The sequence below is a fragment of the Sminthopsis crassicaudata genome, chromosome 6, assembly GCF_048593235.1.
Source record: "Sminthopsis crassicaudata isolate SCR6 chromosome 6, ASM4859323v1, whole genome shotgun sequence".
Taxonomy (NCBI): domain Eukaryota; kingdom Metazoa; phylum Chordata; class Mammalia; order Dasyuromorphia; family Dasyuridae; genus Sminthopsis; species Sminthopsis crassicaudata.
Window position 1 is genome coordinate 47,947,278 of NC_133622.1, and position 144,179 is coordinate 48,091,456.

The window sequence follows — 144,179 nt, forward strand, 5'->3', positions numbered from 1 at the left end:
TTTATATTCTTTTTATATATGCCCAATTGAGTTTTTAAATGAATTATTTTGCTCTGTTGAATTTTTTTTCCATTTCACTAATTTTTTTAGTGAATTATTTTCTTTTTCCAATTCAGAAATCCTACTTTCCTGTGATTTTTTAACCTTTTCTAATTCACAAATTTTGTTTCCCTGCACCTCCTGTTAATTCTTTATTTTTTCCAACTCAAATTTCAGCACGTTGCTATTCTCTATCATAGCTTATCTTTCCTTTCCCCATTTTTCTTCAAACTCTCTTAATTTTTTAATCGTCTCTTCTAGGAGAGAGTTATGTGATGGGGGGCAGATATCATTCTTTTTTAGGGTGTTATCTGGAGACTGTCTGTTGTTAGCTTCCTTGGGGTTGGATACTTGCTCTTTCTCTGTGTAGAAGGTGTAAATTGTTCTCTTCAGCTTCTTACTCATTGTTAAAAATCTATTGGGGTTTGTCCTTGGGGTAAGAAGTTTATTTATTTATTTACCAGCTTCCTCCCAGACTGGGGGGGTTAGAATTCAACAACCCTGTGTCTGAGGTAAGAGAGAGCTCTGGGAGAGAGTTTCCATCCCCCGTCCCCAGAAATGCCTCAGAGGTGGTTAGCACGGCTATGCTGTGAGGAGTGCCCAGTGAAGGACCCCGCTGTGTGGCGTATTGACTGCACTGAGGTTTAAGGCTGAACAGTGAAAGTGTCACAAACCCCAGCCAATGCCGTGGATATCAGCAGCTGATGTGAAAAGCTCCTGGGCTCAAACAGGAAGTGTCTGCCCAGAAACCGCAGTCCCTATTTCAAAGTTTCTGTTTCTCTGGGAATTCTGCAGTTGCTAGAGTTCCACAGCCTCAGGCTGAGTCTCACACTATGTGGATTAGATGTTGCCTCAGGCTGTGTCCCTGCTGTTCAGGCTCTTAATTACCCCAAGGAGAAGCCCTGGACATCAGAAGGCGCCTGCACAACAGTGCTGAGATCTATTAGGTCACTTCCGGATTTGGATGGTTCTAGTATCTGGCTTTATATTTTAAAGTGGCTTGATTTCTCTTCTGATCTGCTGTTTTATAAGCAGAGAAGAGCTAACAGCCTGTGTCAGATTCCTCTATCTCAGTGGCTTCTCTGATCCCAGAGTTCTCCCCAGCCTGATCAGTGCAGTGTGCTAGCGCCTAACCTTGTCTGTGCTGGTCTATTTTTTTTTTTTTTCCTCCTCCCCTTGGGAACCGACCTTTTCTGTCGAAATTCCAGATTCTCTTCAGCTGGTAAGTTGTGCTTCTAATCCTTGTGGTTTTTTATCAGTCCAGCATTATTTTTGAGGTTGATTTAACTAATTGGTAATGAGGGAAGAAGGGAGCTTACAAATCCGCATGTATCTTCTCCACCATCTTGGCTCTGCCCCCGCTGTCTATTCTTTAAGAGCTGGGATTTATATGAGGTTGTTTGCTGGGTATACAAGGAGTGATATCTGGAACTTCATAAGCAAAACATACCATTTTGTGTTTTATTATTAGCAATGTTCTATCTTTAATAGTTTATTATTTTTCTAAATTGAAGTATTATTTTATACTGTGATAACTTCTTTACTCTTTCTTAGGTAGTGAAATAAATTGCTTCAGATGCTTAAAACAGATACATGAAACTTTGTACTTTGAGAAAATAGTTTTCATTTGAGGAATAATATTTTAATATTTCATGCACTCCATACAATTTCTATTTCCTTCCCTATTCAATGTCACAAAAGCGTCTCAAATTTTGTAATGAGAAATCAACAGAATGTACAAATTGAGTTGAAATAAAATAAAATGTGTTTTTTTTTCAATATAAGAATGTTGTATCACTATGTTAATAAATATATGACAGACTTCCTTTACTTATTTACCATGAGAAAAAAATATTTTGACAAGGGCCATACTACTTATTAAATGTATTCTGAGTTCTATTTTATTTAATCAAATCCATCATGTTGATTTGGCTTGTGATAATATCTTTTCTGCTCTATGTTGATTTCATGAAGGAGACTCACTATTGTTCTGTGTTTTGACATTTTTTTGTTCCATTTCTTGCAATGTAAAATATATTATAAGTAAATATGATTTCTGTATCTATAGCATTCAACTTATTGTGTATATATATTGAAATCTGACAAAAATCTCATTTGTAAAAATTAAAAATATATATATTTGTAAAAATTAAAAATATACAAATGAATTAGAATGTCTTTGTAATTCTAAATGTTGTGTCAAGTATTCAGCATAGGTATTCTTTATCTTATATGAGTAGGCTCAAATCATATAATATTTATGAATAAAACTAACATTAATTGTTTAAGTTATGTATAATCTATGCAACAAAGTAACTAAAAGATGGAATTCATTTTTTAAGAAATTGGGATGGAACAAAAATATATATTAGTACCAGTATTCTAAAGACACCATTATTACAGTGCTTCCTAAATGAAATTCAGAAAAATGCTAACCTTCTCTTGCTTCTTCCAAACTACACTAATATCTAGTCTGTGTAATCATTCAGTGTTTCTTCTTCCTTTTCTTGGATGTTCTCTTTGGCCTATTTCTATATATTGAGATTGTATCCTTCTTTTAAGACTCAATTCAGTTTCCCCATCTTCGATGAAGTCTTTATAATGTCTCCATTTTGAAAAATTTTTGAAAATTAAATTTTTGTTTCTATTTGTTTTCTCCTATTTCACACAATTTTTCAAATATCATTGACATTTATTGGCTCAGTAGTAAGATCTACCAGTTTTTTTGTCCATGTTTCCACTCTCATCAGTATCTCCCAGAATCTGAAAGCTCAGTTCATCTTGGTCTCCTTACTTCTCCTAATCAAGGAATGCTAAATGCTTCTTAACTAATTTCTTATTTAACCAGAAGGTGAACTCCCAACCAACCAATTTATTAAAGTTGTTGTTATTGCTCCTTTCTGAAGGATTTTCTCCCCAGCAGAGAAAAGATGACCAAAATAAGAGTTGAAAGGATATTAAATGCTTTTACTATCCATTATTACTTTGTCATTAATTTATTATGGTCTCACCATACACTCTGAACAGTAATCCTATTTTTAAAATATTTCTTAAAATGTTAAATTGTTAGAAATGTTGAAATATTAAATTTGTTGGCATGCTTCTTTAGAAAAAAATTTTTGATGCCTTATATATTTTTTTAATTTTCTACAAAATAATGTCTTTAAGAAATCTAAATTGGTTGATAGATGCTCTTCCTTCCTTATTTGTCCCATTAAAAAATCCTGCAGTTTTTTCATATTTGCTTCTCTATATGATTTCATAATTGTTTTCCTTAGAGTTTCATATCTTTCTTGGGTCACTTCCTTTGAAGATTTTTAGAATACACATTATCCTAACTACATTTCATCTGAACTCTGACATCTGTTTTCTGAGAATATAAGATTTATGTCAGGCTGTCTCTGGCTTTCATCTCTTCTCTTCCTCCCTTTAACTCTCCCTTTCTTTTTTCCTCTTTTTTTTTTCTCTCCTTCTTCCTGGTTGCTTTAACAAAGATTCTCTTTATTTCTTCATTTGTGACTGTCTTTCTTAAAGTGAATAATGTCAAGGATAGGAGTTCTCCTCACTGACTCCTTTACTATCTTATTAATGAAATGAACATTAAGGCAAATTGAAAAGTTAGTTTCTTCTCTGCCTTTGACATAGAGAGTTACACAAAAAAGAATGAATATAAATCATTCATTATTACTATATGACACTTCTTTGCCAACTTTGTGTTCATATGTTGCCTTACCCCTCTCTAAGTTTCCTCTTTCTGTCTTTGAAGACAAAAATTTACTCTGATGACAATATTTCTTGTTTTTTTTTTTTTCTTCTCTTGATCTTTATGAACATAGTTTCTTTTGTGTTTTCATCTTGTATTCCTGGAATTCCTCACATATAATATTAATATACCTTTTAAAATATATGAATAAATGTGTGACTGATTTATAATCTTCAATGTATGCATATTTTAAAATTGAAAAAGAAAAACCAAATTACATATAAAGCTATATTTTATGTCCAAAAATTATTTGAATATGTGGTGAATGTTATAACCTGCATCAAAAATAAGCTAAATTACATATATACATGTATGCATGTATATATATATATATATATATATATATATAGTGTATTAATGTGCTCAAATGTTTCATATTTATTGTGGTGTTATATATTGTTCTGCTTCTGCTTACTTCACTGTGGATCTGTTCATTTTTCATTTTTAAGTCATCCATTTCTTCATTTTTCAAAATGCTATATTATTACATACTATTAAAATAGTATAACATTCTTTAATCCATTAACATCCTCTTTGTAACGTTGGGGCTAGCTTTCTGGAGGTCCTTTAGACAGGGCTTGGTCTCAGCAGGATAGACACCAGAGGAATGGTCAGGAATAGAGTCTAGATTCTTTATGCTGGCCCAGTCTTGATCTTAGTGCAGGAGGGATGAGAGCCATCATGAGGCTGGTCAAAGATAGAAATGTCTATCTTCCGGTCCTTCTTAGCCCTTATATACTTTTTTGTAATTACATCATGCCCATACTGATTATGTGTGAAGTAGAGAGCCATTATATCACCATAAGAAGTTCCAAGTATAGATGTGAACTAGAGAACAATCATTTCATCAATTCCACTGAGTTAATGCCTTGTTTCAAGTATAATTCTCCAAGTTCTGGCCTTCTACACTTCTTAGCTTCTGTATCTTTCTTAAATTCAGTGGTGTAGAATACTCATAAAATACAAAAATATGAGAAAAGCAATTCATATTTTCCTTTTTTTTTGGATAGGGTTAAAATAGTCCCAAAATGTTAAATTTCTTTGCACACAAAAATTTTTAACAGTTTTATTTAATTTATCTAACTAAAAATATTTCAGATTTTAATCTTCGAAAATAGTGAAATGAGTAGGAATCTGTTTATTAATGAAGATTATATCTTTGAAATATTGGCTCAAAAAGAGTTTCAAAATTTCTAATATGATGAAAAATGTTTTTTTTTCCATAGTGTTAGATAGGAAAGATCTGTTATAAAATAATGAAAAAAATGATATACTATAACATTTTTCATTTAATATTCATAGAATACTCCTACTTGTATGTGATAGCCAGAAATGTGATCACTTTCATAATATCTCCAGGTAAAATAAAGTTCTTTTTAAAAGCCATTCAAAATTGGCAAGTTTCCCTATTGTTCTCATTCTGAGTTTTGTGCCTGTTGCTAAGAATGATGTGTTTTTCAAGAAGTTCCCCAATCCTTTCCTAATATTCATTAAGCACAGAAGGGCAATGGGGAGAAAATAATTTATTTTGCAACTACCACAGAAAGAAAAAAAAATGGAAAAGACAAATCTTCTTCTTGGTTTCAATTAATTATTTAAAAATAGTTTTATTAATTTTATTTCCATTTACACTGCCTACATTTCAATTGAAAATAATTCCCATATAACAATGCATATTTTAAATGACTTTTTTCAAAAGTAATTAGCTTTAAAATATTTTTTAAAATTGGCAACATTTCATAGTCATTGCTCTCTAACCTCCATAAAAAAAAGTGGTGGAAGATACATTTGTATGTATCTTTTTAGAATCATAATTACTTTTGTAAATTTGCAATATTCATTTAACAATGTAGTTGTTATTTTTTTTTCCATTTACAATAGTAATTTTGTATATTGTATTATTGGCTGTGATTATTTCATTCTGCATTTGTTCATGAAGACCTTTCTGTGGTCCTATCTTCTTTTATAGTTTTTATTTACAAGATCTATGCATGGGTAATTTTACAGCATTGACAATTGTCAACCTTTTGTTCCAATTTTTCCCTTCCTCCCCCCCCCCCCCAATGGCAGGTTGACCGATACATGCTAAATATGTTAAAGTATAAATTGAATACTATATGTATATATACACTATATATATACAACTGTTTGGACATGTATATATATATATATATATATATACATATATATATATATATATATATATAATATATATATATATATATATATATATATATGTATATATATATATATATATATACATGTCCAAACAGTTGTTTTGCTGTATAAAAAGAATGGGACTTTGAAATAGTGTACAATTAGCCTGTGAAGGAAATCCAGAATGCAGGCGGACAAAAATAGAGGGATTGGGAATTCTATATAGTGGTTCATAGTCATCTTCCAGAGTTCTTTCGCTGGGCGTATCAGGTTCAGTTCATTACTGCTCTATTGGAATTGATTTGATTCATCTCATGGTTGAATTAATCAGAATTAATCATCATATAGTATTGTTGTTGAAGTGTATAATGATCTGTTGGTCCTGCTCATTTCCCTCAGCATCAGTCCATGTCAGTCTCTCCAGCCTTTTCTGAAATCATCCTGTTGGTCATTTCTTACAGAACAATAATATTCCATAATATTCATATATGTGGTTCTATCTCTTAAACTCATTTATTTGCCATCCCTTAAAAGATAGCAATGCTAAATTATACTTATGAAACAGTTTTTGCTTAGCTAGATAGCCATCTAGTTTGTTTACAATTATTAGTTTTCACACACAAACAAAATGTTATTATATGTTTGTTTATTAGGAACTTCTTAGTTATGACCTTTTTGAAAATATATGCTTAATAGCAGAATTTTTTTGGCCAACTAATTATTCATTTGGTCACTTCTTTTGGATAATTTTAAACTGCTTTCCACAATGATTACAATAAATTATTGTTCCACCAAAAATACACCAATGTACCAATTTTTCTATAAACTTCAATAATATTAATTATTTCCATATTTTGCCATTTTTACCATTTTATCACTTTTCCTTTATTATTTATGATTCTGAGTAGTTTTTAAAAATGATTATTAATAGTTTGTAATTCTTTTAAGAAGCATTTGTATCTTTGGATAACTATTCAGTAATAGCTTTTGATCATATATATGTACTAAATATGTATATATATATATAAATGTGTTAAATATGTAATCTGCATGGATATATACACATGTGGGTATAAATATCTAAGCAGCTCTTTATTTCAACACAACATATATATATATATGTATATATATATATAAATATACATATATATATATGAGTATATATACACATATGTGTTTATGTATATACACATGAGTTTTAGGTGCATGTATGTATAAATATAAATATACAAGATATTGTTGGATAGAAAACAACCATCTCATAAATTTGATACAAATATTTTTCCTATTCTATCACTTTCCTATATCACCTAGCTGCATCGTATAGATAGATAGACAGACAGATAGATAGATATGTAATATCATGTCATAGCATAATTCATTTTTTTTCTTTTGTAATTTTCTCTATTCTTTGGTTATAAATATATTTCCATCACCAACTGAAAAAGATATAGATCTATTGTTTGCCAAATGGTTTTCTACAGTTATGATTTTCATATTGAAATCACATATCTATTTGAAATTTCTTATGGAATATTGTATAAGATACTGCTCTATGCCTAATTTTTACCAGACATCTTTCTGATTTTCCTAGCAGGTCTTCTCAAGTGCACCAATTTTTCCCTAGGTAATTTATGTTTTTAGGTTTATCAAACATTGAGTTGTTGGCTTTTATTATTTCTTAATCACTTTTTTCTAATATGCTCCATAGGTACCCTAGTTATTTAACAAGTGTCAGAAATTTTTTATTCCTTCAAATGAATTGTTGGTATCATTTCATTGAATTCTGTAGAATATTCCTTTGATGGTTTTGTTACTATGGTGTTAAAACTTCAAATTAACATTCATAGTATATCTATGCCTTAATATCTTTTTCAGAAAGATTCATAGATCATTTAAAAATAGAAAAAAATAGACTAACATGCTTGTAGGCAACTTAACACATTTCTAATTATTGGTTTATTTAGGTTTTGAGTCTATCCTGTTTTCAAAGAGTATCCTAAAAATCTAAATATCTCTTGATAATTCCATTTCTACTTAAAACTTCTACCTAGCCTTTATTATTTAAAGAGACTGAGTCATCACCTTAACTATAGATGGAAATAATGTGCTCACTAAGTTGGACAGAATCTCTTGCTCAGTATTATTGAGACTTGAAACAAAGTTTGAGCATCTTTCTACTTCATTTTTAGGCCTTATCATCTCTTTTGACACCTCAATATTCAAGCAAAATTCTAAAAGTTACTTAGACTAAAAACATCTCAAAAAAGGTACAAAGGAAAAAAATAGACAGGGACAAATTTGATATTTATTTTCAGCGAACCTGTGATCTGAGCCTCATGTTGTAAGCATACTAGAAAATTTATATTTATTGAATTTTATTTTTAAAGGTATTTAAATATATTGAAACCAATTTTAGATAGCTTGTGATTAAAATAGATTCCTAATATAATAGTAATATTCTAAATGACAAAGTATTTTGATTTAATACAATTTTTGATATCTAAAATTAATTAAGAAATAGAAAAGTTTTTTTCTTTTATTATATATATAAAAACTCTAGAACATATAAATCTGTACACAGAAAGTTAATAGAACATTGTATATATATATATATATATATATATATATATATATATATATATATATATATATATATATATACATGTAAGTGCACCACATACATATATACACATACAACCCTAGACTGAAAAAGGGCTATGTATCAAGCTATCTTGACGGAAATAGCTTATCTCTGTTGTAATTCAGTGCTCTAGAGTTTCCCATAAAAGCCAGCAGGGACTCTGGGGTAGCTAGAGTCAGGAGACTCATCCACAAGCACAGAAACTTTGACATCCTAAGCAACCTGGAGAATTGGAGGTTTGAGTCCCAGCAGACTGGGGCAACCTCAGCTTATTAGGAATGCGAGGCCCAGCTGTGCTGCAGAGACACAGCCCTGGACAAGAAAGGACCAAAGCATCTGGAGTGCAGAGGCAGTGAGGAAAGGAAGCTGCTGAATGTTGGCACTTGAAAGAGGGGAAGTTGTGGATTTGGGGTTCCAGATCAGACGGGAGAGCAGAAGTGAAGCTAGGGGCATCATCCCCCCAACACCACCAATTTAGGTGCTTACACTAATAGTTCTCATTAAAAAAAAAATGAACAGAGAAAGAAGAATGAACCCAACCACAGATATTTACCATAGGAATAGAGAAAACTTGGATTTATCTTTAGAGGACAACAGTGAAGTTTAAAAAAAAAAAAGCTTCTCCTACTCAAAAAGAGTCATTTTAAATGGCTCCTTCACAGAAATAATTTATTTTTTTTATTAAAGTTCTTTATTTTCAAAGCATATGCATGGATAATATTTTAACATTGAGCTTTGCAAAACCTTGTGCTCCAAATATTCCTCTCCACCCCCACCTACTCCCCTAGATGTCAAGTAATCCAATATATGTTAAACATGTTAAAATATATATGTTAAATTCAATATATGCATACATATTTATACAATTATCTTGCTGCACAAGAAAAATCAGATCAAAAAGAAAAAATCAAGAAAACAAAATGCAAGCAAACAACAACAAAAGGAGTGAAAATGCTATCTCAGCTCTCTCAGTCTTCCCTTTGGGTGTAGATCGCTTTCTTCACCACAAGATAATTGGAACTGATCTGAATCATCTCATTGTTGAAAAGAACTATGTCCATTAGAATTGATCATCTCATCGTATAATCTTGTTCTTGCTGTGTACAATGATCTCCTAGTTCTGGTCATTTCACTTAGCCTCAGTTCATTCAAGGCTCTCCATGCCTTTCTGAAATTATCCTGCTAATTATTTCTTACAGAACAATAATATTCCATTACATTCATAAACCACAATTTATTCAGCCAATCTCCAACTGATGGGCATCCACTCAGTTTCCAGTTTCTTGCCACCATAAAAAGGGCTGCCACAAACACTTTTGTACATGTTGATCCTTTTCCCTCATTCATGATCTCTTTCAGATATAAACCCAATAGAAGCACTGCTGTGTCAAAGGGTATGCATAGTTTGATAGCCCTTTGGGCATAGTTCCAGAATGGCTGGATCTGTTCACAATTCCACCAACAATGAATTGGTGTCCCAGTTTTCCCACATCCTCTCCAACACTTGTCATTATCTTTTCCAGGAAAAAATTAAAAAGAGTTTAAAAATTGAATGAGAGATATTGAGGAAAACTATAAATACATAAGTAAACAAATAAAAATAATTAATGAAATAAACAAACAAGTAAATTAATTAATAAATATGTATAATAAGAATCATCCCAGAAAAACAAGAAGATTATGGGGAAAAATTATCCAACTAGAGTCTTAAGAAGAAAATGATTCTTTAAAAAAATTAGAACTGGGCTAGGGAAAGTCAATAAAGGTATAAGAGACCAAGAAATAAAAATAAAATACAAAAGAATGTGTAATAAGAAAAGCAACAAATTTGCATAACTGTTCAAGAAGAAAAAACATATGATTAATTAGGCTACTAGAAACCTGTGTCCAAAAAAAGAACCGTAACACAATAATGCAAGAAATAATCAAAGAAACTTGTCCTGAAATGATAGAACAAAATGTTATTTTGGAAATAGAAAAAAAAAGTCCAGTGATCACCGCCTCAAAGAGATCCTTCGTGGAAAGCACATTACTGACAAAGAGAACTTTTTTTACAGGAAAGAAAATGACAAAAACTAATACAAATATGCTAGATCTACAATTAGAATCATATACAATTTTATCAGTGACTACAATAAAAAAACTGCTAGTCTTAGAATCACATATATATCATATATATTTATATATATATATCTATATTTACATTTGTATGTAAATATATATGTATATATCATCTATCAAAAGAACTACGTCTACAGAAAAAAATGACAATATCTAGCAAAACTCAACATAATATTGAATGAAAAAAATGGACAGTCAATGAACTTTCAGATTTTCCATACTTTGTCCCAACCAAACACAGATTTAATGGAAAATTTAACATATAAAACTCAATACCAAAGATTAATTTCAAGGGACTTCAGAAAGACAAATGTTTTCTTTCTTTCTTTTTTTTTTTTTTAACATTAACATCAATAATTAAATAGCCAAAAAGAAATATTGGGGCAAAGTTGAGTGTGATCTTACTCTTAAAACCAAGACTCTCTAGGAAAAAGTAAAAATAGTATTGTGTTATATGAATGAGGTACAGAGAAAGAAATGATACAAAGGGATTACAGGGGGCAGGAGGGTTGGTGGTTCTGAAAACCTACTCACATCTGAAATGGATTAAAATGAGAAATATGCATATATAAGTGCATTCATATATATAAATATACACATATATGCATAAAATGTATGTATATATACATATAAATTCATATAAACATACAGGTAGGGACATGAATGATATAACACTTAAAAATCTTTAAAAATAAGGGAAGAAGGAATAGGATAAGGTTTGGTTCCTGAAGGATATATAGATTTGTGCCAATGGGACAAGGTGTGTAGATTAAAAGAAAGGGATTAAGAGAAGAAAAACTGGGGAGAAAGAAAAAGGATTGTTGCTTGTCCTTAGTTTGTCCTTAAAACTATAACATCAGGGGGGATGCCATAACATACAAGTTAACTGAACTTCAGTGAGAAAGGGCTAGGAAAGATTACCTGCCTCACCTTCCTCTCCAGAGCCATGTGGGTCCAGTGGCTAGACATAGACTAAGACAAGTGGAAATGAACCCTGGACTTAATGGGAGACTTTGGCCTTTTTAAGCTAATGTCTTCAACAAGTCCCAGTTTGGGAGGGGAGGGATCCATGAGTAGAGGGAGGTCAAGTAATAGTAAAGCAAGTTAAGGAGTAGAATTAAAGTAGAAGAGTTATCAGGGATAGGAAATAAGAGATATGTAGAAATACTATAATTAGGAGTAGAATTCATTAGGGGAAAAATAAGACTAGTAAACATTGATCTAGAAATCAAATTTAAAAATTGAATCAAGAGAGAAATCTACATTATATGTCAGTTTATTAATATTGTTTTGATTAATGTCTACATATGTGTAAATGCATAGGTATATGTGTATACATGTAAGTGTATGTGTGTGTGTGTGTGTGTGTGTGTGTGTGTGTGTGTATGCCTGTACTTAAGTATAGCCTGCTTGTGGAAGGGGCAGGGTAGGGATGAATAGGAGAATAAAAACAATAAAGTGAAACTACACAGCAGAAAACCAAAGAATAACCTATAGGGAATCCATTTGGCACATGACAATGTTTTTTGTTTTTTTAATTTTCCTTTTCTATTTTTCTGTTTCTATTTTGTATTTAGTTTAAAATAAAATAAAATTAAAAAAAAAACAACAAAAAAAACAAGATCATATTCTTCTTATATGCCAGACCTCTGTAAATCCCTAACTAGTAATTTCCTATCCTTCTTTTCAAACTTTTTAATGCAATATATGCCTATATGGCTCCTTGGTACTTGCATTTTTTCTTTCTTGCTGTCTTTTTCCCACTTTGACCTGAAAGTTCTGGATTTTGATCATACAATATTTGCTAATTTCCTTTTTTTTTCTTTCCAGGAGTTAAGCAATATATGTTTTTATATATCCATTTTGCTTTCTGGTTTTAAAAGATCTGAGAACTTGTATTTATTATCATTGCAATGTTATGCCTATACTCTTTGTTTTATTTTGTTAGGGGTCCTAGCAGAAGCAATAGGATATTGGATATTATTACATATGATGATTACAGATTTGTTGCAATTATTCACTTACACTTATCTTGTAACCTTTAAGATACCTCAAAAATGTACAAATGTAAAAAAAAAACCTTCTCTTGGTATGTTGTGTAATGGAACATGATTATCAAATATACAAAGGGTATAGCTGACATTCTTGGAGCCACACTTTTGAATTATTGAAGTAAAATTTATGAGCGAATGGATTATATTTACTTCCTAAATTATATTCTGGTTAAGAAAAATGTCATTCAATAAGAACAAACAGGATTAATCATGTCAGACTAATTTCATTTACTTATTTGACAGTGCTCTCTCTCTCTCTCTCTCTCTCTCTCTCTCTCTCTCTCTCTCTCTCTCTCTCTCTCTCTCTCTCCATATACATATATACTGATATTCTTCATTCATTCTTTCCCTCCTTCAATTATCCTTTTAACTTCCTGACATTCAGAGAAGTAAAACAAAATATCTTTCTTTACCAAATATAATAATGTGCAGAAAGGATAAATGCAAGATTAAAAAATTATCAAAACCATTTATCTAAAATAAGCATTGCCTTCATAATGTTAAGGGAATTATTAAATTATTTAAGGGAATCTTATATTTAAACTGAATTATGCAATTTATAGAGTTAAGTTCAATTAGCAACCTTCTAGTTGAACATCCTTGCTTCTGGGAAGAAACTCAAGCAGAATTAAAAACCGGTCTAGTTATGATAATATAGCAAAGTGATCTTACTTTGTACTTCTGATGGAACAAATGAATTTGTCAAACAGTAATAAAAGGCAAGTACTGTACCAGTGATGGGATGTAATTTTCCTTTTGTTGTTGTTTGTTTGTTTTTTGTTTTGTTTTTTTTTTTTTTTTGCTTTGAGAGGAGCAATGAAACACTTGCTTCTATAAAATAAATGCTTGGTGTCTTTCCCATTGTTGATGTCATGGTTGGAAATGATGTGCTTAGAGCAATAACGGTTTCAATGAGCTAGGCAAGTCAGTGTCTGGCAGATGTCAGTACTGTATTTCTTTGATGCAAGACAGATTGTTATAGCTTCCAATTTCTGCTGCGTTTCCTCTGTGTGCAGTATATACTTGAAAATGTAGAGTGAAAATGTAGTTTTTTTGTTTTTTTCCAAACATAAGGTTTTAGAACTACCAAAAGACATAGTAAAATCTAAGTTCTAGCCATTACAGAAAAGATAATGCCTATAGTTAGCATACTCATGTTCATACATTATATTTATGTAACCTTTGTGTCAGAGGCAGTTGTTATAAAAAGGCAATGGGTTAATTCTTAATGTTGTTGTTCTCTCAATCCAAATACCTAAACAAAATTTTCTTAATTGGAATGGCTCAGTTTACTGGTATAATTTCACACTTGCAAGCGCATATTGCCATAATTTAAAAAAAAAGTTTTGCTAATATGGATAGAAAAATCAGAGAACCTTGTGTACTTTAAAATATTTTGTTGAGCATTTCATTGTATCATGGTCATTTGTACCATTTAAGGCTTATAGCAAAGTAAAAAAGAAGTCATTTAGTAAAAATGACAGGACAAACATGTCTGGCATCATATTTTGTCTGAAAGGTATCCCACTTCTCATTTGAAAGGAATGTTTTTTTTAATTCATATATGTTATATTTATTTTTTAAAAAATAACTTTATTTTGTACTTAATAAAGACCTAAAAAGAAAAACTATTTCCCTATAAAAGAAAAAGAGAAAAAAGAGGTTTATATGTAAAAGTGAATTTTACATATATTTGCTTATATATTTTGTTTTATAATTGCTTCATTTGAAATCATATAATAAATGTAACATATAACAAAAGAGAATCTATATTACTTGCAAAGATATCTTGTTTGTTTGTTTCCCTCTGAACATTTTTCCACTGTCTTCTATGAATTTTTAGATACTTCAATGACCCTTGTTTTTTCTCCTTTTTTATTTGTCTGTTTATTGAGAGGTTCTTTTTCTTTGCCCACAAATCCAGTATTTTTTTTTTCAAATAAAAAGGGAAAGATACAAGTCATAAATAAAAAGTTAGTTCTACTCAGTATCTGAAATACTTTTTTAAATATCTATTTTATAGGGTTCAAATTAGTTATTTCCCTTCACCTGACATTTTGAATTTTCTAAGTTTTAATGACTATTTATATTTTGATGATGATGATGCATTCAGTTTTCTAAAGCAGTTTAATTTGTTCCTATGAACTTTTCATATCATTCCCTTTCTGAAAAAAAATTATTACAATTATATATCCCAATTAATTTGAACCCACTTTGTTTCCAGATTTCTTTTTGTTTGTGTTCATTACTTTAAAAAGTACCAATTTCCTATGACTTTCTTGGGGCATATTCTAACAAATGATATTACTATGTAGAGAGGCGCGAAAAGCTAAAGCACTATGCAGACAAATTAGTTTTGACACCAACAATTTCCCCCAAATTTGAAAATGAGCATTTTAAAAATTCACTTATACTCTCAGGATAACATTCATATAGCAGCTTTCTTGACAGGTATTATCTTTATTTTTGTTTGTTTAGTTGATGTTTTTGTTTTTTATAAGAAACCCATTACTCTCTCTAGCTACTAAAAGAGAGTGTTCAGCCCAGGTAAGACACTCTGGAAAAGCTGGTGAGAGGGTCTTATTCACAGTAGATTTAAGACCCTCCATCCTTGATCAGCAGGGGAACACAACAGGGGGCAGCCTTTAGTCTCAGGTCAGGAGGGAAACTGGGGGAGACCAGGGTGTGTCCTGGACAGAGAAGACAAAGCTCCCCCTTATAACACAAGGAGGCACTATACTTAAAGCTGACGCTCCAGAGCTGGGCAGGAAGCTTGGCACAGCATCCCCTATACTCCAAGAGCAGAACTAAACCAAAAAAAAGAGAAAATCCCAAAAGAAAAGAAAATTAGCATGAAACAGAAAAGAACCTTGACCATAGAAAGCTACTGTGAAGACAGGGCAGAAAAAACACAAACTTGAAGGAAAACAGAATGTATACAGACAAAATCTCAAAAGGGTGAGATACACCGGTGTCAAGCCAAAAGAGGATTCTTGAAAATGGTTATAAAATATTTCAAAAGGCAAATAAGAGAGGTAGAAGAAAAAAATGAGAAAAGAAAGGAGAGGTATGTATGAAAGAGTCAAAATTTGTAAAAAGAAGGGGAAAAATTGTCTGAAGAAAACAACTACTTAAATAATAAAATAAATCAATTGGAAAAAAGATATAAAAGATAACTGAAGAAAATCACACATTAAAATTAGAACAGGGCAAATGAAAGCTAATAATTTTGTGAGGCAGAATGAATCAAACAAGCTAAAAAGAATGAAGAAATGGAAGAAAATGTGAACTACCTCACTGGCAAAAGAGCTGACATGGAAAATACATCTAGAAGATATCATTTAAAATTATTGGCCTATCTGAAGGCCATCACCAAAAAAAGAGCCAGAAAAATCATTCTTAAAGAGATCATAAAAGTGCTCCAATATTATAGAAATAGAGAGGGAAATACTCATTGAAAGAATCCAGCATTTACCTTAGAAAAGAGATCCCAGAAGAAAAACTCCAAGGAGCATTGTTGCAAAATTCTAGAACTACAATAAATAATGTAAGCTGCCAGACAAAAACAATTCATATCAAGGAGCAACAGTGGGCATTACCCAGGATTTGCAGCTTCTATAATAAAGGATCAGGGGCATGGAATACAACATTTCTCAAGGCAAAGTAACTGGGGTTACAACCAAGAAGTAACTACTCAGTGAGATCAGCATCATCTTTCAGAGAGGAGATGGAGCTTCTGTGAAGTAAGACATTTTCAATCATTTCTACTGAAAAAACAGAACTAAACAGAAAATTTAATCTACAAACACAGGACTCAGGAGAAACATAGAAAGGTAAACAAAGAAACAACATATTTAAAGGTTAAACTGCTTATCTCCCTAGATGGGAAAACAATATTTATAACTCTTGAGAACTGTATCTATCACTGGGACAAATTGGAGCATCACATAAAGTGAGGATGTGGCTATGAATGGACTCTGGTGTGATGACATCAAAGAAAAGAAAAACATTAAGGGGTAGGAAACAGGACTATACTGGAAAAAGAGAAAAGTAAAGGTATAATGGGACAATTATTTCACATGAAGTACAAAAGAATTAACAAAATGGAGGGAAAGTAGAGAGGTGGTTGAGTATCGTATGAAGCTTGATCTCATCAGTTTTGGCACTAAGAGGGAATAATCTAAGCATTATTTATCTAAAAACCGTACAAAAACCAGTATTTATAATGAGAGAAACTGGATGTATTCCTATTATGATAAGGAGTAAAACAAGGATGCCCATTATTAATTCAACATTGTATTAGAAATGTTGGCTTTAGCAATAAGAAAAAAAAAAAGAAAATAATTAGAATAGACAATGAGGAAATAAAACTATTACTATTTGCAGATGATATGTTGATATACTTAGAGAATTCTAGAAAAGCATCCAAAAACCTATTGGAAACAATTCACAGCTTTAGCAAAGTTGCCAGATATAAAATAAATTCACACTTGTCATCAGCATTTTAATATATTATTGACAAAGCCCATCAGCAAAAGATAGAAAGAGAAAATCCATTTAAAATTAGCATTTAAAAATACAATACTTGGGGGTTTAACTGACAAGAGAAACTCAAGAACTTTATGAATATAATTACAAAATATTTCTCACACAAGTAAAATTAGATCTAAAAATTGGGAAAATGTCAATTGATCATGGCTAGGCTAATCTAATAAAATAAAAATGACAATTCTGCCTAAATTGTTCTACTTGTTCAGTGCCATACCCATCAAAATGCCAAAAATTATTTTATTGAACTAGAAGAAAATAATAAGAAAATTCATCTGGAAGAACAAAAAGTCAAGGATATCAAAGAAATTAATGACAAATAATAGAAAAGATGTTGGTTTAGCAGTACCAAATCTAAAAGTACATTATTAGGCAACAGTAATCAAAATCATTGGGTAATGGCTAAGAAATTGAGTGATAGATTATTGAATAAATTAGATACATAGAACAATAAAGACCTGTAGCAATCTAGTATTTGATACATTGCCAAACTCCATCTTCTGGTATAAGAACTCACTATTTGACAAAAATTGCTGGGAAAACTGGAAAATAATGTCAGAAAATCATCATAGTCCTATATCTCACAGCCCATACCAAAAGAAGATCAACTTTGAGACATGATTTGGCCATAAAGAATGATACCATAAACAAATTAGGAGAACAAGAGATATGTCACCAATCAGATCATTGGAAAAGAGTGGAATTTATGAACAAAATATTAAACTAAAAAGGTTTTGCAAAACAAAAGCAATATAAACAAGATTAAAAGGAAAGTACAAAGTTGGGGGAAAAATCTTTACAGCCAGTATTTGTGATAAAGGTTTCATTTCTAAAATACATAAAGAAATGTGTCATATTTATAGGAATACAAGTCATTCCCCAACTGATAAGTGCTCAAAGGATATGAACAGACAATTTTCATATGATTAAATTAAAACCATTTACAGTTACATGACAAAAATACTGAGGTACCAGCTCATACCTCTCAGGTTGGCTAAGGAAAAGATAATGGTATATGTTGTAGGAGTTGTGGAGACACAAACATTATTGGTAGAGTTTGAAATGATCCAACCATTCTGGAGACCAATCTGAAGCTATGCCCAAAGGGCTACAAAACTTTGCAGCCTTTTTGACCCAGCAAGGCAATTACAGTGTCTCTACCCCATGGATATCATAAAGGAAAGAAAAGGACCCACATATGCAAAAATGATTGTAGCAGCTCTTGTTGTGGTAACAAAGAATTTAAAAAATGAGTGGATACCTATTAATGAGTGGAATGGCTGAACAACTTGTGGTACATGAAGGTAATAGAATATTTTTGCTCTATAAAAAATGATAAACAAAATGATTATAGAAAGACTTGAAAAGCTTTACCTGAACTAATGTTGAATGAAACAATCAGAATCAGGAATACATTGTACACAATAATAGCAAGAATGTGCAAAAGTCAACTATGAAAGACTTAGTTCTTCTCAGCCATTCAGTGATCTAAAATAATCCAAATAGACTTGGGACAGAAAATGCCACCTGAAAGCAGAAAAATTTCTAAAGACATTGAATGCAAATCAATCCATGCTATGTTCAACTTCTTTTTTCTCTTATGTTTTTCTCTTTTGCTCTGATTTTTCTCTCCCAACATGATTCATAAAGCAATGTGTATTAAAAATAAATAAACTTACTACAATAAAAAAGTAAAAAAAAAGTACAATTGGTAAAAATACCAATTAATAAAAATAGAACATAAAAATGAAAACACAGTATCCATGTCCAGTGCCTAAAAGTTGAAATATTACTCAAATCCATATACCAGGGCACATGATAATATATATCATATATAATAATAACATATGTGTGTTTTTGTGTTACATGCTAAAATATGTATTTGGATGATTTGAGTAAGATACCTTTAACATCAATTGAAGCATAAAACAGTAAGACATGAGGTCAACATAATTGCTTGCTAGTGACATAAATCAATATTAGTAGAGAATTGAAGTTGAAGATCATTTTCCTATTTACGCATCTTTATTCAATTTGGTCTCAAAGGGAAGAATCAAAAGCAATATATAAAGAAGTTGAAAATAGAAAAATCAACTTTGGTATCAGGAAAAAAAAAAACATTCATATAATTAGAGCTTTCCAAAAGAGAATGGATTATCTCTTGAAGCAGAGGTAGTTCCTTCTTTTTGAATATTTTTAAGCAGTGGTCATCTACTTGTAATATTATAAGATCTAATTGCAATATTATAAGATAAATTACTTTTATCTGTGGACTAAATATTGAGGAACCTCCTAAATCTCACATTCTTTGATTCTGTTATTCATGTACTCAGAAATTTGCTAATATACAGAAAGTGGTATAATATAGTCAAAGAAATTCTAGCTCCAGATATATAAAAATATAGGCATTAATTCAACCAGTATTTTGGTATTTGCAATACTAAGTAAATCTCTAAATTTCTTTGAGCCAATTCATTTATTTTAGTGTAAAGGTACATGCTACTTTCCTCACAAAGCAACTGAATGGATACATATGAAAGTTCTCTTTAAAAGTTGTTAAATGCTACATATATATATATATATATATATATATATATATGATATTATTACTAATTACTAATTATCATAATGAATAATCATTATCAATCTCAGAGAATGTGCATTTTTAGAAATATAATATCTTAGTCTAAAGCATTGGTTTTTTAATTATGAAACCTAAAATAAATATCAAGAAAATAAATGTTTCTCTTCAATCTAAAACCACACTACAAATTAGCCACCTCGTCATTGTAACTATTCACATTTTAAAATTTTAAGTACAGAAACATAGCAAAGATTAATGATTTCATCTATGTAGAGGACTCCATTTCTACAAAACCTTTTCACAAGATCTGTGGAATTTATCTCAGGCACAGGGATGTTAAGGGACTTAAAAGACTCCAAATAAAAAGAAAGAATTAAAATCCAAATCTTCCTGATTTCTATCTACTTTTAAAATCTGCCTCTGAACTTGAAAACATTCAAAAATATTTTAATCAAAACAAATCACTGATCAGACCATAAGTTACCTCAAAGGTATAATAGCTTAGAGCAGAACATTCAAGGAATGCCATTTACTTTTAACAATATGTTGTGTTTTGTTTTGTTTTCAGCAATTTCCTTTCTACTAGGAAAGGGGAAGAAAAAATGAATTCTTCATCATGAAGCAAAAACACTAAACATTGCAAGACTGTTTTCCAAAGCAAAGACAACAGCAATGAATAATTTAGGAAAAGAAAACAAAATATTTATATATTAGTAGATACATATAAAGATATATCACATAATAACAGATTTTACATCTTTTAAAAATGATTTTTATTTAAAATAGAAGTGCAAATGATGAATTATTTCCACATTTAATTTAAAACTTATGTAAGGTCAATGTGGTTCAGAAATAAATTTGAATTTAAAGAGTTTGGGATTTAGTTAATATTAATTTTGCCTTATATAAACATTAGAGGCAGGTAAGTGGTACTTTGAATAGAGAGCCAATCCTAGAATCAGCAAAATATCAGTTTAAATTAGGCCTCAAACATTAAATAGCTTTGTAAATTTGGACAAGTCACTTGACCGTGTTTGCCTCAGTTTCCTTATCTGTAAAATAAGCTGGACAAGGAAATTGCAAACCAGTTCACTAACTCTGCTCAGAAAACCCTCAAAGTGGTCACAAAAAATCAGACATGACTGAGATCAACTAAACTCTAAATTTCTAAACTTTTCTAATATGGCTAGATTCATAGCTACACTAAGTTCCATATTAATTCTTCCTTTTTGCATTTAGGGTCATTAATTTTTAGCATTGTAAAATATTCCTTTATCTTCCATCTCACAATTTGTTAGCAGGTCATTCAATTTGTGGGTAATCAATACATTTTAATGTATTAATTATGGGAAATTAATTAATATAGTAAAGATCTATTTCACCAAAAAAGAACATGAGGCAAAATGAAGCTTATTTTTTTCCTATTTTTTAGGTTTACTTGAAAAATAGAGTCAGAAAAAAAAGAAAAACAGAAAAAGAATACAAAACAAAAGAGAACATTGTCATGTGCCCAGCAGAACATCAGGGATAATTCAAAATATATAGCACCAAATTACCAGATCAAGAAAGTGTGTGTGTGTGTGGTGTATGTGTACATATATATGTATATGTGTGTATATATATATGTACATATATATATGCATGTATATATATATATGTGTATGTGTATATGTATAGACATACACACACACACACACACACACACATATATATATATATATATATATATATATATATATATATTAGTAGAAGCTTTATTTATGAATGTCCATTTTTCCTTTACTACTTTGTAAATTGTTCTTTCATTCTCTGCTGTGCACCTTATTTACTTATTTCTTTTTTCCCCTTTTCATCCCCTCCACCATGCTCCAAGCAAACTACAGTTAAATATATATATACATATATAGCAAAGTTTAGTTTTACTCCTTCATTAGTACTTGTATTTTGGTACAATACCATAACACCATGTTACAATCAGATATCTGGTATGCTCAATAATGTTGTTTTGCACTATGGCATTTTAGTAATTTAATGTAATTCAATGATTATTTATTAAATTCTTCTAGATTCACCGTCCTCCATGAGACCAGAGATAGAAAAATAAAGAAAAAACTGAGTGACCTTAAGGAGCTTATATTATTTTTGGATCCTAAAATATATTATTGCACACAAACTCACTTTTGAGAGGGTAGTAGGAGAGTGCCCTAAGTGAGAGAACAGGGAAAGTCCTCACATAGGAAGTGGTATCTGAGACATGCTATGAAAGCAACTAAGGATACATTTGAATATCTATAATGCATGAAAAGAAGTAAAACAAACATAGTCATAAAGCATTTTTGTTGGACAACTAGGTGATGCAGGAATGAAGTCTGGACCTGGAACAAAAAATACCTTAGCACAAAATTCAGAGACTTTTTAGGTGTGATAACTTACTTAATCTTTTTACCTCATGTTCCCTATTAGAAAAATGGAGATAAGAGTAGCATCTATTAGGGTTGTTGTAAGGATTAAATGAGATAATATTTGTAAAACACTAAGCAAAGCATTGGAATATAATAGATGCTACATAAATGGTAGGCATAATTTTGTTGTTGATTATTAATTAAGACCTTCCCAATCATTGTTTTGAGTACTGAGGAATAGAAAAAAAAAACTGAAATAGCTCTTTCCTCAAGGTATTTATTGTATATTAGGAGAATATACAGTATACATCAATATGTATATTGATATATCTAGATATCAATCTTGTTGCTTAATCATTTCAGTCTCATTTGATTATTTATGATCCTTTTTGGTGTTTTCTTAGCAAAGATACTGGTAGTGTTTTGCCATTTTCTGATCCAGTTCATTTTATAGAGGAGGGAACTGAGGCAAACAGGGTGAAGTCACTTGGCTAGAGTCACATAGCCACTAAGTGTCTGAAGCCAGATTTGAACTCATGAAGATGAGTATCCCTAACTCTAAGCCCAGTGATCTATCCAATGTGCCATTTAGCTGTCCCATATATATTTAGATATATAAAATATGCACAATATAAATAAAAAACATGATTAACATGATTTAATTGGGGAAGGAGACATGAGAAATTGAGTTGATCAGAAAATATCTTTAAAAATGTACTGCATTTAGGTTTTGAAAGAAGCTAGGATTTCTGAAGTTATACATTACAGATAAGAAAAATGGGGGGGGGAAACAGAGATTGAAGGTGAAAGGTTGTGTATATGAGAGAGCAATTAGGGAAGTCTGTCTTGTGTATAGAAACTAAAGTAAAAGGGATGAGGAATTAAATAAAATAAATTTAGAACTTCTGACTGAAATCAGACTGGGAATGGGTTCCAGTGAAAAATAGAGAAGTTTAAATTAAATTCTAAAAGAAATAGGGAGCCACTGAAGCTTCCTTGGACAAAGTTAGACCCATACTTTAAGAACATTACTTTAAGAGAGGCCAGGGTGACCTATAATGCATGTCACTTGGTTAGCGATTCAGATTTTTCCTAGAACTAACACCTGAATTGGTCCATGAAAGCCAACTTGATTTCCTCTCAGTGAAATGACAAGAAAGTTAAACACACTGAGCAGTTAATGAAATTTATAATTTCGCTAGTTTTGCAAACTCCGTAACAGATAAATACTGAGTAATTTCCTAAAATACACAAGCTAAGTAATTGTCAGAGGGAAGAATTGTCTTCCTGATTGCAAGTAAGGCATTCTTTTCTTATAGTAGATTACCCTCTAATACTACAAATTGTGCATTTGTTTCTCACATATAGGGAAAATTTAGAAATCCGAATAACAAGAGAACCATAGATTAATTTCACCCAGGAAAACCGCCTTCCTGATCATGCACACTTTTCTGACAGGTCAGTATTACATATTTGCTAAATTACAATCTCATCAAAGAATCTTCTTTTCATATTGAGAAATAAGGGATACTTTTTAAGCAGTTATAACTAACCATTGAAATATGTTCACAGATAAGAATATGTGTACTTGTTTCTATAAAAATTTAACCATTGTTTGTCATTTTGAAAAAAGGAAGAGGGCACTTATACTTACCCTAGTGGAAAGAGAGCATTAGTGACATTTTCATTATAAGATAATGTGAACATTTTATCTGTGCTATTGAATGGGTCTTGCCTATCTTCCATTAGGATGTACAGATGGTAAATTAACTACAGAGAAATTTTTACAAGGGTTCATTCATTTAAATAGAAATACATTGAAACTTTTAAGAAACCAAATAAAAACAAAAGTGAGATAAAGGGTGTTATATTTCTACTCTTTTCCTGGAGCTTTCTTTGTGGTAGAAAACTCATGATATAATGCAAACCTAAAATAACTTGTTAATTTCTATCTCTGATTATGAAGAAAACTCTAAACCACTGTTGAACCATTAGAAAAACATTAGATTGAAGGTTATGTCATCTATTACTAAAAATGTAATTTTGTATACAGCCTCTATAAGGTCTCAGATTTGACCTGTATGGTTTGATTTCAAATGACTGTCCATCAACCCCTTCTGTACTATTAAGTAATTAAGGGCAGATAATAAATCACAAAAATACAATAGGCTGTTTCCTTGGTTTTACATTAGAGCTATGTGATTAAAAGTTAGCTGAAACCAAAACCAAAACCAAAAACAAAAACAAAAAAACAAAAAACAAAACAAAAAAAAAAACAATCAGGTTATGTTTTCTACTAGGAAACATCATTAGGGTAATACTCAATTTCTCTGATTTCCTATAAATAATAGGACAGGTTTTTTCACATCCATTATCAAAAATGATGATGACTACTACTAGCCCTTCAGTAATAACTGTCATTATGATCACCACTATGAATGCGTTTTTATAAACAGATTGTTTTTACCTATAAACTGCTCATGATATTTCCACAAATTGAATTTCTCACATTAGGGTTGTTAACAAGAAATCAAAATTTCAAGAAAGTAGCAATTGATATTTAGACAACAAAATGATCATCCAGTGGAGATGAGAAGGAAAAGGAAGTGGAAATCATGTGTGGGGAAAAAGTTTATAGGAAGTGCTGGCAAGTGAGTGAATAAACCCCTACAAGATGGTCCGGTTTTTCTTTGCTCTTGTGTGAGTGATGGCTTTTGTGAGTGGAATAGGAAAATCTTTCCATTTTTGGACAATTAACAGTATTAGGAATTTTTTTTCTGTCATCAAATATACATTTCCAATCTTTGTACCTGAACTGACCATTTTGGGGATGGGCGTAACAAATCTATTCCTTTCTCTGTATGGTGAAACTTTACATCCCTATCATATTCTTATTAGTCATTTTTTTTAATTTATAGGCAAACATTCCAGTTCTTTGAAATGATTCCTAATATCTTTTCTCTCACTCACTTTCCCATAGCTTTGGAGTCATGAGTAGAACAAGTAAGACACAGAAATGAGATCAATGATACTTGAACGTTTCAAAGGTCAATATACTATCCAAGACGGATGACCCTGAGTTGAATATCACAACAGAAAATATTGGACAACAGGGAAAAGAGAAAACATGAGGATACTAAATATGTGGGTTGAGGGAGACACAGATATAGAAAAGCATAGAAAACAAATGAGGGTAAAAAACAAGCTAATTTTATATGCTAAAGCACATGATTCAATTCAACTTAACAAATATTTTAAAGCATTGTACTATGTATAGAGTGGGGAGAAGCCTTGGGGAGTAATTAGAGAGCTGGCTTTGGAGTTTACCTTTGATATTTATTAACTGTGTGACCTTAGGCAGGTCACATTAGCACTCTGCACTCTAGGGATCACTATAAGACTGCAAATTTTAGAACATTAACTCAAATACTGTGGTTAAAAAAAAAAGTATTTCCCTATAGGTTTGAACAAAATTGATACTTAAATGAAGACATTTAGGAGCAAGTAGGTGGTGCAGTGGATAGAGTGCCAGATCTGAAGTCAATCAAATTATCTTTTGCAGTTCAAATCCGGCTTCAGACTCATTTGTAAAATTAGCTGTAAAAGAAAAGAATAAATCATCTAGTATCTTTGCAAAGAAAACTCCAAATGGGGTTATGAAGAGTTAGACACAACCCAAATGACTGAAAAACAACATAAAAGAACAACCAGAAACATGTGTAAGACTGCTAGGCTGCAGAGATGGAAGATTAAAAACAACATAGTTCTTGATCTCTAGGAACTTACAAATGTAGAGTTTATAATTAGAGATAGTTTAGCATCAGTCATATGTAATTTCTTACACATTGAATGCTTTTTTTAAACATATTATGGAATTTATGGGTCTCTTCACTGATGGCAAATATTTGAAGATCTTGGCAGCTTCTTGTATATTGTTAAGGGCTTTTCATCAAATTCTTTCAACGTGATGTTTAACATGCTTTTTAGATTTCCTTATTGTTCTGTCTTTTTATATTTTCCTCTTGGAATGAGATTGAGAAAAGAAAATGAGAAATAATAAATGGAGACTAACAACAATAGAAGAACTGAAGCCAAGTTGGGTTGCCTTTCATCTATCATCTGTACATATAGACACACACACACACAGAGGTAGATATATATTTTTCTATTTGTTTCAATCAAAACATGACATGTTTTTTTGATGTTGATTTAACTCCCTTTCCCAACCATGCAGTGTATCATCCCAAAAAGAACAAGCAATATGTTCAGTGATAATTAAGCCTCTGAAACTAAAAGTGTAATGGAATCATATTCAAGTTACAAAGAAATATATCATTCATACATATAGTTTGTATGCTAAAGTTGCCTAAGCAGTATTCATAATACATAATGATGTATTGATTGGTTTGACTGATAAACATATAAATTAGCTCAGTACTTCTGTTAAAAAGTGGAAAAATCACTTAGAAGCCATGAATGAATACATCACTAAAAGATCCCCAAATTTACTATACTTAAAGATAACTCATTTGTATAGCTTTGCTTTTGTGCACTCCTTGACATCATACCAGAGGGAATGATTTGGTAGAGAGAATTAAGACCATCTTCAAAACCCTGAAATGCTGATCATACAAATTGAACCATTATCAGTGCAGGAGACTGAATTTCTGTTGTGGTTTACTCCTGCATGTATTTATTGATTGCCTGATTCTATTTCCTGCTTTGTCCTCTATGTCCCACATTTCTTTAGCCTCCCTCCCTTTCTTCTGGACAGAAACCTTGTGTATAATATATTTGCTTTACTTCATGCACCAAGTGCTCCTGGAACTACTCTGAGATAGAACATTTAGGCCTGCTTTTTTAACTTCCTTTAGTTATTCTATAAGGCCATATACTCTTCAGTAAGCTATAATGAAAAATAAACTGCTTAGTATTTCTTCTCCTTGGAAAATGAAAATAGTTCACTTTACTTTCTTTATGTGTCTAATTATTACACATATAACTTTCCATGTTGGGAAGTATGCATTAAAAAGTAGTTACAAAGCTAATTTATGTCTAGTGGGAAAGGTTATTTAACAAGATTTTGATAAAGTCTTTCAGAGTTTGGTTCATCTTCTCATCAGTCAGTAAATCACCACCTTAATCTTCTAGCACTGTGATGGCATTAGTTGAACTGGCTTCTGTAAGCCTACATGGTAATAATTTTTTCTTACTTTCTCCCTTGACTCAAAGTAATTTTCCTTGAATCAAGGCAGCACCAACTTAGCTTTACTATTATATATCTTATTAAGCTCAAATTTCATTTGAATCAGAGCCTGTTCAATTTATAATGATTTATCCCTTGAGAAAACACTTTCTACTGTAATATCCTTTTCAAAGAATGATTATTTTCTGGCTTGAACTTGTTGCCTATGTGAAGCAAAGTCAATTATCCTTGCCCTCATACAAACCTTGAAAAGCTTCCACACAATAGTCTTGAAGTAGGCTGATTTAAGATTAGGCCATAGAACATTTGAAAGTTTTTCATCATGAAATAAATTGTTATGATGGTACACAGAAATGAAATCTTATGACTTGGATCTCTAAAAGGTAGAAGTGCCTAAATAGAGAAATGTGAGATGTATTCTTTATTTGATATTGTTAATTAGTTGCCAGTTTATCTTCTAGGAAATTATTTATTTGACTTACATAAAGATGATGTCTCCTGTTAATCTGATTATTCTTTGATTTCCTTCTGCCAGATTTTTTCTCCTCTTCAATATTTGTGTTCCACATTTGTTAGTCTTTCTCTTCTTCTGAGAAATTCTCACCTATGGGTTCACTTTTTTCAAATTTGTGAATTCAAAAAGACTGCATAGAAAATTGTATATTCTGACAAAATATTTAGTCTTTATTTCTTTTTATTTATTTCTTTTTTTTTTATTCCTTGAAGAATTTCCTTTTGTCCTTGGCCTCTTAGAATTCCCTTAAAACACTATTTTGTCAGGTTTTATTTAGTTCATTTAATTTGTCTTTTGAGATTCAGAAGATAATTTTGTATTCTTTTTGAGGAATTAGTAAACTTCATTGTTACTAATATAATGGTCCTCTCTGTTGATATATTTATTTATTATCTGAATTTTTCATGAGTTTTTTTTTTCTTCTTGAGGGATTTAGTTTCTTATTTCTTTTATTTATATATTCTCCTCACTCTTTGATTAGCCTTCATTTGCTGGTAGGTATAGATCTGGGCCTCAAAGCTGCTTTAGCTTCCTCCCACATTGAGGAATTTTAATGTTCATTTACCTGGGTCTTTTCCCTAATGAACTTCTGGGGAGACACATGTCATCTGCAAGATTTTTATCCTCTTTCTTTCTGGCCTGATGAAAATGTTTATGCTGGTTTCTGCCTCAATTCCTACTTTGACTCTTCTTATGTTACTGAGACAAATTAGCATTTGACACTTTTTTTTTTTTAATTTGGGAGAGATTAGGGAGGATTTTCCATACAAAATCTCTGAAGCCTTGGGAAACTAAGGCATAAGAACTAACTCAAGCAGAGATATCACAGTACTTCTCCCACAACTGTTTTCTTCTCAAATGATTAAGAAGAGTCAGTGTCTGCTTACTCAAGTCTCTAAATTAGGAGGTGATGTTAATAACACCTCCAAGTACAGACTCATGAGTCAATTGTTGTCTATTTTCTGGGAACTAGAGTCTTCTGGGAGAGTTGCTATGGGAAGTTAGAATTTTCCAGTGTTAATGTGTGAAGATGTTACCTTGTCAAGGTTTTCTTTTTTCTATGCTATGGACTCATATTACCATTATTTGAAGAGGGTGTGTTAAGAATCAATAGAGCCTGTGAAAATGTCTGGTTTTAATCTTGTTGGTCTTATGACTCAGACACATTTTAAATAATACCTAGCTATGTTACTCCTTAACTATCTCTAGTTTGAATGATAAAAAAAAAATACAGATATTCCTCTACAAATATTACATCCTTATTTATTTGGTTTATGTAATACAAATTCTCATGACTTTTAGTAATTTAAACAAAGAAGGGCCACTAGTTTTGATCGTTATATCCTAATGTTTATTTGGATTGTGAACAACTACCATGGCCAAAATCTTAATGAAATTTGTTTCAACACTAGTTCTTTATGAGTTGTACAGATCCAAACTGAGTAAATAAGATACTTCCATTTTAATATGTGACTTTATAAATACCCCCAAAGGTAAGTTACTTTTGAGAGGGTAATTTAGATCTACTCAGATAAATACATTAAATTACCAGTTATCACCTTAAAGTTCATTGGTAGTTATTTACCAGCAGGATGACACAATAGGTTTTTAAAGAGTACCTGGATTTTCCACATATGTCTACTTTGCTAAAGGACAAGGCTTATACCAGGATTTGGCATGCGAAATACAAAACACAGATAAGTAAGTGAATTTCATCATTCTGGACAGAGTAGTCAAATATTAAAAGCTATATAAGTTCCTTTCCATGATTTCATTAAGCTTTATATTCAATTGAAATTTAATGCAATGAGTAGCAATACTTGAGCTCAAGAACAATTTCAGAATGTTTTTCTATGAACTAGTCACATCATATTACAAGTTGAACATCATCAGAAAACAGACCTTATTAGATGATCTCACCCGAAGGGCAAACAAGCATAGTTTCCAGATGCCTGGGGAACTGGTTTCTTTCCTTCTTTTTCATTTATTTGATTGATTTGTAAAATAGACATAATTTCATGGTTTTAAAATTCCAGTACAGATATTTGAAGGAAAATGTGACCAATTGCTGTATTTGGGAAAACACCAAATTCCCTGAATCATGAGAAGTTTGGTGTGGACATAAAAAGAGCAGACAGGAAGAGAAGGATTTGTCATAGGGAGAACATCTGCCATTAGAAATTAAGAAATAAAAATCTTCAACAAATTTTAAGTGGTATGAGATGAGGAAACAAAATTTGAGTCTTAAATTCTTTGGGACCAGATTATTTCATATTTTACAAAGGAAAGTGATCATTCCATGATGTCCAGAAATTTCTAAGTTTTATGAAAAAAAATATTTCAGAGTTACATCAAATCTATCATAAACCTCCTAGATATACATGATTATCATTATCCTTAACTAATTTAGCTGAATCCAATGGGAGATAGCCTGTGTAAATTCATTCTTTATCCATCCAAACATCCATTGTTTATTCTTTTATTCATTTATTTATTTTATTCAAAAGCATTTTGTCAAATAAACAAAGATGTGGGGAAAAAAGACAAAGAGTGATTATTTTAGATCTTTGATAGATGTTTCTTCAACATTTTTTGGTCACACATGATGCTTTTTTTTTTTTTTTTACAAGTATAGTTCTTTTAAAATTTGAAATTCCTTTCATGGCTGTTTTATCATAAATGAAAATGAGGCTCCAGAGAATTAATCAATCTGTTATTTAATCAATAAACATTTATTCTGCACCTACTGTGTACTAGAACATTTTCAAAGTGCTGGGGATACAAAGAAAGGTATAAAACATGCAAAATCATGTACATCAAGCACCATACATTTGAAATAATAAAGATAAGAATAATTTTGAAATATGAAGATAACTAAAGAACCAGTATTTAGGAAGAGGCTTCTGGTAGATCTTATCTTTTAGCTAGGACCTAAAGTAATCAAGAGAAGTTAGAAAGTGAGGTTGAGGAGAGAAAGCATTTTATACTTTGGTGAGAGCCAGTAAATACTCATAATCAAGAGATTGACTTGTTTGAGGAACAGCAAGAAAAACAGCAATATGTTTTGTGTGTGTGTGTGTGTGTGTGTGTGTATGAGAGAAAGAGACAGGGTGACTCAATAGATAAGATATGAGAAATCTAGAAAATTTGGGCATTGTTATTGTCTTTGATGTCAAGTAGGGATTTTATATTTGATCCTGAAGGTGATAGGGAGCCACAGAGTTAGTGTATGTGTGGGTAGCATGGGCAGACTACTGATTTTAGGTCTCCATAATTGTGAATGGATGATAAATTGAAGATGATAGACTTTTGGAATGGGGAATAACCCTTGCTATTGCTGTAGTCTAGAAATAAGATGCCTATCTATGATACCTAGGGTCATGGAAGTATCAGAGAAAAGAAAGTAAAGTATGCAGATTCTGTTAAAAAGGCAAAACCAACCTGTCTTGGAAACAAATTCAATATGAAGGGGCTATAGGAAGAAAAAACCACAATAATTCCTCTGTCACAAGTTTAGGTGAGGAATTTAAATAGAATTTCATGGATTATAATTTCTTCATATTATTATTCTGTCTGAAAAAGAGTGATGTGAAAGTGAAAACATTGTTTTAATTAGTTATCATGGGATTTTATACTTAGACAGGGATGGAGTCTTTTTTGGAGACTAGTCAATCTTTCATTTTACAGATGAAAAAACTAAAACTTGAAGAATGATTTGAACAAAGTCAGACAGGTAGCAAGGGTAATTCATGATTTGAATCCAAGTTCTCTGAGTCTAAGTATAACTTTTTTGTTGAACCATAGATGACTTCCCAAAGCAACAATAATTCAAGCATTTGTTAAGACTTTCTTACATTCTAAGTATTGTGCTAAATGTTGTAGATACAAAGAAAATCAAAAGACCTCTTTTTTCTTAGAAACCTTATATTCTAATGGTGGAGACATTATGAAAACAAATAGGTACATTTAAGATATACCAGAAAGTATGGAAGTTATGATGACAAAGAATAGAACTATCTTTTATCAGAAATGAAGATTATTTTTCTGTGGCATAAAATTTGAGAAATTTAAATTGTTTTAAGTGAGAAGTTAAGAAGAGCTAATATGTATTTCAAAAACATGTTATTCTATTGTTTTAACAGATAGAAAATAATAAAATAATCTATGGATATTTCTTGGAAGGTATGAGAGCAGATTTAGAATTATGGAAATTTGAGGAGGATGGGTTATTTAGAATAAAATAGTTAAATTATAGGTGATTAATAATAAATTTGTTTCGTTGGTCAAGAATGAATATTAGAGGTGGAAACAAGATGGTTTAGTAAAGTCAGGAAGCTTGTTGAGCTCTCAAAATTTTCCTCTGAAACCACAGGAGACCAAGTCTCTGAATAGCATCTGAGAATGAAACCCCTCTCCAGATCATGATGAACTGAAAAACTCCAAGAAAATCAGTCTCACTAACTGGTGAGAAAGGATGTTCAGCCCTTTTCACATAGATTCTGGGAAATCCAGTGAGAGGATCTTAATCACAACAGATCAGTCACTAAGACCCTCGGTCCTGTGGCAGCACAGCAGGATGCAGTCTCCAGTCCCAGCTAAGGAGGAAAACTCTGGGAAACAGAGCAGGCAGAGCTTCCCCTGCAAACATAAGGGGGCACTTCACTCAAAGCTGGGGCTCAGAGCCCTACAAAAAACTTGGGACAGTGTCCCCTATAGTCCAGAAGCAAAGTTCTACCCTAAAAATAAAAAAAGGAAAAACAAAAGAAAGTGAGCAAGAAACTACAAAGAACCTTGATGATAGAAAGCTACTATGGTGACAATGCAAACCAAAACAAAAACTCAGATTATGATAGATTGTCCATAGAGAAAATCTCAAAGACTGAGATAACTGGCCTCAAGCCCAAAGAGACTTCTGGGAAACGTTCGTAAAAGCAGCCAAATTCCTAGAAAGGATTTTAAGGCAGTTACAGAAAGAAATAGACAGTAAAACTATACTCAGTCTTCTCCTCTAATAATCAGATAAATCTAAACACAAAATAAACAAGAAAGAAACTAATGAGGTTTATCGCATACTAGAAAATCTAAATATGATAAATCTCTGGAAATAACTGAATAGGGACAGAAAAGAATAAATCTTTTTCTTGATAGTACATGGCACTTACACAAAAAACTGACCATGTATTAGGGCATAAACAACCCACAATCAAATGCAGAAAGGCAGAAATAGTAAATGCTTACTTTCTGGCCACAATGGAATAAAAATTATATTTAAGAAAGAGTCAGGGAAAGGGAGATTAAAAACCAATGGGAAATTAAATAATCTATTTCCAAAAAACAAGTGAGTCAAAAATCAAATCTCAGAAACAATTCATAATTTCCTCCAAGAGTATGATAATGATAAGATCATACCAAAACCTATGGGATGCAGCCAAAAGAGTTCTTAGAGAAAATTTTATATCTCCAAATAGCTATATAAATAAAATAGAGAAAGAGGAGGTCAATGAATGGTCATGCAACTAAAAAAATCTAGAAAAAGAACAAATTAAAAACCCCCAATTTAATACCCAACAGAAATTCTGAAACTCAAAAGAGAGATTAATAAAACCATAACTAAAAAAACCTACTGAATTAATAAAACTGAGTTATTTTTATGAACAAACCAACAAAACAGATACATCTTTGGCTATTTGATTAGAAAAAGGAAAGAAAAACAAATTACCAGCAACAAAAATTAAAAGGGTTAATTTATCATCAATGAGAAAGAAATTAAAGCAATAATTAATTAGGAACTATTTTGCCTGATTATATGGCAGCAAGTCTGAATACCTAACCAAAAGGGATGAATATTTAAAAATATAAATTGCCCAAATTAACAAAAGAGGAAATAAATTACTTAAATAGTTCTGTTTTAGAAAAATAAGTTGAACAAGCTATTAATGAACACCCTAAGGAAACAATCTCCAAGCCAGATGGATTAACAAGTGAATTCTACCAAACATTTAAAGAATAATTTGTTTCAAGTTAACTCCCTTAAACAATGTATGCTGTTATTAGAAGTCTGGCCAATTTTAACACAGAAAACTTTCAAAATTTAAATAATCACCTTTCATTTCAATTCAACCAATGTAATTCCTGACACATTGTAGATATTCAGTATGTGCTTATTGAAAGAATGAATGTATGAACATAAGGCAGAGAAAGATACAAAAGAAATAATTAATACTGTCCTTATAAAGTTTGCATTCACAGGGAGAATGTAGCATGCATGTAAATAACATTTTATATTTAGTTATTTTTCAGTCATGTTAGACTTTTCATGAATCCCTTTTGGGATTTACTTGGCAAAGAGACTGTTGTGGTTTTTCATTTCTTTCTCCAGCTCATTTTTGAGACAAAGGAGCTCAGGCAAATTGGATTAAATAAATAGCCCAGAGCTAGTAAATGTCTGAGGAATAATTTGAATTCAACTCTTCCTAATTCTAGATTTTCCTACTTCTAGGCACTCTATACCTGTGGCATCTAGCTAACTTAGGGACAAGCTATTTTAAGGACTAATATAGCTCTATGAAGGGCAGGAGGATAGGGACTTGGGGGTAAAGAGTCAAGAAAGCCTTTTTTTTTTTTTTTTTTTTTTTTTTTTTTTTTAAGGTAGCGCATGAGTTGAGCCTTGAAGAATGATACAGTATGTAAGAATTTGAGTGGAAATGATATATTATAAGCCTAGAGTAGTTTATGTGAAAAAATACAGAAAAATGACAATGTCAGTTTTGGTTGTTCAATTTCACTGACATATAAAATATGTGAAAGGAAATAATATAAAATATTCTTGGAGAGAAAAACTTAAGTAGATTTGTGAAATCTTAAATTTTAGGATGAACAATTTAAATCTTTTGAGAGACACTGGAATAGAGTGTGAGGTATGGAGTCAGGACGATTCATCTTCCTAAGTTCAAATCTGGTCTCAGACACTTACTAGCTGGGTAACCCTGGCCAAGTAATTTAATCCTGTTTACCTCAATTTTCTCACCTATAAAATGAGCTAGACAAGGAAATAGAATACACTTCAGAATCTTGCTAAGAAAACCCAAAATGAGGTGACATAAATTGAGATGTGACTGAAAAATGACTGAAGAAACCAAACTAATAAATTGATTACATCCTGACCATTTTCTTTCAGTTTAAGCAAACAAATAAAAAGTATTTTAGAAATCCACAATATAAATATGATTAATGATTCATATGCAATAACTTCTTCAGGTATCATGAACAAGGGTAGAGAGACAGAGGGAAAAGGTCAGACAAGTTCCGAACATACTGAATAACTTTGAGTAAAATTAATTTAAAGTTGATATTAGAAAGGAAAAAGATTTCTACAAAATTGAAAATGGAACAAAATTATGGTGGCCATTGATTGTCTTGCTACAGGGGAAAGCTAGTTGAAGTAACATGAATTACCCAAGCCATCAAGGTCATTTGGCTGACTCTAATTCAGTAAGTAAGTTGGGAGTAAGTAGGAAAAAATAAATGTTTACAGTAATATAAGTCCCAATACAATGAAGAATTGAAGAACAAGACAATGAATTCATTTATTATAAGATCAAGGATGGGTAGGGAGGGAAGTGAAGTCAGAGAATGGTGATAGATTGAAAAAAATATAGAGTAGAGAAATTATTGAAGTAAAGCAATGGGAACAGAAGTGATAGGATGCCTCACTGATATGTTAGGAACAAACAAGTGATTTGATGGGGGAAATGGGGAGAACAGAATCAAAATGTTCTTCCTTCCCAAAACAAACAAACAAGCAAACAAAATTCTATAGTCAATTAAAAAATCAAACATGGATGTTCACACTACCTTGTAGAGAAATGACTTCAGCCAGATTAGTGTATTGTAATATCTTGTAAAAGAACAGGTAATCTGTAATTATCTTAATATTTATTTTGATAATAAATTTGGCAAAAATGTATCTTTTTTAAAGAAATATTAAGGAACCTTTAATTATCAGAGGAAATGAACAAATGCCACACAAGATGAGCATGTATTGATGAGTTATAACCTGCATCTTTGGAGGCGATAGGCACATCAATGAGATCACAGACAAATTTAAATATTTGAGTATCCTTAAATAGCTTAGAATTTGCTGGATGACTTGAAGGTCATTTATGTGAAAAAATATTCTATGATTTCATAATCATTTTGAATTAAGACAAAATAATTTAGTCATTTGTGTGAAGGAGACATAGTTACTATGAACTTCCCCCCCCCCCAAACAGTCATCCAAACCTACTATTCTACTGAACACTTGATATTCAAAAATTCCCTAAACACACCCCATGTCTCTTTAAACTAATGTGTTTCCTAACAATGTCATTATAATTAGCATCTGCTATGAGACTGCACCTCCACTAAAGTCCTACTCTGATGATTCATCATTACACAAAGGTGACCTTGCTTTCTTAAGGGCTAGCTAGGGCAGTGGAATATAAATTCTGGAAGGTCTTATCAAATAACAATCATCAATGTGACTTTAGCTCAAGGACCAGACCTCTTAAATTTGATTCCATAATCAAAAGAAAAGTAATCACAAAGTGATAAATTCTTTTTTTAAAAAAACAGAAAATTATGGTTTACTAACATAAATATGAAAGTCACATATAAACCTATATCTATAGATCATTAATATAACTGCATAAAAGTCAAGAAGCATTCATTAATCACCTATTCTATGCCAAACATTATGCTGAGCATTGTGATGAAAAACACAAAACAAAACAAAAACCTGCTCTCAAGTAGCTTACAGCCTAATCTAATAGGGGGAGGAAATATACACCCAACTATATACAAACAATATATGTACAGGAAAAATGGGGAAAAGTTCAAAAGAAAAGCACTAAGGTGTTAAAGAACTAAGAAAGATGTCTTATAAAAGGTGAGAGACTTTTGCTGAAACATGAAGGAAGCCACAGGGTGATGTGGAGTGAGGAATAGAATATGTAAGGAACTAAGGAATATCCTCTAATAAATAAATGGTATATGACAGGTAATTCTCAAAAATTAATTGTACAGATTAATAATCATATCAAAGAATGGTCCAAATTAAAAATGCTAGGAGAAATGAAAATAACTCAGAGGTTTTACCTCATATAAGCTCTTCAGCAAACATTAGTCAAAATCAGATGGAGTTGCTGGAGGAGAGGTTTCACTAACCCACTATTGATGAGTTATGAATTTATCCAATACTCATAATGCCTTTCTCCCACTAATTATCATTAATACAAATATATGATGTATAGATACACACATATATAGACATATACAAACCACATATACAAACACACAGATATAAAACATGTAGACATATCTCTTTTGTAAATAGTTGTTTATATATTGTTTGTTCCATTATATTAATATATAATATAATATATTATATTAGGCCCTTTGAGAACAGAGAATTTCTTTCTCTTGCCATTTTTTTATTTTCTTTTTTTTTAAATGCAGTTGCTGGCACATACCTAGGACAATAATTTCCCTCTGTTTGAGTTTTTATGTTGATAATTTTTTTGTCTTTAATTCAGGTCATGGAGTAGTATTAGAAAGTTGATTTTGATTGATTAAAACAAAAACTAAAAGAAACAACTAAATAAACATATTTCAGTTTTTGTTTTATATATGCATATATATGAAATACATAATGTAAAATTTATAGAAAGATCTATAAAAGATAAAAACATTGTTCAGATGATGTAATCATTGCTATCTATAGCTATATGAAAAATGCTCTGATTCTGTACTCATTGGAGAAATACAAATTTAAAAAATTCTGAAATACTATTCCATGCATATTGGATTGGTTAATAGGCCAAAAAAGGAAAATCATAAATAATGAATGGGATATGCGAAAAATGAGACATTAGTGCATTGTTGTTGGAGTTGTGAATTTATTCATCCATTCTGAGAAATTTGGAATTGCACCCCAAAGACTATACAATCACAAATACCCTTTGATCTAGTAATGTCACTACTAAACATGTATCCCCAAAGAGTTAAAAAAAGGGGGAAAGACTGTATGTGCAAAAATACTTATAATAGATTTTTCTGGGTCAAATAATTGGAGATTGAGGGGATAGTTATCAGTTGTGAAGTTACGGAATAAATTGTGCTATGTGATTATGAAGTAATGCTATTATACTTATGCTGCTATAAGAAATGATGAGCAGGATACTCTCAGAAGAATCTGGAAAGACTTTCATGAGTTGATCCAAATTGAAATGCACCATATGCGAGGAATAGCAATATTGTAAGATGATCAGTTGTGAAAAGATACTGCTATTCTCAGCAATGCAATGATTCAAGACTTCTGTGAGAGACTCATGATGAGGAACTCAATACTATCAATTTCCAGAGAAAGAACTTAGACTGTTTGAATATTGATTGAGACATAATTTTTAAAATTTTATTTTTCTTGAGAGTTTTTTTTTGGGGGGAGGTGGGGAATTCTAGTTTTCTTTGACAACATGACTATTATGTAAAAATTCCTCCCCCAAAAAAGAAAAAAAAAATAAAAGAAATTATGTGGTCACATCTTTGGCACAGTTTCAGCTTTTTAATATGCACTATTAACACAGAAACAATTTTAAAATTAAATCACCTATTTTTGTTTGTTCTTAGTCTGGACCTGTGATTTTTTTTGGTGATATGGAACACCTCTTGTGAAAATTATCTTCCCTGACAATTGATTGACATATAAACTTAGAAGACAATGAAATCCTGAAAGATTAATTAACTTGCCATTGTAAAATGCCAATATATATTAGAAGTTGGACTTCAACCTAGGTCTTCATGATTCAAGAGTAGGCCTCCCTCCATTACCTTGCTCTTTTGTTCTTGGCTATTCTGTTCTTCATATCTACTATGATAAACTATTTGTTTTTCTTCCTGCTTTAAATAAGCACATAATCAACTTCATTACTGGAGAAATGATCTTGAAATTTTAATGAGAATTTCCCAATTTCATTTGTAGCAATAATTTTTTTCAAGACAACATGAAACTACTTTAAGCTAAGATTTAATAAGTGAGTGCATACACCCATTACATAAGAGATTTGTATATACACACATATAAATAATCATCACATATATATGTGTGTGTATATATATATATATATATGTACACACACACACACACATACACATATATATATATATATATATATATATATATATAAACATATGTCCATATGAAATTTTTTTAAATGGGAAATAAGCTTATTGATTATCTTATTTTCATTTTGTGTCAAAATGTTTATGTGCCCTCTGTGATTTAAGGACAATATATCCATTGTGCATTTTTGCTGTCAGGCAAAAAGATATCTACTACACTATTTAAAATTAAAGGTATTATTTGCTGGAGATTAATCTTATTAAATCTTTATGAGTCAAGTCTTTATTTGATTTTAGCTATGGATAATATCTTGGTCAATATCTTTGCATTTCAATGTGCTAATGAAATCAACCTGTCAGAGATGAATTTAATAGAGATCCCCCCCTCCCGTTTTTAATAATGCCTTTATAATAAATGTCTAGCACAGCTGCATTAATTAGCTATATTTTGAAAACTGGATCTCATATATTAAGAAGAACTCAAAATTATTTTTCAGATAGTTTGTAAAGTAACTATTATAATCTATTATTTCCCAGTGGTTTTATCTTTTAAGGTTATTAATAATTTCATTGTACTGAATCATAGACATTTATCCCAGATTGATCTGGTCAAATTATGGGTTATTTTAAAGTAAAAGTCTTATCTCTTCTTTTGCCATATCTCATTATTTTAAATATCTTGTTATTATTATTTCATATTTCTTTGTCTAGTTATAATTCTTATTTATTATTACTTAAAATTTCTCCTTTTAAACATATTAAGTGATTTTATTGCATCAATTATCATATTGGACCTGATGATAAGCTTTTATTTTTTTGCAAAAGTTAAAGATCTAGATCTTGTTTTAATATGCTCCATTTATAAAGTAAATGTGTATTGAATTTTCATATCCTCTTCATATCTCATTCTGCTACTCAGCTTGATTTTGTTTATATTGCTTATCCAGATAATAATGTATGCAGCATTTCTTTATTAGTACATCTCATGGTATAGTCAACTTTCAATTACATATAAAGAGAGGATCTTAGGTCCATTTTTGTATTATAATTTGGTTTCAAATAGTATCATCATATAAATGGGTAGTGCTAAGCAAAAGAAATAGCTTCTAATCATAGGATGCTTGAAATAGAGCTGGAGAACAAATCAGAAATGATGTAGTCCATTCACTTCATTTTAAAAATAAGGAGACTTAAGATGCACAAAGCTGGAATAGACTATTAGTTCAGTTGCCCATGCAGTGCATTATAACACTAGTTTTCATGCATGAAGTACTCAATACCTACAGAATATCAATCCAATGGCCCAGAATTAGGAGGATTTGCTAAGTGTGTTTTATGTAGCACAGTGCATACCTGGCTTTATTCTCACAATATTAACTGACTCATTTTGTGAGATGATTTTCAAAATACTATATCTCAGGCATTTGTTTTTCTTTCACCAAAAATGATGTCTGTAAAACCTGTTCCCGTGCTGTAACAATCAATATATTATAAAGATCCAGTTTTCTTTCTTTTTTTTTCTTTTTTTTTAAATTTTATTTTTATTATAACTTTTTATATACAAAACATATGCATGGCACTTTTTCAACATTGACCTTGCAAAAACTTCTGTTCCAACTTTTCCACTCCATCACCCCACCCCTTCCCCTAGATGGCAGGTAGTCCCATACATGTTAAATATGTTAAAGTATATGTTAAATATAATATATGTATACATATTTATACAGTTATCTTGTTGCACAGGAAAGACTGGATTTAGAAAGAAGGTAAAATTATCCTGAGAAGAAAAAAACAAAAATGCAAGCAAACAGTAACAGAAAGAGTGGAAATGTTTAATGTGGTCCATATTCATTTCCCAGTGTTCTTTCTCTGGGTGTAAAAGATCCAGTTTTCTAAAGAATGGATTATTTGTTAAGTAAAAGAAATCATGGGTGCATCTTTGTCATTTTCAATTATAGGCATAACTATTTTTATGTCTAGAATTAAAATATTTCTCTTGTCTAATAATGAAGAATAAAGAGGAACATTTGCTTCTAAACTATTAAAATTAATATGTTATTTAAGAAAATTTCAACTTTCTTCATCCTTTTGAAATATGCTAATTTTCCCAAATATTCCCCCAAATTATTCCCATCATCCCATTTTTTTCACACAGTTCATATTTCTTTATTTGCCTCATTAATCTCCCCACCCAAGCAGATTATCAACTCCTTGAAGGTAGAAACTTTTACTTCATTAAATTTCTAATACAAGCACCTAGCACAGTGCCAGATTCATGACATGTATTTAATAAATGGTATTTGATTAACAATATATTGATTGGCCTTCAATTACTACTATGAGCTATAATATAAAAATCATGGAGCTGTGCATTGTGTTACATCAGGAAATGTTTGTAATTTTAACTGTACTTTGCCCCATCTTTGGAAGAATCCCTATTTTCATAAATGCAAAGAAAAGAGAAAAATCTAAGTGATTACCAACATCAAATGATATTTATTCATTATCTGTGGCATTGGATTATAGCTCCCAGCATCACATCCATTTTCATGGGGGCAGTTAACACATAGATCCTGACTTCTTACATTCATATTGATGATGCCTTTTTTTTTTTTAGAGCTCCAGTTCACTGCACCCTTACCTACTGGTGTTGGTTTTCCCCTTTCCAATTTGGAGAATATAAGATTGTTTAGCATTTTCTTCAGGGAGTCTTTCTTAGAGAACTGCCATGGGCTGCAACACTGCTCTGGAGACTAGTGAAAACTGAATACATTTGAAGAAAATAAGAATCAGACTCCCTGCTTTTTTATTGCTCCTTGATCAGTGTTACTTAAGGGACTTGCTCACTTATCCTTTTCTTTTATTTTTAGTGTCTTAACCTAGCAGCTTTTCCTGAAACTGAAGAGAAATAGATATACTGAAATTATGTTTACAAGGGAAATGTACACTCTACCTATACTCTACCTGGAGTCTTTTCTTTGTTACTAATCTTTCCTTTATTTGCACATGAAATGTATTTTAAATCCTGCCTAGGTTTCAGGAGCACACATGCTCCATATGAACAGCAGCAGTATACTAGTATGTAGCTAGGTATTTCCATATTTATATGGCATGTTTTATTGCTTCTCCCCTCTCTCCTACCTCTATTTCTGTCTCCTCTCCTTTCCTTCCTCCCTTTCATTCTTCCTCTCTCCCTACCTTCCTTTTTTCCTCCCTCTCTCTCCCTTCAATCTGTTTTCCCTTCCTTCCCTCCTTCTCTTTCTTCTTCCTCTATCTTTCCCTCCTTCCTTCCCTCCTTCCTTTTCCCTGACTCTTTCCCTCCCTCCTTCCTTCCTTCTTTCCTTCCTTCCTTCCTTCCTTCCTTCCTTCCTTCCTTCCTTCCTTCCTTCCTTCCTTCCTTCCTTCCTTCCTTCCTTCCTTCCTTCCTTCCTTCCTTCCTTCCTTCCTTCCTTCCTTCCTTCCTTCCTTCCTTCCTTCCTTCCTTCCTTCCTTCCTTCCACCAAAGTTGTCATCCAGATTTGATTTGATTTTATTCTTCTTGCAAACTTCTATAAAAGGGAATTACACCATCTCCAAATCTCCAAAGGGCATTCATTACACCTACTTGGAGTTATGTTTTCTCTGTCTTATTTAGATATTTTATTTAATTTAGATATTTCTTATCTTATATAATTCAAAATTACATCTTCTCAGATAACAGAAGTTTTCTCATTGTTTATCTAAGATTTTAAAATGGTTGCCTTAATAATGCTTGCAGGTTATAACCAACTATGACTATTCAACTCTTCTTCTGACCACTACTTGAAGATGATTTCCTAGTGGCAGCACTGCATCTATACCATTATTTCTTTTTCTATAAGAAATTTCTTCTTCCTAAGATGGCAAAGCTCTATCATAACTATTCCATATTTATATAACTCCAAATGCTCAATGATGATTCTCAAATTTATACTTATCACATCTCTCAATGCTCTGTGATGTGAGTAATTATAGTTTTTGTTGTTCCTTTAGATTATTAAAAAAAACAAAAAGCAAAAAACAAACAAACAAAAAAAAACAATGCCCTAATATTTTGAAGAGTAGAATTGTTTGTTTTTTTTTTCTTTAGGACTTTATTTTCCTCTAATATTAAAATCTATTAGAAATTCAAATTTTTTTTGGGGGGAGAATCAGGATTAAATTATTTTTCCAGGGCCACATGACTATAAGTGTCTAAGGCTGAACTCAGTTCCTCTTTACTCCAGGGCCAGTGCTCCATCTACTATGCAACCTAGTTGCCTCTACCATACTTACTTCAGGTACACGTAATGATTTTCCTTGGCTTCTACAAAGCAAGATTTTCCTTAATTTTCCTTTTATTATTCTTTTATTAGTTATATTCCTGTGGTAAATAGCTTGGTGTTTTTCAGGAACTGAGAAACAGTTTCTTAATCAAAAATTTAATCACTTAGTGAAGGCTTTGCATGTTTTCTTATGAGATGATACCAGATGACTTCTTAAACTTTCTCAATTAGCATGTTCTTTTATCAAACCCTTAACCCAAATAATCTCTTTTTCAAGGGGATCTCTAGCAGAAAACAATAATTGTTCTTTTTATACTTATTGTTTCCTTTTCTATTTTCTCTATGATTTCTTCCTTTTTCTTTTTCTTTGCATCTGGTCCCTAGGAAATCTTTAAAAGTTAGTCATTAAATTCAATAAATATGCTGTTTTTTCTTTTCTTTATCAATATGTGTTTGCATCTCTAACACTAAGTCCAGTACCTCACACCTTGTTAAATTAGTTATTTTTTTGCATTTCCTTCAGTGTTCAGCACAATATTTGACATATATTGCATATTCAATATGATTATTGATTGCTATTGGATAGTTTTAAGATTTAATGAAAGAGAGTAATATAACAGCCAAAAAAACCAAGGATTCAGAATGCTTTAAAGTCCTATGATCTTTCATTGCAATTGCTTATATGTCAGGTCATAATATATCTTATTCTTCAAACATTGCAAATCTTTCTCAGAAGCTCATAGAAACAAAAACAGAATTTCCCAAATACCTAATATAAAGCCAGAGACTGTTGTTATTAAATTGTTTAATGTAAAAGTGAAGTTCCACTTCTTAGTCAATCACAAAGGCTAAGATTCAGCAGTTAACAATGAAAAGCAAACTAGATGAAAATGAACTTAGTTTGAAAAGATCATCAGAATATAGGAATCATTGGGGGAAAGCTGATGATGTCATATGGGAAATATTTTGTGATGCTTGAAGACAATCAATTAAATTATATTATATTACATTAGCAGAGCATGACAAGTTCAAGGGATAAAGATTTCAGTTCTGGAGTCTGAACCAAATATTTGAGAATCATTCTAGATACAAGAAAAGAGTTCCTCCCAGTCTCTACCTCCTCTTCATTGATCAAATCATCTGAACCAGTAACAACAACACATTATGGAGAAAAGACACCCTGACAGATACTGGGAATGGATATCTTTTTAATATATATTTTAATAGTTTTTATTTACCAGATATATACATGGGTAATTTTACAACATTGACAATTGCCAAACCTTTTGTTCTAACTTTTCCCCTCTCCCCCAAGATGGCAGGTTGACCAATACTAACAATAAATATGTTAGAGTATAAATTAAATACAATATATATGTATACATGTCCAAACAGTGGTTTTGCTGTACAAAAAGAATCGGACTTTGAAATAGTGTACAATTAGCCCGTGAAAGAAATCCAAAATGCAGGTGGACAAAATTAGAAGGATTGGGAATTCTATGTAGTGGTTCATAATCATCTCCTAGAGTTCTTTTACTGGGTGTAGAACTGATTTGGTTCATCGAATTGTTGAAAATAGCCTCATCCATCAGAATTTGGGAACGGGTATCTTTGCAAAAAATAAATACCCAAAGAAGGAGGCAGCTGCAAGAAATCACCAGAATTAGTGTATGCTTTTGGTAGAGTGTGCATCAGGTTTTTCGATGGAAGTGTTTTATGACAACTTCAGTACTTCACAACTACCACTTTCGCAGATATATTTGATAAAAGACAATTGAACTTATTGACTTAGTAAATGTGGGTTGTGTTTCAATCAAACAACATGATTAGAACCTGAAGTCTTCAGAGTTGTTGTTGTTATTGTTTTTACTAGGTGATTGATATTAATAAGCAGTACTAATAATTAATAAATATATCCCTTCTAAGACATTAAAATTATAGAATGAGTTTGAGATGGAAGACATTGCCTCAGAATGAGATGTTATACTATATATAAGGAATTATAAGCAGAGAAATAATAGCTAAATTTTTTCTAATCCATCTCAAAAAATCTAGTATTCACGCTTCTGAAATCATAATAATGATTACGAAGTTTACACTAAGTTAAAACATTACCATAATTTCCTTTTTGTTGGTTGATAATCCTTGCTTTTCTATGCACATATTTTAGGAGATTAAGTTGATGGAATAAAGAAGCTTGAAAGGAAAAAAATCATAATTCTTAAATCATACCTTTCACAGACTTGGCATTAAAATGATATGTTTTAGAGTGCTATTGAAAAGAGTATTGCTAATGAAAACAAAATGTGACATTCCTTTGAAACACGAGTTGTTTCCCATGGTGCATCATTTTGTCAGACTCAATCAACTACTCTACTTAAGAAATTCTCATGGTACCATCACCACATCTCTTTCCATTGTGACAACCACACAATTGTAAGGGTGAAAGTTATATAAAACCATATGGTTTTCACATCATGGAGAAAAGTCAAAAGTCAATGTTAACTGGAATCATTATCCCTCCATTTATTTTTTTTATTTCTCTTTTACTTATAGTTCATGTGGCCTTTCATAATAGCAGCTATGACTTTACCATGACTGATAGTTAGTCAAGCAGTAGTCCATCTGGCTCCAGAAATGCATGAAATTTTAAGTGTTTCATTTAATAAAGTAGATAAACAACATCCAATTTACTGTGCCTCTAACTGATGCTTCTCCAGTTTGCTAATGCAGCTTCCCTAGCAATTTGACACAACATATACTTGATTTTCTCACCTTTTGTTTTTATCTCGAGAGCTGAATGCATCTGTTCTATTTTCTCGGTGAAAGATAATATATAAATTGGGAGGGTAGATTATAGTGTTGGTTATTTCAGGTAATTAGGGGCTGTTTTTTGTTTGTTTGTTTTTCCCCTCCACCCATTCTAAAGGTCAGATAACATAATACAATATTTTTTTTCTGAAATCAGATATAGAAAATTCAAATATTTGTCAGTGATACATTTTTAGAAATAATTCCATTTATAACAAAGTTAAGAATAAAACACAACTGTATTATGATTAGCATTTCTAGAGTATGGGTTAGTAAATCCAGTTAAAAACTCTGCTGCTATGAAACTGGGGTACAATACTAATAAACTTGTCTAGGCAACCAATTTTCACCATGATTTTTCACAAGTTCTCATGATTAACAGTATTAAAATCTTTCTTCAGACAGACCAACATTATGTACCTCTGATGTGCTCTGGGAATTTCTCCTGGAGTTGTCAAAAATATTATGCTGACTGCTTCTCAGTTCTTTATAAAGTTACATGGACTTTCACTTAGATGACCATCTTCGAGGAGAAGGCTCAAATAATTAAGGAGGATTTTGCCAGGAATCTGACAGTCCCCAGTATTTGTTACAGACCAATCTATTATAATTATAATTATGTATCATATAATTATATATTCTTACCAAACATATTATATTTGGCAATTATCTATGCATTGTGATGAAAAGTACCTAATAGGCTTCTCTACTCACAACCTATAAACACGTTTTACATATGCAAGTACATGCATGTGTATGAATGTGTACTCTTGTTATAGACCTGTGATTTCATCAAAGTAGGCAACTTCTAGTTTGAAAAAAAAATCTTTGCATTGATTCAAATCAGCAACTTGTCTATAATTTGTAATCTTAGAATTTTTTAGAGTATTTATCATAATCAGGACACTCAGGTGTCCTGAACTCTAATGTCTTCCCTCATTTCCTCCAATATATCATATCATCTTTTATTTTGATTTCCAATTTGTATGATTTTTCAAATACATCTTTTAAATAGTAGACAAATATATTTTCAAACATAGTACCTTATACTGTAGGCTAGGAATAATTATTTCAGTTTTATAAGATATTCCTGATTGAGAAAAGTCCCTCTGCTAATGATAATTAGGATCTTCTCTACAACTAATAGATCTAGAGATCTTGTTAAAGCACTAAGAGTTTAAGTCACTTATTGAGGGTCATATATCTGATTTTTATGTAAATAAGTATTTGAATCAAGACCTTTTTCCCTCTGATGCCAATACTGTACTTTCTATGTCAGGACATTAAAAAATAAAGATAGACATTTAAAAAATTCTTATTGATTGAATGAATCTGTCTTGTTAAAATAGAAGCTTATCAAATTAGTCCATACTCAACTCATTCATTGTATGTTACCAAAAGCATAACCTAGAAGAATAAAGTCTTAAACATTTAGATTTTGATTGATGATAGATGACTGAAAGATCTATAGTTTAAGTTATATAATACCCCTCCCCCACTATATGCCCTCCAAAGACACATTTGCTTAGACAGGAATGGCATGAATTAGTAAGAAATAAAAGGAGTACTCAAAGTGATGAGAACCATGGGGAAGCAAAAAGAGGTATATCAAGAACCAGAAATTGTAGCATAATTTTGCTAAGAAATCTATGACACTAGATGGGAGTGTAAAAAAGATAAGAAAAAAAGGAAAACTGCAAAAACATCAAAAATGTATGTTATGCTTTCTAGAGACACCAAGAAAGATATCATTAATTGTTTCTGTTTCTAATACTAAAAGATTCTGACAAAGCTTTCTCTATTCTGTGGTCTCCTTTTTTTCTTACTCTTATTTGTGAAACATTCTTAGAAGATCTATAATTTATTTTGTGAGACATACTATAGTTTATGTATTATTACCAATGATGTTATGGAGGCAGAATAATGAATTAGGAAAAAGGAAGCTCAGTTCCCAGCTCCAGGTTCTGGCAGTAATCAGCAAATGACCTTGAGCAACTCATTTAAGTTTCTTAATATTTAATTTTGTCAACTAGTAACTAAAATTTGACTAGGTAATCTTAAGTTCCTCTTTACTTTTAAAGTTCTTAATTGTAAAATGTGGTGTCACAGCAGGTTTTGAAGTAAATGATTAAAATAAAGCAGATTTTCAAGGACTCTAAGATAGATTGACAACAGAGTAGAGTAACATTCAATGCTTATATGTGACATTGATTCTGAACCTTTCCATGGTTATTACAATTAAATGTGTTAACTTGCTAATGGCTCAAACTATGACTTTATTACCCTTCAGTTTGATGAATTTAGGATGGAAATGTGGTCATAGACTATGCCTTTTGTGTTTTGTAAAACACCTAGCACATGGTGAGCACTTAATAAGCATGAAATAATGAGCAAGAAAAATGGGTAAAGGGCATAGGTGCAACAGAAGATGTCAGAACATTAGTCATTTGTACTTTTGGAATATTTAGAACAAATGAGAGGCAAATAAAGGATGTAGGAAGGATAGAGATATAATATTGGTTAGAAAATACCGATTTTTTTTGCTTACTTTTTTTCTTTGCTCTTGTCCTTAAGCATATAACACTGATCTGCATTAACTTTCTTGGCCCTTACTGCCCTCCTCCCCTCCCCACCCCCCTTTCCCAGAATCTATTGCACCAAAAAGCACATTTAAAAAGCATCTCCAAGAATAGATTTTGCAGAATCGTTACCTTTTTTCTTTTTTTGGTTACCCAATGATGATAGCTTACCTCAATGCATTTTTTGTTCCATGTACATAACAAAGCTTTCCACTCAAGCTCTTTTAGTTATTTCTTTTTTCTGTTGTCTCAAACCTTTGTGACTTTTCTGGTCATTCTCTGACCTTCTTTCTCTTCTAACAACAAATCCAATCTCTCTCTATTATAAAGCACAAAGCAATGGGAGCTGCTTGCTCCCCTCCCCATCACATCATTTTCCCTCTCAATCTGAAAAAAAAAAATACACCCTATTATTAGCAAAAGCAGAGCACAACTCTGCCATGATTTTCTGGCACAAAAATACAATAAAATAATAATAATAATAATAATAATAATAATAATAATAATACTAGTTGAATCAAAAACTTTCTTTCAATGGAATTGATCCTCACATGAGAGATATTGTCTGTAAACTACCTTTGTTATGTGCTTTGTTCACAGAAGCTAATTATTTATTACACAGTCTTTCAGAGTTATGATTAAAAGAAAATCATCACCCTCCAATCATGCTGCATAAAAGCTGTTCCTCACATAAAATGATAATAATTTTTTTAGACTCATACTCTAATCTTTCTAATATGTTTTGGACTTCACTGACATAGCCTTCAAGACTCTAGATCATTTCTCCAACAGTATAAACTATTACAATTAAGCAGTGATGGATAATTATTTACCTGAGAATCAAATTAAAAAATGTTATTCAAACAGTAAGAAAAGATAATGAGTATCAATAATTATTTAAATTATAAGCACTTAAATGCATTTTGTTGTTATTTGTTGTTTAGACATATTCTATCCACGTAGCCATATAGTAGAGCTGTAAAGTTCTTGAATTGTGAGGATCCCGTCGTCTACTCAATAATAATCCTTCTCTGGGAGGAGATCTGTAAAATCTTTTCCTCTGTGTGCAGGTTTCTTGGGAGCTCTGAATCTCCTCTAGCTCTAGCTCTTGTCTTTTCAACCCAGAGTCAATTCTCTCAGATCCAATGCTGCTCTTCTTTTATCCTCCCAGAGAATAGGCATGTGAGAACTCAATGGGGCGTGGGGAAATACTTCCACCAATGAACTTGCTCCTCTTAGAATTCCTTAGGTGTAAACTCCCTTTAAAGGCCTGAACCAAAGGTCTGAGACAGAGAACTGTCAAGTCAACTTGAGTTCTCACCTTGTCACTGTGCAGACAACCTGAGTTCTAACCTTATAATCCTAACATAGAGCCAAATCAGTAATCCAGACATTGCATATAGTCTAGATTATACAAAGAAAAAAATGGAAGTCTCTGCTCTCAAGTTACTTAAATTATTTGGAGGAACTATGTACAAATATAACTTTAAGGAGAAGAAATGCAATATCAATGTTACTTTAGGGAGAGATGAAATTAATAGTTTAAAATAATCAGAAAAAATTTTTTTCTTTTAAGTAGGAACCTGTAGTCAGCATTTAATGGGGTGCTTGACACATATTAAGCCCTTATTTACTGTTTATTGAATTGAATTAAGATTTTGACTCATTCCTCTCTTCAATATTTCAATTGTCTTAGACACTGCTTTGAATGCTTCCTTAGTTAGATTCAATTCTATCATATATAACATATTCCAAGTCGGTCATTTTAATTGTGCATTGTTCTTTTGTTAAGGAAATTGAATATTTTCCTTTTGCAAGATGACTTTATCAGAGAAAAAAATCATTAAATAAACTTTTTCTTCTATACCTGAAAAAAAAATTTATATCTATGAAAGTGTCAGAGTCATTGCCTTCCAGTAGAGGCTCCAAACAAGGAGATTATAACAATGATAACACTTAGGAAAGCCATGATTTCTGCAAATGACAAAAGAAACAACCGTCTTCATTTCATGATATGAAAAATATATAAATATCTAACTGTACCATTTATGACAACTGTTTGTCTGACTTCCAAGACAAACTATATTTAAGTGTATGCAGTTTATTTTGTTCATGATAGGAATTTCAGACCTTTGATGAGTTGGAAATAGTATAGAAAATATCAATAAATACATAGAATTTATGGTGAGCAACTAGTGGCAATTCCACTAGTTTAGAATACATCATCCTAAAAGTTAAATTACCAAAGATAGTACAATATAATAAAAATATTAATAACTTTGTAATAAAAGAACTATGGACAAATTTTGATTCTTCCTCTTACTTCTATGTGAAATTTGGAAAGACTTTCTAATTTCTCCATAAATAACGTAAATATGATTTATACAAATGAAAGTAAAATATGGAATCATCAAATTTAAAAGCTTTAAAGGACTTTTGATATCATTTAATCCAATTCTCTCATTTCATAGGTGAGAAAACTTAAATAATCAGATGATTTGCCAACAATCAATGTTGTGACTTTCCCTTAAGACACACTCTCTAATGTAATTCCATATTTAATATTATAAAGAAGATATAACTGATAGTAATCAAAACATTTCCATAGTAGTTGTAGTTTTTCAAGTATTTTTCCAGACCATTTTATCATTAGAATTTCACCATAAGTTTATGAAATAGAAAAAGCAAATGTTATTTTTGACTTTCACAGATGAGGACAGCTTTATGGCTAATAAGCAGCAGAGGCAGCACGAGAAGCCAGACCTTTTGACTTAGATTTAGTTTCCCATTCAGTGAATCACTGAGTGATTTAAATGAAAAGAAATTTTTTCCAGGAGGGTTAAGATGTTCAACAGAATACATTGTTTATTCAGAGGCAGAAAAGTTGCCTTTTATGGTGAGTCATGTTCCCTATCATAAATAGAACAAATAACAAAATAATATTTAAAGAAATCAACCATATATTTATAAGGCATTTATTATATATTAGACATTGCTCTCTGATTTTAGGATACAAAAAAGAATATAATGTAGATAAAAGTCAAAAATATTTATAAAGCTCTTACTATGTACTTAGTATTATGCTAAGTGCTGGGAACACAAATACAAGCCAATAGTGTCTACCCTCAATGAACTGAAAGTCATTCCTCCCCTTTAAGTAATATTTTAATTTTATTCCCAGTAATGTCAAAATAATTTTTTGCATTCATTTTTATAAGACTTCAACATTTATTGTAAAAGACACATTTCTTTGGACCTGAACATTCTCAAAAATTATATCAGTTTGATGAAAATGATAGGGAAATTCAGAAGCTTGTAAATGGAAAGAATTTTTCAGACTTCATCAGCAGGAAAATTCATCCTAATCTAAGAAGGAATTGTTTAATTTTATCTAAAGTAAAATGTAAGTGAAGCTTATAGAGAAGCAGGATTCTTGGCTTAGTAAGAAAGCAGATTAAAAACCAGTTTTATTCTGATATTAACAATCCAAGCCATATGTACAGTGTCCTGAAGGTTATTTATGGATCAAAGAAAAATGTCGAGCACTTATGGAGTCACACTGATCAGTGACAAAGACGTGACCCAGGAGATGGGCTGAACACTTCCCTAGTATTTTCGAGAAATCATCGTCCACCAATTCTGAAGCCATTGATGATATTCCTCAGATTGAAATCATTATAAACTTCCAACTGAAGATGTCATTAGGCTCCTGTCATGTAATAAAGTGCATAATACTGATACCATTCTAGCAAAGATTTACAAGATAGGGAGTCTACTGCTCATCTAAAAATGGACTTAAATCTTTTGTGTTATATGGCAAGAGGAAGTTATCCCCCAGGAGATCAAGGATGTTTCCATTACTCATCTGATGCACTGATGGTAAATTATTTAACTTGAAAAGGCTACAGACCAATATTTAAAAGGAGAAAGAACAACGAAGCCTCTGAGACTGAGTTACAACCAATTACGGATCAGTTCCTTCATGCTAATTTTGCCCAAAGAAGCAAAACAAAAACATCAAGAAATCAGAGGTTCTTCATCAGTCAGTACTGCATCATCCATATATGAAACCATCAGTTACAACAAATGGAGAAACTTTGAATGTTGTGAAAAATTCACTTGCCTTGTCATTACACTTTCCAGGGATGTAAACACCAATGGTGAGATTGATGAATGTATTGCCCAAGCTAATACATTATTTAGGAGGCTCTGAAAGAAAATGTGGGAAATAAGTATTAAGTGCCTACCAATCTGAAAGTCTACAGAGCTGTTGTGCTATTTTTATTGTTGAAACTTTATGAAACCTGGACAATCTATTAGTGACATGTCAGAAAATTGAACTACTTCCATTTGATTGTCTTGGAAGATTATGAGGCTCCCAGCAAGATCCTGAGGCTCCTAGCAAGATCAGGTACTCAGGTACTTTCTTGAGCTGAAGGGACAAAAATCAAACTTTATGGCAGACAGAAATTTTAATGAACTGGCCACAGTGTTCAAAGGTCAAATGCATATTTGCCTAAGAAATTATTTTATGGCAAACTCATACAAAATAAGTGCTCACATGGAGAGCAGAAGAAGTGATACTAAGACACTTTCAAAATCTTTCTGAATAATTTTTCAATAGATGGTAAGACATGGGAAAAAGAGTTGCAGAAATGTTCAGTATGGACATTTTATGCTTTATGTGTATAGAAGCAGTAGCCCCAAAGAAATGTAAGATGTCTGAAATTGCCTTATGTTTTATATAACTTGTATGTACATAGTTATTTATGTGTTGCATCTTCCAATTTAATGTGGGCTATATGGAAACCATGGTTTTATGCTTCTTATATCTCTAGCACTTAGCATTATGAATTATTAAGTATTGTATGTTATTTTTCTTTAGTGACCACTGTCTTTGATATCATATTTATTGATATAATAACATATACCATGTTAGTATTTTCTGCTCATTTTGCTATTTGTATTCTTATATCAGAACCTGTCTCCATCTTAATTGACACAAGTTTTTGCTTCATTCAAATTCAGATAGCTTACATTCAGCAAATATTTGTTATACATCTATCATGCAAAAGACAAGAAGATATATAGTCCCGATTGAACAAAACATTATCACTAACCAATGTGAAAGATTAATAATAGCTTGCATTTAGACATCAATAAAAAATCTGCAACAAGTCTTATTATGTTACCTCATTTCATCTTCATAACTATTCTATGAGGTAGGTGTTATCATCTCCATCCTACATATGAGTAAAATGAGGCTCAAAAATTAAGCTTCTTAATGTAAGTTACAAAGCTAAACATCTGAAATGGTATTTGAACTCCATCCTTCCCAACTCTATGTACATAGTGCTTACAGATTACAGCATTTACTTATCTACAATTATCCTAAATAATTTTCATTTATTTCTTGGCCTATAGGATTTATGGTTGAGTGTTAAACTTGAAGTCAATAATAACTGAATATGATGTCTAAGTCTCTTGCTTACTATGTATATTACCCTGGGCAATCATCTTAACTTCCTTAGCCTTAGTTTTAATATGTACAAAATGGACATAATAGTATATACTTTACTGGGGTGTTGTGAAAATCAAATAAGAAGATGTATATACAATTTTTTGAAAATCTTTAAGCTATATTTATATGACAATAAACAATGCTAGCAGTTTATATAGTTTTTTAGGATTCATAGAGCATTTTAAATATATCTCATTTTCATTCTCAGAACAACCCTGAGAGTTATTTGTTATTATTATTCCCATTTTCAGATGATAACATTGAGGCAAACAAATGTTTTCCCCCAGGCATAAAGCTGGCAGATACCCAAGGCTGGGTTTGAATTTAAGAAATTACTAACTTCAAGTTCAGGACTCTAATATTCCACCTAATTGTCTCACATCTGCAATTATTATTTTCATTGTCAGCTTTTTTAGCCTTAAAGTTAGTATATGCCATCTCTATGAAACATAATAAGAATCATTAAAACATTATTAGATAATAATTTAATTAATTTCATATTCATTATTAAGAAAAACATAGAAAATAAGCAGATTAGAGAATATAGTCAAATGGAAAATAATAGGGGAAATGATATTTACAGAGTATAAACATAAAATTGAGAATATTGCTTCAGAAGAATTAATCTTCACAAATGTATACAAGTGACTTTCTCAAATACTGTTTTGTTTTTATTTTCTCTAGAAATAATAGTAATTGAATTAAAAATTGTTAAGAGAAAAGTATATTCTGCAATAGTAAATGAGAGAAAAAACAAACACATTAATATTATACTTTTTATAATTTGCATACCAGGAAGTTGTTCTAGAATTTTGTCACCACTATTGGTAATCTCTGAAAAACATTTCAAATACATATTTTCTTGATTATTCAAGAGAAGAAATGAGTATATTTGAAAGCCCTCACATTCTCCAGGAAAACTCTGGTGCTGATTATTAAACATATGGCACATAAGCACTTAATAATGAATATGGTGATTAAGAAGAGTCATCATGAATTCCCTAAGAATGAATTATGACAAAATAACTTCATTTCATCTTTCAATAAAGTTGCTCGAGACTTGAAATTCAGGGGATTGCTATCTATAATATCAAATTATAAAATAAAAGAATAACAGAGATGCAAATAAACTTGGAGATTATCTACTAGGAACCTCTTATTTTATAGATAAAAAAGCTAAGATTTGAGCATTTTGATTTTTTTCAAGGTCATAAAACTTGATAGATAAAGAGAGACCAAGTATTCCTGTCTTGAACTAAATAAATCACAATATACAGTTAACTTCCAGCTATGTGAAGATACTATCTTCTGACATAAAATGTATTATATTTTTAAAATTTCAAGGTAACACAAAGCTGGGAGGGATAGGAATAGGATCATATCTAAACATACATATGCATTTGACTTAATATATGTATATTTATACACTACCACAGTACAAATCTAGTTTGGTTAAGTTCAGGAAATAGTTGATAAGGTATGGAATTAATATTAAGAAGACTTCCATTCAAATTCTGCTTTTGATACATACCAAGCTAGGATAACACAGGAAAGTCATTTAATCTCTCAATATCCTAAGCAGTGATTTAAATATTGTACAAATGAATTGTGTACTTATGTTGAAATAATAGAGGGAATTTCTATGTTGACAGTTCCCTATGTTAATGGAAGCACAGATCTTTATATATATATATATATATATTAATAAAATTGTCCACATTTCTACCAATATTATATTCAGAAATAGTATTATTAAAGTTTACTTTATATCAAATTAATTTATCCAAAGGCTAAGTGATGGCAAAATAAACTTTAGTATTTCTTGACTTTCTAACTATGTTATGTTTGTTATGGTATATTATGTTATGTTGATGAGATTTAACCACCAAATACTGGGGTATGGGATGATAACCCAAAAGTATGTTGGGATAAAAGATCAGTGTCTCAGGTTGTCTCAAAAGTATTTATATGTTTAAATCTTCCCCAAATCAAGAAGAAAAAATCTTATTATTCTGCTAAGAGTGGGCTAAGTCCATGCAGGTTTTTAGTTTTTAATAAAGAAAAGGGAGTTTAGTAATTAATAAGTATAACAACAAGTTCCCTAGCAAAATTAACAATTAATAGCAAGGAAAAACCTGCTATTAAGTGGGTGGCAAATGGGGAATTACTCCACTGACTGGAAGGCTAACCCTAAAGAAGAATGGAGGATCCTAATAGGCATTATCTGTTGTGGCACTTATGAACTAAAAAAAAGTTATTTATAACAAGGAGAAAGCTGTGGGAGAATTATACCATTGACTATCAGGCTAACCCTAAAAAAGGAGTTAGTGAGTTACAGATAGGTTATTTTATAAGAGAAATACATCCTCAAATGTTTAGCATCCTAATTTGGTTTTTTGATTGGATACAGTAACTGTGTGGTTATGATGGTTTTGTCAAGGCAAAGAATTCAACCAAGGATTCTATTAGAGACCTCCTCTTTCACTAGGGCTGTGATAAAGGTCCACTTGAACAAAAGACCTAATCAAAATCAAAAGGTCCACTTACAATCCTATTAGTGTTCTTGACTTGCTTGCCTCTAGGAATAAGTACTAAACTTCTACATTGTTTATAGTAATTTAGTCCCATGTGTTAGTTGCCATGTAATTATGCCTGGACTCAGTTATTATGTTATATTATATTTATTATATTATATTGTATTATATTGAATTAGATTGTATCATATCATAACCTATTTTATCACATTATGTGGTAATATTTCATATCACATCCTGCTGTTTCATATTACAATATATTTTTCACACAACTATATGCTCTACCTTTTCCAAATAATAATATATATTTTAAAGACTAATTACAGGAGTGGCTAGGTGGTGCAGGGGATAGAGCACCAGCCCTGAAGTGAGGATGACCTGACTTCAAATATAGTCTCAGGCAAGGAAAATTTCCTAGCTGTGTGATCCTGGGCAAGTTGCTTAACCCTAATTGCCTGAGCTAAAAATAAATAAATAAATGAATGAACGAATAGATAGATAGATAGATATATGTATATAGGTATATATACACCTATATATATATATATATATATATATATATATATATATATATATACATATATATATATATATATATACATATATATATATATATGTATATATATATATATATATATATATATATATATACATATATATATATATAAAGAACGAATAATAGATAAATGAATGAATGAATGGATGAAAAGACTAATTACAGATGTTAGTTCTGGCTACCAAAATAGGACATGACATTATCAAGACCCTTTCTCCATCTCATAGCCATAGGTAATATAACCATAAAAGTTGGAGGTCAGTATTCAATATGCAACCCAATTGGGCATTTTGACCTTTATCCTGAACTGTGGTGAGATTATGCTTGAAAGAAACTAAAGAAATTTATAGTAAATCTTTTGATGGGTTTGAGTTTCATGATTAGCTATCTAAAAAAACATCTTAATAGCTTTGGATAGGTGAAATATATATGTCACATTCTTGAAGCATGCATTTCTATCTGTAACTTATAATACAATAATATAGTAATAAGTTATAACTTTGGGATTTGGAGAAATCTTATTTTTGAATCTAGCTGCAACTATTTTATTTCTACATTTAAAAATCTACTGAATAGATTTTTTTAGCATTCTTATAATTTCGGTCTTTAATAGTTTAGGCCAAGTTGAATCCATGAATCAATTCTGTGTGATGAATTTTGCTAGAGTTATTTAAGCAGGATTAGTTGGAACCCAAGGGCTAGAAATCAACAATTACTGATCACAAAGTAAAATGATCACAAAAACAAAACTTAAAATGAAAGCTGAATTTTTAGGAGGTAAAATCTATCTGATGGGACATTGGTTTTGAAAATATCATTGATATTCTCTTTTGTAATGTGTTTCTATGCTATTTTCATTGTTATTTAGAAATTAAAGGTAATGTATTTTAACTTCTCATCTAGGGGAAAGGGTGGGGGAAGGAGGGGAAAATCTAAAACACAAGTTATGCAAGGGTCAATGTTGAAAAATTATCTGTACATATGTTTTGAACAACAAAGTTTTAAAAATTAAAAAAAAACAAATTAAAAGTCAATAATGGTAACAGCAATCTTCACAGAGAAATTACTCTGGGGCATACTGATTTTCTAATTCACGATTTTAACACAAGACTTCAAAGGCAGTTTGACTTGACACAATGGTTTACAATATCTAAGCATTGCATTGAGTTTTCAGAACCTTATGGTTTTAGAATTGAAGAAACTTATTACTCATATCTAGTTCATGAAAGCACAGATTGGTTAGTCATATTGAGTTTTTTTAAATGCTAAGATTTATGGTTTCCTTTGTTTCAAAAGGTATAGAGTATGGAAGAACAAAAGATTAAGACTTTCAAGGGAACTAATCAAAAAGAAAATCAATTAAAGGTGTCCTAGCTGTACCAGATCTAAAACTATATTATAAATCAGTGGTCACCAAAACTTTTAATAGTGGTTAAGAAACAGACTAGTTGATCAGTGGAATAGGTTAGGGTTCAAAGGACAAAATAGTCAAAAACTTTAATAATCTAGTGTTTGACAAAATCAAAGACCCCAGCTTTTGGGATGAGAATTCACTGTTTGACAAAAATTGCTAGGAAAATTGGAAATTAGTATGGCAGAAACTAGGCATTGACCCACACAACACCATGCACCAAGATAAAATCAAAATGGGTTCATGATCTCATCTATAATGAGATTATAAATAAATTAGAAGAACATAGGATAATTTACATCTCAGATCTGTGGAGAAGGAAGGAATTTGTGATCAAAGAAGAACTAGAGATCATTATTGATCACAAAATAGAAAATTTTGATTATATCAAATTGAAAAGCTTTTGTACAAACAAAACTAATGCAAACAAGATTAGAAGGAAAACAATAAAATGGGGAAATTTTTTTTTGCAGTCAAAGATTCTGATAAAGGTCTCATTTCTAATATATATAGAGAATTGACTGTAATTTAAAAGAAATGAAGCCATTCTCCAATTGATAAATGGTTAAAGGATATGAACAGACAATTTTCAGATGAAGAAATTGAAACTATTTATAGCCATGTGAAAAGATGCTCCAAGTCGTTATTAATCAGAGAAATGCAAATTAAGACAACTCTGAGATACCACTGCACACCTCTCATATTAGCTAGGATGACAGGAAAAGATAATGTGTAATGTTGGAGGGGATGTGGGAAAACTGTGACACTGATACATTGTTGGTGGAATTGTGAACACATCCAGCCATTCTGGAGAGCGATTTGGAACTGTGCTCAAAAAGTTATCCAACTGTAAATGCCCTTTTATTCAGTACTGGGTTTATATCCCAAAGAGATCTTAAAGAAGGGAAAGGACCTATATGTGCAAAAATGTTTGTGGCAGCCTTCTTTGTAGTGGCTAGAAACTGGAAAATGAACAGATGCCCATCAATTAGAGAATGGTTGGGTAAATTGTGGTATATGAATGTTATGGAATATTATTGTTCTGTAAGAAATGACCACCAGGATGTATACAGGGAGTCTTAGAGAGACTTATATGAACTGATGCTGAGTGAAATGAGCAGGACCAGGAGATCTTTATATACTTCAATAACAATACTATATGATGATCAATTTTGATAGATGTGTCTCTCTTCAACATTAAGCAATAATTAGCAATAAAAATCATAAAAATAATTTTGAAGTAAGTTTCTCTAATAAGGCCTCATTTCACAAATATAAAAGGAACTGAGTGAAATTCATAAAAAAATAAGAGCAATGCTCTAATTGATAAATGATGATTCAATTAATAAATGATGAAAAGATATGACCTGTGCCCAAAGGGCTATTAATTCCAGCATGTCCTTTGACCTTACAACACAACTACTTGGAATGCATGCCAAAAGAGATTGGGGGGGGGGGAAGGAAAATTATCTTTTTGTACAAAATATTCACAGCAGCTCTTTTCTCAAAGAAAAAAAATAATTGGAAATTTAGGAATACCCATAAATTGTGGAATGGCTCAATAAACTGTGGTGTGTGTTTGTGATAGAATATTAATATTCCATGTGAAATGATGAGCAGGATACTCTTAGGAATAAAAATAAAAACCTGGAAAGTTCTCCATGAACAAAGTCAAATATGTTGTATAGAAAGTAATAGCAATATTTTGGGATGACCAGCTGTGAATAACTGCAATTCTTAATAATACAATCAACCACAAGTATTCTGAAGGAATTATGATTAAAAAATCCTATCCATACCCAGAGAAAGAACTGACTATATCTGAATACAGACTTAAGCATATTCTCTCTCTCTCTCTTTCTCTCCCTCACATTCTTTATCGCTGTCTTTAATTTTTCTTGAGGGTTATTATTTTCATTAAGGTAGGAGATTTACGCTTTTTTTTTTTTACAACTTGACTTTTATAGAAATGTTTTGCATAACTTCACATGTAATTTCTTATTGTGAGTGGGGATAATGGTATGAACCTAGAAGTCAAAAATGTTAGAAAAAAAATGTAATTTTTTTCTTTTGAATGTAACTTGTATAAATTACTAAATAAGTAAATCAAAAGGTGAAAGCTTTTATATATCTAAACAAAGCTTGAAAAGCAATTAAAATTTAAAGGAATGAGAAAAATTAATTAGCTACCAGTATAGTTACTTAAATATAAAGGTGCAGGCACCATGCTAGTAAGTTGGAAGCCAGCATTTCTCTCAGAGAGAAAATATATAAATATATATAAACAACAAAATGCTTGTGTCAGACATGATACTTGAACCCATGTCTTAAAAAAGACTGCCCCTTAATCTATTACTATAAAATCTATCAAATATCATTTAAATCTTCAATATTATAATATCAATTTTATGATCTTAATCTTGAATTGGTTATTTCTCTTTAAAATTAAAAATTAATTTGAATATTTTAGAGGAATTTTTGTTTTTTGTGAGTTAAAATTGACTTGGACCATAATGACATTTTTTGGGTCAGACCTGTCCAAACTCTATCTTAAGAGTGATATCGTGAATGAAAAATGCCTTAGTTAATTTTCATCATTTTTAAAAAATAGATAGCAATTTCTAGCATGTCAGAGTTTTACAAAGAAACTGTTATTAAGCTCAAATCATTATGTGAAACAGTAAAAGGGAAAAAAAATAACAATTACAAAGTAATTATAGAATAAACCAAGCTCAGCATGTGCCTAATTCAAAGGTATTTTGAATGAAACTGTAAAGGGCAGTGTCAGAGTTTAGGTATAATTGAAATACATTATCATTCTTTGATGAGTTAGCCTTTCAGTGAGTAATTTGGCAATTCTCCATGAAATTGAGTTCTGTAAGCACATCCCCATAGGGGTAATAAACAATGCTGTAGCAGGCATTGGATCACAGAACTTACTCCAGTAGACTCCTATCTCCTCCCTATCCCCTAAAATGACATTAATAATAAATTTGCCAATGGATTGATTTATCTGTACAACACATCAATAATTATGTAAATACAAAGGATATTCCTTTGTCATATAATATCACATAGGGATTTTGGACAGGAAAACCTCATATATTTGTCCTACAAAAGTAGGTATAAAATGAGGAGGAAGAGGAAAGATAAATCAATATTTGGGTAGTGATACAGGATAGCTTTCTTTTTGGGAAGGAGAGAAAAATGAAGATTATATACTTAGATCATAAACTTAAAAAATTGCATAAATTTTTATTCAGAGAATGTCATGGTTTTACCTCACCTACTACATCAATATACATGATAATGCCTTTTTTAAATTAACTGAACAAAAACAAAATCCCTTTTAGCATATAAATCCTTTAAGACCTGAGAGCACTAAAGGATTTGGGGTGGGTATCATATTTCTGGCTATATTCTGATCCAACATAATTTTCCTTCAGACTTGTTATGCAACCTTGACTTCTATACATTGGCTGCTGCAATGTCACAATATAATTTTCCAGCAACATAATTAGCATTTCTACTTTATTCTTCTCCTGGGTTTTTCCTGCTTTTTGGCAAATCTATATTAAATTAATTAGCTTTTTATATAAAGCAAGTTGTTAACAAGATCTGCCGTGAAGTAATACAACTTTTTAAAATAAAAATCATGTCTATTGTGCAGGAAAAGGAGATTATAATTTGAATTTTCATTTCCTGGGTGCTATTTATTTTATGTTTGTTTTGGAAAGTTGATATTATGTAAGAGTATGGATTTATGAAAATATCTTACAGGATTTTGCTAGGTAAAAGAATTTTTCTACCTTCAGTTTCTGATTGACTTCATCATAGTTTTTTCAATGATGATTTCATTAATTTTTATCTTGTTTTAGTGCATTTAATCAGATATGTTAAATAATATAATTTTTGATTTTATCAACACAAAAGGGATTCATGCTACAAATGAGGATGGGCACAGATGAAATATCAGGAAAAGACACTAGTTTTTAAATATTAGTCAAAGTAAGGCAATTTAATAGTTTCCATTAGTACATTTGTATAATATAAAAATGTTATTACATTTCTCCGTTGTTTTTTTTTTTTTGTTTGTTTGTTTGTTTTGTGTGTCTGTGTGTGCATGAGAAATATGACTTGCAAATTTTGCACTCAAGGCAAGTAATAAGAAGGGACTATAGTTTACCCTGGGTGTGGCTTCTGGAAGCTGAGACTGAGTTATCCTGATTAATAAATGAATACAAACTTATGTAATTCTCTATATCACATAATTGGCCCCAGACCACATCTCATATCCCATCCAGTCAGTCATCCTTGATGTCTTCTTACTTGCCCATTCATTTCACTCCCACTCCACTTCTTTATTTGGGAATTCTGTAAAGAGCATTTCAATCTGTTCCCTTATATTCCACTCACCATCTCTACCACTCAAAGAAGAAAGCATCTTTCCTTGACTGTTTATCATACCATACATTTTCTCCTTGTATTAGGGTATGTCCTTTTAAAGAAGCAACTATTTCAATTTGTGTCATTATGTCCAGAATTTAGGACAGTGCTTGGTACGTGTGTAGGGCTTAACATTTGAATCCATTCATTTGTTAGCTATCAAAATGGGACAAAAATACTGTGGCAAAAACCAATACTGAGGTCAAGTAGGGTACTACTTTATTACTACATTCTGGTGACAATTCTGTCATACATATGCAATTATACAATATATTTTAATAAATGTGAAGTTCCATACAAGTTAGTACCTTAAAAAAAAGACAATTGGGATTAAGTGACTTGCTGAGGACTCCGCTGAGCCAGTCTGGTCTTCCTGACTCCAAAGCCTATGCTTTACCTGCTATGTTCCCTCACTTCCTTTATTGCCAATAATATGTAGGTATATATACATATATATACATATATATATGTATATATATATACCTATACATATATATATACACACACATATATATATATACACACACATATATATATATATACATATATATATACACACATGTGTGTATGTATGAATGTATATGTAAATTTAATTTAAGAGATGAAGCCAACTCTCATGGATCCATTCATGTAGAGTTATCTTTCCTTTGTACATATCATAACTTTTATGTCTTCTTATTCTGAGCAATTTCTATCTTTAACTTTCTAAAAATTCTCTAAGGAGTCTATTCAAAATGCTGAAATTTTAATTTTTTCTATTAATATTAAAGACATGTAACCTTAGAGTTTTTCCTCTGTGGTGTGTCATTCACTATCCCTAGCAATGGACACATCAGCCATGATAGATGCATAGAAGGAAGCAATAAGGCTAAGCTCACTTCTCCTATTCCCCCTCCCCCAACTAGGGATATCATCAAAGTAAGACCTGATTAGAAAATACAATGAAAAATCAAAATAATAATTTTTTTCTGGACCAGAGAGGCATTGAAAAACAAACAGAAGTTTATCCAGATCCAGTAAGGATGGATCTGACACAGTTCATTTAACAGGAAAAACAGGCAAAAGGCAGCTTTGTTGCTTATTCCCCAGAGTTGAAACATAAATTCAGAACACACTGAGGAAAGGACCGGCTTCTTAGGGTGGAAGATTGTGGAAAGGAATTGTCCTGAGTATGAGAATATGTACTAGTTAAGGAGGAGAAACAAAGCAAACAGCAGTTATATAGTTCTTATCCTGTATCAAGATCTCAGATTCAACTTCTGTCCAGTTACTGAGACCTGTCTCTGAGTAATCAGGGTAAGGATCTCAGATCCTTGGGTGGGAGAGCTGTAAGGTTGAGGACTATATATTTGTTTTGCTCTGAACCTACAGAGTGAAAGAGCAAGCTAATAATGAGCAGGGCTTTTGTTGTGTCATCCAAACCTAGCTGTGGTCAGGAGCTTTCAAAACAGATTAATTTGGTAGCGATAAGTTCATGATAACTGAATTCTTTCCAGACCAATATTTCCTTGCTAATGTCATTTTACCCTTTTTATATAGAAGTCATTATCCATAATATATAACAGCCTACTTGTGTTAATTACATATCTTTCCTTTGAGTTATATATAATTTTGATTCTTCTGACATTATAACATTCCACTATTCACAATCATATAATAAAATGTTGGTAGTCAAGGGAGATATGTTTTGGTCACAAGAAAAATTTAGGCTCATTGAAAGCACTGAACAAATTCCCACAGGTATTGTAGCCTCATTTATTCCTACTTAATTCCGAGTCTAATTCATTGTCCCTTTGTCCTTTCTTAGTCTGACAAATATGTAGTTAAATCTACTCATCCTCTCTCTCCAGTATTTATTACTAGAACACTTATTAAAAGATTTCACCAAGTAAACTCTATCAAGTTTCAAAGGTTTAGCTCAATTTGTATAAAATATCATATTAAATATCCTTGCTATCAGTTGTTGTTTTAAAATGAATAAATTACAATTGGGGATAGTATAAAGAGCTTTCGTTTGTATAGCAAATTAATTTTGCTATCACTTAAGTTTGAAGGTCATTTAATCCACCCTTAAAATAAGCAAGGTTGTTAAATTAGCATTAAAAAGAAAGAAAATTTGAAATGAACAGATGAACTAGGAATGCATTTTACCTTTTAGGGTGTAAAGTAGACCATGAAATTAATATTCAGACACAGTAGAGTAGTCACTGTCATTACTTAAATTGGCCTAATTGGTGGTAGAGCAATTTTAAATAGCACACTAGAAGCACTCATAAATTAGATACACTTTGCTATGAATAATATAGCCATTATCCAATTCTTTCCCACTAATTTTGCTTCCTTTTTAAAAGAAGTTAAAGCTCCTGCCATCTACTTAATAATGAAGATAATTTGTTATTAGTAATGAATGAATGTGGAAGTAAATGATGCTGGGTCATGAAATTGCAGGGCAAAGGAATCAATAGAATGGAAGGAATAGAACACTGACATTTTGCAATTCAGTGGTCTTCAGTTTGGTCTCCAAATTTTACCTTTATGGTGACAAACTGATGTGGCAGAAGACTCTGGTAATTACATTTACTGCTGATAAAAAGAATCATAATAAATATAATAATCTACTCTTTATTTTCTTACTCACTGATTTTATTATTAACACTTCATTCTCTACTGGCAATGAATAGAAATTGAATGAACACTTATTTCAAATTATAATATAAAAAGGTCTACAGTGTTTTTTTAAATATAATAACACTTCATATATTAACTAACTCATTATTAATAACATATATCTTTGGACATCATTTAAATAATAAAATGTAATGTGTTTTGTTATTTTCCAATCTTTCTATGCCTTTTCAACCTGTTAATCTCTAGAAGAATATTTGCTTTAGAAAAAGAATACAAAAACATATAGCAATAGAATCAATAACTTGGATTTCTAATAATTATAACCAACTCATTTGGCAACATAGTGAAATTTTATATTCAGAAGTGAAACTATTATCTGTTACAATTTAGGAATTTAAATAGCCCTGTAATATGAAAAGTATAGGGATATAAACATAGAGTCTTCAAGGGTCTTATGAGTCTAAATATGGACACATTGATAAATGTATTTGAAAAGAAGAGCCCAAACAAGTAGCTAAGCAGAAGCAGAAAATAAAAGGAAGAAACAAACATTTTAAATCATTGTTGACATAGAATCTAGATATTTCCTCCAGCTCAAGGAGTCCATTGATATGGGACATATAATGTAAGATTTTTTTATTTATTTATCAGTTTCACAGAGTTTTCTCTTTTCTCTTTTTCTAAAAAAACAATGAAATGAAACACAAGGCAAATAAACAAAACGCAGCAACGACAAAAATACCTGGGTTGCAACACAATGAGCAATATTTTATGTGTGATCTTTAAGATGTCACCCATGGATATAGCAAGATCATAGAAGTTTCTTTGAGAGATATAAGTATAGAAAAAACTTTCTTCAAAAATTCTCTAAATAACGAATTAAGCAAACTACAAATCTGGAAAACAAAATGGATTTTGCTCAGCTTAAGGAATATAATTGTCTGACCCCAGAATGGGGTATGGTAAGGAAAGAAAGGATAAAACTAAGACCCTGGCACAGTGGAATAGCTCTTGTTCCCCAGCACAAGGGTGGATGAGATGCTATTTAGGCCCTAACACAGAGGACAGTGTTAAGACTCTAGCACAGTGAAGAAATAGTTAAACTTAGAATATATGAGTAGCATTCTATATCTGGCACAGAAGAGTAGAATGTCTATTTCAACTCAGTTTGTCAATCTGCCTGTACCTCACAACAAACTATTAAGCATTGGAAAAGATTGATCAAATTGTTCACTTGTATAATTTGCCTTAAAAAAGTTGACCCGAGTATTATTATCTTTAAATTTTATGGTTATTTGAACTTTGCTTAAGTTCTGTTTTAATGAAGGAACATTTTAATTTGAAACATTACTATTTAGATTAAAGTTTGTAATTTATGACTTGTAGCACCAGCCTTTTCAATCATTGATTGCCTCTGCAGTTTGATGTACTGAGGAGAATTCCAGCCACAAACTATCACTCCATGCTTGACTTTTCAAAGAACCTGATATGCTCTGTTCAAATGGGAATTTGTCTTATCTTTGTATTTTTCATGGATTCTGTCTGATTTCTTTCAACAAGCTAAGCACTTAGTAAATATTTGTTGAAAGAATGAAAGGCTTTTTGATATTCTATACTGGTAGATTTAAAAAAATGTTCTTGAAATAGGTGATAGTTTAAGGCATTTATCCCAAACACCTTGGAGAGATATGTTGGCAGATAGCTGAGAATAAAACCTTGGGAGAATGGGGATAGAATTAGGCACCTGGGAAGTGAATGTTTGAGTGGGTTGGTGCCAGAAGATACAATTAGTTTAAAAGGGTAAGATAGGAATAAAAGAAATGCACATTTTACTTTGCATTTTTCTCTAGGGCTAGTACTTGAATCCAACAATATAGAGATCCCATGAGCTTTAGAAATGTTCAAAACTCTAAATTTGCTGATGGAATCTAAGACAAGTTCATATCCTCTGAGAAGCTAAAAACTGGAAAGAATATAATCTGACTTTGCCACTACTTGAACAAGATATATATATTTTAACAGGCTTCTAACAAAAGTTACTTACTGCCATTTATGATAGTTCTGTCTCTTTTTTGGAAAGTGACACAATGTCACTAGTATTGCCTTTCATAATCAAGCACAGAAAATGTAATCATTTTTAAATAAAATAGTTTTTTCAACTTGCAGATAGCTAAAATATATCTCTTTAGTCTTTCCCTCTATAGGGTAAATATTTTTTATTTTCTTCAGCAAATCATATAATGAAATGATCTACAGTACTTTCCATCTCAGTTCCCTTCTTTTGAACAGGTATTAGATTAGAATGTTCATACTAAAATGTGGTACCAATAACTAAACACAGTCTTCTAGATAAGGTCTTATGAATGGTTTGGTCTAATGGTTCAGCCTCAGGATGATAGCATATGGAAAACTGGTGGAGCATGTAACATTAAATAAATAAAGAGGAAGACCTGACAGGTTATAAATAGATATACAAAGTAAGGAAGGGATAAATATGTAAACAGCTTAATTAACAAATATATAAGCAAATACATTCCCTTAATAGTAAAGGCATTCAACAAGGATACAACTCTGGTTCAGGTAAATCTGGTCCCTCTCATTTCCATACAGAGAACAGCTGGTTTAAAACATCCATAAAATCTGAGGAGAATTGATTCTGTCTGAACTATGCTTTCAAACAATGTCTTAGACTGAGAGATAATTCCATAGAACAATGTAATTATAAGGGACAGCTTCCCATTTCTTTTAGAGAAAACAAAAAAACAAAAACAACCCTGCCATAAGTGCAAGAATTCTAATAAATATTGTTCCTACTATTATTGCAAGATCTCATTTAATTTATTATTTTTTAAATTATATAACACCATTTGATTTAACAGAAAAAAAAAAAAAACAAAAACAGAACCTTAATGGTTCCTCCAATAAGTTTTATTCCAATGTTACCAGCAAAGTTCATTGAATGAAATAATAACAAAGATCAACTTATTTGAAAACCTTCCAAGCATCATGCCAAGCAAAACATAAAATAGGGAGATTTATGTTTACCAAAACTCTCCATTGTCATTGAGGAGATTTAGCATAGAATATAAGTTGAATAAGGATTCCCAAGAGATGGTGAACTTCTCCAGATACTCTTATCTGCAAATGTGATTTTATTAATTTCATCACACTCTGAAAAATGACAAAGCCTCTGGGATAAGACTTATAGTATTGATAAATTAATGCATGATATGTAAAAAGTAAGTTATGATTTTCAAATGAGCCAATCAAGAATAATTCTAGCCAATTGTGAATATATCTTTTAGATGTAAGTCAGGTAAAAAAGCAATCTAAAGATGGCATAATTCACTTGATGCACATATGGATTAATTATTTGATATTTATGCCTACATATGCTCCCTATAACAACTAGGAAAATGAATGTAAGAACCAAGGAGAGAGATAGGTCTATAAGAAAGCTAATCAGGCCCAAGGAAGGAGACAATAGTTGGAAAGAGAAAATAAAGGATTTGGACTTTTAATTCCTGGCTGCATTTGAGGTGATTATTACTCTGAGCTGAAATTAAGATTGCTCCCAGAAGCCCTCCAAAAAACCTGCTCCCAGAGAACATTACATCTTAGAGAAGAATATTACAGTATGTTACATTGTTTGATCAATTTCTTAGTCATAGCATAACTTTAGTATAATTGAAATAAAGATAGCTCATCAAGAAAAGTAATAAAGTTAAAGTTATTCAAAAAATATGATATAACCTTTCACAAAAGATTGTCCACACAATTATTGGTTTCTCTCTTTTTCTCCTAGTAATCAAGAAAGACAACACAGCTGTTTACAATTTACTGACAACATGGATTGTCATTACTAAACAGACACTGCTGAATGATGCCAAGTTTATATTTTGAATTTCCATCTTCTTTTCACATTGTGTAATCCTGCCAGGTAATACAGACTTGATGGAAAGAACATTTGGAACAAGTAATCCACAAATCTTTAATTGTTGTTTCTGGATTGAATTTACACCTTCCTTTCCATTTCTGGCAGAATGAAGCAATGACTAGTTTCAAGTATATACATATTAACACTTTTTGCAAAACCAAAGAGCTCTTGATCTTTATCCCTTACTAATAAAGCTAAAAGACACATGTGTTTGTTTCAATGTGGTTAATTTCCCTGGAATCAATCTATGATCTCAAAAGAAATAGACTGCATATACCAGAATTACCACATTTAAACAATTTCTGGACATCATCATGGAGCTTGACAGAAGTATAAAATCATTGGGGATTCTCCACATCTGGAATACTGTAAATGATTCTGACCACATTCAGCAAGGCATAAAAGAGTTAAGAAGTGATAATTAAAACAGATTAACTTTCCAGACAGGCTTCCATATGAATACAAATGAAAGGAACTATAGCTTCTTTAGTATAAAAATAAAATTTGAGATGAATTATAGTTAGTAATATTCTATAAAGCTACCCAGGTGAATGGAAAGAAGAAAGTGAAGCCAAAAAGTTACAAAATAAAAAATATAAAATAATGTTCCTAATAAAATGAGATGTCACATTAAGACTTTGGTTTTATACTCTAAGGTAATGGACACACAGTAGTTAACCATTATTTTTCTATAAAAATTAACGAACTAATTAGCAAGCATGTATTAAGTCTCTCTCTCTTTAAAACAAAAACAAAAACAAAAACAAACAAACAAACAAACAAAAAAAGTATGTCCAAAAGTTTGTTTTAGGCATTGGAGATACTAAGATAAAAAAAAAAAGGAAAAAGAAAAAAAAAAGAAAAAAGAAAATTTTCTGTTCATAGGATTTGCATTCTATTGGAGAAGATAGCATTTACATATCTAAGTTAATGTAGAAGCAAATAAATATAAAAAATTCAAGAGGGAGAGCACTTGTAATTGGGAGTCTACTGAACATGATAAGGCAGGAAGTGGTGATGTTTTAGATAATGGGTTGGATACATCAGATTGGAAGACGACACACTATATTTTGCACCTAATTAGAAAATGCAGACTAAGGGAGAGTGATATCTCAAGCATACCTATGAGGTGATGAATCTGTGTGTCTGGTGATACTCTTGTCCTAAATAAGCAAGTTCAGTAGAGTGAAAAGTTTGATGGGAGAAAGGGAAAACATTTGCTTTGAACATAAGGAATTTGAAATATTTGGGGGATACTTTTAGCTTGAAATAATCACTAGGTAGTTGGTTATTTGGTTATTTGGGACTGATGGTTAAGAGAGAGAACCAGATGGACTTAGATAATTTTGATTTATCAGTATACCAAAAATAATAATTAAGTTTATGGGCTGGTTAGGGCCAGGGGCTTAGGAGAATTAGGTGTTTAATAAAAATGTTTCATTAGAAAATTTAAAGATATTACTGTTTACAATATATAAGTAAATATTATAATTTAATTACAATTTGATAATTTTCTTAGTGAAATTATAGCATAATCAAAAAAAATTTGGAGCATAATTTTATGATATTGAATCTCATTGAAACTTTCAGATCTTTAAGTTTATCTGTCAAATGATACAATAGGATTAGTTTCTGAGGTCCCCTTCTGTGAAATAATTTAATTATTTTTCTAATGGTTTCTATTGGGATTCATGGTGTGTTAATTTTCTTACTCTATTAGCCTGAATATGACCAATACTTATTATATCCAGCACAGGAGACAATGCTAATACATATATGCAAATTTTCATAACTGCAAAATACTATCTAAAGAATTTCATCCCAATCTCTAATCATATAAATGATGAAAATGAAACTCATTGTTTAAGTTCTTTATCTTACTTCACACAATTAAAAAGAGTAGAATATTAAAAATTAATTAATTAAAAAATAAAGTTAAAAATATTTAGGTCATCTGGCTTTCAAATGTTTATGAACTGGGAGGACAAATTTTATGTGTAAATAGAATTAGCTGTCTATGAATCAAAAATAAAGCACACTGGCCCAAACAACATAGGCTAATGAAATCTCTAGAGTCTATTTACAATCTTGGGAAATCATAGATAACTCTTCAATACAAGTCTTGAAGCTTGGTAGAATTTCTACCTGCTAAACTCCAGAGAATAAATTGGGCTCTCTAACACAGTCTGAGCCACGGCTGCTGACTTCAAATTGAACATTAGCCAACAATCCCCTTTCCTCAGAATTACAAGTACTCTTTGGAGGATTTCTTGGGGTATGTTCAGACACTCTAATAGTACCTAAACTTCTTTTTTGATAGTGGAGGTGGTTAGGAGATGGAAATAGTTTTATGCTAATGTAGAGGCTGAACACTGTTTTTGTGAGCTGTCAAAGGTATCAAAACAAACCATAGCACTCTGCAAGAAGACTCTGAATCATATTACAATGAAGAAAATAAATTTAAAAAAATCTCATAGACTGATATGAAGCCCAAAGAAGCTTCTTGGAAATATTCATAAAAGACTTTAAAAATCAAATAAAAGGGGTGGAGCCAATATGGTGGAGAGGACACACGCATCACCCTAAGCTCCCCCTCTACCCTCACAAATGATTACCAAATTCAACCTCTGAAATAGTGCTTCATTGGCAGAATCCACAAATATTGGAGTACAACAAATTACCAGCAGAAGATAATTTCCAAGAATGCTACAAAGGACTGTGTTGATTGAGTGGGAGGAGGTCAGTGCAGACAGAGAGGCAGAATATGGAGGCTAGCCCACTCTGAGCAGACCAAGGGCAGGCAGCATCTCCACAGGTGGAGAATTTGCAAGGAGGACTCTACCACAGGTTGGCTGCTCTGCTTTGGTTGCAAAGCAGTGGATCAACAGAGAAGTTATACAAACATCAAAGGTAGAGTGTACTCCAAAACTCCAGAGTTTAATAGGACCTGGCCACACCTACCCAGCACCAGAAATGACTCAGCATGGGCCATAGCACAGCTGCTCAGACACAGTCCACAGTGGGAGGCTTTGCCCAGGGCAGTGACACTTCCTCTGAGTGGGGGGCTTCCCAGAGCAGTAGCATTTGGGCTGTAAAGCTCTGCCCAGGGCAGTTGCACTTCCCCTGCAAGGCTCTTCCCAGGACAGTGGCACTTCCACAGCCTGGATGCTCTTTACAATCCATTTGCAGGACAGATACCATCCATCTATACCTGTTGTGTAGAGGAAGCTGGTAACCTCCTTTCCCTGAAGGCAGAACTTAAGGGCTTTTTAAAAAATGAGTAAAAAAGCCAAGCAAGCTCTAATTATAGATAGCTTCTTTACAGAAAGAAGCAGGTTTCTAACCCCAGGAGACACATAGAAGACAGTTTCCAGACAAAATTCCAAAGGAGGAGATAGCCTGGTTCTCTTCACACAAGGCTCACCTAGAAGACATTATAAAAGATTCTTAAAAGAGAACTAGAAGAAAAATGGGGAAAGGAAAGAAAAGCTCTGTAAGAGAATATGGAAAAGGCACATAACTCATTAAAAGAAAGATTTGATAAAGTGGAAAAAGAAAACAACTCCCTGAAATGTGAAATGGAAAAGGTAAAGAACTCCCAGGGAAACAGAATTTATGAATTGGAAAAGATAAAGAACTCCCAGGAAAATAGGATTTGTGAATTGGAAAAAGAAAATAACTCAGTAAAAAAAATAGTGAAATGGAAAAAAAAAATTCCACTTTTAAAAACTCAATTGGACATATAAAAAAAGAAGTAAAAAAAAAACTAATGAAGAAAATAACTCATTAAAAATTGGAACTGAACAAATAGAAATTAATGATTCATTGAGACATCAAAAATCAATCAAGCAAAAGCAAAAAAAAAAAAATGAAAAATAGAAAAAATGTTAAATATCTACTTGGAAAAAACACCAGACCTGGAAAATAGATCTAGGAGAGATAATTTGAGGATTATTGGATTTCCTAAAAATTATGATGAAAAAAAGAGCCTAGACAATATTTTACAGGAAATCATCAAAGAGAACTGCCAGGAGGTAAAATAAGCATTGAAAGAATACCTCGAACACCTTCTGAAAGAGACACCAAAATAAAAACTCCAAGCAATATTGTGGCTAAATTTCAGACCTATCAGACTAAGGAAAAAATATTACAAGCATCCAGAAAAAATTAAAATACTGAGGAATCACAATAAGGATCACTCAGGATCTAGTTGCCTCCACATTAAAGGATCAAGGGGCCTGGGAACTTAGAATGCATCCAAGAATAAAATACCCAGGTAGGCTGAGCATTTTCTTCAAGGGAAGAAGATGGATATTCAATGAAACAGGTGAATTCCATTTATCCCTAATGAAAAAACCAGAGCTAAACAAAAAATTTGACCTCCAAATATAGGACTCGAAAAACATAAAACATAAAAATAACTCTTGAAAACTTTATTTCTGTTATGGACATACATAAAGAGCACATGTATAATTTGATTTTACTGTTATGATACAAAAAATGGGGAATTAGAAGTGGAAAGGGGATTGTATCAGAAAAAGGGGAAAGGGGAGATAAAAAAGGGAAATTACATCCCACAAAGAGGCAAAAGAAACCTATCATATCTGAGGGAATTTAGGAAGGGGGGGGAGGAACAGTGTGTGAATCTTGCATTTTTGATTTCCTTCTCAGGTTAGTTTTACCTTATCTCTATGTCTGACTTTTCTTGTGCAGCAAAATAACTGTATGTATGTATATATATATATATATATATATATATATATATATATATATATAGATATAGATATAGATATAGATATAGATATAGATATAGATATATAGATATAGATATATAGATATATAGATGTATAGATATATAGATATATAGATATATAGATATATAGATATATAGATATAGATAGATAGATAGATAGATAGATATAGATAGATAGATATAGATATAGATATAGATGTAGATATAGATATAGATATAGGTATAGATATAGGTATATAGATATGAATATATATGTGTGTGTGCATATATATATACATATATATATATACACACACATATATTGTATTTAACATATACTTTAACATATTTAACATATATTGGTCCACCTGCCATCTTGGGCAGGGAGTGTAGGGAAGGAGGGGAACAGTTGGAACAGAAGGTTTTGCAAGGGTCAATGCTGAAAAATTACCCATGCATATATCTTGTAAATAAAAAGCTATAATAAAACAAAAGCAAATAAGAGAGGTACAAGAAAAGGAGAAAAAAAATGAGAAGTAAGCAAAAAGAGTCAACAACTTGAAAAAGGAAGGGAAAAAATTGACTGAAAAAACAACTCCTTAAAAAAAAAGAGGACAAATGAAAAAAAAAAAATCCACTGAAGAAACACCTTGAAAAGTAGAATTAACTAAATGGTAAAAATATACAAAATTTAACTGAAGAAAAATCACATATTAAAAACTAGAATAGAGCAAATGGAAACTAATGACTCTGTGAGATAGCAAGATTCAAATTAAAAAAAAACAACTGAAAAGAAAAATAAAAATGGAAGAAAATGAGAAATACCTCATTGGAAAAACAGCTAACCTGAAAAATAGATTCATACGAGCTAATTTTAAAATTATTGTCCTAACTGAAGGCTATGACCAACAAAAATCCTAGCCTTATAGCATTCTTCCAGAGACCAATAAGGAGACAGTTCTAATATTCTAGAAACAGAGAGAAAAATAGTCATTAAAAGAATCAATCTGTCACTTTCTGAAAGAGATCCCACAAAGGAAACTTCAAGGTAACTGTTACAAAACTCCAGAATTACAATTTCAAGAAAAAAATACTTCAATCTGTCAGGCAAAAACAATTCGAATATCAAGCAGCAACACTCAGGATTACCCAGGATATGAGAACTTCTAAAATAAAGGAGCTGGCATACCATATTTCAGAAAGCTAAGGAACTAGGGGTACAAACAAGAATTAAGGACTCAGTGAGACTCAAAATTATTTTTCAGGGAAGACTATGGGTTTATCAATGAAGTAAGAAATATTCATTCATTTCTATTGAAAAAAAAACAGAAATAAACAAAAAAACATATTCTACAAACAAAGGACACAAGAAAACAATAGAAAGGTAAATAAGGGAAAATACATTTTATAGGAAAACTGCATTCTTACATGGAAAAATGACATCTATCAGTCTTGAGAACACTGTAAATAATGGAGTCAGACATAGAAGGGCCTGACATTGACAAAGGGAGTGGTTATGAATGGAATCTCATGTCACAGAAAAAAACACTAAAGGACAGAAAAAGGTCTATTCTGTAAAAAGAGTAAAAAAAAGGGGAAATATACTAGGGTAAATTAGATCACATGAAGAATTGCAAGACCTATTTCAATTGAGGGAAAAAAAAAAGAGGGGAATGAGCATTGTCTAAGGCTTGGTCTCATCAGTTTTGGCTCAAAGAAGAATGGCTTAATCATTCAGTTCTATACCAGTTGAATATGGAAATTTGTCTAACCCTATAAAGAAGTAAGAAGATAAAGAGGAAAGTAAATCCCAGAAGAAGGACAGAAAGGAAGGCAGAAATACTAGCAAAAAAGGTAAGAGAAGGGTGGAAGAGAAGAGAAGGAAGTGATAGAAGATAAGATAATGGGTGGGGTGGGAAAAAAACACTTCTAAAGACAGGATAGAAAGAAAATAAAAGCATATGCAGGGAAGAAATGGGATGGAAGGAAATAGAAAGCTAGTAATGATAACTTAATGTGAATGGGATGAACTTTCATAAAATGGAAGTGAATAGCAGAGTAGGTTAAAGAACAGAATCCTACAATATGCAGTTTACAAGAAATACAGTTGACACAGGGAGACATAAGGATTAAAACTATTGAATTTATTATACTCCAGCTGAAGTAACAAAGAAGAGGTAACACTTCTAATCTCAGGTATAGTAAAACTAAAAATGGATCTTATTAAAAGAGGTAAGGACACTTCCAGCCAAGATGGCGTTGTGGAGGCAGACAGCTGCTTGAGCTCCGCGTTTTCTCTCAGGACTTACTTCATGACAAGCCTCAGAGTTAATGCTTGACCGGAAAAGAAACCCACAAATAATCATCAATAGAAGACATCCTTGAAATTCGCCAGAGAAAGTCTGTGTTTGCTCCAGGGAGAGTCGAACAGACTGGGTGCAGACTGAGGGCAGGCAAGCCAGAGCAAGACAGGCAACTCACACAGCTCAGACCAGAAGGGGGAGGGGTATGATCTCTGCCATTTCTGCAAAAAGACTTTTACCCCAGTGTGGATATTCCATCTTGGCAGCAAGCCAGGAGCAGCAGAGAGGGTGTAAACACTGGAGGTGAAGATTAAAACCCCGGAAAGCTAGTGTCTCTTGGGAATCCAGCCACCCCCAACCCCCACCTGGAGTGACTCCAAGTTCTCAGAACCTCAGAGCACAGACTCAGTGCAGCCATCGCTGTCCTGTTATTGGCTCTCTGCTGCCCTATCCACAGTATGTAGAGGAATCCCATTAACACCATCCAGCCCCATCACCCCCAAAACAGACCAATTGTTTCTCTTGTCAATTTGTTTTCTTCGATTCCAGTCGTGACAAAATGAACAAAAAATTCAAAAGGGCTCTAAACATTGACAGCTTCTGTATGGAGAGAGAGCAGAATTCAAATACTGAGGAGACTAAAAACAGACAGTCCCCAGAATCCCCTAAGTAGAAATGAATGACTCAAGGAGAGACCAAGAAATAGTCAAGAAAAACCAGAGAAATGAAACAATTGAAAAGAATGTCAAGTACCTGATTAGAAAGACAACAGACCTGGAAAACAGATCCAGGAGAGACAATTTGAGAATAATCGGACTCCCTGAAAAATGTGAGGAAAAAAAGAGCTTGGACACCATTTTCGAGGAAATTATCAAAGAGAACTGCCCAGACGTTCTGGAAACAGAGGGTAAAATAGACATTGCAAAAATTCATCGATCACCTACTGAAAGGGACCCTAAAATCAAAACGCCAAGACATATAGTAGCCAAGTTCAAGAACCATCAGACAAAGGAAAAAATATTGGAAGCTGCTAGAAAAAAGCAATTCAGATATGGAGGATCCACAATAAGGATAACCCAGGATCTAGCAGCGTCCACATTAAAAGAACGCAGGGCCTGGAATATGATATTCCAAAAGGCTAAGGAACTTGGTATGCAGCCAAGAATAACGTACCCAGCAAAAATGAGTATTGTTTTCCAGGGAAGAAGATGGACATTTAACGAAATAAATGAATTCTATCTATTCTAGATGAAAAATACAGACCTACATAAAAGGTTTGATCTTCAAATACAGAACTCAAGAGATTTTTAAAAAGGTAAAAAGAAATCTTGAGAACTATACTTCTGTCAAAAAATATGTAAAAAACATATGTATGATTTGTCTTAGAAACTAGAGGTGGAAAGGAAATTATATCATAAAAAAGTGTAAAGTGGTGGTACTACATCTCATGAAGAGGCAAAGGTAACCTATTATATCTGAGAGAAAGAAAGGAGGGAGATGAACATAGTGTGTATCACTAGACATATTTAATTTATGGTGAAACTTCTTCCACTTCATTGAAAAGTGAAAGGGAAGGAGTAAGCTAAGGGGAAGGGAATACAGAAATTGTGAGGAAAAGGGGTAAAATAAGGGGAGGAACTTTAAGGTGGGGGAGGGATACTAAAAAGGGAGGGCTGTGAAAAGTAAGTGGTGTTCACAAGTTTAATACTGGGTAGGGGGGGTAAGAGGGAAGGAAAGGAGAAAAGCATAAGCAGGGGTTAACAGGATGGCAAGCAATATAGAATTAGTCATTCTAACCATAAATGTGAATGGGGTAAACTCCCTCATAAAGAGGAAGCAGTTAGCAGACTGGATTAAAAGTCAGAATCCTACTATATGTTGTTTACAGTAAACACATCTGAAACAGGGTGATACATTTAAACTAAAAGTAAAAGGGTGGAGCAGAATCTACTATGCTTCAGGCAAAGCCAAAAAAGCAGGGGTAGCTATCCTCATCTCAGATCAAGCAAAAACAAAAATTGATCTAATTAAAAGAGATAAGGAAGAGCATTATATCCTGCTAAAGGGTAGCATCAATAATGAAATAGTATCAATATTAAACATATATGCACCAAGTGGTGCAACATCTAAATTCTTAAAAGAGAACTTGAGAGAGCTGCAAGAAGAAATAGACAGCAAAACTATAATAGTGGGAGATCTCAAACTTGCACTCTCAGAATTAGATAAATCAAACCACAAAATAAATAAGAAAAGTCAAAGAGGTAAATAGAATACTAGAAAAGTATGATATGATAGATCTTTGGCGAAAGCTAAATGGAGACAGAAAGAAGTATACTTTCTTCTCAGGTTCATGAAACCTATACAAAAATTGATCATATACTAGGGCATAAAAACCTCAAAATCAAATGCAGTAAGGCATAAATAGCAAATGCATCCTTTTCAGACCACAATGCAATCAAAATTACATTTAATAAAAAGCCAGGGGAAAATAGACCAACAAATAATTGGAAACTAAATAATCTTATACTAAAGAATGATTGGGTAAAACAGCAAATCTTAGACATATTTAATAACTTTACCCAAGAAAATGACAATAATGAGACATCATACCAAAATGTGTGGGATACAGCCAAAGCAGTAATAAGGGGAAGTTTTATATCTCTATAGGCCTACTTGCATAAAATAGAGAAAGAGAGGAACAATGAATTGGGCTTACAACTAAAATTGCTATAAAAGGAACAAATTAAAAACCCCCAGACAAACACAAAACTTGAAATTCAAAAAATAAAAGGTGAGATTAATAAAATTGAAAGTAAAAAAAAAAAAAAAACTATTGAATTAATTAATAAAACTAAGAGTTGGTTCTATGAAAAAAAACAAAATAGACAAACCCTTAGTAAACCTGATTAAAAAAGGAAAGACAAAAAGCAAATTGTTAGTCTTGAAAATGAAAAGGGAGAATGCACCACTAATGAAGAGGAAATTAGAACAATAGTTAGGAGATACTTTGCTCAAGTTTATGCCAATCAATTTGATAACTTAAATGAAATGGAAGTATACCTTCAAAAATATAACTTGCCCAGATTTTTAAAAATTTATTTATTTAATTTTTATTTTATTTTATAATTATAACTTTTTTTTTGACAGTACATATGCATGGGTAATTTTTTACAACATTATCCCTTGCACTTACTTCTATTCAGATTTTTTCTCTTCCTCCCCCGACCCCCTCCCCCAGATGGCAGGCAGTCTTATACATGTTAAATATATTACAGTATATTCTAGATACAATATATGTGTGTAGAACCGAATTTTTTGGTTGCACAGGAAGAATTGGATTCAGAAGGTAAAAATAACAGCTTACACTCATTTTCCAGTGTTCCTTTTCTGGATGTAGCTGATTCTGTTCATCATTAATCAATTGGAATTGGATTAGCTCTTCTCTATGTTGAAGATATCCACTTCCATCAGCATATATCCTCATACAGTATCATTGTTGAAGTGTATAATGATCTTCTGGTTCTGCTCATTTCACTTAGAATCAGTTGATGTAAATCTCTCCAAGCCTCTCTGACTACCTTTGACTACTCTCTGACTACTCTTGACTACCAAGAGGTAGTCAAGCAAAACCAGAGAAATGAAACAATTGAAAAGAATGTCAAGTACCTTATCAGAAAGACAACAGACCTGGAAAACAGATACAGGAGAGACAATTTGAGGATAATTGGACTCCCTGAAAAATGTGAGGAAAAAAAGAGCTTGGACACCATTTTCGAGGAAATTACCAAAGAGAACTGCCCAGACGTTCTGGAAACAGAGGGTAAAATAGACATTGCAAAAATTCATCGATCACCTAAAGGGACCCTAAAATCAAAACGCCAAGAAATATAGTGGCCAAGTTCAAGAACCATCAGGCAAAAGAAAAAATACTGGAAGCTGCTAGAAAAAATCAATTCAGATATGGAGGAGCCACAATAAGGATAACCCAGGATCTAGCAGCGTCCACATTAAGAGAACGCAGGGCCTGGAACATGATATTCCGAAAGGCTAAGGAAATTGGTATGCAGCCAAGAATAAAGTACCCAGCAAGAATGAGCATCATTTTCCAGGGAAGAAGATGGACATTTAACGAAATAAATGAATTCTATCTATTCTTGATGAAAAATACAGACCTACATAAAAGGTTTGATCTTCAAATACAGAACTCAAGAGATTTCTAAAAAGGTAAAAAGAAATCTTGAGAACTATACTTTTGTCAAAAAAATATGTAAAGAAAATATGTATGATTTATCTTAGAAACTAGAGGTGGAAAGGAAATTATATCATGAAAAAGTGTAAAGTGGTGGTTCTACATCTCATGAAGAGGCAAAGGTAATCTATTATATCTGAGAGAAAGAAAGGAGGGAGATGAACATAGTGTGTATCAATAGACATATTCGATTTATGGTGAAACTTCTTCCACTTCATTGAAAAGTGAAAGGGAAGGAGTAAGCTAAGGGGAAGGAAATACAGAAATTTCGAGGAAAACGGGTAAAATAAGGGGAGGATCTTTAAGGTGGGGGAGGGATCCTAAAAAGGGAGGGCTGTGAAAAGCAAGTGGTATTCACCAGTTTAATACTGGGTAGGGGGCTAAAAGGGAAGGAAAGGGGAAAAGCATAAGCAGGGGTTAATAGGATGGCAAGCTTGCCCAAATTAACAGAGGAAGAAGTAAGTAGTCTAAATAGTCCCATGTCAGAAAAAGAAATAGAACAAGCTATTAACCAACTTCGTAACAAAAAACCACAGGACCAGATGGATTTACATGTGAATTCTACCAAACATTTAAAGAACAACTAACTCCAATGCTATGTAAACTATTTGAAAAAATAGGGATTGTAAGAGTCCTAGCAAATTCCTTTTCTGACACAGAGAAGGTACTGATATCTAAACCAGGTAGATCGAAAACTGAGAAAGAAAACTATAAACCAATTTCCTTAATGAATATTGATGCTAAAATCTTAAATAAGATATTAGCAAATAGACTTCAGAAAATCATCCCCAGGATAATACACTATGACCAAATGGGATTTATACCAGGAATTCAGGCTGGTTTAATATTAGGAAAACTATTAGTATAATTGACCATATTAATAATCAAATTAATAAAAACCATATGATCATCTTAATAGATGCAGAAAAAGCATTTGATAAAATCCAACATCCATTCCTACTAAAAACGCCTGAGAGTATAGGAATAAATGGACTACTCCTTTAAATAATAACAAGCATATATTTAAAACCTTCAGTAAACATCATATGTAATGGCGATAAACTAGAACCTTTCCCTGTAAGATCAGGAGTGAAACAAGGATGCCCACTATCACCATTACTATTCAATATAGTACTAGAAACGCTAACCTTGGCAATAAGAGCCCAGAAAGAGATTCAAGGAATTAGAGTAGGAAATGAGGAAATCAAACTATCACACTTTGCAGATGACATGATGGTATACTTAGAGAACCCCAAAGACTCTGCTAAAAAGCTATTAGAAATAATTCAGAATTTTAGCAATGTTGCAGAATACAAAATAAATCCACATAAATCCTCAGCATTTTTATACATTACCAACACAATCCAACAGCAAGAGATACAAAGAGAAATTCCATTCAAAATAATGGTTGATAGTATAAAATACTTGGGAATATATCTGCCAAAGGAGAGTCAGGAATTATATGAGCAAAATTACAAAACACTTGCCACAAAAATAAAGTCAGATTTAAATAATTGGAAAGATATTCAGTGCTCTTGGATAGGCTGAGCGAATATAATTAAGATGACAATGCTCTCTAAACAAATCTATTTATTTAGTGCTATACCAATCAGACTCCCAAGAAACTATTTTAATGACCTAGAAAAAATAACAACAGAATTCATATGGAACAAAAAAAGGTTCGAGAATTTCAAGGGAAGTAATGAAAAAAAATTAAATGAAGGTGGTCTAGCTGTACCTGATCTAGAACTATATTATAAAGCAACAGTCATCAAAACCATTTGGTATTGGCTAAGAAATAGACTAGTTGATCAGTGGCATAGGTTAGGTTCACAGGGCAAGATAGTGAATAAAAATATCAATCTAGTATTTGACAAACCCAAAGATCCCAAATTTCGGGATAAGAATTCATTATTTGACAAAAAACTGCTGGGAAAACTGGAAATTAGTATGGCAGAAACTAGGCATGATCCCACATTTAACACCACATTATAAGATTAGATCAAAATGGGTCCAAGATTTAGGCATGTAGAACGAATTCATAAATAAATTGGAGGAACATGGGATGGTTTACCTCTCAGACTTGTGGAGGAGGAAGGAGTTTGTGTCCAAGGGAGAACTAAAGACCATTATGGATCACAAAATAGAAATTTTTGATTACACCAAATTAAAAAGTTTCTGCACAAACAAAACTAATGCAAAAAAGATTAGAAGGGAAGTAACAAATTGGGAAAACATTTTTACAGTTAAAGGTTCTGATAAAGGCCTCATCTCCAAAATGTACAGAGAATTGACTTTGATTTATAAGAAATCAAGCCATTCTCCAATTGATAAATGGTCAAAGGATATGAACAGACAATTTTCAGATGATGAAATTAAAACTATTTCCAGTCATATGAAAGAGTGTTCCAAATCACTATTGATCAGAGAAATGCAAATTAAGACAACTCTGAGATATCATTACACACCTGTCAGATTGGCTAAGATGACAGGAACAAATACTGATGAATGTTGGAGGGGCTGTGGGAAAACTGGGACACTGATGCATTATTGGTGGAGCTGTGAAAGAATCCAACCATTCTGGAGAGCAATCTGGAATTATGCCCAAAAAGTTGTCAAAATGTGCATACCCTTTGACCCAGCCATACTACTACTGGGCTTATATCCCAAGGAAATACTAAAGAAGGGAAAGGGTCTGTATGTGCCAAAATGTTTGTGGCAGCCCTTTTCATAGTGGCTAGAACCTGGAAAATGAATGGATGTCCATCAATTGGAGAATGGTTGGATAAATTATGGTATATGAATGTTATGGAATATTATTGTTCTGTAAGAAATGACCAACAGGAGGAATACAGAGAGGCTTGGAGAGACTTACATCAAGTGATGCTGAGTGAAATGAGCATAACCAGGAAATCATTATACACTTCAACAATATTGTATGAGGATGTATTCTGATGGAAGTGGATATCTTCAACATAGAGAAGAGCTAATCCAGTTCCAATTGATCAATGATGGACAGGATCAGCTACATCCAGAAAAGGAACACTGGGAAATTAGTGTAAACTGTGAGCATTGTTTTTTTGTTGTTGTTTGTTTGTTTTTTGTTTGTTTTTGTTTTTTGTTTTGTTTTGTTTTGTTTTGTTTTGTTTCTCTTCCCAGATTATTTTTACCTTGTGAATACAATTCTTCCTTTGCAACAACAACAAAATTCAGTTCTGCACATATATATTGTACCTAGGATATACTATAAGATATTTAATATGTATGGGAATGCCCGCCATCCAGGGAAGGGGTTGGAAGGAAGGAGGGGAAAAATTCGGAACAGAAGGGAGTACAAGGGATAATGTTGTAAAAAAAAAAATTACTTATGCATATGTACTGCCAAAGAAAATGTTACAATTATAAAAATTAATTAAAAAAAGAGGTAAGGAAAGAAAATACATCTTGATAAAGAGTACTATAAACAATAAAAAAAATATATATGTGCACCAAGTGGTAGAGCAACCAATTTCCTGGATTACATTTTAAGCCAGTTATATGAATAAAACTATTCTAGTGAGAGACTTCAATCTTCCCCTCTCAGAATCAGACAAATCTAAACACAAAATAAGCAATAAATGAACTAGGAATATTAATAGAATACTAGAAAATCTAATAGAAAATTGAATAGGAACAGAAAGAAATATACCTTTTTCTCCATGGTACATGGCACCTACTCAAAAATGATTATATATCAGAGCATAAGAAAATTACAATCAAATGCAGAAAGGCATATATAGTAAATGTTTCCTTTTCATATCACAATGCAATAAAAATTATATTCAGTGAAGAGACAGGGAAAGGTAAACTAAAAACTAATAGGAAATTTAAAAATGTAATTCTAAAAAATTATTGGTTCAAACAACAAATCAAAGAAACAATCCATAATTTCATGCAAGTGAATGATAGTAATGAGACAACATACCAAATCCTATGGGATGCTTCCAAAGCAGTTTTTAGGAGAAATTTTATATTTTGAAATAGCCATATGAATATACTAGAGATTGAGGAAATCAGTGAATTGGGAATGAAATTGAAAATAACCTAGAAAAAAGAATAAATTAACCCCCCCAATTGAATAACAAATTAGAAATTCTGAAACTCAAAGTAAATATTACCAAAATTGAAAATAAGAAAACTATTGAACTAATAAATAAAATCAAAAGTTGGTTTTATGAAAACAACAACAACAACAACAACAAAATAGATAGACCTCTGGTTAATTTGATTAGAAAAAAAAAAAGTAAAAATAATCACCAGAATCAGAAATAAAAAGAGTGAACTTACCTGTTAGGATTACTAAGTGAGAACTCAGGTTGTCTGGACAGTGACAAGGTGAGAATTCAGGTTTTCTGGACAATTACAAGGTGAGAACTCAGGTTGACTTGATAGAGGGGGCAAGCTCATTGGCTGGGGTGGTTCTTCCCAGAAGCCCTTGCATTATCCCACGCCCATTCTCTGGGAGGATAAAAGAGATAGCACTGGGCCCAGAGAGCAGATCGCCCTGGAGAAGGATAAGAGCTGGAGGAGATTCAGAGCCAGGATTTAAGAAGAAAGACTCTGCATTGCATCAGGCTTGACGGGACTCTCTGCAGGAAGGGAAGTCACTTCTAAGGACAAGAGTTAACAGCAACTGCCTGGAGACAAAGGTTCGTTACAGGAAGAAGAATCTGTCTGAGAGATTTGAGTAGACACAGCAGATCTCTTCCCAGAGAGTGATCCAGCAGCTTCTGGAGACGACAGCTCGTTACACTTACCAGCAATGAAAAGGAAACTAAAAGCACTAATAAGAGCCATTTTGTCTAATTGTAGGTGAGAAATCTGATAATATAATTGAAATGGATGAATATTTACAAAAATTTAAATTGCCCAAAATAACAAGAGGAAATAAACAGTTCCATTTTAGAAAAAAATAAAAATAAAGAAACTGAAGAAGCCATTATAGAACACCCTTAGAAAAATATCTCCAGAACCAGATAGATTCACAAATGAATTCTACCAAACATTTAAAGAACAATTAATTCACATACTATGTAAACTATTTGGAAAAATCGGTAAACATCATGTCTAGGCTAGCTCTCTGCAGCGTGTCAGGATCAAAGTCCTTGGTCTTTAGGAGGAGTTGTGAAGGAGGCAGGCAATGTACCACTTGACTCATCAAAGATGAATCCAGGACTCTGGACTCTGGAGCTTGAAGTCTTCTCTCCTGAATGTGCTTTGGCAGAGAGAATCTGAACCTCTCCCTCTGCCCTCCAATCCTTACCTAACCACAACACATTCAATAAGCACCAATCATGAGGAAAACCATCACATTAGCCTTAAGTGCTCTGCTGTCTTAGATTCAAGTACACATTTTCAGAGTTCCAGTCCTCTTCAGATAAAGAAGGAGTCCTGAAAAATTTCTTCTATGACACAAATATGGTACTGATCTCTAAAGCAGGAAGTGCTAAAACAGAAAAAGAAAATTACTAATGTTCCTTAAGAATATTGATGAAAACATTTTAGTAAAATATTAGCAAGAAATTATAGCAATTTATCAGCAGGATAATATACTATGACCAAACAGTATTTATACCAGGAATGCATGGCTAATTCAAATATCAGTTCAATATCAGGAAGACAATAATAATATATCAATAGAAAAACCTAGAGAAATCATATGATGATCTCAATAGATGCAGAAAAAGCTTTTGACAAAATACAGTATTCATTTGTATTAAAAACACTAGGTAGCATAAGGATAAAGGCAGCTTTCCTTATATCTTAAGTAACATTTATCGAAAACCACATGCAAGCATTATCTGTAATGGAGAGAAGCTGGACACATTCCCCATGCGATCAGTGATTAGACAAAGATGTCCATTATCATCATTGTTATGCAACATTGTATTAGAAATGTTGGCTTTAGCAAAAAGAAAAGAAAAATAAAAGGAAGCTGAATAGGGCATAAGAAAATTAAATTATCACATTTTGTAGATGATATAATGATATACTTAGAAAATCCTAGATAATCATCCAAAAATCTATTGGAAATAATGCACATCTTCACAAAGTTGCAGGCTATAAAATACATCTGTACAAATCATTAATATTGCAATATATTATTGACAAACCCCATCTATCTCTATCAAGAGATAGAGAGAAATTCCTTTTAAAATAACTGAAGACAAAATAAAATACTTGGGCATAAAGGATGATACTATAAAAAAATTAGGAGAGCAAGGTATAATTTACCTATCGGATCTTTAGAGAAGGAAGCAATTTTTGACAAAAGATGTATTAGGGAACATTATGAAAGGCAAAATGAACTACTTTGATTACAGTAAAAAAAAAGTTTTTACAAAGTTTTTGCACAAACAAAAACAGGATTAAAAGTAAAGTACAAAGATGGGAAAAAATATTTACAGCCAGTATTTCTGATAAAGGTCTCATTTCTAAAATATATAAAATTTTTACTATTTTAAATTTATAAAAATACAAACCATTCCCCAATTGGTAAATGGTCCAATCATATGAACTGATAATTTCCAGAAGAAGAAGTTAAGCCATTTATAGTCATATGGAAAAATACTGTAAATCTCTATTTATTTAAAAAAATGTAAATTAAAACAACCCTGAGTTGCCACCTCATACCTCTCAGACTGTCTAAGATTATAGGAAAGAATAATAATAAATGTGGAGGAGATGTGGAAAACTGGGGCATTAATACATTGTTGGTGGAGTTGTGAACTGATACAACCATTTTTAGAGCAATCTGGAACTATACCCAACCTTTAAACCTTTAAATTATTCATAACCTTTAACCCAGCAGGGCAACTACATTTTTTGTATCCCAAGGAAATCATAAAGGAGGGAAAAAGACCCAAAATTGTAATAAATGTTTGTAGTAGCTCTTTTGTGGTACTAAATAATTGAAATGAGTATATGTCATACAATTGGGGAATGGCTGAATAAATTGTGAGATATGGATATTATTGTTCTGTAAAAAATGATGAACAAGCTGATTATAGAAAGGCCTGAAAAGATTTCCATGAACCAATCCTGAGAGAAACAATAAGAACACAAATATCGATGATCAAATATGAAAGGATTGGTTCATCTTGCTTAATCAATAAACCTATCATGCTTAGAGTATTATCTCTCCATTTACCTTAATTTTCAAGCTAACAGATATTTAATCATTTATTTAAAAAAAAGATTTCAATTTTAAGTGTTTTGAGTAAGATTTCCTTACAAAATCAAAGCCTTAAAATTCAAAATGGCAGATTAGAAATAAATGTTTATGAAAATCATATTCATTACCTGGGAAGTCAATAACAATAAACATCATTTTGCACAATGTTAGCTCAAATCAGAAATGCTTTTCAAAGCAGCCATAAGAGGTCTTCACTCAGCTTCTGTATGATGATTTTTGATTTAAAAAGTTCTTAACTTTAAAGACAGTATCTTTTTTGATTACCTTATATTTAGTCACAGTCTGTATCTATAGCTTCTCCCTTTGTTCCTACATTCGCATCTTTTTTCATTTTGTGTTTTTTTAAACATCTGAAAACAACTACTCTTTATTTTTGAATCTTCTACATCTCCTACTTGAACATCCCATGTTCATTGAACAGTTTTTTTCCAGATGAGAAACCACTTAATATTTGTATTGTCTACATACATAAATAGCAAGTGCTAAACGTCATTTCTTCAACATGACACCCAGAATTCATGTGGTCTGCCTGGTTCATAGAATTGTATACTTGGACAATTATCTCCTTTAATCTGAATATTTCACATCTCTGAGTACAATGTAAGACTCTATGAACTTTGTTGATAGCCACCACATGCTGCTTTGTAACCTTAACAGCCCATTAAACCCAGCTTGAGATTCTATCTTCCTGCACCAGTGTGTTTTTATTTTCATTAAACTCACATGCAGTACTTTAATCTGGTCCTAGTTAAAGTTCATCTTCTTTACATTGGCCCCAAAGTTCAGTTTGTCATGATTGCTTAAAAAATCTCTATTCAGAAATGGGTAACATATCGTCTATTCCCCCAGCTTTTTGGTGCCTGAAAATCTGATATGTATTCCTTATTTTTTTATTAAAACAAAAAAATCCCTTTTCATACTCTGATTATTGCAAAAACAATTAATGCTGCTTTAAGACTTTTGGGATACCATATTTATGTATGGAAAAGAATGTGAAGTAGGCACATTGCAATTTTATGTAAATTAATTTATTACACAGAATCTGAAGTGCTTGAGGTTTTGTCATGAGGGAACTTCTCATGTAAGAATTCTTTCCACCAAATGCATATCATAACTTATTTATGAATAATTATGCACACTTTAAAAAATAATTACTTGTATTGATAATATTGCTTTGTGATCCTGGACAAACCGTTTAACATCTCAGTGCCCCAGGCAATTCTTTTTTTTATTTTATTATAACTTTTTTATTGATAGAACATATGCATGGGTAATTTTTTACAACATTATCTCTTGCAATCACTTCTGTTCCAACTTTTCCCTTCCCTTCCTTCACCCCCTCCCTAAATGGCAAACAATTTTATATACGTTAACGATGTCACAATATATCCTAGATAAAATATACTGTGTAGAACCGAACAGTTCTCTTGTTGCACGATAAGATTTGGATTCTGAAGATAAAAATAACCTGGGTAGAAAAACAAAAATGCAAACTTTTTACACTCATTTCCCAGTGTTCCTTTTCTGGGTTTAGCTGATTCTGTCCATCATCAATCAATTAGAACTGAATTAGATCTTTTCTTTGTTGAAGATATCCATTTCCATAAGAATACATCCTCATACAATATTGTTGAAATGTATAATGATTTCCTGGTTCTGCTCATTTCACTCAGCATCAGTTGATGTAAGTCTCTCCAAGCCTCTCTGTATTCCTCCTGTTGGTCATTTCTTACAGAACAATAACATTCCATAACATTCATATACCATAATTTATCCAACCATTCTCCAATTCCCTTTCCCTTCTTTAGTATTGATTTGGGATATAAGCCCAGTAGCAGCACTGCTGGATCAAAGGATATGCACAGTTTGATCACTTTTTGGGCATAATTCCAGATTGCTCTCCAGAATGGTTGGATTCTTTCACAACTCCACCAACAATGCATCAGTGTCCCAGTTTTCCTATATCCCCTCCAACATTCATCAGTATTTTTTCCTGTCATCTTGGCCAATCTGACAGGTGTGTTGTAGTATTTCAGAGTTAGCTTAATTTGCATTTCTCTGATCAGTAGTGATTTGGAACACTCTTTCATATGACTGGAAATAGTTTTAATTTCATCATCTGAAAATTGTCTGTTCATATCCTTTGACCATTTATCAATTGGATAATGGTTTGATTTCTTATAAATTAGAGTCAATTCTCTATATATTTTGGAAATGAGGCCATTATCAGAATCTTTAACTGTAAAAATATTTTCCCAGTTTGTTACTTCCCTTCTAATTTTGTTTGCATTAATTTTGTTTGTACCAAGGCTTTTTAATTTGATGTAATCCACATTTTCTATTTTGTGATCAATATCTATCTCTAGTTCTTCTTTGGTCACAAATTCCTTCCTCCTCCTATGTTCCTCTAGTTTGTTTATGATCTTGTTCTTTATGCCTAAATCATGGACCCATTCTAATCTTATCTTGGTAAATGCTGTTAATTGTGGGTCCATGCCTCATTACTGCCATATTAATTTCCAGTTTTCCCAGAAGTTTTTGTCAAATAGTGAATTCTTATTCCAAAAGTTAGGATCTCTGGGTTTGTCAAACACTAGTTTGCTATAGTTATTGACTATTTTGTCTTGGGAACCTAACCTATTCCATGGATCAACTAATCTGTTTCTTAGCCAATTCCAAATGGTTTTGGTAACTGCTACTTTATAATATAGTTTTAGACCAGGTACAGGTAGGCCACCTTAATTTGATTTTTTTTTCATTAATTCCCTTGAAATTCATGACTTTTTGTTCTTCCATATGAATTTTGTTGTTATTTTTTCTAGGTCATTAAAATAGTTTCTTGGGAGTCTGATTGATATGGCACTAAATAAATAGATTAGTTTAGGGAGTATTGTCATGTTTATTATATTTGCTCATCCTATCCAGAGTTTAATATTTTTCTAATTATTTAAATCTGACTTTATTTGTGTGGAAAGAGTTTTGTAGTTTTGCTCATATAATTCTTGACTTTCCTTTGGTAGATAGATTTCCAAATATTTTATGCTATCAACAGTTATTTTGAATGGACTTTCTCTTTGTATCTCTTGCTGTTGCATTCTGTTGGTGATGTATAAAAATGCTGAGGATTTATGTGGATTTATTTTGTACCCAGGCAATTCTTTAAGATTATAAATTGCAGCAAAGAGTAGACAGGTATTTATCTGAGCTCTTCTTGGTGAACCTCAGGATCAATACCAGATCAAGCCTATGTCATTTCAAATTTTGAAGTGACAGAAAACACAAATATTGGAAGTGTAACAAATTTCCAGCAGAAGATATGTTGTAAGACCTTTAGAAAATAGTATGTTTCAATCAGGCATAAAAAGGTGAGGTGGGAGATGGGAGTTGGCAGGCTAAACATAGGGACAGGGCAGTGTGGTATCCATGTACCAATAATATATGGAGAGGTTCTTAGGTAAAATACTGCAGAGTTGCCTACATCAACTGTGAGACATCCAATGCAACTACAAAAGGCAAATAGTGAGGCCCTGAACCCCAGAATAACTTGGGACTCGGCCATGCCCATTCAGCATGAGAAAGAAGCCAGCAGCACTGGCCCTGCTGTGGCCTGTAGATAAATTTCGAGATCATCTCCTCTTTGCCCTAAGAACAGACCTCAACATTTAAAAATGAGCAAAAAAGCAAAAAGGGCTCTAGCATACATAGCTTTTATGGAGGTAGAGAACAATCTCAAAACTTGAGGACATTAAAGGCAAACTATCTCTAGATGAAGCTCCAAAGAAAGATATGAATTGGTTGTCATATCACAAGACTCTCTTGGAAGAATTAAAAGAGAGGTAGAAGAAATAATGGAAAGGAATGAACCACAGAATAAATAAGAAAGAAGTAAAGGAGGTAAACAGATTGTTAGAACAATTAGGCATGATAGATCTTTGAAGAATATTGAATGAAGACAAAAAGGAAGGTAGTTTTTTTCTCCATATCATGATGCAATGAAAATTGCTCGCAAAACAAGGCCAGGACAAAATAGACCAAAATTTAATTGGAAATTAAATAATTTAATCCTAAAGAATGAGTGGGTGAAACAACAGATCACAGATAGAATCAATAATTCCATCCAAGAGAATGATAATAATGAGACAATATATCAAAATTTGTGGGATGCAGCCAAAGCAGTTTTAAGAGGAAATTTTATATCTCTTGACATTTACTTGCATAAAACAGAGAAAGAGAAGATGAATTAATTGGATTTACAATTTAAAAAGCTACAAAAATAACAACTTAAAATCCTCAATTAAATACGCAATTTGAAATTCTGAAAATAAAATGGGAGGTTAATAAAATTGAAAATAAGAAAACTATTGAATTAATAAATAAATCTAAGAGTTGATTTTATTAAAGAAAAAAAAATAGATAAACCTTTAGTTAATTTGATTAGAAAAAGGAAAGTAGAAAATAAAATTGTTAGTCTCAAAAATAAAAAGGGAGAACTTTCCATTAATGAAAAGCAAATTAGAACAATAATTAGGAATAATTTTGCCCAACTATATGCCAATGAACTTGACAAGATAAATGAAATGGAGGAATATCTACAAAAATATAGATTGCCCAGATTAACAGAGGAGAAAAATAGATTACTTAAATAGTGCAGTTTAGAAAAAGAAATTGATCAAAACATTAATAAATTTCCTAAAAATTATCTCCTGGGCCAGATGGATTTACATATAAATTCTAATAAACATTTAAAGAACAATTAATTCCAATGTTATGCAAATTATGTAGAAAAATAGTGGGGAAAAAAGAGTCTTACCAAATTCCTTTAATGACACAGATATAATGCTGATAGCTATACCATGTAGAGTCAAAGCAGAGAAAGAAAAGTATAGACCAATATCCATATTGAATATTGATGCAAAAATCTTAAATAAAATATCAGCATAGAGATTACAGCAAGTTATCACCAGGATAATATACCATGACCAAGTGGGATTTATGCCAGGAATGCAGCAATGGTTCAATATTAGGATAACTATTAGCATAATTGCCTATATCAATAACCAAACTAATATCATAGGATTATCCCAATAGATACAGAAAAATCATTTGACAAAATCCAGCAATCCATTCCTATTAAAAATACTAAAGAATACAAGAAAACATGGAGTTTTCCTAAAATGATAAGTGGCATCTTTTTAAAAGCATCAACAAGCATCATATATAATGGAGACAAACTAGATACATTACCAATAAAATGAGAGGGGAAACACATTATTACTATTCAATATTGTATTAGAAATGTTAGCTTTGGCAATAAGAGAAGAAAATGGAATTAAAGGAAATATAGTAGGTAACAAGGAAGCCAAATTATCACTCTTTGCAGATATGATGATATAATGAGAGAATGAAACTAAACATTACAAACTATTCACAACTTTAGCAAAGTTGCAGGATACAAAATAAATTCACTTAAATTATCAAATTTTTTATGTTACCAATAAATTCCAGAAGTAAGAGGTAAAAAAAGAAGTTTAATTTAAAATAACCGCAGATAATGTAAACTATTCTTGAGTCTATCTGTCAAGGCAAAGTCAGAAACTATATAAACACAATTACAAAACACTTTCCATACAAATAAAATCAGTTGTAATCAACTGGAAAAATATGCTTATATAATAAAAATGACAATCAAGGACAATAAAACCCTGAAGAAATTATATGCTAGAAAAAAATAATTAAGTTCATCAAGAACAACAAAAGGTTAAGAATTTCAAGGGAATTAATTGAAAAATTCAAATAAGGGTGGCCTAGCTATACCAGATCTAAAACTATTAAAAGCAGCAGTTATCAAAACCATTTGGTACTGACTATGAAATAGAGTAGTTGATCAGTAGAATAGATTAGGTTCATTACAAATACAATAGTCAATGACTACTGTAATATTGTGTTTGATAAATGCAAAGACCCCCAGTTTATAGGGAAAATTTTTTTCTATACATCAAAAATTCCTGGGAAAATTGGAAATTAGTATGGCAGGAACTACACATTGACCGACACCTAACACCCTATAACATGATAAATTCAAAATGAATTCATGATTTAGATAAAAAGAATGTTACTATAAGCAAATTAGAAAAATAAAGGATATCTACTTCTCAGGTGTGTGAATAAGGAAATTGTGGCCAAAAAGAGCTAGACTACATTATGGAATGTGAAATGAATTATTTTGATTATAATAAGTTGAAAAAGTTTTCTATAAGCAAAACCAATACAGACAACTTTAGAAGAAAAAGAAGTAAATTGGGACTGTTTTTCTTTACATTCAAGGTCTCATTTCTAAAATAAAAGGAAAATTGGTCTCAAATTTTTAGTAATTATAGCCATTCTCCAATTGAGAGTCAAAGGATATTATCAATTTTCAGTTGAAGAAATTAAAACAGCTTATATTCATATAAAATGTTCTAAATCACTATTGATTATAGAAAAACAAATTAAGACAGTTCTTAGGTATACCTCTATCAGGTTGGCTAAAATGATAGGAAAAATAGTGTTGAATATTGGAGGGGATGTGGGAAAACTGGGACACTAATGCATTGTTGGTAGAGTTATGAACTGATTCAATATTTCTGAAGAGCAATTTGGAACTATTCCCAAAGGGAATATGCTTTGATCCAGTAGTGTTTATATCCCAAAGGGTCTGTATCCCAAAGAGATCATGAAAAAGAAAAAGGACCCAGATGGGCAAAAATGTTTATGACAGCCCTTTTTGTAGTTGTAAGGAACTGGAAACTAAGAGGATCCCCATCAGTTGGAGAATGACTACATAAGTTATGGTATATGAATGTTATGGAATATTATTGTTCTATAAGGAATGATCAGCTGGATGATTTTAGAGAGACCTGTAGAGACTTACATGAACTAATACTAAGTGAAATGAGCAGAATCAGGAGATCATTGTACATTGCAACAAGATTATACAAAGATCAAATTTGATGGACTTGGTTCTTTTCCACAACAAACTGGTGATTCAGGTCAGTTCCAATTGGCTTTTAATGAAGAGAGCCTTCTCCATCCAGATAGAGGAGTGTAGGAACTGAATATGTATTAGAACATAGTATTTTTTTTTCTTTTGTGTTGCTTGTTTCCTGTAATGTGCCCTCCTGGCAGTTACAATTATTAGTCTGCCCTAAGCACAATAGAGTACCTTTGACCACTGACCTTTGCAGTGTCAACTCTACCGGGCTCGCCTCCTCTGAGGCCTTCAAAGGTCTCTGGCCACGATTTCTTGAATCTATAGTTTAATAATCGGTAGCGCACTCAAGAACAGCCACTTGTAATCTTAAAAGCCTTTATTATACCTACTCACATAATGCCCTGACTTGTTGGTTCCCAAGTGAACACCTGGTCAGAAGACCCACATGTTCACTACCAAAACCCTTACCTCTTTTGGCTACCCATCTCGGCTTGGCCACCCAGGCTAGAGAGCCAGGGTAAAGAGTGCCAGGTTAAAGAGAGCGACTGCTGCCTGCAGTGGGCTTATAAAGGGCCTGTGAGGTCACACACACAGCCAACCAGAGAGAGAGTCATCCATTACAAAGCTATCTCAATGTGGCCAAGATCCCACCTACAAGGCAGTCCTAAGATCCACAGAAATTACTTCCTGGGGGACTCAAATCTCCAGAAGCAATGTGGCACCGCCCATTTAAAGGGCTCTTACAATTCCCTTCTCTTGTTTTGCAAGAACCGCACATCTCATCAAGTTAAACTTTTAGCACCAGCTATAGTTCACTTGATCCATGAGATGACGGTGTTATGCCCAAGGAGGTACAAAGCAGCAGATCAGTAAACAGAAGTATGACAATGAGAATTAGGCTCAACAGTGGCCCAAGTGTTCAACCCATTCATTAAAGTCATACTCAAGGAGATAATAAGCCAAAGAGGTTGGATGCCAACAAGGTAATACATCACAATTCTAGTTAACAATTAAATATCAGTGAGGTAGGTTGTCACAATTCTAGTTACATTTATCACAATTCTTGATTAATTGTAGTTTCTCACAATTCTCTATTGCACTTTTCACAATTCTAGAGCAATTCTAGCTTATCACAATTCTCTATTGCACTTTTCACAATCCTAGAACAATTCTAGTTTCACAGGTGCACATAAGCAAAGTCATGTCCAGAAACATTGTCTCAATAACAACGGCAGGTGGGTGCATTGGTTTTTCACCCACGAATTTAAAAGCATAGTCCTTCAGTAGAAAGCATAGGGCAAAGCCTCTCCCCAGGCTACCATATGGCAAGTAGCCACGGGAGGAGCAAGCAGGCCCATTGTCCATTTACAGTCTTTATATTTCATATCACCCGAAACAGTCCATTTCAGCTGCAACACTGGAACTGTGTCTGATGTCTCTGGTGTCACGGTCAGGAGGGACATTGCTGCCATCAGCGTCAAGGGTTGCTGACATCTGGCTGGTCCCTCTGGGCTGTTGTCTGGTCCTTCTCTTGGATCTCCAGGTTACAAATGTCTCTGGTGGGGATGAATTCTGCTGCTGGATCTGCACCTAGGAAGGAATGTACCCAGGGCCCAACTTGGGCCTTTCCAAATGCCATCCAGGCCTTTCCACATTTTGTTTTCTTTTTCATTTGGTTCCTTTTTGATCTATTTTTTTCTTGTGTGGCATGATAATAGTGGAAAAATGTATAGAAGAATACCACATGTTTAATATATATTGAATTATGTGCCATCTAAGAGAGAGGGTCATGGAAGGGAGGGAGAAAAAAATTTGGAGCACAAGGTTTTGCAAGAATGAAAATTGGAAATTATCCATATGTTTTATAAATAAGAATCTTTCATAAAATGATTATAAATTGCAGATTAATTAATAGTCTGCCATAGGACATGAGAAAAGCAATTTTCTGTGATGTAATTGAAAGAAAATTAGAATAGATATATATTTAGCTTATAAATGTCTCTCAGAATGCCCTACCCAATGAGCTTTGTAAAATTGGAATGAATATAAATAATTCTGGTATTGTTATGTAGCACATAGAGTATTGGACATGGAGTCTGAAAAACCTGAATTTGAATTTTGCTCAGGCAGTCACTAATATATGACTTGATAAGAGTTAAAAAATCCTTCTATTGAATATTTTTCTCATTAAATAATAAATCCAGAATATCATAAATTTAGAGAATAAGAATCCTTAGATGCTGACACCCTTCCTTTTACAAATAAGGGAATTGAGGCATTAAAAGATTCAATGTGTACATTACAAATTACTGAAATTCACAGCAACTTCAAGAATAAAAATAAAAAATATATGTACTAAGGTGGGCTTGGAATATTCTCTGAGATTTCCTTAAGAAATAAATTTATTTAAGATAAATTAGTTGTCACTACCACTCCAGAGATGCAGTCATCAGAAGTTCTTTTTTTTCCTGGCAAGTTACAAAATTGACCAATGATAATAGAACCTGGTCAAACATCATTTGGGATTATAATTTTACAAATCTTTCCTATGTTTAATAACTTATATGAGGTTTTGTGTTAATTCTGTGTCAGACTTTGAAACTTTTGGGCCCACAGGAAGTTGGTATACTAATTCCATGGTCTTTTTAAAGATTTGGTTTAGATTCAAACCTGGGCATACAGAGGTTTCATAAAAGGAGGTTTAAAAATAAACAAAAGGAGTCTTGGTTTCCTATTTTGACATTATTTGGCTTTGTAAAATACATAATGGTATATGTATGTGATGGGGGTCTAGGATAGTCAGAGAGCTGAGGAAATCCCCTTTTGGTCGGAGGCACAGGTCCTTTGTGAAGGAATTCACAAACCCGAAGAGTTTTAGGTGGCAAAAATGGAAGTATATTGTTGGATGAGAAGTCAGTTTTGCTAGAAAAAATGACTTCTTCCATGGCAAAGTCCTATTAAGGAAATGGAGGCTGGCACTGAGAAGAGAATGTTTTCTTAGAAGGCAAGGTCCTGGAAGCTATACTAAGGGACAAGGCATAGTCTTGCCTTGGATATTATGCAAATAAATGAGTAAACAGAAACCTATATGAGTAGATCTTGGCAGGGGCCTAGAGCAGCCTGAGCTGATCAGATCTCCCAAATGAAATTGCTTTGAAGGCTTTTTCAGCCTGAATTTGAATGGAGATCTGGCTATTATTAGAGGTGATTTGCCTAAAAAATAGCCTAGTCTGATGAAGCTACTTAACTTGTCTGGAGAGATATGCTTCCCAGGAGGGCCTGAGACTCAAATCTCCCTTCTTTACATATCAAAAGGGTATACAATTTTAGAGTGTTATTTCAAAAGGGAACAAAGTTTCACACCCCCCATCATATGTGTGTGTATATGTATATATGTATATGTATATGTATACATACATATATATATATATATATATATATACATTCATACATACATACTCAATACATATTTAAACTGTTATCAATACATATTTAAAATGTTACTCTGGAGACAGATTAGCCCATAGCTTAGATGACTATTCACATCTAGAGCTTTCTTCCAAAAGGAGAGCAAGAAGGATCATTTATATGCAATGTAAATCAGGCATGCAAGACCTGGGCACAAAAGAAATTCTAAATATTCCTAGAGTAAGGAAGATGAGTCCAAATCCACATTCTGACATTTATTAAACATGTTACCCTGGACAAGTCACTTACCTGAGGCATTGCTTTTTATAATACCTAAACATAAAAAAGCCTTAGAAGCCCATATTAGACAAAAACACACTTGAAACAGGATTTATAGCTACTGTTTCAATAAATAGGGACCCTGATACTTAAACTTCATCATGATATAAATAGTTTGTAGAACTACGAATTAAATAATTCACATTTCACTTCAGCTTGCATAGCCAAATGATTTTTGGTGCAACCCTTCTAGTAAAACCATCAAATGTGGGCATATTATCTTAGCATTCTCTTATGATCCAGAAAGTATCATGTAGTTAACCATGACTAAGAATGAGTCCTCTATACATACTCCATGGGATAGAGTCCATAAACCATTTCAAATTCAATCTACATGTACTTACATTTAAATGTAAACAGAGGTCTTCCACATAACCTATTTTATAATGAACTCTTAGTCTTAATTTCATTTCTCTGATATAGCTTCATTATCAGAAGTATGAGTTTTTAGCTTGTCCAGTCAGGCACAGCAGTGAAAACACTTTTCATAATTCTCTATCAAAGATAGATTTGGAGAAACCATGAGGCATGCTAATTGAGAAAATGGCTCTATTTTATGGATACTACCTAAAACAAAATGAGGACAACAGATAATGGGGGTTTTCAAGGGCACACAATTTTCTTAGTTCTTAACAGTTTATTCACTTAAAATAAGTCCTCACTTATTCCAAACCTTTACTTCAAATTTTTAGGAAGATTTTTTTTTAATTTAGCTTAAATTCTATAAAGCCATTATTAAAACCTAACAATTCAGGAATTTTTATTTTATTTTAAAAATATTTTAGTTATGAAGAAAGTTTTGGAGTAACTAAATGTATAATTCTCTATAGTCTCTCCACACTTGTTTTTATTCTTTGGGCTGGAATCTATAGTTTAGGGTCTTCTAATGAGGTCTAATCCTTAACCCCTGGCTTCTGCTGATTGCTAATGAACAGTCAAAAGCTAATTACTTGTGCACTAACATGATGATTTTCCAGATCTAAATATAGAAAGTCTTCATGATCCCTAAATTGAGTTGACAGTTCAGTTAATTGTCTCCTCTCCTAATCACCTTTAATATTCTATGAAGTTAGTCTTAACAACTAAAACATCTTGTTCTCCATGTATATAAATCAAGGTTATTACTTAATAGTTTCTTTGATGTGTGAGATTGCATAACAGTTCAGCTTCTTCAATAGTTTTAAATCAGTACTTAATAAAAGATCCAAAACCTTAGTGAACATACTCTACTCAGTTTCCCTTTTTCCCTCTGTTAATGCTAAATTGTATTTCTTTGACTTGATAAAGAACCTCAACTAGTGGATAGAGGACATGCATTATTATTATTATTATTATTATTATCATTATTATTATTATTAACTATTTTGTAGGAATACCTACCTCTCATGTATACTAGTAGACAGATACCTAGTATAATAATAATAATAATAATAATAATTATTATTATTATTATTTTGCAGGAGTACCACCTCTCATGTATACCATTCATGTGATTCTAAAAAACTCACAACCTCTAAATGTTCCCAAATAACTCTCACTTAAAATAATGTTTCAAGTTGCTGATCTACATTTATACAAGGAGTTTTCCTACTACTTTGAAATCACCAAATCAAATAAATTCAACAAAGATTGATTAAGTACCCACCTTCCATTTGCTAGGCTGGGAGAGAGGGAAAGCAATAGTCACTGCTTTCAACAAATTCCCATTCTAGAAATGGCATGAGAAGTAAAAGTGTCCAAAGTGGAGTGGGGTGAAGTTTTATGTCCTAGAAGTATGAGTGTATAAAACAAATCAAACCAGGGACTCATACACTAAAAGATTCCACAAATTGAAAGCTTAGCCATAATGGAGAAGTTGAATGATATTCATCATGAACTGTCCTTGACAACATAGAACATTTAATCTCTTCCACACAATTTTGTTTTTTGTAACTGTGATGATTAGCATAGTGTATGGATTACAGAAGGTGCTTAATAAGTGCTTCTTGACTCTGTTGATCTATTCTTCAATAGATCATTTTAGATGTTTTATGCCACTGTTTTTCCCCTGTAAAATGTTACTTCCTAAGTGTTAAATTCTCAAGGAAAACAATATATTTTCCCACTCAGTGGAAGAAAAACAATAAAAAGAAACAAAACAAAACACATACATCCATACATACACACACACACAAAGCAGTTTCTTTCCATGGCATTCTGTTTGCTTCCATGTATACTTGAAAATAGGATCACATAAAACTATTTTATTTCTTCTGATCCATTTCCTATCTGCCACATGGGTAAGGCATGGAATAGCTGAGTAGTGTTTTCAGAACAGCCTCATCATTATTCCTAAATGATCTTTTTTTCAATTACACTTGCCCTGCTCTTTCTGTACTGTCTTCCACTGCTGCTCCTTAGCTACCCAATTTCCTCCCAGAGGAATTGGCCACACCAGGATTGCTGTGCCTGATAGTTCCTATGAGAAAACAGGACTGGGGAAGAGGTAATTGTCTGTGAAAAGAACAGGGCAGGGAGACTGATAGGGAAATCAACAGAACGGTCCTCACTGAACTCAGTGAGAGAAAATCATTTTTACTTACCAACATAGCTTAAAGATATGTAGCTGCAAAGTATTATTGATTGCAAATCAAGTATGGAAACCTGTGCTTTAGAAATTATATAGCTATTTCCTCCATTAAAATAGAATCTTTATCCAACTTTGCAAAACAAATATGTACAATGTACCATAAACCCAGCATCTTTATTACTTAAAAATTAGTGTATCACTATTATTATTAAATAAATCCTTGCTTTTGGCTTGGCTAGGTTCTCCCAGTACTTTATAGACCTCCATTAAGCAGGAAAAATGTTACTATATTAAGGATAACTAAAATGCTATTTTAAATGTATTTCCCAGCTAAAAATTGTAACATGCATTTTTATTGAATTCAAATTATCTCTTCCCCTCCCAAACTTCTTCTACAGCTTGACAAGCCAAGCTATATTATATCAACTATAAATGTGAAGTCATGCAAAACATATTTCCTTATTAGCTTTGTTAACAAAGAAAATATATGCAATAAAAATAAAGTGGGAAAAAAAAAAGTATGTTTCAATCTTCTCTTAGAGTTCATCAGTTGTTCCTCTGGATGAGAATAGCACTTTTCATCAAGGAATCTTTAGAAGTGATTTGAATCATTGTCTTGATCAGAGTAGCTAAATCTTTCATGACTTATAATCACAATAATGTTGCTGAACAGGCTATTAATTAGATTAGCTTATTAATGCATTAGAATCCTTCAATCCATTATTTGATACCATGATTGTGCACAGACATGTGTGAGGGTGTGGTTTCTTGTTTCTTCCTCCTATAAAAACCTTTGACTTCACTCAAAATTCAAATTAACTATTATCTCCTATTGGAAGCCTTTACAGAGCACCATAGCTGGAACTCTGACCTCCCTGATTATCATGCATGTAATTATATGTACACATGTCCTACAGCTTTTGAGGAAGGCAAACAGCTTAGGATAGTGACTGACCTTTCTTTGAAAAACAATGAGGTATGAGTTCCAGTTGTGGAGCAAAGATGGTGGAGTAAAGTCAGGAAACTGCCCAAGCTCTCCTAGTTTCCCTTAAAAACCACATAAAAACCACATGGCCACAAGAAAGGTCAGTGTCACTTTAGGTGAAAAGGGAGTTCAGCCCAGCTCAGACAGACTTGGGAAAACCAGTGATGGAGTCTTAAATCAACAGCTGTGACCTCTGGTCAGGCTCAGTGGAAAAACACAGCAGGGAGTTAGCCTCCAGCCCTTACTTAGAGGCAAACTCTGGAAAACCAGGCTTTTTCCTGCATGGAGCAGGCAAGTCTATCCTTGTAATCACAATGGGGCACTGTGCTCAAATCCCAGGCTCAGAGTTGCACAGGAAGCTTGGGACAGTGCCCCTATACTTCAGGAGCAGAATTCCATCTTAAAAGTTAAAAAAAAAAAAAAAAAAGAAAAGAAAGAAAGAAAGAAAGAAAGAAAGAAAGAAAGAGAGAGAGAGAGAGAGAGAAAGAAAAAGAAAAGAAATTCCAAAAGAAAAGGAAAAGAAATGAGCAAGAAATAGAAACATTGACAAAAGAAAGTTATTGTGGTGGCAGAGCAGACCAAAACAAATACTCAGATGAAAACAATGGCACAGAAGATATCTCAAAGACTAAAATAAATTAGTCCCAAGAAAAAAAGATGCTTCTTGGAAATTCTCATAAAAGACTTAAAAAGGAAAATAAGAGAAATAGAATAAAAATGAGAAAAGGAATGAGAGATATGCATCATGGAAAATGAAGGGAAAATTCAATGAAGAAAACAATTATTAAAATACAATTTACCAAATGCAAAAAAAATAACAAATTGAAGAAAACAATACCTTGAAAATGGAATTAACCAAATGGAAAAAGAGATACAAAAGCTAACAACTGAAGAAAATCAAATATTAAAAACGAGAACAAGATAAATGGAAGTAATGATGGTGAGATAGTAAGAATCTGTCAAACAAACTAAAATGAATGAAAATAATGGAAGAAAATGTGAAATATCTTATTGGCAAAACAATTAATCTGGAAAATATATCCAGAAGAGACAATTGTAAAATTATTGGCCTACCTGAAAGCCAGTCACCCCAAAAAAACTGATAACATTTTACAAAAGATAGTTAAAGAAAACTGCCCTAATATTCTAGAAACAAGAGAGGGAAATAGTGATTGTAAGAATTCATTGAACATCTTCAGGAAGAGATCCACAAGGAAAACCCCAAGGAACATTGTTGACAAACTCCAAAAGCACAAACTCAAGAATAAATTATTGCAAACTGCAAGACATAAACAAATCAAATATCTAAAAGCAACAGTCAGGATCACTCAGGCAGCTTCTACAATAAAGGATTGGAGAGATTGATATACCATATACCAAAAGGCAAAGAATCTGGGGTTACAACCAAGAATTAACTACCCAGCAAGATTCAGCACCATCTTTCAGGGGAGGAGATGGAGATTCAATGAAGAGACTTTCAATCATTTCTATTGATAAAACCAGAACTAATCAGAAAAAAAAAATTTACCAATATAGGACTCAAGAGAACTATAGAAAGGTAAACAGAGGGACAAGTGAGACAATTAGTTCACATCAAGGGGCTAAAAAGACTTATTAGATTGGAGGGGACAAAGGGAGAGGGATGAGCATTGTTTGAAATTTGAGGTTATCAGTTTTTGCTCTAAAAGGGAATAATTTAATCATTCAGTTGGATATAGAAATTTATCTAATCCTATAAAGAAGTAGGAGGAAAAAGGGGAAAAGAAAAAGGAGGGACACTGGAAGAGAGGGCAGAAACTCTAGGAAAACAGTTAAGAGAAGGGGAAAGGGATGATGGGAGATAAAGAAGTGAGTGGAGTAGGTTAAAAAAACACTAGTAAGAGAAGGGGAAGGGGTGATAAGCTATAAAATAGTGGGTGGATGGGTAAAAAAAAACAGAGGGCTAAGGACTGGATGCAAATAGAGACTAAAAGTATATACAGGATAGAAAATAGGATGAAGGGAAATACAGAGCTGGTAATCATAGCTGTTAATGTGAATGGGATCAACTCTCCCATAAAATGGAAGCAAATAACAGAGTCGATTAAAAAACAGAATCTTAAAGTATATTGTTTACAAGAAACACATGTGACACAGATTAACAAAGGGAAAGGTAAAAGGCTGTAACAATTTATTATGTTAAAGTGAAAAACAGGGGTAGCAATTCTGATATCAATAAAGCAAAAATAAAAATAGATGTTATTAAAAGATTTAAGGGGAGAAATAATCCATAATTTCATCCAGAAAAAATAATAGTAATGAGACAACATACCAAAAAACTATGGGATGCTGACAAAGAAGTTCTTAGAGGAAAGTTTAAATCTCTAAATAACTACATAAATAAATAGGGAAAGAGGAAATATACAAAATTAGAAATTTTGAAACTCAAAGGAGAAATTAGTAAAATAGAGCCTAAGAAAACTGAGACTTGGTTTTATGAAAAAAAATTTAAAAATAGATAACCCTTTGGCTAATTTGATCAGAAAAAGGAAAGGAAAAACAAACAAACAAACAAATAACCAGAATAAAAAAAAATCAAAGGGGTAAACTTACCACCAATGACAAAAAAAAAAATTAAAGCAATAATGGGGATCTATTTTACCCAACTGGCAGCAAATCTGACTATCTTACAAAACTGGATGAATATTTACAAAAATATTAATTTCCCAGATTAATAGAAGAGGAAATAAATTACTTAAATAGTTTCATTTTAGGAAAAAAAAATAAATTGAACAAGCCAATTACAAAGTCCCTAAGAAAAAAAAAGTCTCTAGGATCAGATGAATTCTGGTCCTACAAAACATTTAAGGAACAATTGAACAATTAATTCCAATACTATGGAAACTATTTGGAAAAATAAGTAAAGAAGGAGTACAGCCAAGTCTTTTTAGGACACAAATATGGCAGTGCTAACTAAACCAAGAAGGACAAAAACAGAAAAAGAAAATTACAGACCATTTTCACTAATATTGATGCAAAATTTTTAAACTAAATATTAGTAAAGAGATTACAGCAAGTTATCATCAGAATAATACACTGCAATCAAGTAGGATTTATGCCAGTAATACAATGCTGGTTTGATATCAGGAAAACTATTATTATAATGGGCCAAATCAATAAGAAAACTGAAAGAAATAATGTGATAATCTCAATAGATCCAAAATAAATACCAAATTACAACTATATTATACAGCAGCAGTAATCAAAACCATTTAATACTGGCTAAAAAATAGAGAAGTGGATCAGGGGAATAGCTTAGATACACATGACACAATAATTAAGACATAAAAAAACCAAAACAGAACAAGACATGGCAATCTAGTATTTGAAAAACTCACAAATTCCAATTTCTGGAATAAGAACTCACTGTTTGACAAAAATTGCTGGGAAAACTGAAAACTAATATGTCAGAAATTCAGCATAGACCTATATCTCACACCCCATATCAAAATAAGGTCAAAATGGATACATGATTTGGGCATAAAGGATGATACCATAAACAAATTGGGAGAACAAGGAATAATTATTACATAGGAAATTATGAATAGGAATAATTTACCTATCAGATCTTGGGTGAAGGGAGGAATTTGTGAACAAAGAAGAGCAAAATAACATTATGAAAGGCAATAATTACTTGATGTGTATTTGGAAGATTAATTCCTAGATACTTAACATATTGTATTATTTTTAAATGAATTATTTTTCTCTATCTTCATCCTGGTTTTCAGAAATACACACACATTTTTAAAGAAATGAATTTCGTTTATATCCTGTTTTTTAAACTGAAAATATAATTGATCTCCAATACTTTTTTATTGATACTTTAGGGTCCTCTATATAAATTATGATATCATCTTCAAAGAGTCATAATTTTCCTTCCTCTTAACTTTCTAATAGTTTCAACAGTAAATCTGACTCTTTGGGGGAAATTTGATACAACTGTTCATAAGGAGAAGGCGTGTGATACTTTCATTAGAATGCTGGGAGATAGCTCTCAGATTCTGGAAGTATCTTTATGATTACTTCTGAAACAACAGATATGACCCAGAATCAAAAGACTACTCTTCTTGTTTATCCTTAAATGAATAACAAACTGAAGTCAAAGGAGATATTTGTGAATAATAAGAAAAAGAAATTCTTTCCTGATTTGCTTCATTTTTGATTCGCTGGTAACTAAGTTCCCTTTTTCTGTCCTAACCTATTGCCTATTGAGTTTGTAAAATAACTATTCTTTTCAACCTAGCCATTGCTCTGGTTGAAAGAAATGTTTGGACAAAAATGGGACCAATTTAAAGGAAATAGGTAAAATTGATTCAGGTGCATTATGGAAAAAGAATTAACTAACAACATCAATATCATTATCATTGTCATCATCATTATTAACAACAAAACTCCAAATAAAATCAACCAAAAGTACCAGCTCACCTTTCCAGATATAGATATATATGATTTTGTTAAAATAGATTATATTTCACTAAGTTTTCTGTGTCTTTGAATTAAATTCTCCTACAGATTATTGTTTGTTAAAATGCTTGGGAATTAATATTTTTCTCTTAAGTTTGTAATTTTTGTAATTAAGTTTATTGACATATTGACAACAAATTGATTACAAAAGTGACTGTATCCCAGAAAAAAAATAAGAAAATTGAATCTATGATGACCACCAATACCTAGAAATAAAAGTTTTAAGTTCAACATTTTTAGTTTTTGAAAACAATAATACACAATAATTCACTTCTCTGTTCCTAAATTCCTCTGTGAATACTTTTAAAAGAAAGAAAGAAGAATATCAACAAGCTATGGCAATAAAGTTCTCTGGAGTGTCATACCAGCCACTAACACAATCTTGAAAAAAAAGAAGATTAAAGAGAATACATGAATTCTGAAATTTGAATTGTAACTCTGTATTAATTAGCATTCTGTTATTCTGTCACACTAGTTGTTGATGGAAGCAGTAAAATTTTGCAATTGAAGCTTTTTTTTTTTTCTTTCTATAGAAGAGATTTTCTTTTGTTACCATATAAAACAGCAATGGGAATCTTATTTCAGAAACATGCTAAATTCTATCTGTAACTGCACAAAACAAAAAGAAGGGGAAATAGATTAGTGACCTGATTATTCTTCTTTCTATGTAGTTAAACCAATATAATATATATAGAAAATCATTTAATGAGATTAAATCATCAGTATTGACTTTTTATATATAAATTCAAACATAGCTTTGTTCAAAGCTTGTGCCTCAAATTTCAAGGTTCATGATTTTCTTTTCTGTAGCAGAAAACTTCTTAATTGTTATAGTTTAGGTTGTAAGAACATAGATACCAATCACAATAATTAAAAAAAAATTCATTCAAACCAGATACAACCATTGCCATAATCTAAACATATGAGGCTAAATTTTCTTAACTAAGAAATACTTGATTTACTCTTCAAAACAGTAATGTGACAACTAAATAAAACACTAATTTTCAGCGAAACTTTGAGTTAAATCTTAAAGAGAAGAGTGAGGAAGTTTATGACCTCTTGAAATAGTAAATAGAAAACAAAACAAAAACAGCTAAGAGATCTTAACACAAGAAAAAAAATTGAATATGAAAATCATTTTTATGGGGAAAAACATTAACTTTCTGAGAGCCAAGAAGGCAGAGTAAGCAGTAAATTGATATAATAACATATTCACTTCCAAACAACCATAAAATAACTTAATAGCTTCCTAAAACAAATCCTGGAACAACAGAACTAGCAAAAAGAAAGGGTTACATAATATTTTTAATTCAAGAAAATTGAAAGATGACCAGGAATGGTCTCTTTCATTCTGGCAAAGGGGAAACAATCTATGATAAGAAGCATCCCAGTAAGCCAGCAGTAAGCTCCACCTCAGCAGACCAGTAAGATATCACGAGCCTCACTTCAGTGGAGCAAACATCCGAACCCCAACAAGACTCAGCATAGACTGGGAGAGAGGCAGACTTTAACTCCACAAACTTCAACTTAGCCCAGGACAAATAGGCACCCTGAAGCAATCAGAATTACATGCTTTGGTGTAGATCTGAGGAAAGACCCAACTGACCTCAGCATACTCAAACAACACCACTTGCACTATGGTTCAGTGGGAATAAGCTGCTAGACCTCTATGGCCTTCAGAAGTTCAATCCTTTTATCTCTTCAGAGGAGTAACAGACATGAGAGTACCATGTGGATCTCAGGGCAACATCAGTCACCATCAGGCAAACAGCCAAGGCTTGCAGCCTCTGACACAAGAAGTCTGAAACAGTCCCCTTTTTCACACTTTGTGAACTAAAGTTTAAAAGAAAGGAAAAAGGCCAAATACGGGTGGGAGAGGGAAGAACAACAACAAAAAATCTGACCAAAAAAAGTTATTATTAAATTACAAAACACTTGCCACAAAAATAAAGTCAGATTTAAATAATTGGGAAGACATTCAGTGCTCTTGGATAGGCCGAGCGAATATAATTAAGATGACAATACTCCCTAAACTAATCTATTTATTTAATGCTATACCAATCAGACTTCCAAGAAACTATTTTAATGACCTAGAAAAAATAACAACAGAATTCATATGGAACAACAAAAGGTCGAGAATTTCAAGGGAAGTAATGAAAAAAAAAATTAAGTGAAGGTGGTCTAGCTGTACCTGATCTAGAACTGTATTATAAAGCAACAGTCATCAAAACCATTTGGTATTGGCTAAGAAATAGACTAGTTGATCAGTGACATAGATTAGGTTCACAGGGCAAGATAGTGAATAAAAATAGCAATCTAGTGTTTGACAAACCCAAAGATCCCAAATTTTGGGATAAGAATTCATTATTTGACAAAAACTGCTGGGAAAACTGGAAATTAGTATGGCAGAAACTAGGCATGGACCCACATTTAACACCACATACTAAGATTAGATCAAAATGGGTCCAAGATTTAGGCATAAAGAATGAAATCATAAATAAATTGGAGGAACATGGGATGGTTTACCTCTCAGACTTGTGGAGGAGGAAGGAGTTTGTGTCCAAGGGAGAACTAGAGACCATTATTGATCACAAAATAGAAAATTTTGATTACACCAAATTAAAAAGTTTCTGCACAAACAAAACTAATGCAAACAAGATTAGAAGGGAAGTAACAAATTGGGGAAACATTTTTACAGTTAAAGGTTCTGATAAAGGCCTCATCTCCAAAATATACAGAGAATTGACTTTAATTTATAAGAAATCAAGCCATTCTCCAATTGATAAATGGTCAAAGGATATGAACAGACAATTTTCAGATGATGAAATTAAAACTATTTCCACTCATATGAAAGAGTGTTCCAAATCACTATTGATCAGAGAAATGCAAATTAAGACAACTCTGAGATATCATTTCACACCTGTCAGATTGGCTAAGGTGACAGGAACAAATAACGATGAATGTTGGAGGGGTTGTGGGAAAACTGGGACACTGATGCATTGTTGGTGGAGTTGTGAAAGAATCCAACCATTCTGGAGAGCAATCTGGAATTATGCCCAAAAAGTGATCAAAATGTGCATACCCTTTAACCCAGCCATACTACTACTGGGCTTATATCCCAAGGAAATATTAAAGAAGGGAAAGGGACCTTTATGTGCCAAAATGTTTGTGGCAGCCCTTTTCATAGTGGCTAGAAGCTGGAAGATGAATGGATGCCCATCAATTGGAGAATGGTTGGGTAAATTATGGTATATGAATGTTATGGAATATTATTGTTCTGTAAGAAATGACCAACAGGAGAAATACAGAGAGGCTTGGAGAGACTTACATCAACTGATGCTAAGTGAAACGAGCAGAACCAGAAGATCATTATACACTTCAACAACGATACTGTACGAGGATGTATGCTGATGAAAGTGGTTATCTTCAACATAGAGAAGAGCTAATCCAATTCCAATTGATTAATGATGGACAGAATCAGCTACATCCAGAAAAGGAACACTGAGAAATGAATGTAAACTGTTATTTTTACCTTCTGAATCCAATTCTTCCTGTGCAACAAGAAATTCGGTTCTACACACATATATTATATCTAGAATATACTGTAATATATTTATAAGACTGCCTGCCATCTGGGGGAGGGGGTTGGGGGAGGAAGGGAAAAAATCTGAATTGAAGTAAGTGCAAGGGATAATGTTGTAAAAAATTACCCATGCATATGTACTGTCAAAAAAAAAAGTTATAATTATAAAATTAAATTTAAAAAATAAACAAAAATAAATAAATAAATAAATATCTATTTTAAGAGAAAAAAAAAAAGAATAAATTGATTAGGTAAATTTGTTATATCTTATTTTATTGACTTTACCTACCCATGAACGATATATTATAACTTTAATTTAAATTTATTCATATAAAATATTTTCATGTTTATGTTCATTAGCTCCTTTATCCATTTTTATACACATATACTCTGGTATTTTATACTGTGTAGTTACTTTAAATGATTTAAAGCAATATTAAATAATATTAGTGACAGTTTTAGTGTCATTTTTTTCTCTTTTAATAAATCTATTTTAGTTCTAAATTTGAAATCATAATAGCTAAGCTGGCTTTTTATATAATAAATTCTACTTTAATTCTTTATTTTAAAAAATTATTATTGTGACCAGGAAGAGCAAGACACAAACAGAAATAGACAACAATGTCAAAACACTTATGGGAAAAATCACAAAAATGGGAAATTATCTCAATTTGAGAAAGAATTCATGGAAGAACAGACATACCCATACACAGCTTAAATCATACAGGGTAGGTAGAAGAAAAATTGAGAAAAGAAGTGAGAGTAGTGAATGAGAATTATGAAAAATAGTGAACAATTTAGAAAAAGAAAACAGTTACTTAAATAGTAGAATTGTTCAAATGGAATAGGAGATAGAAAAATCCACTGAAGAAAAAAGAAAAGAAAAGAAAAGAAAAGCTTCTTTAAAAGACTAATGAAAAAGTAAGTACAAAAGCTAACCAAAGAAAACAACTCATTAAATGTTAGAATTGGGCAAGTGAAAGTTAATGACTCCATAAGGCATCAAGAATCAATTTAGCAAGTGCAAAAGAATGAAAAAAAGAGAAGAAAATGTAAAATACTGCACTGGAAAACAGTTGACCTAGAAAATAGATCCAAAAGAGATAATGTCAGAATCATTGATTTGTCTGAAAGACATAATCAAAAGGAGGACCTGGACAACATCTTTCAAATAATTATTAAGAAAAAAACTACCCTCATATCCTAGAACCAGAGAACAAAATACACATTGAAAAAAATATCATCACCTCAGGAACAAGATGCCAAAATAAAATCTCCAGGAAACATTATAGTCAAATTACAGAACTTAAGGTCAAGGGGAAAAATACTACAAGTGGCCTGAAAATAAACCATTCAAATGTCAAGAAACTATAATCAGGATTGCAAAGAATTTAGCAGCTATAACATAAAGGATCAAAGGTCCCAATAGACAAAGAAATTAGGACTATAGAGAAAAATCATCAACTTGACAAAATTAAGAATAATACTTTCAAGGGAGGAAAAGTTACTCAATGAAATAGAAGATTTCAAGCCAGAAGGGGAAGGCCAGAACTGAACAACACATTTGACTTACATTACCAAGACTTCAAGTGAAGTATAAACAGGGATAAAGAGAAAAGAAAGCATAGGGGATTTAAGAAGCTGAACTATTTACCTAATCATAGGAGTAAATACTATTTATAAATCTTAAAATTGTACCAGTAATAGGAGAAATGACTTTAAAAAACAACTAAGCAAAAAGAAAGAGAAATACACTGATTTAATTTAAAGGATCAAGATCCTGAGGGAGGGACTCACTATTTCCTGGAAAATTAGACAGAGATATCAAAGATATGGAGAAAAATTGGTTTTGAAGTTATTCAAGGCTCATTTTCCATGCTATATGATAGAAAGTGATCAAAGTATGAAGAAAACCTGGATGTTGTTAACTCTTCTACTCAAAAATGAGAAAATATCAATATTTATCAATAACAACTAGACTTTTTTGCTCACTAAATTAGTAGTTAAAGATGTTTTTCATGAAATTTGGGCTTTCTTCTCTATTTTTTAAAAAAAAAATTAGCTTAACTTTCTATAACATTGATTGTTCCAAGGCAAATTTATTTTGATACTGGGTTTTAACAATTGCTATTAAAAAATCTAACTAATAGACATGAATGCAAATAAAAAATGTGAATTATTGACTTTGCCTACTAAACCAAAATATCACTTTTCAATCCTATTATATATTTTATGGATAGTTTCTGAGCCAATTTTTTATATCTTCACAATGGATATTTATTAACATTGGTTAAAATTTCTTAGGGAATGATGCTTATTTATGATGCTTTCTATTCATTTATGTATTTCCTATTTTCTTGATTAACAATGTATTTAAATAGTTTGGAACTCAATTATATGCTATTTCATCTGTTCATTTTCTTATTATTTTAATTTGGTTTTTATCTTTGCTCTAACAAACCAGTGATCTGATTCAGTTAATATGGAAATATATTTATATTGAAGAGTAGTCATTCTGTTTATTAAAGTATAATCACTTCTGAGTATTTATTATTCTCCACATCTACCTACTCTTATTTTTTCTTAAAGGGATTTTTCATATTATGTGGATATAAAACTTCTACATATTTTTCTTGTTATTCATGGCTTTCATTTGTTAATTGTAAACCATTTTTCCAAACACATTTTTCTCTATTTTCCCCAATGATATTAGGAATTCTTATTTCACATTCAAAACCTTTCCATGATGCTACTGAATTTTTAAATACACAGATTAAATTAATGGATTTTAATAAGGTAATTATGCAATTTCTTTAATTCATATTCTTTCTATAGTTAATGGCATATTGGCAATGCTATGATGATCATTTAGTTAATGTTTATCATGAGTATAGGAATACAAGTTGTCCCATGAAGTATTATTTCATATTGTCCTTAAAATGAATGATAAAGGCAATACTATTAGTCCTTGTATTATATCCTGAGAATATCTGAATCTTATTATTTATTTGTAACTTCATTTCTTCTGAGTTTCTTTATAATGATAATCTCAAATCTATGTGATTCAATTTATGAAGAATATTGACCACTTGATTATTGGGATAAAATAATATTCAGACTACCAGGTGCTAAGTTAATATTTATATATTTTTTAATCATTGTCGGATTGCTAGTACTTATTCCTTTTTCTACCATTTAGCCAATGCTGATGCAAAATTTGAAACAAGATACATATTTAATTCATTTTGCATTTTTAAGGGTTTTCACAATATAAGAATTCATTACCAAATGGCTTTTTGACGATAGTCACTCTCATACTCAAAGTTTTTTGAGCTAAAACATAATGGATGAATGAATAAATCAGTCAAAAATGAATTAAGTCCAAAGTGATAATCATAGCATTTTTATAGTGCTTTAAAGTTTGTAAAACAATTTACAAATATTGTTTCATTTTTTTCCTCACAACAGCCCTGGGAGACAGATACTTTTACTATATCCGGTTTACAAATGAGTAAACAAACAAATAGAAGTGAATAGACTAATATAGTGTCAAAACTAGTAAGTGACTGAGGCCAGATTTGAATTCAGAATGATAGGTCTTGAAATATAAAGACAACAATTAACATCCCTGTATCCAACAATATATACACATACAAGTAAATATAAAATGTATGCAAAGTAAGTACAGAGAAATTTGGGTGAGTGTAAAGGGCTGGAACTCTGTATGATTGTTTTAATCCTAAAACAAGGTATTAACTCAGTAGAATTAAGATACTTAGTATATTTCTATAAGTTGACACCTATTCTACAAGACTACAAGGTATCAACCTGATGATGTACTTATAATAGAGTATATAAGAGCCAACAGGACTGGGATAGAGACATTCCATCTTCATCAGCCTCCTGGTGACTCTCCTGCATTTCCTCCCCTGAAACCAAGACCCATTCTGGAGGGCCTCCAAAAAGCTAGCTGTGCCCCAGGAGAAGGAGATAGACTGTGAAGGAGACAATAAAGATTTTGGACTTTATTCCTGACTATTCTTGTGGTGAATATTCTGCTAAGACAAAGGCTAGTTCTGAGACCTCCAGAAAGCTAGCCAGAACCTTGCAGGCTTTCTAGGAGCTGAGAATTAGAAAATGCTTCATATAAAAAAACTTTGAACTTTTAAGGATGCCAAGGATTTCGAGGACTGAAGATAATAATAATACCAAAAACTAAAATGTATTTAGGGCTTACTATGTGTTAGACAATATGCTACTTTATTTGGTCCTCACAATAATCAACCCCTAAGACAGTGGTTCTCAAACTTTTTAAATAGGGGCCAGTTCACTGTCCCTCAGACTGTGGAAGGGCCAGACTATAGTAAAAACAAAAACTCACACTCTGTCTCTGCCCCTCAGCCCATTTGCCATAACCCAGCAGCTGCATAAACGTCCTCAGTCCGCTGCATCTGGCCCATGGGCCGGAGTTTGAGAACCCCTGCCTGAAGAGGTCAATGCCTTCATTATACAATTTTTATATATAAGGAAATTGAGACAAGAAGATGTTAGATGACTTGCTTAAAGTTGCACAGTTTAAATCTGAGGCAACATCTGAATTCAGATCTTCTGACTCTAAGAATTCTATCCATTATGCTATTTAATTGAAGAAAAAAGGCTTTCCAGATATAAGGTATACCTATACAAAAGCAACAGAGCAAGGAGCTACAATGTCATGTATGAGAAATAGAAAATAAGCAACATTAGAATTAGAACTTAAATGAAGGGAAATAATTAGTGATTTGTCTGGAAAGGTAGATTGGAGCAACCACTAATGGCAAGCAGAGAATATTGTGTTTTATCAGGGAGGCAAGGTGGGGGATTTGTTAGAGTCTTGTTAGTAGCACAGATGTGGTCAGACCTATATTTTAAACTTTTCATTTTGACAGTTCTGTGGAAGCTGAATAGTAGAAATAATGGAAGCATGGAGACCAATTAAGAAGTGATTATCATATATTGCCTAAATGTTGCCTAGATGATGAAGGAAATGAAGTAATGAGGACTGTGACTAGAGAGTGGAGTGATGGAGATGGATGTCAAAAATATTATGAAGATAGAATTGACATGAATCAGCATCAAGGGGATGAAGGAAAGAGAAGACTCAAGAATGATTTTGAAGCAGAAATAACAGAATGGAGGTGGTTGTGTGAACTTTTTGTGACTTTTAAGCACATCTGAATATGTTTGTCCCAAATTATACTAGTTATATTTGGCACTATGACATTTTTTTTTCCTTTTTGGTCAAAGTAATATTGAAAGTCCTTGTCAGTTCTTTTCCATTTGAGGTAATTTTTATAGCAGTGAGCTGTAACAAGTACACAGCAATGGACTAAAATGATAAGAATTTGGACAATGTCATCCAGCAGGGAGTCTGTGGCAAGCTACTTAGAATGTTTCTGGTGTATCAAGCATGACAAGCTGTATATTTTCCACAACAGTTTTAATGTAAAAAGTTTATTTCAGCTCTTGAAAAAAAATTAGTAGTTTGGTATTGATTCTGTCACTAAACTTTCTTTTTATCATAACACTATCCAAATTTTATTATATCACCTCTCACGGCTTTACCAATTAAATCTTGTGACTTTAAACTAAAATGCCATTTAAAGGACTTTTTTTTGTTAGTTTTTGTTGTCTACAAAACATTCTTGCCTGAATCATTGTAGTCAATGGATCAGAATTTTCCTTAAGTGCTCCCAACTATGACTAGATTAGGTAGAGGAAATAAAACTATACCCATATCATGAAAACATGATCTTGGTAATTACTCCAAAGTCAGGTGGAATGAATTTGCCAAATGAAAGAATACAGGTCACAGCTGCTGCCTAAAAATTGAATCTCTTTACTAGAACATATCTGTTTAATCCTTTATGATGGATAATGACACCAAGAGTATCATGACATGAACTCATCCTGACATTTTCCAAATTACTTCCTTATTTTCTCTCCAGGAACAAGAAATGCTGTTAATTTTTAGCATATTCATAGTGTACAATGGTACTTATGTAATTATATAGCATATGGCAAATGATATAGTGATCCAAGTATAATATTATGTTCTAAAAGATCACAAATTTAATCAAGGCTCAACAATCTCATTCTTACTATCTGTCATTCTGTGTATCCATTACCATCTTTAGAAGTATAGAATCTGCTACCAAATTTCTCACTGAGCTTATCAGAAAATAGATCTAATGGTGTTCTATTTTCTTGAAAAAAAAATGCAGTATTTAATGCATTGAAGTAATATCAACATTTTATTTAAATAAACTATACATGTTTCTTTTTATGTCATTATCTCATTTATATGCACATATACCCATATGCTAGCATGTTTCAACTCTCTGCCCAGGGATGATTCCACATTTACTGTTTTTATCTGCTTGAAGGGACAGATGGGTAGAGCCCAAATTGATTCCTGGAAGGTCAGATTCTTGGCGGGCTTTTCAGATGAAGAAGAAACTGTTTTGGGGAAACCTGAGCAGATAGTTAAGGGTTGAGAAAATCCAAGCCAGCTCATATCCGGTGTGGGGCTGGGTACTGCCCAAACTGGCTTGACTAGATCAGTCTCAAAGGAAGTTGTAGATCAGACAAGGAATCTCAAAGGGGCTATCGCCCCCATCAATTTGTGTTTCCCATTTTTATGCATTTTACCAATGTATTGCTATTTATGAATTATCACAATGTCATTTATAAATCATCAGATGAAAAATTAAAATCGGTATTTCGTGCTTGAAGATTCAGCAAATACCAAACTAATCAAATCTCTTTTAGATAACAGATAATAATATTCTTATTATTTCTTGGATATTATTTTCTGACTTGATATTGATATGAAGCAAAAAGCTTTAGCAAAATCCCAGTAATATTCAAACATATGAAATATGTGAATCCATCCATAATTGAAAAAGTTAATTACATAAAAGTTGCATGTTGTTTAGAAAATATCAAGATTTTAGAGTGTAATCAATCAGATAATTTATAAATGATAAAGAGTACATTGGACAAGAAATTCCAATGAATAATCATCTGAGTCCATAATTGGATGGAAAGAAAAAGACTATGTAGAATCAAATTTGACAACTATTATTAAATAAAAGTTCAAAGTATTTTAACACCATAAAATAATTACAACTTATTATCTACTAAACATTGCTAAGCAGTGGACCCATAACAAAATAACTGATATTTATTGCCTTGTAATATATTTTAGGGAACTGGAGAAAACATTCTAAGTACCCTTTCCCTTCCAGGAAAACTGGGGGAAAAAAGTTTTTTGTTTGTTTGTTTGTTTGTGTTTTTTCCCCCCCAGACATTCAATTCAGACCAATTATTTAAAGCATTGCTCGAAATAGATTTTAAATGGGTAGACCATCTAAATATAAAAGATCACTTTACTTAAAAAGTGGAACAATACAGGAAATACCTTTTATATCTCTGGCCAAAAATTAATTTGTAACAGTGGAAAAGAAAATAAGATAATAAAAATAAGAGAAAACACTGTTTACTATTTAATTAAAACAAAATTAATGTGCTTATTAAAAGACGTTTATTCTAGATTCTAGAAATACAATGATAAAAGAGTCTCAAAAATTCTCTGGGAATGATTCAACACAGGCACGGAAAAAATAAATTTGATGTGATTTAGGTTGAAACAATTAATAATTATTGAATTTAAGAAAGATTTCATATTGGATATGGCTGAAATTTAAAAAAAATCTATATTCTGAGAGAAACTGATGCAGAATGAGTGATCAAAGCGTGTAAATTGGAAATTTAGGGTTCTGTAAACAGCAAATAGTATAGTTCAGAACTTAGTGTGTGAAAGGAAGTAATGAGAGTTTCTAGAAGTATATTGAGGACAAATTGTTGGAAATATTAAACACTAGATTCTAAAGTCTATATTTTATCCCAAAGGCAATAGAGATCCACTGTGGATTTTTGAAGAGGCAAATGACTTGGATGGAACTAGGCTTTTTACAATGACTATTTGGCAGGTTCGGATTAAAAATGGAAGAGAATGGAATAAGGGAAAACAAAAGTAGGTACTGAACTTCAATTCTACTTCTGCATTTATTAGGTATATGAAATGAGCAAGTGAGTTATCCTCTCAGAGGCTGAAAAGTTTTAATACTCAAACTAAAGCAGTGGTAATGAATTACTTTGAGATAGATAGTAAACTTCAGAGAGATAATGGATAGAATGGCTTGGGAACTAGTTGCATATTGGAAGCAAGATGTAGAACAGAGAAAAAAGATGCCCCAAACTCTCAAACAAAAAGAAAATTAAAATAAAATATCCAATTCAAATTATTTGAAATGATTTTCCCTTCCAGTGAAGGAATTGTGATAAAATAGTAGTTATTTGAAAAGTTATTAGTTTGGTTTTCAGCAGGTCTTGGGGCAGCCTTCTTTTCATTAGAATAATCACCACAAGAATAGCCAGGTGTTAAAATCCAAAAGTCTTTATTGTCTCCTTGCTTGGTGCTCAGCTAAATTTCTCATGGACTTCAGAGGGCACTTGGTTTCACTGGAGAAAATGCAGGAGGACAGGCCATCACAGTGGTGTGAGATGAATTGAGTCTGAGTCCAAGGGTTTGAGCTTCAGCCTCAAGCCACCATAAAAGTGGATTGTAGAATGAATCTGTCTCTGCTTCCCTTGCCTGAGTGTGTTTCAGCTTATATGCTCTACACTGAGTATAAACCAATCATTATATCACTAGGAAACCATTACTTGTTGTAAGATTAAATCAATCATACTGAATTTAGAGAACTATTAAGCACCATGCTAAACTAGATAACCATTGTCTCATCAATTCTACTGCTTAACTAACACTTTGTAAAAATCCTTGTTTCAGAGTTCTGGCCCATAATAGTTATTCTTTTTTTTTTTTATTCATTTTTCCAAATTATCCCCTCCCTCCCTCCACTCCCTCCCCCCCATGGCAGGTAATCCCATACATTTTACATGTGTTTCAATATAACCTAGATACAATATATGTGTGTAAATACCTTTTTCTTGTTGCACATTAATTATTAGCTTCCAAAAGTATAAGTAACCTGGGTAGATAGACAGTAGTGCTAACAATTTACATTCGCTTCCCAGTGTTCCTTCTCTGGGTGTAGTTGTTTCTGTCCATCATTGATCAGCTGGAAGTGAGTTGGATCTTCTTTATGTTGAAGATTTCCACTTCCATCAGAATACATCCTCATACAGTATTGTTGTTTAAGTGTATAGTGATCTTCTGGTTCTGCTCATTTCACTCAGCAACAGTTGATTTAAGTCTCTCCAAGCCTCTCTGTATTCCTCCTGCTGGTCATTTCTTACAGAGCAATAATATTCCATAACCTTCATATACCACAATTTACCCAACAACTCTCCAATTGATGGACATCCATTCAACTTCCAGTTTCTAGCTACAACAAAAAGAGCTGCCACAAACATTTGGGCACATACAGGTCCCTTTCCACTCTTTAGTATTTCTTTGGGATATAATCCCAATAACAGCAATGCTGGGTCAAAGGGTATGCACAGTTTGATAACTTTTTGGGCATAGTTCCAAATTGCTCTCCAAAATGGCTGGATTCTTTCACAACTCCACCAACAATGCATCAGTGTCCCAGTTTTCCCACATCCCCTCCAACATTCATCATTATTTGTTCCTGTCATCTTAGCCAATCTGACAGGTATGTAGTGGTATGTCAGAGTTGTCTTAATTTGCATTTCTCTAATCAGTAGTGATTTGGAACACTCTTTCATATGAGTGGAAATAGTTTCAATTTCATCATCTGAGAATTGTTTGTTCATATCCCTTGACCATTTATCAATTGGGGAATGGTTTGGTTTCCTATAAATCAGGGTCAGTTCTCTATATATTTTGGAAATGAGACCTTTGTTAGAACCTTTACTTTTAAAAATATTTTCCCAATTTGTTATTTCCCTTCTAATCTTGTTTGCATTAGTATTGTTTGTACAGAAACTTTTTAGTTTGATGTAATCAAAATCTTCTATTTTGTGATCAATAATGATCCCTAGTTCTCCTCTGGTCATAAATTCCTTCCTCCTCCACAGGTCTGATAGGTAGACTATCCTCTGTTCCTCTAATCTATTTATGATCTCATTCTTTATGCCTAAATCATGGACCCATTTTGATCTTATCTTGGTATATGGTGTTAAGTGTGGGTCCATATCTAATTTCTGCTGTACAAATTTCCAGTTTTCCCAACAGTTTCTTCCGAATAATGAATTTTTGTCCCTAATGTTGGTATCTTTGGGTTTGTCAAAGATTAGATTGCTATAGATGTACCCTTTTTTGTCCTTTGTATCTAATCTGTTCCACTGATCTACCAGTCTATTTCTTAGCCAGTACCAAATGGTTTTGGTGACTGCTGCTATATAATATAGCTTTAAATCAGGTACACTTAGACCATCTTCCTCTGACTTTTTTTTCATTAGTTCCCTTGCAATTCTCAACCTTTTATTCTTCCATATGAATTTTGTTGTTATTTTTTCTAGGTCATTAAAATAATTTCTTGGGAGTCTGATTGGTATAGCACTAAATAAATAGATTAGTTTGGGGAGTATGGTCATCTTTATTATATTCGCTCGGCCTATCCAAGAGCACTGAATGTCTTTCCAATTATTTAAATCTGACTTTATTTTTGTGGCAAGTGTTTTGTAATTTTTCTCATATAATTCCTGACTATTCTTTGGTAGATGGATTCCCAAATACTTTATACTCTCAACATTTGTTTGGAATGGAATTTCTCTTTGTATCTCTTGCTGTTGCATTTTGTTGGTGATATATAAAAATGCTGAGGATTTATGTGGATTTATTTTGTATCCTGCCACTTTGCTAAAATTCTGAATTATTTCTAATAGCTTTTTAGCAGAGTCTTTGGGGTTCTCTAAGTATACCATCATGTCATCTGCAAAGAGTGATAGTATGATTTCCTCATTTCCTACTCTAATTCCTTGAATCTCTTTCTTGGCTCTTATTGCCGAGGCTAGCGTTTCTAGTACTAAATTGAATAGTAATGGTGATAGTGGGCAACCTTGTTTCACTCCTGATCTTACTGGGAAAGGTTGCAGTTTATTTCTATTGCATACCATAATAGTTATTCTTATGAGTAAGATTTCCATTTTAGATGTCCTCTCATTCAGATACTAGATTACAGGACTTCATAATCTATCAATTGTTTAATAACTTAATTGTTATAAATATTAAATTAAATGCTTTTCCAAAATATCTCATTATTCAGGATGTGCTTTAATCTCTATACATGAATTTAAGTTACTACTGGCTACTACATACTCTCTTGAAAATTACTTGTTCTTTTAAATCCTTATAACTAGAAATAGATCTCAGTTGAAGATAGCTTCCTAAATGATGTAACGTAGTTATCATGAATCATACCCTGGTGAAGGTAAAGAATTTGAGGGCATTTGTTTTTAAATTTTACAGTGACAATAGATATTGAAGGAATGAGAGAGGAAGGTCTTTGTTGCAGTTCCATATAATTAATCATGCCATTCCTTACACAGCCCAAATCCCAAATAAGTTTGCTATAGAATATACATACTTGTGTATATGCATATATGTAAATATATGTATACATACATGTATACATTCACATGTGCATATATGCTTACATAATTCATTTATACATGGATGTATATGTATAATATGTATATGTATCCATATATATACATATATGCATATATTTGCACACATAGTCATTGATACACATGCATACATTTCACATATATAATTTCCCACAAGTCCCTAGGGTTTTGTTCTTAACATATCTTATTGAAAATCCCTTTTCTACCTTACTGAGCAGAGTTGTGCATCTCACTTAAAACAATGGCCTGCAGCTATATTATTTTTAAGGCTTTATTGTGTCAAAAAATGTTTAGTCTGGAGACTGTGAGGTAAGAAAACAAATGCTTTGCTCCAAGGCAAAACTTTCAAAGGGCCTAATTAGTAGAAGTGAATGGAGCATTTTAACATTTTAACTAACAGGACACTAAATTAATAGCTTTAAGTTTGAAAAGGTCACATGAACTTAAAAATCTCCATAGATTAATCACATTTTCTGAACAGTTTAAATAAGTGTAGTGAAGTGTATCATTTACCGTCAGGGCACTGTATACCATACATCTGTTTGTTATTTACTAAATATTTTGGAATAGTAATAACCCCTTTGATATCAGCATTCTTGGCATTTATTAAAGAGTAAAGATAGCTACTAAAAAAAGCTAGGCATAAAATTTGTGATTATCAGGTTTTCATAAGATAAAACTCTGAGAAAGATTGCTATTATTATAAATGAAAAGACAAAAACTTGATAAGATAGAATTCTGGGCCAAACATAACAAGATGGAATTTCAAATAGATAATTATAAAGATCTAAAAACTTTGTTGAAAAAATAAATTTGTAAAGTGCAGGAAGAGGAAGCATAGTCTTGTCAGAAGCCTTCTTGGAAAGAGATTAAATTGGTACTCTGGATCATAAGCTTAAGTTTACCCTTATATTTTGATGTCACTGCTAAAAAGAAAACAAAACAAGCATACCTTGTGTATTTTAATGCTACGAATAGGAGCAAAGTATATCATTGTTGTCTAAATAGATGTCTTAAAGAAGCACATTTGAGTCATCCCTTTTATTTCTGGATATTATTTCACAAGGGATATTCACAGACTCCAATGAATATAGAGGTAAACAACTAGAATAAGTAGACTGCTATGTATTCAGAAGTATAAAAAAAAAGTACAAAGTAAAGAGAAAAAAAGAAAATCACGTTATTAAAGTAGTAGTTTAAATAATGTACATGTTCAAGTTAAGATAAAGTTCATGGAAATTATGCTTTTGTCCAACAAGTGTGCTTTAGCAATAGTACTACTTGGTTTATTTCTAGAGATGTTCAGAAAAAAAAAGAACCTGGTATATTCTAAAATGTTTATAGTAACTCTCTTTGTGTGGAAAAAAACCTGAAAGTTTCAGAGAGGCCAATCATTTGGAGAACAGCTGAACAAGTTGTAGTCTATAATTGTGATGAAATGACATTGTGCTATAAGAAATTATGAGCTCAATTATTATTAGAAAAAGATGGAAATACTGTATGAAAAAATAAAAAAATGAAATGAGTAGAGCCAGAAGAACATTGTATATGGTACTAGAAATAATTTTTAAAAATTGCTTAGGGGCAAAGCCAAGATGGCAGAGAGTAGACAGGTCTTTGTCTGAGTTCTTCTTGGCTTCTATCAGATCAACACCAGATCAGCCTTTCCAAGCTTTGGAGTAACAGATCTCACAAATATTTGGGGGGTGATAAATCCCCAGCAGAAGATAGTTTGGAATAAAATTAGCAAAAAGTCTGTTTCAATCAGGAATGAGGAAGGCGGCTGAGTGTAGACCCATCACAGAGACCCATGGCATTATGGTGTTCATGTACTGGGAGAATATATCAGGATATAGCCAAAATACAGCAGAGTTCACTACACTATCCTGTGTTCAGAAGCTAATAGATCACCAGACTAGCTGTGAAACCTCCAAAGCAAATAGTGAGTCCCTGAATCCCAGCATAATGTGGGACTTGGACATGTCCACCCAGTACAGAAAAGAACCCAGTAGCACCAGTCCCAGGACAGCATGAAGCCAGTGAGGAAGCTTGGAACAATCTCCCCTTTGCCCTAAATAGCATCCTTTATAAATGACCAAAAAAAACAATAAGAACCAGGACCATAGATAGCTTTTATGGAAACAGAGAAGAATAGACTTTAAATCCTGAGATATTAAATGCAAAACAACTCCAGATAAAGCTTCAAGGAGTGACTCTAAATTGGCCTCTTTTGGAAGAATTCAACTTAGAGTTAAAAGCAACATGGGAAAGGAAATGAGAGCTATAGAAGAAGAAAGAGAAATTGTTTGAAGAAAATATCTCCTAAAATAGTAGTTTTGGAGGAAAAGCAAAAGAAAACAACTCATTGAAAAAATAGAATTTCTGGAATGCAAAAAAAAAAAAAAATCCAATGAGCAAAACAATTCACTTAAAATTCAATTGGCCTAATACAAAAGGAGACAAAAAGCTAACTGAAGAAAATAATTCACTAAAAATTAGAATTGAAAAAATGGAAGTGAATGACTCGATGAGATATCAAGAATCAGTCAAACACCCCCCCCCAATAAAGGAAAAAGTAGAAGAAAATGCAAAATATCTCATCAGAAAAACAACTGAGTTGGAAAAGAGATTCAGGAGAGACAATCTAAGAATTACTGGAATAACTGAAAAACCACAGTGAAAAAAGAGCCTAGACGGCATCTTTCAAGAAATTGTCAAAGAAACCTGCTCTGATATCTTACAATCAAAGGGTAAAATTGCCATTGAAAGAATCCATCAATCACTGAATGAAAGACCCAAAATTAAAATGATCAGATCAAGGAGAAAATACTGCAATCAGCCAAAAAATTAACAAGCCAAATATCAAAGAGCCATAATCTGAATTACCCAAGACATAGCTTTAACGGGTCAATTGGCCTGCAATATAATATTCTGAAAGGCAAAGGAACTTGGACTTCATCCAAGAATCAACTATCCTGTAAAATCATCTTGTCTTTCAGGGTGAAAGGTGAACAGATGAACTAGGGGTCGTTCATTTATTTTTGATGAATAGACCAGAGCTGAAGAGAAAATTTGATCTTCAAATACAGAACTCAAGAGAAGCATAAAAGATAAAAAGGGAAGAAAAAAATGGTGTTTTATAAAGGTTAAAATGTTTATATGCAATATGAAAAGTTAACGTTTAGCTTTTGAGAATGTATCTTTGTTAGGGCTAAACTTAGAGGTAATAGGTATAATTTGACTTTACTGTGATGATATAGAAAAGAAGCTACAGAGAGAAAAGGATTTGTATTGGAAAAAGGAAAAGGGAGATAAAATGGAACAAATTACATAACATGAAGAGGCAAAAAAGACCAATTCTATTTGAGGGAAAGAAGAAAGATGAGTATTATGTGAATCTTAAGCTCATTAGATTTGGCTTAAAGAAAAATTGTCAGAAATATGTAGTTTAATATGGAAATGTGTCTTATCCTATAGGGAAGTAGAAGGAGAAAGGGGAAAATAAATGGAGAAGTAATTAATAGAAGGGAAAACAGAAGTAGAAGAGAAAAGAGATAAGACAGAGGAGGGGCTGTAAAAAGGGAGGTTAATTTGACAGAGGTGACAGAAGCAAAACAATGGTGGATTAAAAGTCATAATGCTACAATATATTGTTTGAAAGAAACACATTTAAAGCTAAGTGATACATATAGAGTAAAGGTAAAAAGCTGGAAGAGAATCTGTTATGATTCTGGTGATGTAACAAACAAACAAACAGGGGTAGTGAAACTGATCTCAGATCAAGCAAAAGCTAAAATAGATTGAATAATAAGAGAAAGAAAAGAAACTACATTCTATTTAAAGGTATCATAGATAATGAGGCACTATCAATATTAACATATATGCACCAAGTGGTAAAGTATCCAAATTCCTAGAGGAGAAGTTAAGAAAGCTGCAAAAAGAAATAAACAGCAAAAATATACTACTGGGGGATCTCAACTTTGTTCTATTAGAACTAGATAAATCAAATATGAAAATAAATAAGAAAGAAGTTAAGGAGGTACATAGAATTTTAGAAAACATAAGTATGATAGATCTTTGGAGAAAATTTAATCCATTTCTTTTGGCAGTACTTGGAAACTACACAAAAATTGACTGTGTATTATAATATAACATCCACAAAATCAAATGCAGAAAGGCAGAAAGAGTAAATGTATCTTTTTCAGTTCATTTTCCTATACAAATAACTTCAGATCTAATCAATTGGAGGAATATCAAGTGCTCATGGGTAGGCTAAGCTGATGTAGTAAAAATGACAATACTACCTAAATTAATCTATTTATTCAGTAACATACCAATCAAATTCCTAAGTAACTATTTTACAAAACCAGAAAAAAAATAATAACCAAGTTCATCTGGAATAACAAAAGTTCAAGAATTTTAAGAGAATTAATGAAAAAAATGCAAGTGATGGTGGCCTAGCTGTATCAGATCTAAAACTGTGTTATAAATCAGTGGTCATCAAACCATTTGATCAGTAATTGATCAGTGGAATAAATTAGGTTCACAAGACACAATAGTCAATAACTATAATAATCTAGTATTTGATAAACCCAAAGACCCCCAATTCTGTGATTAAAAACTCACTATTTGACAAAAATTGCTGAGAAAATTGAAAATTACTATGGCTGACACTAGGCCTTGACCCATACCTAACATCTTATACCAAGATCATCATCATCTTCCTCCTCATCGCTATTATTATTATTATTACTAGTATTTATAGAGTAATATTTTCAAGGCACTTTACACATGCTAATTTACTTTGTCCTCATAAGGTTCATTGTTTTATTATCTCTGTATTACAAATAAGAAAACTGAGTTATAGGTTAAAGGATTTGGACAGAGTACATGGTGCTCAATTGTTAGATTCAAGTTTTTGTTTCCACAAATAATTTTTCATTACTGAGCCATTTGTTTGATGCTATTACCAGTGTATTTTTAGCCAATTTCTTATAGATACCTCTTATAAAAGGTCTTTCATCCCAATTTCATTTCAAGGTTTTATTTGACAGCAAACCACTAGTTTTACATTTAAGTAATATAGTGGAATATATCCTTTACCAGCATTTACTATTGCTTAATAAATTGATGCCTATTTTTTTTACAAAATTCCCCCCATAGGCTTTTTTATTAGCTTATCATGTTCTCCAAGAATATTTATGAATTCTACTTGTCACTTTTGTCTAAAAATATTGGATGTTTTAAGCTACTTTATAATAATGAGCTCTGTGTTTCATTAATGTTATTTACTCTGTGGTTAGGAGGATATTTTCTGAATCTATTATAGTCAATTTTATAATTCTGAAAAAATGTACATATACCTTAAGACTATTATTGCACAGATATTGATAACTTTTAATATAGTCTTCTTTATTTGGCTTTTTCAGACTTTTTAAATTATATCATTATTAATGTCATTAAATTTTATTATTAATGAAATAATGATCTCCCTGTTACTATATGTATAACTTTAATCACTGAAAACATCCATGTCAATCAGCTTAAAATGTACTTTAAACAATGTACTTCGTGATAATTGTATAAATATGTATGCATATATTGGATTTAACATATATTTCTACTATGTTTAACAAATATTGGATTACTTGCTATCTAGGATTGGGTATGAGGGAAGGAGGGAAATTAGAACACAAGGTTTTGCAAAGCCTAATGTTAAAGAATTGTCCATGCATATGTTTTGAAAAATAAAAATTTTAATAAAATAAAATTTTTAAAAACACAAAAACTATGTTCTTTATATCCTGCTTTGGGTCTGAATATTATAGAGTTTATACAGATATAGATACACACAGATACATTCACATATAATACACACACACACACACACACACACACATATATATATATATATATTTGTATGTATTTACATACATATATATATATAAATCTACTTATCTATATCTTTATCTCTCTCCGAACATATATATATATATATATATATATATATATATATATATATATACACACATTGGAAATGTATATGTAAATATATATATATATATATATACACACACTATGGAAATATATGTTTATATATACACACATATATACATATACATTTCCTTAGTGATTCCTATGGGTAGATGATTAGAATAAATTCCATTCTAAGTCACTTCTAATTTTAAGACAACAACTATCCAGGTTCATTGATTACTTTTCTAAATATTATAATGCATGTGACCTCAGTGAGACTGATACCTGTTGAAGACTTTAGCTGAAAAAGCCCAAGGTCTTCCATTGCACCAAGGGCCATCTCCAGTCATCCTAATCCACATGGCTCTGGAGGAGAAATTGAGGCAGGTGACCTTGCCCAGCGCTCCCCCACTTAATTCCAATTCATTTGAATGTCAATGCATCACCTCCCAGATTTTGGGATCCTCTTCAAAAATAGAATGCAAACAACAATTGGGACAAATTGTCCAGGCATTTGCCATTTTTCTTTTTTATTGACACATGTACTTTTCTTGTACCTTATATTTAATCATTCACAGTCAAAGAATATTCGATTAATTTTACTAATTTTACTAATATGTGTATAATCTATGATTTTCTTGATGAGGGGGATTATCAAAAAAGACTATGCTTCTGTACTAAATAAATCAATTAGTAAAACAGTATTTACAGAGAATCCACCTTTATATATGTAAACATAGTCCTTGCAGAAAATATCATATGAATGAAAGGTTTGTTTATATATATATATATATATATATATATATGCTTTTCTTCAGGACTGGAGAGCATTACCCTGACTCACCTGATATACAATAGCCTTCTCCCTACAATAATCTCAATACAGGGAATTTTGATGTAGAATTGGTAAATTAAGTAATCTTAAAGCAGCATTTGTACTTTTCTTTATAGAGCAATATATGAGGCAAATAGTTAAAATACTATTGCTACCAATTTTATCAAAGAAGAAACTTAGTTCAAGAGAATTGGATTGACATTCTTAACTTTATGTAGATAATGAATGGCAGATCCATGATTCAATACAGGTTTCTTATTTCTGAGCACAGTGTTCATTTTAATATATTGCTCATACATCACATGCTATAGCAATGTTGTTCAGTGTCATTTCCAGCTATTATATATCATTCCTCAAAGTACTCTGTTATTTTATTAGTTTTATGTTGCTGAATTATAACCTATGGACTCGTATAAAAATATTGACAGCTCTTGGCCTAAGATGATGGAAGCCTGCAGTTCTCAAATGCTTCTGATGGAAAAATAGTAATTGCACAAAGCTTATCAATAGTAATGTAACTCTCAAATCTTTCTAAAACAACATTCAAATAGAATTTCATGTTCTGAAATAGGCTGACACTAAGCTAAAGATAAAGCTATTAGGTTTCAAGGAACTGGTCTTATTGAACTTTCTTGGTCAAACACAGGTCAAAAATTTTTCTGAATATATAAAAGAAATCAGGGGGAACTTGACTCTATATTTTCTCTTTTGTTTGGAATGTTCAATGTAGATCTATTTCATTGTGAGGTCATATAAATAACATGTACTTTGAGTTAAGCTTCAACTTGATTAATCTTATTTCCTAGTAGACATTGATAGTTTTAAACCAATATTTTGTTTGCCAGCCTTCTCCTGGAGGGCTTAGTGAAAGAATCATTTTAATAAATGAAATACATATATAAATACATACCATCCTTGTATTCCCTAGGTCACTAGCCATCAATTTTGTCATCAAGGGTAATGTGAGGAATCTGATTTTGCAGACCATCAGCCCTGACTTTTGCAGTAAGCTATAAATTCAAAATCAGCATAGGGTGCCTGGGGAACCATTCAAAAACACAGGTTTATTTTGAATTAAATATTAAAATTAATAACACATTTGACATAGCAATATTTTGTTCCATAAAAATGTCTCTGAATAGTCTTATAGGAATTTCATGTGATTTTGGAAATATAAATTTACTGTAGGATAGGATGCAGACTCAATACAAAGAAAAAATAGCTTTTCATTTGACAGGATAGTTTCATTTCCTTCTGGCTGATGATAAGCTGAAACATTGTTACTTGGATATATTAGAAAGGAATGACAGAAATTCTTCCTTCATTTTCTGTATTTCTAAATATACATTTTTTAAAAGGAAACCTTTTCAGTTTTTAAGGAACAGGTGGGTAGTTAGGAATAGTCTTTGTTTAGATCTCCTTCCTAGTTTTCTAAAGCAAAGTATAAGGTACAAAAATTGCTCTTTAAAATATCAGTTTTCGTTTTTGCAGCAATAATTTCGTAAGTCATCAGAACTTCAATTACAACAACAGCCAAATCTTCCATAGGATTTGGCATCTGGATATCTCAATTTAAATCTCTTTAACCTTGAACATGTGATAGGACAGGACAACTTTTTTGCATGTTTAATGAATCTTGACAGTGTTATAAAACTTATGGATCCTTTTATTCAAGGGGGAATGAAACTCTTAATATTTCTGAAGAACCATGGAAAAAAATTTCCGTATTATCCATGTAGCAAGTAAATAAATAAAATGAGAAAAAATTTGCTTCAATTTCCCTCAGGGTTCATTAGTTTTCTCTTTGGATATCATATTCCATCCTAACTCCTTCTTACTTAATGTGGATTATTGTATTGATCAGAATAGCTAGATTTTTCACAGCTGATCATAATTGAATTACTTCTTTGACTGTATATACAATGATATCCTGATATCAATGATATTCACTTTGCATCACTTCATAAAAGCTTTGCCTTTTTTGCTATTCCCATAGTTATTTTTTTAGCACAAGTGTTCCATCACAATCATATTAGACAATATATCCAACCATTCTCCAACTGATGAGAAATGCCATGAATTTCAAATTTTTTGTCACAACAAAAAGAACTATTATAAATACTCCTGTACATATAAGTCCTTTTCCTGCTATGTGATTTCTTTGTCATATTGTTGTGTCAAAGGGTAGATGCAGTTTTATGGTCCTTTTGTGTAGTTCTGAATTTTTTTCCAGAATAGTTGGATTGTTCATAACTTCACTAAAAGTTCATTGGTATATCTATTTTTCCACAATACCTCCAGAATTTGTCATTTTCATAGATGTGAAGTAGGAGCTGAAAGTTATTATAATTTTCATTTCTCTAATGAATGCTGATTTATATCATTTCTCCCCAATGACTATAAGACTTTGATTTCTATTAATCCTATTATTGACTGGGTCTTCTATCTGGATATATACATATATATATATATATATAGTCCCTAAAAAGATAGAAGATCCAGTCAATAATAGGACTAAATGAAAAATATAAATAAATATATATATATATATATGCATATATATATGCTTTATAATAGATTTTCAAATAGTTGGTACAGTTATAAAGTGAGAATATTGCATTAGATGATTTATAAGGTACCTTCCAGTTCTAAAACTCTGTAATATTTCAGGTTGAACTAAATAAAGTTTTCAAAAATATTAATGAGATTTTAAAATGTAATTCTTCATTTTAAAATATAATTCTATCCAAAGTAACAAGTGTTCCTGACTCATTAAATGACATGTCTATCAATCATGATAGTCTTGGGTCAAAAGCAAAGGGAGAATAAGCCTTTCATATGGGAATTTTCTATTGTAAAAATACACCCCTCATTATCATACAAGACATACAGACATGTTCTACAACATAAGAATAAAAGATTTTCCCTTTTCAATGGAAATATTTTTTCCAAGTGATAATCTATGATAATGGCATTGATTTTGAGTATATCTTCAAAAAAGAGGCTATCCTCTTTGAATCTCTTAAAAATCAAACTATTTTCTTATGAAAGAGGAAAAAAAATAAAGATTTTATGTATTTTTTCTGATTATTGTTCAATTAGCTGCAAATTCTATTGATTCTAGTTTTTATATTGCTCTTGATTACCTCCCTTCTATCTATATAAAGGCTGTCTCCTTAGTTCAAGTCTTCACCATCTCTTTTAAATTATTAAATTAGACCAATATTTCATAGACTTTCTCCCAGTCTGTCTTTCAATCCCCTTTCTCAACTATAGGTATAACAGCCTTTTTAATGCAAGTCTTACCTTGTCATTCCTCAATTCAAAAAATTCATATTGCATCCCAAATTGTCATTTGGATAGAATATCGACTACCTAGGATAGTATTTAAAACTTTCCAGTCTGATTCCAAAATTTATTTCTGTATTTTAAAAGATTTATTCAACTTGAAGCACTCAGTTTCTAATTGGAACAAATCACTACTTGTTCTTTCAATTCTAAATCCCAATATCCAACTTTGTATATTTGTAAAAACGACTTCCTTTGTCAGGAATATACTATCTTTTGAGATATCTTTCAAGGAAAATTCTAACTTCCTCAGAGAAATGTTCCTCAAACTGCTGTTTTTGTTTGTTTGTTTGCTTTTTATTATTTTATTGTTTCTGTTTGTTTGCTAATTTGTTTTATGCTCTCCCCAGTAGGGAAATAGAGAAGCCTAAGGGATTGGGGTATCTCTTCTCTGCTACCATCAACTTGAGACCTCATCTGTTGTTTTTCTCTCATTTTTAGGGACTAGTAGCTAGCTGTTAGTTTCATTTAACACTTAATACTAAGAAGGTTGTAAAAATTATAATTACTTGCAAATAATTTCTAGTACAAAATACAAACATTCTATTTAATATTTCAGGGCCACACTTTCTCTTATATATCACCTCTATCTCTGGGGAAGCTAGGCTCAATAATAATATAGCACTAGTCCTTCTAAGTTCATGTTTAATGGTATCAAGCAGGTAACACAAATCTTTGTCTCACTTACTGGGTTAAGATACACAAGATCACTACCAAATGTCCCTAAATGCAGTGTCTGAAATATTGGAATGTGGGCCACCCTCCATACATTTCACATTTCTGAGTTGGAGGCTCCAGTCCCTTCACAGACTACCATCAGCAAATAGTCATTGAGTTCTCATTGAACACTGAGGCAAAGAAGAAATGATTGAAGTTGGCTGAAGTTTTGGAGTGAAACCACTTTTTCACCACATAAGCTGAACTTTGCCCTTTACTGCAAATCTATGTTCTTTATGAGCAGGACACTGGCTGTCTTATGGACACATAGCTATTGAGGATGCTTCATGATTGTCCCACCTGAGACAGCTCCTTCTTAGATACCATTTTTTTTTGGACTGATAAAACATTTTTGGTCCTCAAAGAAAGGTCAATCAATCAATGAGATTCTATATTTTGTGTAGCTCTACTTGAATAATTGAATACTAGAGTATTCGATTTGTAAATCTGGTGTCAAGCTTTTTAAAATAAGTTCCTGGAAGAAGGAAACATCTGAGATCATGAGGAAAATCTAAGATCCACTTCATTGGAGGGAAGCTCGTATCTTTGAATAACGTGCTATTGGGACCAAGCTCTGACTTGTTTTTCTTTCGGAATGAACAATTATAATAGTCTCATTATCACAACTTAAAAGACTTCCAATCCATGTTATTGTTCTAGAAGCAGAAAGCAGACTTCCCAATATTATTATTAAAATTTAGGCTGCATAAATGGAAAAAAAAATTGGGGGAATTCAGTCTACCATTTTCCAAGGGAGATTGATGGAACTGATAACTCTCCAGAGCAGAGAAGGACCATCAATCTGACCCTATGATCTCTTATGAAAGAGAGAATGGGAGTAAGGAAGTAGATACTAAAGCAGACAAAGACTATATTGATCTCATTCATCCTCTTAATTTTACTAATTTAGGAGAACTTTAAAAAAAAATTGTTAACTTTTAGGTGCAAGCCATTTCCTTGGTAGCCATTCCTTAAAAGGTAAGGAGGAATTACATTCTTATATTTGCTAGTTTTAATTTTGTTCTTACCAAATGCTGGTTACATAAAAGACCATCACAAATACTGTACAACCAATGAATTTATTTATCAAAGTTGATAAGAAACAGAAATAAGAAAATTTATGAAGATTAGAAAATGCCAGAAAATACACAGAATGAATGAGCTCTGTAGATGTGTGAGATATGTCAGCTTTTACAGAAATATTTGATTTCACCCAAAGGAATATTGTATGACTTCATTTGAAATCACAATTAAGAATAATGTCTTCTCTACTTAACATCTCTTATACCAACTCTTCCCTTTATATGCTCTTGTAGCATTTTGTTCACTAATACAATTTAATTCCTAGGCAGTAGAACACAAAATGCTCCTGGAAAATTCAACTTGGAATTACATTTTTAACTCATTTTTAAAATAAGTTTTTGTTAGATGCACAACAATCTCAAAATTTCTTATATTTTTAAAAAATGTTAAGCCATGGTTAGAAAATTCATGTTTCATTTTGCACAAGCTTCTTAACCAGCTATTCACTTCTCAAATTAGTTTTTCTCATTGCTATCTGTTACTTTCAATCAACAATAATCATGAAAGGACCACCTATACTCAGGATGTTTTCAATTTCTTGTTCTGGATATGTATCAAATGCATAGTTAATGACTTATTGAAAGATTTTCTTTCTTTGGATTTTTTCAATAAATCTTTACATGGGAAATAAACTAAAATTTTTTAGTCAATATACTGAATTTGATCTTACAAATATTTAAAAAAATGATCTGGCTTCTTAATTTGACCATTAAATTACTTGAGATTAAATAAAACCTCATAATTATATACTTATTGTCCAAGTATGTGAATAATGAATTTCAAATTTATATCCATATACTTTTAATAATTTACTTTTGCAAATGATTAGTCAAAACAGCAGACCACATTTCCTAACAATTTTAAAATTCATTTTATTTTATTGTATTCATGTTAGCATCCTGAACATATTTTTTAATCTTCAGGGACTTCTGTGGGTTAATTGCCTTTTTGAACTTAATTGTCCCTGGAATGAAAACATGAATGAGTTCGCTTAATGGGAAAATATCTGAGAGCTAATATAATTTGAGTATTATTATTTTTAGATCTAAATTAAGCCAATGAAATTAGATATAAACAACTATTATGCTACTATGTTTGTAAACAATTCACAAACCAGTACCATGAAGGTTATACATTAGCTGTAAACACCTATGAGAACAATTTGAAATTTGCTAATCAATAAATAAGTTATTTTTCCATGCAATAACATCAAAACTTTATTCTTTTTTTTTCTCTGTTTCTGTTTCTCATTCTTTCAATAGATAAAGTGATATATATTACTATTTTTCCTGATTAATATAAAATTTTAAACCATCAATGTAAAGATTCTTATTCTAATTCTTACTTTATGAAGACAAAAATACATAAATTGGATAATTAGATATTAAAGAAAATTAGCTTTATTGATATTATCTGGAAAATAAAGAAATTAAAAGTAGAAAATGGAACTGGAAAGAAATCCTGTTTGGATGGGCTCAGAAAAATTGGTTTTGAATGAACATAGAATTAATCTATAAATTTTCATGTGAGTTGAGAAGAGTTGCATTCCAAAAATGGGAGCCAGTTTGGGATTTCATCATATTCCTAAGGAGGAAAAGAATTGCTGAAATGTGGCACATTAAAGAAAGTTATCAGCACTGTGGACAGACCCAAGAAGCAGTTGAATCTTTCCTTTATTCTTTCCAGTATTCGTATATCTACAGACATGATAATATAATCTATGGCTTCATTAGTCAAACATTTTAAATAAATTAAATTTTATCTAATTCACAATGAGACTAGGAGTTAGTCAGATATAGACATAAATGTTAGTTATGTAAAGTGTTAAATCTTTATGGTAAGCTTCACCTAATTGTTCAGAATTTTCCTAACTGGGGGATTGGAGCCATTGTGATAGAAAACATATATTTTATTTTAAAATAAACTTTCAAAACCTAAAGTGGGAAGAACAATAGTAATCTCAGGGGTTATTATATTATCTCTAGACTTTAAAAGAGTCAGTTATTCTAATAAGGCATAAATATATATTTATCTTATTGCCAAATTTATTCGTAATATTTTCTATAAAAAATGTGGACCTTTTTTTACACACACACATCGATTTGCCAAAATTAACTCAATTCTATTTACAGAGTAGTATAACAATGAGAAATACTATTAAGTAAAATCAATTGTCAAACAGAATATTTTCTGTCTATACCTGATCTCTTTACTTATTTGTTAAGTAGAGGTGTGTTTCAATTGATTTTAAGATTAATCACTAGGATTAAATTTCAGTTGCATTTGATTTTTTAGATTGATTTTTATTTTTTTTAGTCACCAAAAAATCTGCCTTTTCTTCCATATCCAATTGCAGAAGAAGAAAAAACAAACAAACAAACAAAACAAACAAACAAACAAAAACAAAACAAAAACAAAAACAAAACCAAAAAACAAAACTAAACTAAAAACCTTTTCATAAACATGTATTATCAAGTAAAACAAATTTCCAAAATGTTGTTCAATCCTTTAGCTGTATTCTACTCTTTATGACCCTGTAGGCCATAGCACATAAATGTTGTCCATGTTGTTTTTTTTAGCAAAGATACCAGAATTGGTTTGTCAATTCCTTTTCCAGTGGATTAAGGCAAGTAGAGATCAAATGATTTGGCAAGGGCCTCACAGCTAGTAAGTATCTCTTAGAAGGCATTTGAATGTATGTTGTCCTGATTCCAGACCCAGTGTTCCATCCCCTGAGCCACTTTGCTGCCCCATTCCACATTGGATGTCTGCAGTCCTTCACACTGCTATGGGAAAGGGAGATAGCATATTTTCTTTTCTCTGGGATAGTGATTGATTATTAAACTCTTCAAAGATCCCAAGTCTCTCAAGTTTGATTGCTTTTATAATATTATTTCATTGCATAGATCATTCTTCTGACTTCACTCAGTTAATTCTGAACAGTCTTTGATTATATGTTCAGTTGTCATGTTTTCCATGTCTTGGAATGAGAGAAAAGAAATGGAAGATAAATCTTAGGAAAGAAAGGGGGGGGGGGAGAACAAATAAGAATACATTTGTATAGTGTCAATTACATACCATTCACTGTACTACGGTGCCAGTATCTACATTTTACAAATTAGTAAGCCTAAATAAGCAGGAGTTAAGTGACTTGCCCAGATTCTCATAACTAAGAATTATCTGATAATGGATTTGAACTCACGTTTCCCTGAATTCAGGTCTTGTGCTATATGCACTATGATATCTTGTGGCTTTTCTCTTTTTTATGATTTTTTTTTTTTTTTTTGCTATACAGACCTAGTAGAGATACTGTTAGAATCAAAGGGATGCACAGTTTGATAGCCCTTTGGTCATAGTTCTAAATTGCTCTCCTGAATGTTCAGATCGGTTTACAACTCAACCAACATCCCCTCCAATATTTATCATTATCTTTTCTGGTCATTCTAGCCAATTTGAGACTGTGTAGTGGTACCTCAGAGTTATCTTAATTTGCAATCAATAGGGATTTAGAAGTATTTTTTCAAATAAATTTGCATTTTCTCCAAATTTCTTGACTAGAAATGGTTTTAATTTCATCATCTGAAAATTGTCTGTTCATATCCTTTGACCACTTATCAATAGAAATGTCTTATATTCTTATAAATTTGAGTCAATTCTCTATATATTTTATAAAATTATCTCATCACATTTTCTTGAATTATTGTAATAGCTTCTGAATTGATATTCTTCTTCATATGCTAAACTTTTCAAAGGATTTCTGTTTCTTGTGTTAATTCTATGAAAGGTACTTGTAGTAGGACTAATGGCTTGATAAATATAATTGCCATTATTGTAAGTGATAATAAATAAAACCATTTAATTTCAATAGCAATTCAAATATTTAATCTTTCCCCCCACAGATAATCACATTTGAAAGCTGTCTCTTATCTTTTCCTGGCGGAATCTATGCAGTTGATACATAGAAACAATGAGGGGAGGATTTTGACGCTCTTTTGGTCATGCAAGTTTATCCTTTACTCTCTCTCTTTTTTTTTTTTTTTTGTATTTTTTCCTGCAAACCAAACCAGTTGTCATGAATATCTCTCATATCCATCCATATACTCCTACTCATATGCTGTTACCCTAATGTAATCTCACATAATTGCTTAGACCAAAGCTTCTTAAACTGTGGATTATCATCCCATATGGCATCATGACATTGCATGTGGGGGTCATGAAATTGTGATTGATTATCAGTAAATGTTTGACATAAACTCATTTTATATATTTATATGCTGGAACTCTGTCTTCCCAGAAATCAGTGGGAGTCAGGATAATCAAAAGTTTTCATTCTTGGTCTTTTGTGGTCTCAGTCAGGGGATTAGATCTAACATTCTCCACACCTCCTTCCTCTTTCTCCACCACCAGGAGAATGCCTCCTCCTCTTACTCCACCCACAGAAGTCACTTCCCCTTCTTTGTCCACACCCACCAATCTAGCCAGCACAGAATAGTTGGGGAGGGTCATCCTTCAAACATGTTAATAGAGAATTGTCCAATTGGCAATTAGTCTCACATGCTCCATTATCCAAGTGCATTTGCTCAGTTCTAGCCCTTTACATCTCCTGCTTTCTTTTATTTTAGAACACATGTGGTCACACCATCCCTGACTTCTCAGGGAGGTGAGAACCCCCAAAAGGAGGTAATCACATCCCCCCTGACTTCTCAGGAAGGGAGATGAAAAGCATCAAAGGGAAGTGGGGATTGCTAGTGGGTTTCTGGATTGAAGGGTCTTATTAGAGACAAGTATGCACAAAACCATCAGCATGGGAGTTATTACACAAGCACATAGCAATAACACAGAGGCTGTTAGTGATAACTCTCCCCACAGTCAGTGCAGGCTCAATAAGATGTAACAAACATGAATTGTACATGCAAGTAGTGATATAACAAACAATATGAATCAACACGGTTTTGTAAAAGATTTCTAGAAGTCCTAGAAGGAGGGTATGTAAACATCAGTCACACATACGCCTTCTTCAGCAAGGAAGAAATAGTCCAAAACCAATCTATTGTCCATTGCTTCACATGTTAGGGAATCCAATGATCCCCACAAGTTTTTTGTATGTTAGGGAATCCAATGATTCCTACAAGTTTTGAAGTCCTATAACAGTCTTATGATACCTCATAGAATCCAATGATTCCTAAGGGCTTTCAAGTCCTACAATAGGCTTATCATGTCTCAGAGAATCCAATGATTCTTGAGGGTTTTAAAGTCCAACAATTTTTGATGTCCATGAGTCAAATGCCATAACTGCCAGGTTCTTTCAGTGGTGGGCACAGTCAGCAATGGAACTACCAGATGTTTCTTGGGTCTTCTCCTTCGTTTCAAGGGTCTGCTCCATCTCTCTCTGATGAACAAGGCAAATACATCTCGTTGGCATCCATCTGATTCCTTCTCCATCTGTGGAGATAGAAGCAAACCCTTTCCCCCAAGCAGTTAACCTATCTGGTCTCTTCCATTCACCACTTTCTGGGTCTCTCCACATGACCTGGTGATTATCTAAAGACAGTGGAGCTGCTCACACTGGACCCTTCTGGTGGGTTATAAAACCTGTCTGCCGGAGCCAGTGCATCTTTGTCAAAAATTTAAAAATTAATGGTATAGAGAATTAAATTTAGAAGTTCTCTAGGGTTACCCATGGCTCCCCCTTTTTTTTTTTTTTTTTTTTTTTTTTTTTTTGGAGGAGTGTCTTAATATCGCTGTTTATTCTCTCTACTATTGCCTGCCTTGAAGATTAAAAGGTATGCTAGTGGTATGTAAAATCTACTGTGCACAAAAGTGTGCAAAATGTTTAGAAGTATATGCAGGTCTATTGTTTGTTTTTATTGCTTGTGTCACACCCATAATTGCAAATGCTTGTATAAGGAATTCAGTGACCACTCGGGCTGTCTCTTTTGCTTCTGTGCAAAAAGTGAATCCTGAAAAGGTGTCTACCAAGATGTGGATAAAAGATAGACGACCAAAAGATTTATAATGGGTCACATCCATTTGCCAAATTTCATTAGGTCTCAAACCACGAGGGTTCTTCCCTGGAGGGAGTGTAGGAACATGGAAAGGAAGGCAAGCTGTACAGGCTTTTACTATGCTCCTAGCTTCTTCTTTTGTTATTCCAAATTGTAAATATAAAGCTCAGGCAGCCTGATGATATTTAAAATGAGATTCTTGGGCTTCTTGAAATAAAGGAGTATTGGCCAACATGGTTAGAAGGCTATCTACCTTTGAATTACCATCAAAAATAGGACCTGGGAGTCTACTATGGGAGTGGACATTTATATACTGAGATCACATAAAAATTTTGCAAGTGTAAAGGGGTCATGAATGGTATAGGTTTAAGAAGCCTCTATGTTTTTTTCTTTTTTTTTAGGCTCTCTCTTTTTACTTCTACACAGCTACCAAAGTTAAGTATCCTTCTTAAGTCATCCAATTATTTTTAAAGTACACATTTAGCTATTTCGTTTTCTATATAATAAATTACAATGTTTCCCTTTTGCTTGCAGATTACATTTTAAACTCTTCACATATACCCTTTCTTATTCTTATTATTCCTTGGATAAAGTCTATGCTACAACCAAATGAGCTATTCATTATTTCACCTAGGATTTTTGCATGATTATGCAGATTTTCCTCATGGCTAGGATAGATTTTCCACTTTCCACCATTTATAGGAATCCTTAGCCACATTCATGAGTCAAATCAGAGGCCAAATTTTTTTTTTTTATTAAAGCTTTTTATTTACATAACATACATGGATAATTTTTCGACATAGACCCTTGTAAAGCCTTCTGTTCCAAATTATCCCCTCATTCCCCCCACCCTCTCCTCTAGATGACAGATAGTCCAATATATATTAATGCTAAAATATATGTTAAATACTACATACACACACACGCATATATATATATATATATATACATACATACAGTTATTTTGCTGCACAAAGAAAATCAGATCAGGAAGGAAGAAAAAAAAAAACTGAGAAAGAAAACAAAATGCAAGCAAACAACAACAGAAAGACTGAGAATGCTATATTGTGGTCCACACTCAGTTTTCACAGTGCTCTCTCTGGATGTAGATGGCTCTTGGCTCTCTTAATCATTGAACAATTGGAACTGGTTTGAATCATCTCATTGTTTAAGAGAGCCATGTTCATCAGAATTGATAGTCATATAATTTTGTTATTGCTCTATATAATGATGTCTTAGTTCTGCTCATTTCACTTATCATCAGTTCATGTAAATCTCTCCAGGATTCTTAAATCATCCTGCTGGTCATTTCTTATTGAACAATAATATTTCATAATATTTGTATACCATAATTTATTTAGCCATTCTCCAGTTGATGAGTATCCATTTTTGCATGCATCCATTTTCAGTTTTTTGGCATTACAAAAATGGCTGCCACAAACATTTTTGCACATATGGGTCCCTTTCCCCCCTTTAAGATCTTTTTGGGACATAAGCCCAGTAGAAGTACTGCTGCGTCAAAGGATATGCACAGTTTGATAACTTTTTGAGCATAGTTCCAAATTGCTCTCCATATTTGTTAGATCCATTCATAGTTCCACCAACAATGTATCAGTGTCTCAGTTTTCTGACATCCCCTCTAATATTCATCATTATATTTTCCTATCATCTTAGCCAATTTGACAGGTGTGTAAGTATCTCAGAGGAGTCTTAATTTGTATTTCTCTGATCAATAGTGATTTGGAGCACTTATTTATATGATTACAAATAGTTCCAATTACATTATGTGAAATTTTTTCATATCCTTTGACCATTTATCAATTGGAGAATGGCTTTAATTCTTATAAAGTTGAGTAAATTATCTATATATTTTAGAAATGAGGCCTTTATCAGAACCTTTGAATGTGAAAATGTTTTTCCAGTTTATTTCTTCCCTTCTAATCTTGCCTGCATTAGATTTGTTTGTTCAAAAACTTTTTAACTTAATATAATCAAAATTATCTATTTTTGATCAAAAATGATCTTTAGTTCTTCTTTCATTACAAACTACTTCCTCCTCCACAGATCTGAGAGGTAAACTAACTTATGTTCTTCTAATTTGTTTATAATATTCTTTATGTCTAGATCATGAACCCATTTTAACCTGATCTTGCTATATAGTGTTAACTGTGGATCAGTGCCCAATTTCTGCCTTACTAGTTTCCAATTTTCTGAGTAGTTTTTGTCAAATAGTGAATTCTTATTCCAAATGCTGAGGTCTTTGGATTTGTCAAGCACTAGATTGCAGTAGCCACTGACTATTCTGTCCTGAGAACCTAACCTATTCCATTGATCAATTAGCAATGATTTATTTCTTAGCCAGTACCAAATACTTTTGATGACTGCTACTTCTGATACAGCGTGAAATTCCCTTGAAATTCTTGACCTTGTTCTTCCAGATGAATTTTGTTGTTATTTTTTCTAGGACAGTAAATTAGCTTCTTGGCAGTTTGATTGGTATAGCACTAAAAGAAGTATACCATCATATCATCTGCAAAGATTGGTAATTTGGTTTCCTCATTATCTATTTTAATTCCTTTAATCTCTTTTTTTCTTTTCTTATTGCCAAAGCTAGCATTTCTAATATATTATTGAATATTCATGGTGATAGTAGGAAACTGATTTTAGTGGGAATGGTTCTAGTTTCCCCCCATTATATATGATGCTTGGTTGATGGTTTTAAGTAGATGCTACTGACTATTTTTTTTAAAAGTCCATTTATTCCTATAGTCTCTAGTGTTTTTTAAAAGGAATGGGTGTTGGATTTTTTCAAATTTTTTTCTGCATTTATTGAAATAAACATATGTTTTTTGTTAATTTGGATATTGATATAATCAATTATGCTAATAGTTTTCCTAATATTGAACCAGACCTTCATTCCTAGTATAAATAAATCCTACTTGGTCATGGTGTATTATCCTGGGGATGATTTCTGTAATCAGAGGCCAACTCTTGATGAATGCATTCCTGCTTTCCCTATTTAATACTCATGATTTCTTCCCACATTATGGAGGCTTCACTAATACATATATACCTCAAGGACTCAGACTTTTTCAGCTAGTAGAACCTGCTTTTTTGCATTTTCCTTTGACATTATTCAGTTCTGGAATACAACTACAGTAGTGGGAGAAGGGCAGCATATGGTATAAAATATAGGAGTAAGAAAAAATAGAAGGAAAAGAAAATAGCAAATCAACTGAACTTGAGGTATTTTGTTTTTCATTTTGCCTTTTTTAAATTCTCTGGATCCTATCACATTGTACTCAACAAATATTTGTAGAATTAGACAAAATTTAAAGTATGATAAAATCTAAAAATATGTGATAACATAGAATCTTTTGTCTAGATATAACTAGTGTACTAGTAGACTACAAAGCAGACATTATGCCAGATTTTTTTTTTTCTTGTATAATGTTGACCATGAGTTCCCTTGGATTACTATTTTTTGAAGATCATTGAATGACCAGAATATGTTTCTTATCGACTTGAATTGAACAAATCTACAAATAAATATGAGTAATCTCTAATTAGCAATTTGCAATTATGCTTCAAAAATATGTTTCAATATTAGCTAACAATAAATTAAATTAATGGGTACCTTGGAATGCTATGTTAACACTATGCTTTACTAACTAACAATAATTTAAACTTTTCTAATTCATTTGAATGGTCACTACCGAGATCTTATAGTCATTTTAAATTCAGAAGTTTCTTTCTTTGTCAAAACATAATATGATTAATA

The 144,179-nt window shown here is 32.0% G+C and overlaps 1 long non-coding RNA gene across 1 annotated transcript; it reads left to right on the forward strand.

Moving 5' to 3' along the window:
- The first annotated feature begins 16,363 nt into the window (after positions 1-16,363).
- Positions 16,364-116,289, forward strand: LOC141548027 (uncharacterized). Its single transcript, XR_012483723.1, has 3 exons — positions 16,364-16,611; positions 23,681-23,770; positions 115,702-116,289. It is a non-coding gene; the product is annotated as an uncharacterized LOC141548027 (long non-coding RNA).
- The last annotated feature ends 27,890 nt before the right edge of the window (positions 116,290-144,179 follow it).